Raw genomic sequence first — 143,367 nt, forward strand, 5'->3', positions numbered from 1 at the left:
GCTGTGGGTACAGCGAAGAGGGCAAAGGCTAACATTCTATCCTAGTCCACTGCCTAACCACTAATGTGAGCCAGAGATCAAGCACAGGAGGGTGCCATAGGGTGTGTAGCCAGGGGCTGATGCCTAGCTCTAAGAGGGACCCCAGATAGGATCAGCGCCCAAGACATGCTAGTTGTACTTTGTGTGACTTTTTTACAAGTGGGGACACAGTTGTCTGGAGGCCAAATCTCCTAGGCTTGGATCCTAAGAGTCTGTCAAAGATGCAGAAAGAGCCAGAAAGCGACGGAGATGGAAGGATGGACATACAAGGTTGCAAAAAACCAAGATACATCCCACAAGGTGAAGGCATTAGAACATCACTCATGATTGACGACAGTTCCTGTGAGTGAGGGCAGTGAGTGGACTGAGGACAGGTGAGGAATTTCCCTCCCTCTTGTCCTTTCATAGCAAAGGGGCAAGAAACTCCCGAGGGACAGCTGCGCACGTGGGTGTCAGCCGCGGGTGGAGGTGCCTAGCTGGGGCAGAAGAGGTGGAAGTTGGTACGCGTGAACTCGTGGTGGATGCTCTCGAGAAGCGCGTCTGCGTCAGGGGCGGGCTCGTGCGCATCAGGTGGCCGCGGCCGCGCGCTGTATTCCGGGGTGTAGGTGAAAGAGAAGGCGCTGGGGTAGAAGAGCGCATCTGTACGCAGCAGGCTCACGGGCACCGTGATGGGAGTGCGCAGCCAGCGCCAGTCGCTGCCGAAGGCTGCCACGTCTGGCACCACGCACACCAAGGACCGCGGGCTCCTGCGGGTGGGGAATGGAGGATAGACTGACGAACATTCCAGCCTCTGATCCTCGGAGCCAAGCTGCCCCTCCCCTATCGGTACCTGTACATGGTTTCTGCCTCCACATCTCCAAACCACACCTTGAGCCCAGCGTGGAAATTCTCTCCGTGCAGCTCCAGCGTGGCCACATCGCCTCCGCCGCTCAGCTGGGGGCAGATGGGACCAGATGGGACCACACACGGGGGAATGTGTGCGTGGGGGTACAGGGGGAGTGTAAAGGAGCATCCTGTCCTTCCTCCGACAGCCTCCCGATTCCCAGAGCAGACAGGCCGGCTGCACAGCCCCCAACAGTTCACCTCTAGAGTGCTGATGAGGGGCACTGGAGTGACAGGTTCCCGAGTACAGGCCAGGCTGGTGCTGAAGGAAAACTCCACCGACTCAGTACCAATGATCGTCCAGCAAGAGCTGTCGTTGAGCAGTGCCCTGTTGGCCTCCTTGGGACAGAGGGAAGCCTGGCAGGAGGTCCAAAGGATGGAACTGAGGCCTTTCCCTTCTAAGCTTTTTGGTTTATCTACCCCAGGGGTCTTGGGTGAGACCCTCACACTGTATGGGATATATATCCAAACTCATTTTTAAAAATTATTTTTGTTTGTACTGTGAATTTATATGTGTGTATAACCATCTCTGTGTCTCTCTCTCTGTCTCTCTCTCTCTGTGTGTCTAAGTGTGTGCCAGCAGAGGTCACAAGACAGTGTCAGATACCTTGGAACTGGATTTATAGGCACCTGACCTGGGTGTGAGGACCAAACTTTGGTTCTCTGTAAGAGCAGCAAATGCAATTAACCACTAAGCTGCCTCTCCAGCCATATCCACCCTCCTTTAACATTGTAAAATCTTGTGCCTTAGCAAGGTGGTGGTGGTGCATACATTTAATCCCAGCACTTGGGAGGCAGAGGTAGGTGGATCTCTGAGTTCAAGGCCAGCCTGGTCTACAGAGCAAATTCCAGGACATTCAGGGCTGTTACACAGAGAAACCCCTGTCTTCAAAAACCAAACCAAAACAAAACCCCACAAAACAAACACCAAAACAAACAAGTAAATAAATTAATTAATTAAAAATTAAAAAAATTCTGTGCCATAACATTCTACAGTTTTAGCTGGCCGTAGTGGTGCCTATGGCAACACTTGATGCTTGATAGATGGAGGCAGGAGGATCATGAACTCAGGGCCAGCCTTTCCTGCTTAGAGAGTTCAAGGCCAGCTTAGGCCACATGAATAGAACTTACCTGGAACTTACTCTGTAGACCAGGCTGGTCTTGAACTCAGAGATCTGCCTGCTTCTGCCTCTTGAGTGGTGAGATTACAGGCATGTACCACCTGGCTGTAATTATTGTTTTCTATATTTTATGATTCCATCTACTAACTTTCCAGAATCATATTTTTTGGGAGAAATATTACTTAATAATTATTGCTTTCCAGACTGTATGATTTTTGTGCCTTGACATCCTATAACTTTGTTCAGTAATATTCAATGCTATCTCCTACTATGATTTTATTCATATCCTGAATTTTTTTTTTTTACTTGTGTATATGTGAATGTGTACCATATGTGTGTGGCCGTCAGAGGTCACACAGGGGTGTCAGATCCCCTGGAGCTGGAGTTACAAGTGGTTGTGAAGTTGTGGCCCACCATGTGGGTACTGGGACTTGAACTTGGATCCTTTGGAAGAGCAACAAGTTCTCTTAACTACTAAGCTGTCGTCTCTCTAGTTCATATATGCTGCAATTTCATATCCCAACATCTATAAGCCCTTGGGAAGGAGTGTTGTTTACTGATAGTAATTACATTGTTTTTCTCTATGACTCTACTGTTTATGGACGGCACTATTGCCTAAGAAGCAGCAACCTTTGTGGCCAAGATCTTATACCCTACAGCCCTCTGTATTCTTCCTGGTATGCTTGGTAGCCCTTGCTGCTCACCTGGAATTGCACCACCTTCTCTGTGGCAAGGCATAAGTAGGTGCCACCCCCTCCTGGAGTGTCACCTGGAAACTGGAATGCACACTTGTGCAGCTGGGATATGGGTTCGTCCACGTCAAGGAGGGCACACTGCTTGGCTACTTTGCGGATGATCTGCAGCAGAAGGGTGCCTGGAAGAGGGGTGGCGAGGTGCGGGGGTCCCCAGAGGCTGACTGCTCTCCAGCCAGGCGGTTCTATTCTGATAGCCATGGGCTCACAGGCACACTCCCATTAAGCACTTAGAGAGAGGAGGTGTCTTTAGGCCTTCAGGCCTCACCCCCAGCTCTGCCCTCAGTGGCCACACTTCTGTACTGATCTGTGGTTACCCTCGTGGGTACAGACTCCTTCCTCATACCATAGGAGGCAGTGTGATGCCGGTGACTGTGCAGACAAGCTGCACCAGGGAGCCATAGCGGATGTAACCTTCCTGGGGTGGAAAGTCCCCTTGGGAACAGTGCTTGTCAGCTGGGGAAGACAGGGACAAAAGGCTTCAGAACTTCGGCCCCAAACCCTGCTTCCTCACCTCTGGCTTTCTGTCACAACACAGCTGGCCATGACGGAAGAAGTGAAGACTCAGATTCTAATCTTGGACAGGTAGGTAATCAGTGGTCATCCCCACAAAGGTGTGTTCCCTGGGCCAGCCTCTTACTGGCTTATGGGGCGGGGGCAGGGAAAGGGAATAGCCACTGGGGTCAGAATAGATTAGATTGGGTTAATCACTGACTCATTAAGGCCAGTGGGAGGTGGGGGTGGGGGTGGGGTGACGGGTGAGGGGGATAGGGGGACAAGCCTTTGTTCCCCAGGGTTCAGTTACACTTGTTTACATTCCTGAAGTGTTGGTTAAATATGCTAACACACATGGAGCACCCAGCCCACACCTGCTCACGTGATTACCCAGGTGGAGTGTGAAGGCTGCCCACTGTCTGGCACTGGCCACAAAGGCCCCATCTTCCACAGAGAGGTAGCGTGTGGACACTGTCTGGGAGCGCAGGCGGTTGAAAAGGGAGACCTTTGAGCCCGAGGAGATGCACACTGTGAGAGGAGAGGAATCAGTGTCCTGGCCTCGTGTGGTCCCTTGGTCGGCCCCAATGATCTTCTGTCCTCTGTGGCAGCCTGGCTAATAAGCTCGCTGGCCTGGACACGATGGGTATCTGCATTTCACAGCCACTTAGCTAGGGTCTGCTTCAGCTCTGAGCTTGCCACTCCCTGGTACAATAGGGCATCCTTCAGTTGGGGGAACTGAGTTTACCGAGTCACTTAGGACCTGCTTTGTGGTAGGTATTGTGCTGGGTGCTGATGGTGTGAATTGGGCCCAGTTTTGCCCTGAAAGAGTTCATGGTCTGGAGGACATAAATAGGAAATGCTAACACAGTCTGGTGAAGGCTGAGTTTAGGAGGCCTCCTGGGGCTGGGAAGTGTGAAGCAGGTGGGAGTTGCATTGATGGCCAGCAGCTAAGCAAAGATCGCGTGCTACGAAAGAGCAGGGGAACTTTTCTAGAGCTCCCCATGTCTTCCGGCCTATGGCATATGCTCAGAGACCCAGCTTTATTTTCTCACCGGACTTAGACCAGTCCAGGATATGGCCCTGGGCAGGGTGCCCTCCTCTCTACTTTTAATGCTGAACAGACTGTTGGCATGCCATTTGCACCTAGTCCAAGCTACTTCCATTGAATTTATCATACAATAGGTCCTTTCCTTCCTTCCTTTCTTCCTCCCTTCTTTCTTCTTTCTTTCTTCCTCCCTCCTTCCCTTCCTCCCTCCTTCCTTCCTCCCTTCCTTCCCTTTTTCTGTATGTGTGTGGAGGTCAGAGGTTTACTCCAGGTACCGCCCTCCATAACTTTCCACTGGATTGACACAGGCTCTCCCTAGATTGAGAGCCCTCCATTTTTCTAGAACTTTCTGGCCAGAGAGCAGGAGGAGAATCTGCCTGTCCCTACTTGCTCAGTGCTGGGGTCACCAGCACCTGCAGCCACATTCAGCTTTTATGGGAACCCAAACTTGGATTGTCATGCTTGTGTTGGAAGTACTTCAGACACCAAGCCATCTCCCACCCTTCTCTAAATCTAAGTATCAACTCAGCTGATTCTCTTACTTCCGACTAAAGGATCATTCTGCCCAAGGTCAGGCAGCTAGCAAACTTCAGAACAGGGTTCAAGCCTGTCACCATGCCATCTGCTTTTCCTGAATACCAAGGGCCAACTAGACCACTGCTTGGATCTGGGATACAGCTTCCTTAAGGTCATTTTTTTAATCGGCCTGTGGTTTGGCACCCCGCTGCAGCCTTTATCTGTTCTGAGTTTCCCACTGACGCGTTCAAATCTGGTTGTCTCTCCTTTTCCTGCATCTCCATGTATGAGCTCAGGTGACTTTTCTTTTGGTCTTGGCCTACCACTCATTCAGACTCCACCTCTCACCCCGACTCTACCCCTGCACCCCCCCCCCCAATTTTACAGCTCCAGATTTGAATCGCACCCTCCCACTCCACTCTCTCTCACGGTCTGTGTTTTTCAGCGACTGCTTCTTCTGTGAGGGCTTGGAGATCACCTTGATGAGGCGACTATGGAAGGTACCCAGCTCTTGGCCCCCTCGCAGCACAAGCCGCAGCACTAGACGGAAGTGCTTCCTCTTGTCGGCGTCAGAGATGTACAGGGTCTTGGCACAACCAAATTCCTACGGGGCTCGTGGGGATGGGACCCGTCTTAGCTCAACTCTGCCAGCGCATGCGTCAACCTCCCGCAGTTATGACAGCCATCCCATCAGAGATGACAAGAAGCCGTACTAGCCAGGTTCTGAATCAGAACCTCCCCCGCCTGGTCTCCCCGCTAGTCTCGTGGCTTCTGGAGAGGACTTGGGGAGTCCTCCTTTCCAAAGAAGAGGCAGGGCTGGGGACAGGAATTGGATGCGGTCTCATGCAGTCTCACCCTTGAGTCCGGCTGCTCTTCGAAATTCAACTTCTGCGTCTCCGGAGCGCTGCCGGACGCACCGTCCAGTCCCATGTAACCGTAGACAGTGGGCCCGGTCTCCGCAGATTGGTGGGCTAGAAAATGACGGGGAATTAATCCTTGAAGGACTGGGGAGACTCAGGTGCCAGTCAAACTTAGCTCTTGCCACCAGAGGGAGCAACGAGACTGCTCCTGCAATCGGCTGGACTCAGGGCCCTGCTGAATTAATCCTTCCTGCAGAGAAACAGTCCTTGCGTGCTCTTACCTTGGTCTTGCACTGGTTTTACCCTCCAGCCTGGGCCGGCGAGGTAGACACAGGGCGGAGGGCAGAAGAACCTGGAAACACGCAGAGAGCTGGATATATTATTTCCATTGTCTTGAAAGTGTCTCAAAGAGACATAAACCCAAAAACTCATGATTTCCCCCTCCTCTCCTAATTGAGTGAATCCTGTTAACACAGAACATTCTCTTGCTTATTAAAACCCTCTAAGTCCTGCCCATTCCACCTTCAAGACATATCTGGACTCCGATGCTTCCTACCACCTCCACCTTGGTCCTAATGGCTACCTCTTGCCTTCCAAAGGTCTCTCCCTTGTTACTGCCCCTCTTTGAACTTTTTCCCCACACAGCAACCAGGTTACTTCTTAAATAACACTTGGCTCGGCAGATAAAATGCTTGCCAGGGTCAACCCGACAACCTGAGCTCAATCCCCAGAACCCACAGAAAGGTGGATGGAGAGAATCAACTATGCAACGTTATCCTCTGACCTCCATACAAGTTGTGACATCCATCCACACATACAGTAATAACAAGAGCATTGAAAATAACAGTCAAGGGGCAGGAGAGACGGCCCAGGGTTTAAGAGTGCTGGCTGCTCTTCCAGAGGTCCTGAGTTCAATATCCAGCACCCACATGGTGGCTCATAACCATCTGTAAGGGGATCTGGTGCCCTCTTCTGGTATGCAGGCATATATGTAGACAAAGCACCCAAGCACATAAAATAAGTAAATACATTTTTTTTTTTTTGACACAGGGCTTCTCTGTGTAGCTTTGGAGTCTGTCCTGGAACTTGCTCTGTAGACCAGGTTGGCCTTGAACTCAGAGATCTGCCTGCCTCTGCCTCCCAGTGCTGGGATTAAAGGTGTGTGCTACCACCCCCCAGCTAATAAATAATCTTCAAAAATCCAGTTAAACCAAATTGGTTGTGATGGCTCATGCCTGTAACCCTAATCCCAGCACTGGGCACTGGAAGGGATGAGGCTTGAGGCAGGAGAATTACTGTGGATTCAAGTCCAGCCTGAGCTACAAAGTCAAAGTTTGTCTCATTCTCCCAAAATATAAAAATAAAATAAATGATATTATTAATAATGATGAAAACATGAGTCAAATTATGATACTCCCCTATTAGAATCCTTTAGTGGTTTAAAATCCTAAGTCTGGACATGTTTCCTTCTCCTGTTTATTTCCCATAACAACCCGCCCCCCCCCCCAATCCTCTTACGGGACTAGCTGCACAGCTAGCAGCCTTGAGGTCCTTGTCTTTTCTGGCCCCTCTAGTTGGAATGCTTGCTGGAGATTTTTTCATGTCTGGCTCCATTTCAGCATTGGTACTCCAGTTCTGATGTCACTTCCTAAAGAGCCCTTTGACCTCCTTGACCTTTCAAGCTAAGCTATCCCCTTTGGTTTCTACCAGGTGACCCTGCTCTGTTTTCCTTGCAGCTCTCATCAGAATCTCAAGTATCTGGTTTGCTGATTTGTGGGGAGGTAACTGCGTCTTCTGCACCTGAGTGAAGATGCTGTGCCAGTCTTGTGCGGCTGGATGAATTAGTGCCCAGCAGTGACCATAGGGCCTGCTGTGTGACACCAAGAAGGTGAGTGAATGGATGATGGGGGTGTGTGTGGGCATCTGAGAGTCACTGTGAAGCTCTGCTGTGGATCCAGTTGGTGGCTACTGTTGGCCGAGGAACCAGACCCTGATCGGCCAATAGCTGAGGTGTCAGCCTTGAGGCCTCCAAGATGTAAAAGCAGCTAAGTGGTGGGAGGTTGGGGAGGGGTGCATAGGGCTGAAGGCTGTGGAGACCTAGGAGTGGATATGGTGTCACCCTACCTCTTCTCATTTCCATAGGACTTCTGAGCCACCTTGGCATGCAGGATCCACACAGTCTGCTCACATCTTTGCTGCAGGCATGTACGCACCCCTTCCCTCAGGATGGCAGCATGCTCTGGGGGTGACCTAGGAATGGGGATGGGCCAACCAGCCACAGGAAGGGGAGGCAAGGGTTGAGCTGGCACAAAGCTGAAGTAGGAACTGGGGTAGATTTGCATACCCCGACGGGGTCTGGGGAAGAAATGTTAGGCAAAGAGGAGGACTTGGGCTATGGGCCACATATCTGTGCTCCATGAAGCCTGCACGGAGCTCACCAGGATCACCCAGGTGCTGCACTGTGTGGGTGGCTTTCTGACTGGTGTAGTCTGAGGCCATATCGGAAGAGCTGCACTTTAAAGCCCTATACTTGGTCTTCAGATGGAGGTGGGCTTTGTGGAAATGGTAATTAAGCCTTCACCCCAGGAGAATACATAAAAGGAAACAGCTTTTGCCGGCTCCAGGTCCAGGGCACAATCGCAGTTCCAGCAGACAGACGGGTGTAGAAGTGAACGAAGCCCCAGGCCACATTAGCAGGGCCATCAGAATCTTTCTGATGTCCCGACAGCACCCCTGGCTTATTGCTATAGGTGTTTTCCTTTCTTCGAACACTGTTGGGTTTGTAGGGTGAGTGAGTTAGGTCAGCTCTCTGGGGTCTGTTGCTTGTCAGTCTGAGAGTTTAGCAGGTGAGGATGGGTTTTCATAAGGCTTACACAATGAGTCCATGGTGGGAGATATTTGGGAAATTAGAAGGTTGGGCCCTGAAGAGAGCTAAGAACGCCAAGGCTGTCCTTTTGAGCCCCTTTACCCTCTTAGCAGGACCAAATCCCGGCCTTTCATCACTCCTGGAAGGGACAGAGGAGGGCAAGAACCGGGCGCGTCCTCGGAAGCCCAGCCAGGCCAGCCAGGCGGCGGCCAGGACCGCTCCGCCTCTTGGGGCTCTCCTCTGGGAAGCGTCTCATGTAGGATTCCAGAGCATTCCGGCTGCCGAGAGTGTCGCCGCCCGACTCCAGCTGTAGCCGAATTCCGGCCCGCAGCTCGCTCCTGCAGCTCCAAGAGTGCAGGAGAAGGGGGTGCCGCGCTTGCCCTGCCCGGGCGCTCAGAGGAAGGGGGAGATCGCTCCCTGCCAGTGGGAGGGGTCGCAGCCCGCGCTCCCCTCCCCACCCGCCCCAGGTTAAATGCAGCTGCCGCCTCGCCTTGCTCTAGCTGTCTGGCAGTCCCTACCTAGGGCAAGCTGCCCACGCCGTTACCTGGTCCAACTCCCCAGGAGGCTTGGCCCATCGCTCTGTAGCGGCGCCTCTGAGCTGTCCAGCAGGCTCAGGTGAGTCAAAGGGCCCGGGGGCACCGAGGGGTCTGCAGCGAAGAGCCAGTAGGGGGACAGTACTTCAACGTCTGTGTGCCTTCATCTAACCCGTAGTACCTTATTCGATGCCCCTCCAGCAAGGCCGACTAAACGCAGGCCCTCCTTCTCTAATCTCCTCCCTCTAGGTTCTGGCACCTTCCCAAAGTGTCCATTCCCGGTCAGCTCTTGACCTCATAGACCTCCCCTTCCTTGGGAATGAACTTTCCCTACCCTAAGGGCATCGGAGAAAAGCCTTCTTCAATGCACGGACTGACTCTTAAGATCTAGGAGAACTGGGGTCCGGTGTCAGTCTAGTGGGCCACCACCACTTCAAAGCAAGCCTTGAGTGATGACTGCCTTTGCCCTCCCGGGACCGACTTTCCTCTGGGGAATAGCAGGTTTGGGAAGTTGAAGTTGAGAGAAGGAAGCTATTTGACTCTGACTCCTGGGGTGCAGGTGAGGTGATGCCAAGTGCGCATTGACTTAGGCCAAGAGTAGCATAAGAGGGACCTTAGTCCAGAGTCAACACGGAGTCTCCTGGGCCTTTATTCAGATGGTAACCGACTCGACTACGGCCCACTCTAGAAAAGGCATCCCCTACTTCCCACGTCCACCAGCAAGCAGCTGGCACATCTTGCTTGCTCAGTCACCCTCCCACGACAGGCCCTGCTGGAGGGATTTTTGTTCTTCTGCCCTGCCTGGAAAGTCAGAAGGGAGAAGAATCCCGGATGGGAAGGCAGTCTGGAGCCAGACACACACACCGGCCTGGCTCAGAAAGGGCCCATTCAAGGAAAAGGGGGCGGGGCGGCGGTGGGTTAGGGGCGCTGGCCTGCGCTGCCAAGAAACAGCGACTGAAAAATGGATAGAGCAGGCTCACCGTGCCGTGTGGGGGTGGGGTAGGAAACGGAAGAAAGGCTTAGTGACTCCTAGGTGCCAGGGAACTAGGAGGCTCTGGAGGAAGAGAGGAGGCCCTAGGTTTAGTTCTGTGCCTGGAACCTAGCTAGCAACCTTATTGGTCCCCAAATTTTCCAGTCGTAGGTGTGTGGTGTGTGTGTGTGTGTGTGTGTGTGTGTGTGTGTGTGTGTGTGTGTGTCCGTCCTACGTCGTTCTCAGGGGACCTCGCTAGACTACGCAGGAAAGTGAAGGCTCACCTGTTGTCCCCACGGGTTCCATAGCCGTGCGTCGAAGCCCCAGCCGCTCTCTCGCTGCTCTCTGAGCACGTCTAGTGCCTCTGTCTTCGGTACCCTCCACACCTCTGCCCCCCGACCCTCGCACCGGATATATTTCGTCCAAGCCTTATCTTCAAGGTCCCGGGGCTCCTCAACTGCCTGTTTGCTTTGGGCAGGGACACCTGCTGGGCAGATGTGGGCTTCCCACGGCCATAGAAACCAGACCCGACAGGCGCCCCCTGGCGGCCCCTCCTAAGAGCAGGCGGGTAACAAAGACGTCGAGGCGGTTCTTGTTCAAGGCCCACTCCCGGGGCTTACCACTAAGACCCTAGAACCCAAGAGGGCTGCACTTCTCAAGGGGTGGGGAAGCCGGTGAGGGATGGCTTCTCTCTGCAGAAGAAGAGAGTATGGAGCACCTTGGCTGATCGACAGACAGACAGACAGACAGGAGTCTATCACCATGTAACCACTTCCCTGCTATATGAGGTTGGTTAGCAGCATTTAATTTCTTTAAGCCTCTCTTTCTGAATAGGTACAACCAAGCCAACAACAGCCTTAAGTGCCAGAACTGGGTAGAGAGTTAATGCCACATCGAATGAACGTATTTAACGTTGTACCTGGTATTTAGAAAAGACTTCTTTGGGGACCGGCAGGATGCTGCCAAAACTGACCACCGGAGTTCAGTACTATCTAAGCCTGGGACCTACACAATGGAAGGAGAGAGCTTACTTCAACGAAGTGCCCTTTGACCTCCACACGTGTGTGTCGTAGTGTGTGCATGCATGCACAATAAAAGCACATAAAACATCTTTTTAGAAAAGAGTTTATCAATCCTTTTGAGGTTTATATGTTTTCGTCTACTCTATTTACTTGGTGTCCTGTAGTTCTGTAAAATGTCATTTTCTGTTGTGAATTTCAGCAATCCCAGGGTGGTAATATTAAAAAAATTACCATAAGACTCTTGTTTTCAGACAAGGTCTTAGCATGTAGCCCTGGCTGGCCTGGAACCGACTATGTTGACCAGACTGGCCTCAAACCCACAGGGATCTGCCTGCTTCTGCCTCCTGAGTGTGCAACCATGCCTGGCAAGACATTTTGAACATACACAGAAACAAAGTGCACACCCCCTGAAGTAAGAGAAAGGTCAAAACCGTTTCTTTATTACCTTCAGGCTGTGACACTTTGGTGCTTCCTCCTACAGGCATCATGAGAGGTCTTTTCTGGCCACTGTCACTGTTGCTGCTCTCCCTCCAGCCCTGGGAAATCCAGCTCCAGTCTGCAGGTGAGCGGAGGCCCAGCCCTCACCGTGGGAGGAAGGGAGCAGAAACAGCTCCTTCTTCCACCTCCAGCCAGCATTGCTGGAGAAGGAAAAGCAAGGGCTTTGGAACACTGTGGGCTGGATTTGGGCTTCCCACATCATCTCTCGTGTGGTTTCCTCGCTTGCAGCATGTGGCATGGCTTTAGGTTCATGCAGAACTGGTCATTTGGTTTTGAATTTTATGGAAGCATATTAAAAACATGGAAAAATCAGGAGGTTCCGCATATAAACCCCTATTTGAGAATTTTCTTGAAAAAAAAAAAACTGAAAGGACCTGCTAAACACCCAGCCCACTTGGGTATATGACAATATGTTGCTGGGACAACCCACATTATCAGGGATACCGCGGCTTGTGGTGAATAGGCATAATCGAACCAGTTCATTCATTTATAATAAATATCTGACCGGTTCACATAGGCATTGGAGATTGGGACATCTCTTTGCCCGCTCCCCAATATATAATACAGACTCAGAACAGCCTCCAGAGCTGTATGCAGGGAACTTTGCAATTTCCTGGGTCAGTCCCCCCCGCCTCCCCCCCTCGCCTCCCTCCCCCGCGCCCCTATAGGATGGATGAGTTACTGTATCCAAGGTGTTTGTTAGGCTAATATGCTAGGCGCTGTTTCACTGGATAACAGCGTCTGGCTTTTCCTGAGAGATCAGCTTTAGTTGACCCGAGAGAGTCCTTTCCCATCTCCCTGCAGGTCCTAGGTGCTATACTGGGCCCCTGGATTTGGTGTTCGTGATTGATAGCTCCCGCAGCGTGCGCCCCTTCGAGTTCGAGACCATGCGGCAGTTTCTAGTGGGCCTCCTCCGTAGCCTGGATGTGGGGCTGAACGCCACGCGTGTTGGAGTGATCCAGTATTCTAGCCAAGTGCAGAGCGTGTTTCCCCTGGGCGCCTTCTCCCGTCGCGAGGACATGGAGCGCGCCATCAGCGCCGTAGTGCCTCTGGCGCAGGGCACCATGACCGGGCTGGCGATCCAGTATGCCATGAACGTGGCCTTCAGTGAGGCCGAAGGCGCCCGCCCACCGGAGGAGCGAGTGCCGCGGGTCTTGGTCATCGTGACCGACGGGAGACCTCAAGACCGAGTGGCCGAAGTGGCCGCGCAGGCGCGCGCCCGCGGCATCGAGATCTACGCGGTGGGGGTGCAGCGAGCCGATGTGGGCTCTCTACGAGCCATGGCTTCGCCGCCGCTGGATCAGCACGTCTTCTTGGTGGAGTCCTTCGATCTCATCCAGGAGTTTGGTCTGCAGTTTCAGGGTCGGCTGTGCGGTGAGTTAGAGTGACTACATTCTAGTTTGCATCATTGCAGACAATCCCTCTCTGTCGCGTGGGCGTGGCCGGGAGGGCTTTACTCCGCCCTCCAGGTACAGTAGCGCTATTCTGCCTGCAGAGTGGTGTGTCACAATTCAGGCTTGGTTCCTCAACACTCGGCAGCCAGTCCTGCTTGCTGGGTCAGGGACTAACCATGTACTTTGCGTGGTGTGTCACAAGCTAAATGTCAAACTTCCAACACCAAATGTTTTTAAAACAAGATTCACTGCTGGGCAGTGGTGGCGCACATCTTTAATCCCAGCCCTCGGGAGGCAGAGGCAGGCAGACCTCTGTGATTCGAGGCCAGCCTGGTCTACAGAGTGAGTCCCGGGGCAGCCAAGTCACACACACACTTATCAACCCTTAAAATTGAGACTAGTGTCATGCTCTGCCCACCCGATTATGGTTCCTCCCACTCTAAATCCCGCCCCTCCCCCTCGTTTACAAAGGCTATGAGAACTCTCTTAGTCACTTGTGTGGTGTGGGTGTGTGGGTGTGTGGGTGTGTGTGGGAGGACGACGACGACAAGATTTCTTGCAACCTACACTGGTCTTGAAATCTATTTGTAGCTGAGACTGACCTTGAATTCCTGATCCTCCTGAATCCACCTCCCAAGCGCTGAGATTTCAGGCATGCTCTACTGCACGGCCTTTGTACCCATCTACCGTGATTTAATGCCTTTCCATCTTCCTGCAGGGCCCCGACCTCTGTGTGGTCCTATTCTGGCTCCACCCCCTTCATGCTGGGCGGTGCCCTTTTCTAAGACTATCCCATTCTTCCCCTAATCCTCTCACCTGGACTGGCCCTCACAAAGAACCAAACTCACCCTACCTAAGTCCATACTTGGGTATTTGCTCCAGACCCTACCACTGAACCCTCTCCTTGGACACTTCTGTCCCTCTGTTCTCTGTTGACGCTCTCCTTGTGTGTCCTCAGGGAAGGACCTGTGTGCTGAGTGGGGACATGGCTGCCAACACCAGTGTGTCAATGCTCCAGGAACCTTCTACTGCACCTGCAACTCTGGCTACAAGCTAGCCCCAGATAATAAGAACTGTTTGGGTGAGCACTGCCCCGTCCCGCAGTCTCATTGCTCCTGAGTCCTCTTGGGCTTCCCAGCATCACAACCATGATTTTGGCAAGTCCTTTGGAAGCAGAAGCACACCCCTTTCACCTTACAAACCACAGAAGGAGGGATTATTACTTGGGGCCACACAAATCTTTGGTGGATCACAGCCAGGATCAGAGCGCCCCCCCTCCCAGTTAAATGTGTTTTTTGTACCCTTTCTCCTCCGTTTGGCACAGTTTCCTACCTGGATTCAATCCATTTCCCAGACTTGTTTCTTCTGTCTCTCCCCAGACCCCGGCTTCCGGTTTCTGTTACTTAGACACCACTGGGATGTCTTCAGCTAGGTGGCCCTCTCCAATCTCCACCCTGAATGTTCTTAATTCTTATCTCTGTACTCATCTCTCTCTGTGGTGCCTCCTCTATGTCAATCTTTTTTTTTTTAAACTTTAATATTCTGAAAAGCTATGATGTGTGATGCCTTGCTTAGATGATTGGGGTTTTCTTTTTGGTGAGTAAATGGCTTAAAAAGACATATATGAGTATATAGGTTTTTTTTTTTTTTTGGTGAGCATATATATTGGTGAGTATATTCCCGTGACTGTGTTATCTACCACTCACAGAGTGCCAATTATATCAGACCCGGTGTTAGGAGCCTTCCATACACTCATAGCAACTAGTTCTGTAGTTTTAGCTTCACAATCCAGAAAAAGAGGTTATGAGTTCAAATAACCCAGGTATCATCTGGGTCTTCTTGTGTTTAAAAACTTGAAAAGGCTTGGGGCAGGTGGCTGGAGAGACAGACAGACGGCTCAGTGGTTAAGACCACTTGTTACACAATCATGAAGACTGGAATTTGGATCTCAGCGCTCATGAGCCACACAGGCATCTGGCAAAAGCCTGTAACTCCAGCTCTGAGGTGGGCAGAGACAGGAAGATCCCTGGGACTTGCTGGTTTGCAGCACAGCAAAGAAAACAGGAGCTCCGGGTCTAGCGAGAGACGCTGCCTCAAAGGAATAGGTGGGGAGCTGGAGAGTGATGAGGAAGACATCCAATACCTATTCTGATCCAAGTGCACATACAGTTGTGCATACCAATACACTCACACACACACACACACACACACACTCTCTCTCTCTCTCACACACACACACTCTCTCTCTCTCTCTCACACACACACACACACACATAAACTTAAAAAGGTTTGATATGCACCTCTATTTAATTACTGTGGATATTCATTTCTCAAGGTATCTGGAAAATGCATTCTGGCAGCTATATCTTCCCTGGGTTTCTGTTCACTTCCTCCCTCCTCTCCTCTCCTCTCCTCTCCTCTCCTCTCCTCTCCTCTCCTCTCCTCTCCTCCTCTCCTCTCCTCCCCTCTCCTCCCCTCCCTCCCCTCTCTCCCCTCCCCTCTTCTCCCCTCCCCTCTTTCTTCCCTTCCCTCCCCTCCCCTCCCTTCTCCTCTCCTGTCTTCTTCTGTTTTCCCCATCTTTCCTTTTTCTTTCTTGTTGTGAGTCTCATGCTGGCCTCAAATTCATGACCACCCTGCCTTAACCTTTGGAGTACAGAGATACCTGATGTGCTCCACCGTGCCTCGCCTTGCTGCATTCTTTTTACTTATGACATTTTCAGTCTCAAATTTTCAGTCTTAAGTGGCCATCTTGTTACAGTCTTTGGTTTACACACGTGTGCACAGAAGGCTATGCTTTCCTATGTATGTGTACTTGTGTCCATTTTGTTAAAGGTGGAGGTGGGCAGGGACATGAGTAATGTACAAGCCAAACATACAAAGAAAAATATTACTTGTAACTGAGACTAGATGCCCTTGTTCCTGGAAGCCCTCAATTATCCCACTGCAGGGATTTGCCCATTGCTATCTTTAGCCCACAGAGCTAGGAAACTTCATCCATCTGTGAAGCCTCCCCCACCCCTCCACTGTGGTCCCTTTTCCCAGGAATCCTAAATTGTCACAACTTTGCCCAGTTCAGATCTAGGCCATCTTTGCATATCCAAACTATCAAAGTAACCTCTCCAGCAACAGGTCTCCCTCCTGCCTCTTCAGAAGGAAGTAGTAAACTGCAGTTGCTTTTTCCTACCGTGTTTCCATTTTGCAGAGAGGGAAGAGCTTGGATAGGCGAAGATGCTGCTCCTCACACTCTGCTGTGAGCCACTGACTTTGCGGAGGGTGGGATTCTCCTCCACAGGCTGGACTTAGCAGTGGGTCTTTTGGCTCTTGGATGTATCCAAGGTTTAATTTAGAGATGTCACCTGACCCTATAGAAAGACTACAAATGTCTGGGTAGCACAACAGATTAATTAACTATGACCTTTGGAGTAGGGACAAGCCATCAGTGTTAGCTTTTTTTTTTTTTTTTTTAATTAAAAACATTGATGCGTACACGTGTATGCAAATGCCTGTGGAGGTCAGAGGTCAATGCCAAGTGTCTTCCTCTATCACTCCCCACCTCACTATTACTGAACAAGTTTTGATTATTATCAGTGTGTATGGTGTGTGAGTGCAGGTGTGTGTGTGTCACAGTGTGTATGTGGGGGTCAGAGGACAGCTCTGTGGTGGAATTGCTTCTCTTCCTTTACCTTTAAGTGGGTTTTGAACTCAGGTCATAGGCTTGTGAGGCAAAAGTTGTGTTACCCATGAAGCCATTTCCTGGAACTTTATTTGTTTGTTTGTTTGTTTGTTTGTTTTTTCAAGACAGGGTTTCTCTGTGTAGCCCTGGCTGTTCTAGAACTCTCTCTGTAGACCAGGTTGTCTTCAAACTTACAGAGCTCTGCCTGTCTCTGCCTCCAGAGTGCTGGGATTAAAGGCGTGTGCCAGCACTACCCAGCTTTACTTAATTTTCTTGAGATAAGTCTTCTCACTGAACCTAGGGCTCCCAAGTTGACTAGTATGGTTAGCCGGGGGTCTCTGCCCAAGTCAGGGCTAGGGTTACAGCCGCCACACCCAGCTTTTATATAGATGCTAGGGATCCAAACTCAGATGCTTGTGCAGCAGACACTTTACAGACTGAGCCATCTCCCTGGTCCTCAGCCCCAGATTTTGTGAAAGAGTTCCTCAGAGGGTTGTGTGGCTATGCCGTGAAATACAGCCCTGAGCAAAAGTTGACTCCATCTTCTTCCCAGCCATGGACCTCTGTGCTGAAGGAACCCACGGTTGTGAACACCTCTGTGTCAATTCCCTGGACTCCTATTTCTGTCGTTGTCGAGCTGGCTTTGCACTCCAGCAGGACCAGAAGAGCTGCAGGGGTAAGTAAGCCCTGCTTACCCACCCCTGTGAGTATCCTAGGCTGAGGCCCCTGAGGGCTATATCCAGAAGTGATATCTTGCTATTTCTTCCTCCCTTCAGCCATTGACTACTGTAGCTTTGGAAACCATAGCTGCCAGCATGAGTGTGTGAACACCCTAGAGGGGCCCCAGTGTATCTGCAGAGAGGGTCATGACCTGCTGCCTGATGGGAGGAGCTGTCGGGGTGAGCAGGTGTCTCTCATATTTGTAGAGAATAGTAAGGGATTGTAGGTGCTGGGGTCTAAACTGACTAGTGGTGTCTCTTTCAAGTCAGGGACTTCTGCAATGGTGTGGATCATGGCTGCGAGTTCCAGTGTGTGAGTGAGGGTCTTTCCTTCCGCTGCCTGTGCCCTGAGGGGAGGCGACTTCAGGCTGATGGCAAGAGCTGTGACCGTGAGTTATAGGCAGAGGGTCTGCTCCTGCCCCATTGCCTACATTCTGAACCTCCTCAGTGCCCTTGCTATGGCCCCAAAGATGTGGTGTGGATGTTCGTCTTCTGGGGGATGTGCATGTGCCCAGCTGTGGTTCCAACCAACCCTCTACCCTGCTGCCAAGGCTGATTTCAAAGTCTGTATCTAATCATATTCCTCCTTCACTCAAAATCCTTTGTGGCTCACCAGTGTCTACAAAATAAAGATCATGCCTTTCCCTTGAGTTTTTCCAGTACAGGGCGCAACCACATTAATGGATAACGAAACCCAATTAGTGGGTTACAATTAGCTTTTAAGGGAAAGAAGAGAAAATAGTTTCCCGAGTTTAGGAAAGTAAGTATTGCTTCATGGAGCGGAAGTTTAGTTACGCGTAGGAATGTGAAATGCACCATGATATATTATTATTCTCATTTTTCGTTGTGAGCTGAGGTCAATTTCGAAACTATCACTTAAGTTCATTACAATCTAGCTTTAGCCCACTCTTTTGACAATCTCTTGCCACACTTGAACATTTTAGTCACACTGACCTGTCCCTTCCCGAATGTGTCATGAGCTTACCAGCTCCCATTCCTTTGTCCGTGCTTCTATCAACCTTCTAGAATGTCCTTTCTTGCCTTGGCAAATTCCTAGTCACTGTTCAAGGCTGCCTTAGTCCACTCAGGTTGCTATGTCACAGAACTGTTGTGTGTTACTGCAAAGAAAGTGCTCAAAGCTGGGCGATTTATGAAGAATAGAGCTTAAGTGACTCCCAGTCTGTAGATCTGAGAGCACAGACTCAGTTCTCTTGATGGCCACGTGACAAGAGCCCTTGAAAGTGAAGAGCATGTGTGCCCAAGGGATCAAAGACAGGAGGTGGCCGTCCTTTGTCACTATTCACTGGCAGGGTCATTAATCTAGTCTCTTGAGACCACTCCATCCTTTGATAGAGGCATTGATTTCTTCCTAGGGCAATGCTCCATGACCTAATTATCTCCCAGAAGGCCTGTTATAGTTTGGATATAAAGTACTCCCTCTCAAGGCTCATGTATCAAAGGCTTGGTCCTTAGTGCAAAAACATTCAGAGCCTATGCCTCTTGGAAATGATTGGATCACAAGGGTTTTGCCTTTATTGATTAATCCAAGCATAGATTAAATATGGGAGTAGACTTTTGGGCCACGGGGAGGTGAAACTATAGAAGATGGGCTCCAACTGGGAAAAGTGGGCCATTGGGTGTGTGTCTTTTGAGAGCCTTCTTTCCTTCTTTCTTTCTCTCTTTCCTTCCTTCCTTCTTTCCTTCCTTCCTTCCTTCCTTCCTTCCTTCCTTCCTTCCTTCCTTCCTTCAAGACAGGGTTTAGGTAGCATAAGCTGGCCATGTACTAGCTATACAACTAATAATGACCTTGAACTTTCTAATCCCCCTGCCTCCAAATGTTGGGGATCTAACTCAGGACTTGGAACACGCTAGGCAACAACTCTACTAACTGAGCTACATTCTCAGCTCCTGAAGAGTGGAGTTTAGATGTGTATTCCAGGCTGGCCTTGAACTCAGTAAGTACCAAAGGTTGGCCTCAAACTCACAGAAATCTTATCTCAGTCTCCCAAGTGCTGAGGTTACAGGCGTGTGCCACCATGTCCTGTTTGAAGAGTGCTTTGCTTTCGCCCCCTTCCTGTCTGTCTCTGTTTTCTTTTATAATGATGGGTGTTGCTTTCTTCTACCATTTTCTTGCTCTCATGATATTGGGTGTTACCCAGGGCAAAAGAAAAGGAGCCAGAAGCCATAGGCTGAACTCTCTGAAGCTGGGAAGCTAAAACAAATGCTCTCACCCTAAGTTACTTATGTCAGGTATCTTGTTACAGGGATGGAAAGTCTGGCTACCATAGACCCTATAGGTCTTAATCAACTCTCCATCCTGTCACTCTGGAGACACGGACTCTTGGGCACAAACCAAACCACAACAGCGTCTTCAACATTTATCTCTCAGCTCTGGGAAGGCTAAGGGCAAGATGCTGGCCAATACAGTGTCCTGTGAGGCTCTGCTTCCTGGCTCATGAGTGATAGTTTTCTATACGTGTCCAGGCTTTCTAGAAATTGTTAACTCCATTCGTGAAGGCTTGACCCTCATGTCTATTTAATCCCAGTTTCCTCCCAAAGATGGTTCCATTAGGAGAAAGGGTTCTGGTATAAGAGTTTTGAATTACACAGTTATTCAATCCAAATCAAAGACCAAATTGAACCCTCACCACCTCCATTCAACCACTCCTGGCAAAATGGTTGTTCTTCTCTTGGGCTCCCTTATGCTTCTCATGGCACACTTTCCTTAACTGTAGCGGATGTCATACCTGCCTTGTTACATTCTGTCCTCGTCTCATGGGTCAGGATTATGTTTTCCTTGTTGTTGAACCCCCCTTCTGATACTTCCAAATCTCCTGGTTCACAACAGAGAAGGCAACGTTGTGGTGATCAGGTCCAGCAGTTTGTGGTTTAACTAATCCTGGCTTCCAGTCTTGGCTCTGCCACTACTAGCTATGGAAGCTAATCACTTTATTCTTCAGAATCCCAGTTTTATAGAGAATGGGAATACCACTCAAGGAGAAAATATATAAAGTGCTTGTTTCAGTATCTGACACATGATTGAACATCAATAGGTGGTGTTTCTGTCATTGTTATTAATATGAATATAATGCTCAGAATTATGACAGATGTGTACTAGTCATCAGTGAATGATAGCTATGGTGCTGTTGTCTCCCTTGGTTATTAAAAAATGCTTTTAAACAGAGCAGTTGGAACTTAACCAGCAAAGGCTATCATCAAAGAAAGGATAGTGTAACCATGATAGTAGTGATTGAGCATACCATTGGACACACGCAGGCAAGACACATAGCTGGTATTTGTCTATAGTAAATACTGGCGATGACTACTAGATGAGTAAGTGGCTCTGCTGGTCAAGGACCCGACCCCTCCATCCAAGCCCTCTCCTTGGCAGGGTGCCGAGAGGGCCACGTGGATCTTGTTCTTCTGGTGGATGGCTCCAAGAGTGTGCGTCCACAGAACTTCGAGCTGGTGAAACGCTTCGTGAACCAGATCGTGGACTTCCTGGACGTGTCCCCTGAGGGCACACGCATCGGGCTGGTGCAGTTCTCCAGCCGGGTGCGCACCGAGTTCCCACTGGGCCGCTATGGCACTGCAGCTGAGGTGAAGCAGGCAGTCCTGGCTGTGGAGTACATGGAGCGCGGCACCATGACGGGACTGGCGCTGCGCCACATGGTGGAGCACAGCTTCTCAGAGGCGCAGGGTGCGCGGCCTCGTGACCTCAACGTGCCTCGTGTGGGCTTGGTGTTCACTGATGGCCGCTCTCAGGATGACATTTCAGTGTGGGCAGCTCGTGCCAAAGAGGAAGGTAGGTTTGGCCAGAGATGGACGTGGGCGGGGGTGGGTGGGATTGGTGTGGAGGCCGGGAAGCAGTTTTCTCGAGGCTTGGAGCTCTCTCTTGAGTGCCTGGGCCCTATAGGCATCGTCATGTATGCTGTGGGCGTGGGCAAGGCCGTGGAGGAAGAGCTGCGTGAGATCGCATCCGAACCTTCGGAGCTGCATGTGTCCTACGCTCCGGACTTCAGCACCATGACTCATCTGCTGGAGAACCTCAAAGGCAGCATTTGCCCAGGTGAGCGCGTCTCTCCCTTGGCTTCTGTTCTTTCGTTGCCTTGCCGCCATAGATGCCCTGTCCTCAGGTCTTCACACACACCCTTCAGCAGTTACAGCTGTCTACACAGAGCTTGTGACTCCTGGACCGGCGCAGGCCTGTCTCCTTACTGTAGCTTGTCAGAAATGCAGCCCCTAGACAGTGAGTCAGACCCAGTACTTTGGGTGCACATCGGAGTCAAGGAAGCACTGAATTTGTCGCTCAAATGAGTAGTGTTTGGAATAGTTTGAGAAAATGTCATTTAATTATTTACTTTATTGTATTTTATGTGCATCTTTTGCCTGCATGTATGTCTGTGCACCACATATGTGCCTGGTGCGTGTGGAGGCCCAGATCCCCTGGGACTGGAGTTACACATGGTTGTGAACCACCATGTGGGTGTTGGGCATTGAACCCAGGTCCTCTGGAAGAGCAGCCAGTGCTCTTGACCACTGAGCCATCTCTCCAGCCCCAGAGAAAAAAAATCAAAAGCAAGCCAAATTTCGCATATGTAAGTTATATGTAACTATAACCCTCCAACTTGTTGGAATTCAACTTTATGGACTTGGCAAAGTGACGGGACTGGGCTTTGACACAGTGGCTTGTGCCTTCTGGGGGAATATTGACCATAAATGCAGTCATTCCAATGCATTTGGTCTTCAGCTGGGGGAAACAGACCCAGATGTCCCTGGGGGGGGCAGTTGGACCTTATAGGGAACAGAGTTTCTTGGGGGCCTTGATTTTGACTATAGGGTCTTTAGATTCTCACACAGGCCTAAGATGGGATTCTTCTTCCATTGTGTGAGGCACTGCCGTGGAGCTAGGTCAGCAGGGCTGTGCCCAGTGCAGATTCTGTAGTTGAGTGTGCTCAAATCCCGACTCTAATGATGAACTAAGGTATTTTGGAAGCCCTGGGCTTTAGGGCCCTTCCTGTCCTGACTCTGTCATCTACAGTGACTCTGGCTAAGTTCCTCCTCCCTACCTTCCCCTCTTCTATAGGAGGGAGGATGCTTAAGTTACCACCAGCTTTAGGTTTCTGAGGCAGATTGGGGCTCCCTGGCTAGGGCTCTTCATAGGTTGGCTGTACCACAACCTAGGCCGGTCCTCTTCCTTCTGTGACCCTCTGTTTCCACAATCCTGAAGTCAGAGGTGATGCTTTTGGGAGTGTTATTGAGACCATCAAGTAATTTTAGACAAGTAGTTTGCCAAGTGTGGGAGTTTGCTTGACTCATATGGTATCTTTGTATGGAGGTAGAGTGCCAAGAACTGTGCCAACGATGTTATTACCTGTAATATTAAAAACGGGGGCTGGCGAGATGGCACAGCAGGTAAAAGCAGTTGCCATGTAAGCCTGATGACCTGAGTTCAGTCCTGGAACACATTCACAAAAAGCCAGATATGATGGCTCACGTCTGTACCCAGCACCCCTACAGCAAGATAGGTGGGGGGATCTCTGGTAAGGTTCACCATTATTTTATGTTAAGAAAACACAGGCAACCACATTTAACTGAGTCCACTCACAGATGAAGAAATGCATATGGAGATAAACTTGGATCCATAGCTTAAACATAATTTAAATAATAAAAAGCTATTTTCTTTAGAATCAATAAAATCATATATTCTTGGGCTTCACCCCGACTCAGTAGATCTGGGATAGGGTTGGATAATTTGTCCTTATGACATATTTGTAGGCTATGCTTATCCACAGACCACAGTTTGAGGAATGCTGATTTACTTAAAATATACAACACATGGTTGACTTGTGCCTGGCATTGTTCTTAGATATTGTGTCAATATGGTATTCAGTTGCTACATGTGTATAATGAATTGCAACTGACTGCAATAAAACGAAATGAAAACTGAGTTCTTCAGTTGCACCAGCCACATTTCAAGCGCTAAATAGCTCCAGGTGGCTTGTGGCTAACTGAATCGGATGGGACAGATATATAACACTTCCGTTGTTTGATACGTCTCATTTGGAGGGTGTTTGTCACTCTGGATTCTTTTTAACCAAAGTGAAATCCATGGACTTCACTATCAACATGTTTTAGGAGCTTATTGGAAATACAGATCCTCGTTCTGAATCAGAATCTTGATTCTAGCAAGCCAGTCTGTAGTTATCCCAGCAAGCATCGGGGTTTCAGAATTTCTCCTGCAAGTGTGCACACAGACACAAATCGTCTAATTCTCACAACCCCAGTGGATAGCTTCTTTCACTATATCTATTCTACAGATGCAGGAATTGAAGCTTAGAGGGGCTGAGTTTTTCCCGGGACTTCTGGGCTCCTTGGCTGGGACTCAAGCCAGGTCTAAATCCAAAGCCTGTACATACTCAACCATCAACTGGGTAGAGGTGTATAAGAAGGTCCAGGCCACAGTCCAATGGGCTTCCTTTGGCTCCTCATTCCCTTTACTCTTGGAGTTCTGCTTGCAGAGGAGGGCATCAGCGCTGGGACAGAGCTTCGGAGTCCCTGCGAATGCGAAAGCCTCGTGGAATTCCAGGGCCGCACGCTGGGGGCGCTCGAGAGCCTGACACGGAACCATATCCTTTGGGGCTGGAGGCGCGGGCTGCGGGGCAGGTGAAAGAATCTTTGAGGCCACCCAAATCTTCTTTAACTGCTCACTGGCCCAGCTGACCGAGCGCCTGGAGGAACTGGAGAACCAGCTGACTAGCCGGAAGTGAAGGTCGCATGCGGTCTGAGCACCTGTGCCCCTTGGCATGGACCGTCCAGGAGGGGGCGCTGGCGGGCCCCCAGCGCTGCCTTCGAGCTGGCCTCGCTTGGACCAGAAGCCAGATTTGGGGGGCGAAGGGATTGGGAGGTGCTGGTGGGGAAGACACGCTACACTCGCACGCCCTAGCTGCGTGCTGCGCCCAGTTCTTTGTTGTATTGTTGGATTTTTTTGTTTTCTTAAAAAAAAAAAAAAAAAAAAAAGCCTACACCGGTTTCCACTGGGTTGGTTTGTGGCTATTGCTGTGCCGCCAGGGGGAGGGGAGTTCAGACGGTGCGCGCTCGCAGGCGCCCGGGCGGCGTCCTCTCGGAGAAAGGCGCATTGTGCAGCACGGGGGCTGGGGGCAGGGGGCCGGCCGCTGCTTCCCGTTCCTTGTTTATTCAGCCCAGAACAGATGGCCCGTTATGCAGGACGCGGGGAAGGTGGGGGTGTCCCGAGAGCCCTTGGGTCTGAACAAGTCCGAGTCCCCCATCCTCCAGCACTTAGTTCTCTTTCTGTTCCTGTTTCCTGGTGCCAAAAATGTGACGCAAAGGCCGCTTGGGACCTGGCTGGGGAGATGGTGAGGAGGTGGGAGCCTCGGTTTAGCCCCTGGACAGTCAGAGTTGGGGACTCCAGATGTGCTTTACCTGGATTGTAGCTGCCTCTGGCACTCAGTGGCACGCCTGAGCTCGTGGCTTTCCCTCTGCCACTCCCCCAAGAAACAAAGCAAAGCAACACAAAACCCTCTGCCGCCAAGGAACACAAACTTCCCAGGTACACGCGGGGAAACTAAAGCTTAAAATGCTTTTGATTTCAGAGTGAGGTTCAGGGTAAATCCTCTGGGTTTGTTTTTGCCACCGTTAAAGTTGGGATAGAAATTGTTATCCCCAAAGGGGTTGCTGTAGTTAGAAGAATTTAAGCTAAGGCACCTGCCATTGTGCCCAACACCTATTTCAGGCCCTTAGTTAACGGTAGTTGCAACTATTCTTATTTTAACAGGTAACATGTTCAGTCTAGGACGTGGTTTTAAGTGATTTCCACAGCATTGCTGTTGTTTCCTCTTCTATGCAGACAACCTCGTGAGATAATTAGTGTCTTAGAGGGCAAGATGGCTCAGCTGGCACCAAGCCTTTCAACCTGAGTTCAATTCTCAGAACCCACGTGGTGAAGGGAGCTAACTAACTCTCGCAGGCTGTTCTCTGATCTCCGCATCTCCGATAAATAAACACATAAATAAGTGTAAAAATAAACCTTAAAAATAATTATTACAGCCAGGCGTTGGTGGCACACACCTTTAATCCCAGCACTCAGGAGGCAGAGGCAGGCGGATCTCTGTGAGTTCGAGGCCAGCCTGGTCTCCAGAGCGAGTGCCAGGATAGGCTCCAAAGCTACACAGAGAAACTCTGTCTCGAAAAACACCAAAAAAAAGAAAAAAAGAAAGAAATTATTGCCTTCACCATTCCCATTTTACACACCAGAAATGGAGGCATGCGGTTTCCTAAACTCACGTATGTAGTGAGCGGCTGATCAGGCATGTTATGGGTTTCCTACAGCTGCTATAACAAACCGAGGTCTTGAAAGCAAGGTTTCCCGAGATTGGAAATTCAAGACGGCTGGGCAGGTGTGCGTTCCTTCTGGAGAACTCTTGCTTTCTGGGGTAGCTTCTAGAGAGAGGCCTTCCACATTCCTTGGCTCACGGCCTCAAAGCCCTCTGATCTTGACACTCCTCTCTTTGTGTGTGACTATATCGCTGCGACTTTGACAATTGCAGACACTACTTCTACTTTCCAAATATCTGTAGCAGTCTCCTTTGTCGTGTAGTGTCATAGATTTATTCCCAGGCCCCCAGGATTCATGCGTGGAAGCTGTTGAGGGCAACACGATTCGGCTACCAGACAGGGCTGAAGCCAGGCTGGCGGATTTCAGTGCGGGTGCTCTTTGTACTTGGCGGTGCTAGGCTGGGCGGAGAGGGAGATGTGTTACTGAGGAAAGCCCTGAGCTGGAGGAGCGATGCCCACCTGTGTATAGTTACAGGATGAAAGGATGCTGCCTGCGGAGGGCAGGAAGGAAGGATGGAGGGGAGTGCTTTGAGTCAAACCTTAAAGCACACGGCTGTATTTTCTGTGATTGGCCATGTGGGGCAGGAGCGGCTGGACCTGGGGTGATCTGGGCCTTGCCTAGAGCATGATCAGATAAACTAAGCATGCTGTGGATAGCAGCTGGCATGAGATCTCACCTTGCTCAATCCCTCAAGCTCAAAGTTAAACAAAGTGAGTCCTAGGGGACACAGGTTCTTGTCTAGGAGCACTCAGGAAGAAAACAGCAGGGTCGGGCAGAAGACTTGCAGGGGTGTGAGACTGGAATAGGGCACTTCCTGATGGGGGTATGTGAGGAAAGGCGGAAGATAGATCTTCCCTCTTTTCCGGATGCAGACGACACAATCTTTCCTCTTCCTTTTCTCACCCGTTCTTTACTTCTGCAATCTCCTTCGTGGCCACAGGATGGCGCCTGAAGATCTACTTTAGCATTTAACTCAGAACCCCATTAGGAAGCCCAGGCGTTTGGAGCCCAGGCTGATAATGTCCCTTCCCTTTAATAGCAAAGGGTTTTAGAATGGCAGTGAGGTCCGTGGGCCAGGGAGGAAGCCGCAGGTGACTCTAAGATGGAAACAGCCTTCATGCCTGGTCCGTTTTTCTCTAACCTTTCTCAGTGTGGGTCTTTACCATTTCAGTTTGGAATGGGAGGCACCATCCATCCAGCATCTGTTACCTTGTGGGACTGACAGCGTGTGTTCCACTATCCTAGGAGCATTTAAAGTTTAAGAGGAGTCAGCCGGGTGGTGGTAGCACACGCCTTTAATCCCACACTTGGGAGGCAGAGACAGGAGGATCTCAGTGAGTTCAAGGCTAGCCTGGTCTACAGAGCAAGTTCCAGGACAGTAAGGGCTACACAAGAAAACCTGTCTGAAACAAAACAAAACAAGACAAAACAGAACTAAAGTTTAAGAGGATCCAAGGGGAAAGAGAGCAATGGTTGATCCAAAGAGAATAAATGGAAGGGTTTCAGACAGCCAAGGCCACATGAGTGCCATAGGCTTGTCTTGTCTTCAGGGACTGGATCCCTACAGGATCTCATACGATTCTCAAGGCGATACTTAGGAGGTTAGCATCTTCACTTTCGTTGTCAGAGGAAGCAGCTGAGGTGACACAGGTGTCCCAAATCATTCACTCTTGATGTCCAGGGCTCTCCCTGCTTCATCAGAGCGGTTGGAAATGGGGAGCAGTCAGAATTGGGCTCAAAGTGGGGGGGTCTTGACTCAATACCAGGTGCCAACAGGCTGGAAATCTTAGAGGGGAGAAAGGAGTTGGGAAGGGGAGGGGAGGGAAGGGCATGAGTGCTGCAACCTTTGCTCTTTGAAGTCACATTCCAGAAGGGCAGGAGGAGGGGGGTGGAGGACAGTTGGCGTGTGAGTCAAGCTACAGCCACGATGATGACAATGGTAGTAATAGTCACAGTGACTGGCGTTTATGGTGATTCACAAGGAAGTTTCCCATCAATGACAACTCAGCGGAGCCACTGCCACCCCAGGGAAGGACAGGGCAGTGTGCTCCCTGCTGTTTCACCGAAGGGGAAGCGAATGAGAGCTGTAGAGTGCAGTGAGCCTTGCTGAAGTTTATGTCAAATTACTGCCAGTGCTGGGCTAGACTGAGGCCTCCTGGCTCCCAGCCACACAAGGGCTGCCACACATGGGCTCCAGCTGTGGCCAGCCAGAGAGAATGGGGCCTTTGTCAGAGCCAATGCTTAGGCACATGCCTTCTGCGGCCTTGGGTGGAGGCCTAAGGAGATGGTTTGGACAGGCTGCTTGGGATCTGAAGGGGCAGAAGGATCTAGTTAGAGCGAGGGACTGATCCTCAAATGACCTCCGTATCCTCTAGGCTTCCCTCAGACCTTGTGCTAGCTGACCCTGCCGCAGTGTACGAGTCCATGGCTTTGGCCTGGACTGTGTCTCTTCCCTTTGTAGTCCTTTCTTCCTCCCTCCTCTCTCAACAAAGACCCCCGCTCATGCCTCCCTTCTAACTCGACTCCAACCTTGCAGTCACTCTGCTAAAAGAAAATGAGGCTTCCTTGTGAGTAACGCCCACTGAATCCCTACTGTGTGCGCTCAAGGTTCTGTGTGGGCATTTTTGCCTCAGTTGTCTCCATGTGTACCGCACGTCACCCTTTGTGACGGATTTTAGTTTCTCGGTTACCCTTCTATTCCATGTTCAAAATGAATTTGTGATTCAGGGTTGAAATTTCTACCTAAATTTCATTAGTGTGCTGTGGCTTTCGGGGAAAGACATGGGTGGGGGGTGTCTATCAATGTAATTTTGCCATCTTTAACCAGTAATTCTCATATTTTAAAAATTAACAATAAAAAACATACTATCTAGAATCTACTTGTGTTAAGCTTGAAGAGCCTGCATCTGGGCTCTGGATGTCAGTGCCAAGCAAAACAGAACCCCTACTGTATACCATCCTTCATCATGGTTATGTATGATCTCAAATGTGGGAAATACATGGTGAGTGAAAACGTAGAGAGGAAATGACAGATAGTAAACAAATGCCACCCTTTAAATACATGAAGCGAATTGGATGCCAACACTGATCAATAAAAACTAGATCAAGACCCCAATTACATCCTTCAACAGCAGGAATTCCCATCCCTTCTCCTCCAGAAAATGCCACGTTTATCCTAAAGGATCCCGATGTCTCCTGGAGGAGAACAGAGGAATCATGGGGCCATTGATCTCTCTGACTTCTGATGTTTTATATACCCATTGCACTCTCTTACACTCTGCAATCTAGAAAGGGGGAGGCCTCCAGACCACAGAAATAAAACTCATAAAGTTAACAAGAAACACTATCTACATTTCTACAGTCCAAAGATATATAATACTATTTGACTTCATAATTCCAATCGTTTTATGAAGACATTTTATAAGACTGATACATATTACTCTCTAGAAGAACTGTGTCTGCTGTATGTTTTCCCAACTTGTGTTTTAAGTAATTTCAGAGAGGATGTGCATTTCGCAGCATGAATAAAGTTTTAAGGCCAGACCTACTGGAGTTTGGGTAATTTCTCTGCCACTTTTTAAGCTGTATGATGCTAGGGAAAACCAAAACCAAAACCAAACCAAACCAAAACAAAACAAAACAACCAAATATTCAAAATTCCTTTGAACTTTGACTTCTGTGTAAGATAATGACAGCACCTCCCATTTGCACATCTCAAGCCTGAATGCAGGAATTTATTAGAGCATGCATGCAGAGAACTGTCCACAGGATGGTGATAATAACAGGGATAACAGCAACAATTATTTGCGTGCTTGCTGTGTGCCAGGTCCTTGACATCCATCATCTTCGATAATCTCAAAATTGGCTCCCAGAGCAGATGTTGTAATTCCCTTCATTGCATATCCAAGAAGGGATAAAGTAGCTGTGAACTCATCACACTATCCACTGTGTCAGTGGATAGCAGCAGCATAGAAAAGAGGCCAGGAATTTGAGGGGCCTCTATCTGAAAGGAAAAGGAAGGAAGGAAGGAAGGAATTGTGTGTGTCTCCGGGAGCATCTATATGCCAGGGTGTCCAGTAGAGGGATAATTTGTGGGAATGCATTCTCTCCTTCAACCCTGAGAGTCCCAGCGATTAAGCTGTCTTTCTTCCTGACAAGGTTTTGCTCTGGTTCAGTGGGAGCTCGTCCTCTTTCTGTCTCTGTGTCCTGAGTGCTAGGATTACAGATAAGCACACACCACTTTCCCCACCTTTATGGAGCCTTACAGAGAGATTTCCTGAGACCTGGGAAAGAGCCAAGAAAACCTGACTGGCTTTAACATGTAATCTAGGACAAAGGAGGAAGCCAGGTGCAACCTGGGATTCAGAGATGAAGTAAATTGGAAGAGGTACATTTTGTGGGCCTAGGAAGTGTACTAAGAGAGTGGGGAAGAAATCACAGCAAGGGAGGAGAAGAGAGTTTTTTTTTTGAGACAGGGTTTCTCTGTGTAGCCTGAACTTACTCTGTAGATAGGCCTGGCCTTGAAGTCACAGAGATCCCCCTGCCTCTGTCTCAAGTGATGGGATTAAAAGTATGCTCTGGTGGCAGAAGAGATCTTAAGAGAGTGAGTATAGGAAATAGGAATTAGGTGTCAGTGGCTGGAGAAGAATGCTTGGCAGCCATGTGCCTGGAAAGCACTGCCAGAAATTCCCTGTCAGATATTAATATTAATTAATTAGTTAATATTAATTAATATTAAGAAATGGATGTGAAGGCAGGACTTCCACACTCCCATTTGGCAAATCATTTAATTTAGGAAATTGCAGGTGCTTCAAAGCCAATTTCACAATCACATAAATTGATCTTCCCAGTGCATCGCACATGGTATCCCAAGGTAAATGAGTCAGAGGATGACAAGAGTTTTGGTTTGAGTGACTCAAGGATGATGTCATCACTGGAGACAGGAATAGGTAAAGCAGTTAGGGAGGTAGGATGAGGGATTCAGTTTTAGAGATATTAAGCTGGAGGCATGTAGGGAGCACTCAACTTGAGAAATCAGAAGTGAGTTGGATTTGTGATCTGGAAGTTAGGAGGGAGACTGGACAAACCAGCGCGTCACCACTGTACAGCTGATGCAGAGAGCCCCGATACTGGATGAGATCAGCAGGGAGGGAAACGTGTGTGGACCAGGAGGGCCCTAACCTAGGCTTGCCCTCCCTACTCCCCTGGATTCAGAGGCTGGGGAAAAGAAGGGACTTACGGAGCAGATCTGAGGAGCAGCTGGAGATTGGAAAGGAAGGGGTCAAACCATGACGTTATGGTGTCCTAGAAACAACTGTGGAGGAAATAGATGCAGGGATAGTGAGGGATTAATGATGGCAGCTGAGCATTGTATTTAGCAACCTGGAAGTCAGTAGTGACTTTGACAGGGACATAGAGTGATGTGAAGTTTGTGGTTCTAGGAGCTGATTAGAACAGGCATAAGAAAGAGAGAGGATGGGAGGGGAAGATTAGAGAGCATGTATGTGTGTGTGTGTGTGTGTGTGTGTGTGTGTGTGTGTGTGCGTGAATATATAAAACACGGTTATATACATCGGATATAGCACAGATTATATGATATATTGTATGTGATACAATGACATTTTATATAGGGAGGGTATATATGGTATATAGTTTTATATGATATATATTATATGCAATATATGGAGAGATTATATATGATATATATATGTAGAGAGAGAGAGGAGTTTTTTATCATTCACAGTCTTTATTTTTATTGTGAAACAAAGAGTTTACTAATTATTTCAGTGATAAACTTGAAATTTAACACTTTTGCCTGCATTCATAAGCATTGTGCTCTGTTTGCTATCTTTATGAAAGGAAAGTCACCAGTTAATGGCATTAGGGTATCAGGAATCTAAGCAATTTTCACATATTGTTCAAATATTTTATGGTAAGTATAAAGTATTTACTCAGGATTACTCAGCCTCACTCAGTAGAACTATTGGCCTACTTGTCTCATTTAACAAGCATCTTTTGAGTCCCTACTATGTACCTGTCAGTATGTTAAGGTATCTGCATAATCTCATTTAATCTTTATGCTATGTGTCTAGCATTCTTTTTTTTTTTTTTTTTTAAAGATTTATTTATTTATTATGTATACAGTGTTCTGTCTGTATGTACCCAGGCCAGAAGAGGGCACCAGATCTCATTTCAGATGGTTGTGAGCCACCATATGGTTGCTGGGAATGGAACTCAGGACCTCTGGAAGAACAACCAGTGCTCTTAACCACTGAGCCATCTCCAGCCGGTGTCTAGCATTCTCTCACAATCCATATTTTACATATATGAAAATGAAGGCTGAGAGAACTATATTGTACAAGTCCCATAGAGAAAGTAGTAGTTGATCTCTGAGTTTCACAGGAGATGGCATCTCTATTTTTGAGATATAAGGTCTACCACATAGTGGCAGGACTGGGGCTTGAACTAAAGCCTCTGTGACTTCAAAGCTGCCAGAAGTCAAAATATAGGCATTGTTAAACCACAGTGTTAACTTTCCAATTAAAAGCTACCACTAACTGAGGTTGACATTGACTCATGAAGAGCATCTATTGTGCATTCACAGGTTTCAACGTAAACAGTACAACTACAGATAGGCTCTGCAGTTGAAAAGTCTACACTTTTTTTCAACTTTTTTAAAAATTTGAATTACAAACAGGATTGTTTTACATGACAATCCCAGTTCCCTTCTCCCTCCTGTCCTCCCCTCCCCTCCCCCCAACTAAAACCCTACCTATCACATATCCTTTTTACTCGCCCTGGATGGTGAGGTCTTCCATAGGGTGTCATCAGAGTCTATCATATCCTTTGGGATAGGGTCTAGGCCCAGCCCTATGTGTTTTGGCTCAGGGAGTATTCCTCTATGTGGAATGGGCTCCCAAAGTCCACACCTATGCTAGGGACAAGTATTGAACTACTACAGGAAGTCCAGTAGAATTCCGAGGTTTCCTTACAGAAACCCATGTTCCTGGGGTCTGGATCAGTCCCATGCTGGTATTCCATCTATCAGTCTGAGGAGCAAGAGTTCCCCGATGTCCAGGTCAGCTGTTTCTGTGGGTTTCACTAGCCTGGTCTGGGCCCCTTTGCTTTTCACCTGTCCTTCTCTGCAACTGAATTCCAATTCAGTTCAGTGATTAGTTGTGGGTGTCTGCTTCTACTTCCACCAGTTGTTGGTTGAAGGCTATAGGATGGTATATAAGACAGTCATCAGTCTCATTATCAGGAGAGGGCATTTAAGGTAGCCTCTCCTCTGTTGCTTAGATTGTTAGTTGGTGTCATCTTTGTAGATCTCCAGACCTTTCCCTAGTGCCTGATTTCTCTGTAAACCTAAAATGTCTTCCTCTATTATGGTATCTCCATTCTTGTTGTCATCTATTCTTCCCCTGACTCAACCTTTCTGCTCCCTCATGTCCTCTGCACCCTCCTCTTTTCCCCTTCTCATTCTTCTAGCTCCCTCCTGTCTTTCCGTGCTCCCAATTTGCTCAGGGGATCTTGACCCTTTCCCCTTCTCCAGGAGACCATGTATGTCTCTCTTAGTGTCCTCCTTGTTTATTAGCTTCTTTGGCAGTGTGGATTTTAGGCTGGTAATCCTTACTCTATGTCTAAAATCCACATATGAGTGAATACATACCATGTTTGTCTTTCTGTGATTGGGTTACCTCACTCAGTTTCTTCTAGTTCCATCCATTTTCTTGCAATTTTCAAGATTTCATTGTTTTTTTTCTGCTGAGTAGTATTCCATTGTGTAAATGCAGAAACAATGTCTTCAAAGTAGCCAGACTTAGGAGAAGTCTTATCTATCTGAGGACTAGACTTTCCTATCTGAGGACAAATAAGGAAACACACACACTTTCTGATGGCAACAAGAAAAAAGAAACAAGCACACATTTTCCTGATGGTGACCTCTCTCTTGCTTCATCTTAAAAGACCCCTTTCTGAAAGTCCATCTCCACACAGCTGCCTCTCTCTGCAGCCAGCTGCATTCCTTTCTCCACACATCTCCTCTTTCCTATACACACTTTTCTCTGCGCTTACATTTCTTCACATATCTGCCGTGTCTCTCTTCTACACCACTCACTCACTCGCTCACTCACACACTCACTCACTCGCTCATACACTCACACACTCACTCACTCACTCACTCGCTCATGCACTTACACACTCACTCACTTGCTCATGCACTTACACACACACTACTATTTTATTTTCTCTTTAATTTTTTTTATTAATTTATTTTTTACATTTCAATCCCAGTTTCCCCGCCTCTTCTCCTGCCACCCACTGCCCTCCCACCTCCCATCTGCTCCATGGAGAGGGTGAGGCCTCCCCTAGGAAGTCTACTAAGTCTGTCCCATCATCTCCTTGAGGCAGGAACAAGGCACCTCTCCACCCCCACACCCTTGTGTCTAGGCTGGGCTAGGTATTGCTCCATATAGAATGGGCTCCACTAAGTCAGTTTGTACATTAGAGTTAGATCTTGGACCCCACTGCTAGTGGCCTCATATATTATCCCAGTCACACCATTGTCACCTATCTTAAGGGAGTCTAGTTCAGTCTTATGCAGGTTCCCCATTTGTCAGACCTGAGTCAGTGATCTCTCACTAGCTCCAGTCAGATGATTCTGTGGGGTTTTCCCATTGTTCATATTTTTGCTCCTCCCTCACTTTGATTGTACTCCAGGAGCTTGGCCCATTGGTCCATTGTAGATTTCTTCATCTACATCCATCTGTTTCTGAAAGAGGGTTCTAGCTTCTCTGGGGTTGTGGATTGTAGGCTGGGTATCTTTTGCTTTATGTCTGGTATCCCCTTATGAGTGAGTACATTTTATATTTGTCTTTCTGGTTTTGGGTTACCTCACTCAGGATGGTTTTTTCAAGTTCTGTCTATTTGCCTGTGAATTTTAGGATGTCATTGTTTCTTACCACTGAGTAATACTCCATTTCATAAATATACCACATTTTCTTTACCCATTCTTTAGTTGAGGGTTATCTAGGTTGTTTCCAAGATCTGGCTATTAGAAACAATGTTGCTATGAACATAGTTGAGCAAATGACCTTGTGGTGTGAATGTGCCTCCTTTGGGTATATGTCCAACAGTGGTATTGCAGGGTCTTGAGGTAGGTTGATCCCTAATTTTCTGAGAAATCACCATACTGATTTCTATGGCAGCTGTACAAGTTTGCACTCCCACCACCAATGGAGGAGTGTCCCCTTTCTCCACATCCTCCCCAGCATAAGCTGCCATTGGTGTTTTTGATCTTAACCATTCTTATCGGTGTGAGATGGGATCTTACAGTGCTTTTGATTTGCATTTCCCTGATGGCTAAGGATGCTGAGCATTTCCTTAAGTGTCTTTTCACCATTTGAGATTGTTCTGTTGAGAATTCTCTATTTAGAGCTGTACCCCATTTTTTCAGATTTTTAAAATTTAAATTAGAAACAAGATTGTTTTACATGTCAATCCCAATTCCCTCTCCTTCCCCTCCTCACCTACCAATCCCCCCCCCCAACTAAAACCCTACCTATCACATATCCTTTCTGCTCCCCAGGGAGGGTGAGGCCTTCTATAGGGGGTCATCAGGGTCTATCATATCCTTTGTGTATCCCATTTTTTAAAAAATTGGATTATGTGGTCATTTGATTTCTAGTTTCTTGAGTTCTTTGAACATTTTGGAGATCAGCCCTCTGTCAGATGTGGGGTTGTGAAGATCTTTTCCTATTCTGTAGAGAGCTGTTTTGTCTTGTTGACTGTATTCTTTGCTTTACAGAAGCTTCTCAGCTTCAGGAGGTCCCATTTATTAATTGTTGCTCTTAGTGTCTGTGCTGCTGGTGTTCTATTTGGGAAGTGGTTTCCTGTGCCTATGCATTCAAATGTATTTCCCACTTTCACACACACTACTCTTACATTCACACACACACACACACACACACACACACACACACACACACACACACACTTATTCACTCGCCTCTACATCTCCCATATTTCTCCATCACACTTCTCATCCTGCAGCAAAACCTCTGGACAAATATGAATCAGACTTTCAGGGCCACACAACACTTCCTGAGTAAATAATAAGAAACAAAGCCATATTATCACATAGTGTCTCTCACGCCAGTGAGTAACAATTGACTGTGCACAGAGCTCTGAGTGGTCAGAGTTCCCAGACAGAAAATGGCATTGAAATTTAGGACAATAAATAGTTGGCTAAACCTTGAGGTTAGGAGTACATGCAGAAAGTCCATTACTGCAGGGGGTTATGTCTACCAATGTTGCTTCATGCCTGACCTTGAATCAGCAATAAACATCTGGGAATTTGTCTTTGTGTATTCATCTCCAGGGGGAACCAGTTTGCTTTGAATTTGTTCTGAAGTCTTTGTCCTAGTATTATTTCTATTTATCAGAATTATACAGTTCATCAGAAATCATCTTCCTGACTATTCACAGCTATGTGTTCCCAATAAATGAAATATATATACACACAAGCAGAGGGGAAAATACCCAGAGCTGTTTTTGGGGAAGGCATGTAGTGGCACACGAGGAAAATTACAGACAGAAACTACCACTCATTTACCGTCAGTGGCTCCACAGTCTTTGCCAAGTGGGGCTTCCCGTCAAAGAGTCATTCATCTGGTAGGTCCACCTGTTGAATACTAGTTGTCACCTGCTGTGTACTCCCATGGCTTTTGGAAAATCACTACGCTTGGTGAGCATGGGTGGAATTGTTTTTAATAATTGTTTATTTGTTGAGACTATAATTACACCATTCCTCCCCACTCTTCCCTTCTGCCAGCCCCTCTCTTGTACCCCTGGGGGCAGTTTTCCTGTAAACAAATAACACCCTGCCTGCCCCTGACTAGGAAATTTAACTATAGAGATAAACTTAAAAATGTGTTAGGCCAGTGGAGAGATGGCTCAACAGGTAAGAGCACCAGACATTCTTCCAAAGGCCTAGAGTTCAGCTCCCAGCACCCGAATGGTGGCTCACAGCTAGCTGTAACTCCAGTTCCAATAGCTCCTGATGCCTCCTGGCCTCTTCCAGCACTGCGTGTACTCGGTGCACAGACATACATGCAGAGAAAGCGTTCACGAACAGTCACTTTTCAAAAAAAATGTTAAAGGATAGTTTTAGATTTACCGAATGCTTTTTGAGATGTGGAGGCAGCATGCAGCCTTTGCCCTCATCTGAGAGTCTCTCTTAGTGTGGGGTATTCACCACAGCAGGTAGGCCAACATAGATACATTTATTATAACCCCAGTCCATATTTCTTTCATATTTCCTTAGTTTCCCCCTCACTATCATACGAGTCTACCCAGGGCTTATCCTCAAGTCTCTTTAGACCCTTCCAGACTGCTTATAAAACCTTCCATTTTCTGATAGCCTTGCTCGTTAAAAATTTAAAAATTGTATTTACTTACTTATTGCATGTGTCTGTAGGAACAATTGTTTTTTATAACAATTCTTTTTTTAAATTTTACATACCAATCCCAATTCCCTCTTCCTCCCCCCCTCCTGCTCCCCTCTCCTTCTTCCCTCAACCATACCCCCCATCCACTCCTCAGAGAATGCAAGGCCTCCTATGGGGAGTCAACAAAATCTGTCATATCACATTGAGGCAGGACCAAGGCTGAACAAGGTATCCCTCCATAGGAAATGGGCTCCAAAAAGCCAGTTCATGCACTAGAGATAAATCCTAGTCCCACTGCCAATGGTCTCAAGCTATCTTTCTGGCCTGACTTTGATAATTTTGAAGAGTACAAGTCAGGTGTTTTCCAGGGGTTCTTAATTGGGGTTTATATGGTGTTTTTCATGGTTGAAAGGGAGTTATAAGATTTTGAGAGGCAGATCATGGTGGTAAAAGTGCTATTACAAGAGGTAACTTGAAAACTATGAGCTAGGTGGTACTGGGGCTAAGGAACACATGTTTGGAAGAGTTTGAGGCCCAGCACAACACTCTAAAGTCATATCACGGAAACACTTACTCTACAGGAGGGCCATCCCCTGTGGCATGGAGGAGGGCTGGGCTCTGAGCTCTGCCGACCAAGGAAATACAGAGTGGAAAAGTTAAGCTGGGGCTTCTGAAATGTCTGTTCTTAGAGCAGGCAGCGTTAAGCCCATGTTGACACCAGCAATGGGTGTACAGTTGAGTCTTTCACGTTCTGGTTCAAACACTTGGTCCTTTCACTTTTCTGGTTTACAAGTCTTATCGACTTCCCTGGGGCTTTACAGTCTAGGAACCAAGTTCACCAACTGAGCACAGAGAGCATAATGGCTATGCAGGAGCTTGCAGTTTTAAAACAGCAATACAAAGCTGAGGTGTCATTTCACCTTCACAGCTGATCAGAAGGTCCATAGGCATCCCTGTCATCCATCTGCTGATGCATGACAGGGAGGAGGGAAAAGGGGAAGTGGCTTACTTGGGGACACAACTGTCAATTGACAAAGTAGGACCTACATTCAAGGCCGGTGTAAACCATGCCTAGTGTTCTTGCCACCACTGGTGAGATAGCTAAGTCTGTCATACACATCTAGGGAGTATCTACTCAGTCAGTGTTCTCAACCCTCAGGGATGAGGCCTGGAGCCCGTCCTCTGTCCTTCCTGCTCTAAATCTACACAGAAAATCCAGTTAGTTCCTGAGAACGATGCTAAGTCTCTTACTGACATACAGATGAGAGAGTCCTTATTACTGTGTTTTGTCATAAGCAATTAAGAAACTTACATCTTGGCCAGGTGGGTGGTGGCACACACCTTTAATCCCAGCATTCAGGAAGCAGAAGCAGGCAGAACTGCGAGTTTGAGGCTAACCTGGTCTACAGAGGAAGTTCCAGGACAGCTAGAGCTACACAGAGAAATCAATGTCTTGAAAAACAAACAAACAAAAAAACAATACAACATCAAAATCAAAAAACAAGAAACAAACACAAAACAAAAATAAGAAAAAAACATACATCTCTTTATTTCTGAGCACATCTACCTCAGGAAATAAAGGCCACGGAAAATATTTGTGTGTAGTGGGAGGATATTCACACCAGAGTTAGTCACAACAGGAAAGACTGGAAACGCACAGCCATTCAGCAGTAAGAGACTGGCTAAGCAGCTGGGGCCTCCGTTTTCACTGGATGGAACATTACTTCACAGTAGCTCAAAATAACTTTGGGAAATACTCAGACAGAGCAATATGGAAGATTTTTCTCTCTCCAGTGTTGCTGGTTTTTCTCTTGTCCCGTTAGGTCCCACTGTTGCTTTGCCCCAAATAAGCACAAGGATGCTATATTAATTTTAAAACTGTTGGCAAATGGCTAGGGCTTCTTATTGGCTAGTGCTGTCTTAATTATTAACCCATTTCTCTTAATCTATGTATTTCCTCGTGGTCTTGGCTTACCGGAGAATACCTGGACCTGCTACTCCTTTGTCGGTTCCCTGGTATCCTCTTGTGGAGCCTGTCTCCTAGACTTCTCCTTGTCTTCTAGTCCCGCCTGTCTTCCTGCCTTTACTGGCTATTGGCCAAACAGTGTTTTATTCATCAACCTATAAGAGAAAAATATATACAGAAGAATAGTATCTGGGTATGAGAAGGGTTCCCACTGATTTTTCTTTTCTAAATTAACTTAAAACTGATGTTGTATACCACTTGCCCATTGACAAACATTCTTTTGTTTCCACTGGATTCTTACAATGATCTAAAGGCCTTTAGGACTCTTCAGAACAGGATCAGCCTCTTGCTTATCCTGAGATACTCACTGTTTTTCACTGGTGTCTTAATGGGCAACTAGTGTAGGTAGAGTCCTATATTATCTGCCTCAGGAAGACCACAGGACACACCTTCCCAGCATCCTTTCCTTTGACACTGGAGATAGATGCAGAAGTCTTTGCTTGTCTTCCAGGTCTCAGATGTTTGTCTTTTGCATTACAGCCTCATATTTCTGCAATCCATTTTCTCATTTGTATAATGGAATTTTAACAAGACCTAGCTTGTAAGATTACCATGAGGACCAAATGTGATGAAGGCATTCGAAACTGGTCCCCACTTTGACATGGTGCCATAGGCTGTCCTTTTTGTACCAGAGAGAGGTGCAGAGAGCCAGTAGCTGATGGTTTTCAAGCTGCAATGGTGCTTTGAAAATGATTCTAGATTTAAAACTTCTGTATTTCAAATAAACTGGTGAGAAAGTGGAAGTCCGACCCTGGAGCCTGGAGAAAACATCCATAGTGCATGCATGTGGCAGTGGCTGCTTGTGTCTGACAACGTGTGTGCTTACAGTGACAATATATGAAGAATACCTACAAGTCAATCATATGAAGACAAAACAGACATACACACAAAAACATACCCCTCAAAATTGGCTGAGGACCACCTAGGGAAAGCCAGGAAGTACAGAAGATACTCAGTATTGCTAACCATAAGAAAACATAAATTTAATCCATAACAAGTTATCACTCTGTGTCCACTAGAGTGTTTAAGATGTAACAATATGGAATGTTGTTGAGAACATGTTACTTTTTTTTTTTTGAAGGTCTCCATTTTTTTTTATTCTTTATGTACAAAGACTAGCATGATCTGTTACACTGGGTAGACAGTCTTGAATAATCCATTCAAGGTTGCTTAGTCCAACTTAATGAAGCCTATGTCCTTCGCACACTGACGGAAGCACTGACGGCACATGTTCAGCCCGTATTTTCGGATCAGACCGTGGAGGTTAGAGCAGACGCGGCAAGAGCGAGAGCCCTGGCCGTACCTGCACGGGTGACTCCAGTAGAGCTGCTGGTGACCCATCTTGCCTTCAGCCGGCCGGAGAGGAAAAAGCGAACATGTTCCTTTTTATGTAGTTCTTGGGATCAAATCCAGGGCCTCACACTTGCAAGAAAAGGAAACTGAGGCATTCTGTGGACCCTGGGAATGAGTGTGTTGACATGTAGTCAAGATCATGATCTTCCCATCTCAGCCTCTCTAGTGCTGGGATTACCAGTGTGTGCCACCATGTCCAGTTCCAGGAACTCTTACAACACATAGCTAATTATACAATGGAGTCACCATACCATGTATATGAAGTGATATTGTACAATTATCTTGGAAACATTTGGTAGTTTATAATAAAGTTAAATATGTGCCTACTCTGTGACCAGCAACTCATCTCTTAGGAGTGTATGTTCAAAGATGAAGATAGATTTTTATTAAATCTCTTCTCAGAATATCCAAAGCAGGAGCAATCCATATGCCCATCAATGGAGAATAGTAGATGTACACGGTGGAATATTATTTAGGATTAAAAGCAACATTCTTTTGACGTAGGCAACATGAATTAGGCTCACCAACATGTGGAGCCTAAGAACCACATATAAAATTTGATATAAAATGTGATTCCATGCATCTGAAATTTTAGAAGTGACAAAACGAATCTATAGTAGAAGAAGGCAAGACAATCTTATCATTGGGACCATAAAACTAATTATACAGAAAAACAGAGGAAATGACACGAGGGAATGGAAATATTCTGTATTTTGTTGGGACAATGAATGTATGTGTGTATATGCTTGTCAAAGCTTATTCAGTAGTACATTTTTGTCTGTGTGTTTTGTTGAGGTCAGTCACCCTCACAAAGGCATCAAACATGATGTATTTTCTATTTAATGCTTTGAAGAATCCTTGCCTGGCCCTGGGTCTTCCATGGGAGTAGCATTTGGCTCTAACTGGCAGATGTTTGCTCTCCAGTGAGGCTTCTTCTAGGTCTTCCAAAAAATCAGCTCCCTGTGGTAGGCTTGGGCTCCCTCCATTAAGTTATCTATACACGAAACGTTTCCCCAAGTCCTTGAGGGATTTCTGGAAAAGCCCAGGCATATTTCTTTGGACTATTGGTGGGGAGGCACTGGAGATCTCCCAGGATGGGTTCCCCATTTTCTCTCATAAAAGTGGACTTTGTCTGCCTCTGTCCGAGATTCTGATTTCCATCTCTCTGAGACCTTTAGGCATCACTGCGGACATTCCATTTTGGAAGAGAAGCATGCCTTTACCAGGCTACAAAGATCATTTCCTGGGAAGCCCAGGCAGTGGGACAAAAGTAAAAATGTAAATCAGGAATGGCCTAATCATGGGAAACCCCACAGGGAGCGGCTGGCCACAAAGTAGTCCTCCGTGTGGGAAGAGACTTTGGTTATCAGGTCAAAGTGACCTGATCTTTCTGGTTTTCACTGCTTTCCTGTCCCCCTTATTATCTTTTTTCACTCAGCTTAACAGAAGTGTTTTCACTGTGGCCATCACCCAGGGATCACATGCAAGTCATCAGGCTTGGCATTAGTGCCTTTACCCACTGACGTAATCTCAATGAGCCTAGTCACTAACTTTTGACTTCAGTTGAGGGAACCTACCAATCTCATAGCACAGCTTAGTGCAAAATAGCATTAATTTTTATTAGCATGTATTAATTAAACAGGAAAATGGATTTCATTAGGACAGTTCATACATTTATATAAAATATATTTTGCTCATATTTGCCTTTCCTGGTCTTCTCATGTTCAATCCCACTCCTGCTGATCCCTTCCTCTTCTCATAGTTTGCCGCTGAAATTAGAAAGGGATTTAATTGTTTTAAATTTGTGTGTATGGATGTTTTGCTCACACCTCACATCTGTGCCTGGTGTCCAAGGTCAGAAGAGGGCACTGGGTTCCATAGAACTGGCGTTATGGATGGTCGTGAGCTTCCATGTGGGTACTGGGAATCAAACCCAGGTCCTCTTCAAGAACAACAAATGCTCTTAACCACAGAGCCATTCCTCCAGCCCCCAAGTTAGCATTTCAATAAAGACCCTTTCTGATGAAGAACTAGAAAAGCCATGAACTTTGGGACAGTCTAGTGGCTCCAGGGATGAGCAGAGATGGAGATTAGCAATGGCTCTTCCCTGGGTGCATTCATTCCATCACCCATTTATTCATCCCACATATTTCCCACCGTTAATGGTTTTTGAATATTGGGTATCAGTCCTGTCTCTTATAGCTAAGAAAAAAAACCCTTACATTCTCAGTCATTGCATAGCTACTGCACACTGGTGTGTACTAAGTTATTGAGAATACTGAGGGAGCAAAACCCGATAAAGCTCCTAATTTTAAGGGCATCTTAGTCTAGTACAGGGTGATGCAGGCTAATGGGTAAGTTACAACTCTGAGCAAAACACTGTTGAAAGTTAGAGGAAGACCAGAGAATCATCCATCAGAGAGGAGATGGGAGGCCAAGAGAAGCATGGACTAAACTGGAACCAATGGGCCTTAGCCTATTGGGTGCATAATCACTTTGTAATTCCAATGGACTCGTTGGAAAAACTCACATAGCACTTGGGCATTAGTTCCTGAGATTTAGGGATCTGGGAGGAACTATGGACCTCACATAAGAAGTTCTGTCAGGGGCTAAGAGAGATGGCTCAGTAGTTAAGTCTGTGAACCACTTTTTGCAGAGGATCAAGGCTTGGTTCCAGACACCCACACTGGGTGACCCACGATTGCCTGCAACTCCAATTCTAGGAGACCTGACACTCTCTTCTGAACTCTAGGTGCTTCACTTTCATGTGCACACAAATCTCACATGGACACACACACACACACACACACACACACACACACACACACACACACACACACACACATACACACATTGAAAAGAAAAATATATCCTTAAAATAGAAGCTCTGGCAGAGGGATAGAACCTTAGAGCTGAGAGGGACCAGAGGTGTCTATAATGGCCCTATTTCCGAAGAAGCCTCCCTGTTCCTCCAAAAAGCATGCCTGGAGTAGGGTGGCATAGACCATAGACCAATGATCCTTGGTCAGTTGGCAGCCCGTATTGACTTAGGGAACACAGAAACACTCCCAGGAATGTCCAGGGAGGCCAGTGCTGGGAGAGGCTTCATCTTTGGCTAATCCAACAGCAGTCTTTGTTTATATAGGGAAGTTGAAGCTCAGAATGGAGTAATATTTGGATAAGATGACAAGGTCCCTGGTGTTTAGGTCTCTGAAATGCCAATTAAGAGAGGCTGATGGATTCCCTGGGAATGTGGGTGTGGGGAACTGAACCACGGTCCTTTGGAAGAGCAGCCAATACTTGAGCCACTAAGGCATCTCTCCAGCCCCCAGTAGCTTTGGGAAAGTAGGCATTGCAACCCTTTTCTAATCTCTTGGTTTACAAATGAATAGCTGTGGTGAGACGAGTTTCACCATCACTCTTCTCCCCGAGGCAGGTCCCATTGGCACACCCTTCTCACACACCTACACACCCTATAGTTTTAAAAAGCCAGCTGGCATGAGTGGTTCCCATGGCGATTTGCAATCACTTCATGTTCTATTTGTTGTGACATGTAAGATTTATGTTTCTGAAAATGCATGCTGATCTCAGTATAACGTGATTAATTGTTATACTCCTACTTTGAGTTTTAAGTCAATAGAGATAAGTGAGGATTAGGAGTGTCCAGACTTTGAAGAGACATTTAGACTAAGTACTTGAGAAGACAGTTGATAAACGAAGCGACTCAAGACAAGTTGCTAACAGCCTCATTCTAAAAAATCATAATAATTTTACAACACTTAAGGGGCTGGAAGGACTAACTCTATGAAAAGAGGTCACAACACAAACCACGTGGGTATGACTCAGGAACAGGTGGATGTGGAAAAATAAGATGATGGGAATGCACCCATCTAGAGTTCTAGAAGGAGGGATGCTTATACAAATGATGGGGGAAGATACTGGAATGGAGAAAAGATGTGAGGGATTATAAAATCAAACCTGAAGATTAATCATGGAGCAAAAGAAATGACTTATCATCTATATACACCAAGATATTTGGCATTGATTATAAGTCCATGACATTGCTTAGAAGCAAGAAGCCAGAAAATGACTACAGTTATAGGTTGCATTACCAGGGAAGTTCACCATTGGCTAATGGGGAGACTGCTTCTTCTTGATGGCAATCCTCAGGCTGTATTGCACCAACAGGAGAAGGTGGTGGGGCAAGAGCACAGTGCTGAGAATGTCCCATGGCCTTTTCTTATACTTTTGCTATTGAAGACCTGGAAGGACCAGAGGCCAGTTTGTGAGACCAAAACCCCTAAATAAACAGTAGAAGAAAGGCCATTGCCAAGGGGACTTCTGGTACTTTGAGGCCGTGTAAGGAAAGGCAAGTATTTTGACTGAGAAGAGTTCAGGAGTAACTGACTTCATGTGACTCACCCCCACCTCTGGTGGCCTGGCAATCAATAGGAAGTCACCTGCCTATTCACACTGGGGAGGCATCTGCCTGACACTTCTATCTTCAGCTATTTCTTTCATTCTCTCTCTCTTTTAAACAAATATTTTAACTTATTTTATGTATGAGTGCTCTATCTGCATGTACACCTTTATGCCAGAAGAGGGCATCAGATCCCACTATAGATGGTTGTGAGCTAAATATGGTTCCTGGGAAATGAACTCAGGACCTCTGGAAGAGCAAGCAGTCAGTACTCTTAACTGCTGAGCCATCTCTGCAGTCTCCCATCATCTCATTAAAAAATAAACAAAATTCATCACCTTTTAAAATGTATATGAGAATTTTGCCCTTGGGGGTCAGAAGTGGGCATCAGATCCCCTGGGGCTGAAATTACAGATTGTTGTTAGTTACCATATCGGTGTTGGGAATTGAACCAGGGTCTTTTGCAAGAGTAACAAGTACTCCTAACTGCTGAGCCAACTCTCATCATCTCAACGGTTTTGCCCAATGTGCCATGGTTCTGATGCAGAAGAAACCTGAAGTATCAAAACTGATGAAAAGAATTCACTATTAGAGGAGCCATTGTAGGGCCAAGGAGAGATCTGGCGCTAGGGAGATCTCCAGAGACCTACAAGGATGACACGAACGGACAATCCAGGCAATGGTGGAGACGATAACCTAAATGCCCTTCCCCTAAAATGAGATTGATGACTACTTTTTTATGCCATTCTAGAGCCCTCATCCAGTGGCTGATAGAAGCAGAGGCAGACACCCACAGATATACACTGAACTGAACTCTGGAACCTAGTTGCAGAGAGGGAGGAATGAAGAGCAAAGGGGTGGGAACCAGGCTGGTGAAACCCACAGAAACAGCTGGCCTGAACAAGGGGGAGCACATGGACCCCAGATGCTGTCTGGGGAGGCCATCACAGGACTGATACAGACCCCTGAACATGGATGTCAATGAGGAGGCCTCTGCACTCTAGGGGGCCCCTGGTGGTGGATTAGTATTTTTCCCTGGTGTAAGAAGGGACTTTGAGAGCCCATCCCACGTGAAGGGATTCACTCTTGCCCTGGACACATGGGGGAAGGCCCAGGCCCAGCCCAGGAAGATGTGGTGGACTTTGCAGAGCCCCTGTGGAGGGCCCTACCCTGCCTGGGGAGTGGAGGGCCCTACCCTGCCTGGGGAGTGGAGGGTGGAAGGGGTGGGGGGTAGGTCCAGGTGGGGTAGGAGGGGTATGGGTAAGGGGAGGGAGAGAGAGAGGGGGAAGGGATTGACATGTGAAACAAGCTTGTTCCTAATTTGAACTAATAAAAAAAAAAACTGATGTGAAGAATTCACTAATAAACTTAACTAGGAAATATTGTTGTATAAAGTAGAATTTAGCTAAAGGAGCTTTGTCTCCAGTGTGAGTGGGAGATCTTTAGTGTACTAAGCAGGGTGGTTAGAAACTGTGAGAAAGATACATTTGTACCATAATTGAAGTTTAGAGTTGCTAAGAAAGTTTCTGCCAATGTTAATTCATTAAGAGTGACCTCCACTTAGGCTCCATTCCCATAACAAAAGGAGACAATCCTGACTTAGAACCGGCTATTAGTTTCATCTTCACATCAGAGAACGTGCCTCTAAAGGACAGGTCAAGGGGGCAGTGCCGGGTCACAAGTCTGCCATCAAGTCCCCTGTGTTCTTATCAGGAAAAATGTAATTCTTCCAGGTGGGCAAGACGACCCCATGCAACAACTATTCAATAAGAACAATATTTAAGAAATAATTATGACAACTGATGGGGGAAGTCTTCTGTATATTCGTTTCTCTTATTGGTTGATGAATAAAACAGTCTGGGCAACAGAGGCAAGAAGTTAGGCAGGACTAGGAGACAAGGAGAATTCTGGGACAGGTAGGGAGAGAGAGACTGAGAAGAGACGCCATGTAGAGAACCGGAAGATAGGACACACCAGGCATTCTCTGGTAAGATAAAGCCATGTAGGATTACATAGATTAGTATTTATAGGTTAATAATTAAGATAGAGCTAGCCAGTAAGAAGTCCTAACCACTGGTCAACAGCTTAATAATTAATGTAAGTCTTAGTATGCTTATTTGTGGCTGAAGCGGCTGTGGTACCTGGCGGGACAAGAAAAACTCTACAACAGACAACATCTATCTGTGTAAGTCTCTCATTTGCCCAAGTGGCCAGACTTTAGTCTCCTGTCTCTGCCTAAATTGTTCAAAGTGTAAATTGGGGCCAAAACTTGGAAGAGATTTAAGGACAACAGGGTATGTGGAATGCAAAAGCCCAAGGTATATATAAGTTAGCAAAATCTATTTGTGGCCAGTTCTTCCTTGGGCATTAACCAGAGCTGGGTGTGCACTATTATTAAAGAGCTTTCTCCTTCATTAGTCACCAAGTGTGCAGAGTGAATTCTCACTGGGAAGGCAGCTTATTTATGTAACAGTACAGCACCTAAAATTCAGATTCAATACTATGCATTGGCTTGACATCTGGTAAGATTAAGGGAACCTGGTGTTATACAAACAATAAAAATCCAGAGACAATGCCCCTCCCCCCCCCAGGTAAGCAACCTTCTGATCAGAGGACCAGGTCTGGTTTCCAGTTATCCCTGACACCTGGAGAAATTATTCAGAGAAGCCAATCATATTGTCCCATGGGCTCTCTCTCTCTTTCCTTCTCTCTCTCCTCCTTCCCTCCCTCCCTCCTTCTATCCCTCCCTCCCTCCCTCCCTTCATCTCTCTCTTCCTTGCTTGCTTGCTTCTTTACCATTCCTCCTCCCTCCCCCCCCTCCCTCCCTCCCTCCCTCCCTCCAATAAGAGAAACAAAAATACAGAAGGGCATTCCCCCATCAATGGTGCCTGGCAGAAATGGCTCAGTTTGAATAAAAAGATGGTTTATTATCAGGATTAGGTATTGTAAAAATTACTCAAAGGACTGTAAGAGGAAACTGTCAGCCGTGTTGTAGATTTTACCTACCCCAGAGTCATGGTGCCTTGGCCTTAACTCAGGAAGTTGCTGGCAGCAGAGCCCTGGTGCCTCTGCCATGGTGTGCGCCTGCAAAGTCAGCCTTCATGCTATTTCCTTCTAGCCTTTGCTTTGGCTCAAGACTCTGAGAGTATACTTTAGCAGTAAAGCCCAAATCACAGCTCCCCCTGGCGTCAAGGGGTCTGAGCCACGCTGTTTTTTTTTTTTTTTTTTTAATTTATAACATTATTTAATTCACACTAATGTATAAGCTTATTTTCTGAATTTTATTTCTGAAGAATATTTCATTTAATCCTAAAAAGATAAACCGGTGCCTATTATATATATATATATATATATATATATATATATAATATTGTTACACAGTGGATTTTGTAAATTAGAACAAAAAATATTAAATAAGAATTCTGTGTTTATTCTCTTTCCATTTCCAGATCTGATTAAAACAAATATCTTTTTTTAATTTATTTTATTAGTTCGACTTGGGGAACAAGCTTATTTCAAGTCCCTTCTCCCTCTCCCTCTCCTCACCCCCAGCCCTCCTCCCCACCCCCAGTCTACCCCCCACCCCATCCACCCACCACTCCCCAGGCAGGGTAGGGCCCTCAACAGGGGCTCTGCAAAGTCCACCAAGTCTTCCTATGCTGGTCCTGGGCCCTTCCCCATGTATCCAGGGCCAGAGTGTAACCCTTCATATGGGATGGAGCCACGCTGTTTTTAATGCTGTCATCTCTGTGTTCTAGAGAGGTGGTTGAAATGAATGTCTTGTGAATGGATTTGTGAACTCTGCCATGGTCTCTGCTTTTCATTGCAGTTACAGTTTTGTAACAGCAGTAATGATTTTACAATATTGTAAAATATTTACGATAAATACTTATAATATTGTAAAATATTGTAAAACAGTATTTTACACATCTCTATTTTTGACTGGTCCTCTGTTACAAATTGCCCCATGTAAAGTTATTAACCCATTCTTCTTATTCTCCCCTTGCCCAGTGTTGTAAGTTCTAAACAAAACTTTGGAGTGACTCAGACAATAATTGCTGGAGCCGAACTAGATAAACACTGGTCCTACAATGTCTCTAACTAGTAATTTTTTTAGTTTTTATTTATCTGGCACATATAATGATCTTCAGATAATGTCAAGGCACATGGCAAATATTTGCTAATCCAGCTCTTTACTTAAACTACAGTGATGTTTAACTTTCAGGGAAACAATATGTTTGTCTGAAGAATCATGGGTATTGGCCTGTGAATCATTTCAAGTGCATTTTAGGCACAAACAGAAGAAAATGAAAACCCTGCTCAGAAAGTAGCCTTTCTGCCCAGTGACCTACAATCTTTTCTATCTATAACAACTTGTGAATGTTTCTGAGCTCTCTAACACAGTCTTATTCTGGTGGCGTTAACCTTCCCCCATCTCTCAGGATGCTGGTCCTTGAATAAAGTGATTTCCTTACTACCAACTGTCATCTCCTAAGTATTTATTGGCTTTCAAGGAGTGAACAGTAGGGGGTCCAGTAGCGGATTGCTGGCATACCAAGTACTTGGGAATAGATATGGGATTGCTTCATAGACTCAAGCTAAGACTTGTATCCTGAAGTCTTTCTAGAAGTTGTCTAGAAAGTGCTTTTTATATTCACCAGTGTCTTTCTTTCCTAGTGACCAATCTTGCATCATATCAACTTTATTGATATGAAGTAAAGTTCATGTTGTATATAACTTCACTGCACATGGTCTGGGATGCAGAGGACAAGGGGATTAGGAAAGGAATATGAGAGAGGTAATAGGATTTGTGCCTTCCTTCCTCAGCATCCGGACGGAAATAAGAGACGGATGTCTTGGCCACTTTTCCTGTTGTGATAAAGTATCCTGACAAGGGCAACTAGAGAGAGAAAAGGGTTATTTTGGCTCACATTTCCAGGTTTAGTTCCTCGTGTTGGGGGACATTGAGGCAGTAGAAGTTTGAAGCAGCTGATGACGTTGCATCCACAGTCAAGAAACAGAGTAATGGAAGTTGTTCACTCAGGTTCTCTACCTTAAACAGTACGTCACCCAGGGAATGGTCCACCCACATTTAAGATGAGTCTTCCCAAGTCAATGTAGTACCTGCAATGTATGCCCAGAGGCGAAATAATCCCTTACAGGTGTGCAGGAGACAAGTCTGGATCCTGTCAAGTTGTCACCACTATCACAACTGGAGTTCTTATCAACTTGACAACAAAACATACAACTTTTTTTTTTTTTTTTTACATTAGACAAAGTTTATTACAGGTGGGGGAGAGGGAGAAATGGAAGAGCAGAGCAGAGAGTAAGAGAGAAGACAGAGAGGAAGGCAGAAGAGGGCATAGGTGGGAGAAGAGGAAGAGAGAGACGTGTAAGAGAAAAGCCAAAACATACAACTTTTAAACCTCAATTCTCCACCTCTTGATTTCATAGGATCATGAAAAATGCTTTCAGTCAAATATACAAAGTCCTAATAGTCATCAACCATTCCAACAATTTAAAAGTCCAAAGTCTTTTTTAATTGTGATCTCCTATAAAATAAAAAGCACTAGCCTGACTCTTGGATTGGCTTGACTCCATGTCCACAGCCCTACTTGACAGATGTTCCATGATCCAGGTATCCTCAGTATCCTAGGGTCTCCATTTTACCCTAGGCTCCCCCTTCTCATAATTGCATCTCTGGGCCTCTGGGCCTTTGGGCCCGCAACACATTGTCTGATCCTACCTTCTCTCTGAACTATGGATCAGGATCCCATGACCCCTCAATCTTTCATCTTTAATGTCTTCACAACCAATACCATGTGGACAATCCTGCCAAGCTTTGTCACCAGTTTGGAGTGTAGACTGATGTCCCTGGATCAGTTTTAGGATGCTATACCCCAGCAAACACTTTCCTAGGCAGTTGCTTTGGAGGAGAAGAAGCTATTTCATTTTAGGCTATTCTCCTTTAAAAAAAATCCTTGGATCTTTTAAAGATTAGAGTCTCCAAAGGGCAGAGTTTTGCCCTTGAGAGACATTTTCTCCCATCATTTTTATTAGTTGAGGATTTAATGCAACCTGCATTTTGATCATGTCCACTCCTCACCCCCAAACTCTCCCCAGATCCAACCCTTCTTACCTATCCACCCAACCTTGTGCTTTCTTCTTCTTCTTCTTCTTCTTCTTCTTCTTCTTCTTCTTCTTCTTCTTCTTCTTCTTCTTCTTCTTCTTCTTCTTTTTAAGAAAAACTCATCAAGTACATTTTGTGCTGTCCATATACTATTTGATGTGTTGCCTTCCATTTGGTGGACCTGCCAGGGGCCTCATCTTTAAGAAGAATGACTCTCGCTCTTCTAGCAGCTTCTAGGGGCCAAGAGCTCTTTAGCTAAGGAGTGGGACTTTTTGCCCATCTCTCTTTACAATTCTGGGGTTTCATCTGGCTGGTTTCGTCTGGCTTGATATTGTGTAGGTCTTATGCATGTTGTCATAACGACTGTGGGTTCCTATGTACATCTGTCCTGCTGTGTCCAGAAGACTCACTGATCCTTTTTAGTCATCCTCTGGTTCTCACAGTCTTTCCCACCCCTCTTCTATGCTCCCTGAGCATCGGGAGGAGGGGGGTGTGATGGCAGTGTCCCATTTACCACCAAGCATTCCAGTCGTATTCTCTGTGCCTTAACCTGTTGTGGGTCTACATGTTAGTCACCATCGACTACAAATGGAAGGCCCTCTGATGAGGGCCGAGAGGTGCACTAATGCATGGGTATGCTGACAAGTCTTTGGAGCTAGTTTAACACGGAGACGTGAATTTTAACTCCCTCGACAGACTTATTCCAACTGTCTAGGTTTCATAGTGCTGGGAGGTGCTGTGCATGCTATCAGAAGAGAAGAGCAATCGCCAGTCTCACCCAAGTTTAAACCGTGTGAGCTAAAATAACAACTGGCCTGGAAAGACATGCCCACTGGTGTAATAGTGGCATGGATGTTATGGGAATACCCACACCTTTGGATTGGATTTAAACCAAACTCCATGTGGCAGTTTAAATGCAACGGTCCTCTTAGGCTCATATATTTGAATGCTTGGTGGAATTGTTGGGGGAAGCATTAGGAGGTATGGCCTTGTTGGGGGTATGTTACTAGGGATGGGGTTTCAGGTTTCAAAAATCCACACTATGCCCAGTTAGCCCCCTGTCTCTCTCTGACTCATGCTTGTGGATTAGATGTAAACATGTTTCATTCTTTTATATACCTTAAATCATTTTTAAAAATCATTTAGGTCTTTTATTTTTAGACCTTTATAATTTGTATTTATACATCTTAAGTCATTTTTAGATCCTAAAACATCCTTTTAAATACTCATATCTTAAACTTTTATATCTTCATATAAACTTTATGGTTTAAAACATTTTTTCTCTATGTAACTTGACCAGGAGACATAATTTTTCAATGCAAACTTAAAACGGTAAAGTGGCTAGAAGGGAGTGGTGCAGTTTCTATATGAGGAAATAATCCAGCCTTTTATTGGGAATCAGCATACTGATTATTGCGTGCCGCGTGCGCTCAAAGATGATCCATAGTCCGTAAGGCTAAGATTTCTTTATTTAGATAAACACCAACCCAAACACAAGCCAGAGCGTGCCAGGGGCAGCAAGGCAGCCAGGCCAGAGAGAGGGGCCAGATCTAAAGAGGGGCTATTCACGTGTGTGCGGTCCTTTAAGAATCGTTCACCTTAGACCTCCCCTGACCACGCCCTCACGGGCGTGTCCCAGCACACCTGTCGGGGCTACTAGGAGGCAGGGCTACAGCATACAGTTAAAAGGTTTGTCCTTAAGCCTTTCAAAACAGTAATTACTTGTATTAATTTCATCTCTGTGTGAAGGTTTTCCTAGTAGGAAAGGACTCTTCACGATCATCAATAATCAAAGCAGCTTGGTCTGTGGCTGAACCACCAGGAAAGACTGCAATGGAGCTGATTTGGTTTTAACAGAGGATGGTCAGGTAACTGATAAAAGTAAATGTCTGTGTAGCCTAACTGAGCAATTTGCCATTCTCTAGACTCATCAGAGAAGGCATTTTGTTGGTTGGCTGTATAAGGAATAATTATATCATGAACATTTTGTCATGTTTTTTACTCTTTTTTATCCAATAAAAATGCAACCAAAGAGGTATAAGCAGTAATAATCATTTTATGAGTTACAGGCAAAATGTGATCATTTTAAAGACTTTGTTGCCATAAGAAAGCTGCATCTTGCATTACTATGGATAAATGATTTGAAGAAAAGAATGCATTTTACTCATTTTCCTCAGAAGATGTCACATGTTTTTGTGTCTATTAAATTTTTAATAAGTATTTATTTCGAGACTTGAGATCCATACATAAAATTGTTGAAAGACACTTTATAAATAACTAAAATGTTACTTTCTGCATTTTATAAGTAATATGTAATGAAGAAAACAAAATTTGTTATTGACTATTTCAGCTAAAGAAGATCCTGTTGAAATGCTAGAACTTAAATATTTATGCTAGAATGGGTTTTGTTTTGGTAGATATTCAGAGTTGGGCAAGCCGTGCCGATGCTTTGGGGATGGTTTCTGTAGGTAAATAAAATAATGAAACTTGGAATTCAGGAAAAAAAGAAAGCTGTAGGAGGACATTTACTGGCAAGCAAAACAAGATTCCATGGGTTAGTATAATCCATGTGGAGAAGCTTTTAAGAATTTGTCTTTTCTTCTAACAGAGTCAAGAAGCTTTAGCTTCAGATGTTAACTTTTATGGTAATTTAGGGTTAGCATTACCCTGTAATATATCAAATAAAAGTTTTAATTTAGCTGTTGATAATTTTACATAGAGATGAATCCAGTAAATATCTCCAAGGAGTTTTTGAAAATCAACCCATAATTGTAAAGGTTGTGGAGAAGCAAAGTCTATGTGAACAACGCATTCCAATTAGGAAAAAAGGGGCCATCTGAAGCCCATGTAAAGCTAACCGTCAAATTAGAAATTGTAACATCGCCTGTAAATAAATCTATCCGTATTAGAAACCAAAATATCATCCACATAATGAACAAAATAAACATCAGAATAAATTTTATGAATTTGTAAGATAGCTGCATCTACAAATTTCAGAAACAAGGTGTTGTAATTTTAAAAAGGGGGCCCTAGAGAGAAAGACGCCATGTGAAAGCGTTTGGATGCAGGGGTTTTTATTAGGGGAAAGTGAATGGGAAAAGGGGGGAGGGGAGGGGAGGGGAGACTGGTCTCTGAGGACAGAGGTGGCAGAAGAAGAGAGAGAGAGAGAGAGAGAGAGAGAGAGAGAGAGAGAGAGAGAGAGAGAGAGAGAGAGAGAGAGAGAGAGAGAGAGAGAGATGGGAGGTGGGCAGGGCCCTTTTAGATGGGAACACGGTGAATGTGCACAGGTGGAGCTCTTAGTGGCTGCAACGGAAGACATATCCCGCCAGAACCCCAAGGACAGGCCGGTTCAGATGCCTGAATACTAACACAAGGTAGTTAATTACAGAAATTGAAACTGTAAAAACAGTAAGTTATTTTGAAACCTGTTTGGTGAGTTTATTTTTTATTTTGAATCTGGTAGCAAGGCAAATTGTTTTTAGACCTGGTAAGGATAAATTATAAATGGAAATATATTCTAAATGATCTATGTCAATTAAAATAAAAGAGATCAATTATCAGACAGATTACTTTAGATCTGGGTCTGAGATTTTTGTCAGGCGAGTAACTTGGGGACCCCATGTTTGACCAGACAAAGCAGGGTGATTAACCCAAAGTTTGTACAAGTCCCTGGCAGCAAGTAAGGCATGGTGCAGTTTTGTCTACTGTGAGAAGCTTAAATATTTTAAATGCCAGGGGGCTAAGTAAAGAATTGATTACATTAAAACTTAGCATGACTACAAAGATAGTTCTGAACATATTAAAGAACTTGATAATTCATAATGTGACTAACCAATAATTTGTATTTTAAAATTATATTTAACAGTTTACAATAAGTTAGTAGCTTTAGTAATATTAGGACTTTATGTTTTATCTCTGTTAGGTTTAACCTTAAAAATAATAGTTTTGAAATGAAGTTCTTTTAGCATTGAAACAAAACCTCCTAATAACAAAACAATATATAGGGAGACTGGAAATTTTATTCATCCTTTCAGAGTGCATCATGAATGAGAATAGGTGCAATAAAGAAATCAAAATATCTATTCCACAGGTAAAAGGGGGGAAAGTTTATCTTAAATTATTAACAGGGAAGATTCTCAGGGATAAATGAGAATTGTAGAAGGCAGACAGTTCTTTGAGATAAGGAAGTTAGAGGAGGGAGCAGAGAGAAATTACAAAGAAGCAGAGAAGGTAACTGGTTCAACCTGGGACATCTCCAAAAGGACTGGAAGGCTTGTTAGATAAAATATCCCAAATCACAGATGAGAGGCACCCCTCTCATGGGATGGGTGACCTGTAAGGCTAGAAGAAGCTCCCTGACATGCACATGACCAAATACACCCCACTGCAGCCACACCCTCTGGTAAAGATACAAATAGTGATGCTTGGGATGCTCATCAGAGCCACCCTGCCTTCACCATGAAGTCCAGTAGCTTCTTCCCTTTCATGGTGCTCCTTGCTCTGGAGATCTTGACATCCTGGACTTTGCAAGGACCATTAAAATGTGAGTTGGAGCTACTGTGGCCCAAAACTGTCTAGAGTGTTAGAAGTGAGGGCTCCTGGTGGTTTGGGGTGTGTTCCCTTCTCTAGGCTGTCCCCAGCTTACTCAGGACTTCCTGGTGGCTTCCATGTCTTGCTGGGGTCAGAGGTTCCTATGAGGCTTCAAGGCATGGAAGAATGCTCCCTTGATTACTAAACCACCCTGTCAACCCAGGCCTCACTCTCTCTCTGTTCCTGTCCTTTCTGTTTCTGCCTCTGGCTTTAGTTCTCAACATCTCACAGGTTTGTTCCCTTCCTGTTTATTTCTCTTGTCTCCATTATTCCTACTCTCCCCTTCTGTCCTTGGTAATCTAGCTTAGTCCTGAGGTGGAAAAACTTGACTGGGAACCCTGTGCCTTTTGTCCTCAGTCTGTGATGTTTTTCCTGTTTACATGTCTGGTTTGACCAAGCCTGTCATATTTGTTCACTTTGTTTTGTTTTCTCCTGGGGTCAGCGGGCAATCCCCCTTGAAGTTGTGGGCTCCTGGGATGAGGATCTATATCTGGAAAGTGGTCCTTTGTCCAAGAATTATGTTAGATGTTCCATACTCTCCTAATATCTTGACATCCTCTTTAGATGCTATCAAACCTGGAGCCTGCCCTCCTAAAAATCCTTTCAATTGCTTTCAGGAGAAAAGAGAGTGAAACTATGACTGGCAATGTCCCCAAAATTAGAGATGTTGCCAAATTCATTGTGATTACAGATGCACTGTTCCTCTTCCCATCCACACTGCAGGTGAGCCAGCAGAGGACCCAGGAGCAGAGGAATGAACCTCAAGACCTAGCACTTAAGGGGATGGGATTGTGGGAAGGGGTCCTCCTAGGCATGCTTGCTTCTAAGAGTGGTTGAATCCAACATGGCATCAGTCAAGGCATCATGCTGCCATCAGCAGGAAAAGCCTCTTGTCTGAGGCAGCCACTCTGTAATGGTTTTGCAAATAGTCATCTGGGCATTCAGCTTGATGGAAGCAGTCAACCCTTTCAGTACCAGACAGCTGGCCACCTGCATTGTCTGGAGGCAGATGTTAGAGGGGAACCAGGTGCTGTTTCAGGGGACATATCTGGGAGTAGGTGATTGAGGTGAGGGGTAAATGGGGGTGATTTTCCTTGCACAGGCTGGAGAAGGTGGGTTAAAGAAGCAGTGATGTGGTGGCTGAAGTCTAAGACATCTGACCTGTGCTTCTTCTGTCACCAGTGAGGACGAAGCCTGGCAAGTGCCCAGAGCTTAAAATGGAATGTGTGATGTTAAGTCCTTTCAGTACCTGTGAGAGGGATGGGGAGTGTGAAGATGATTATAAGTGCTGCCAGAGTGTGTGTGGGAAACTCTGCTTTCCACCACAGAAAGGTAAGGAGTGGGCTGGGGTGGACAGACCTCATTGCTTTTCAGACCTTTTCAGCTTCAAGGCTCTGGAGGTCAGGGCTTATGGCATGGGGACTGTAATCAAGAGCCTCTGTCTGGATTGTCCTTTAAGGGCACTGAGCCCTATTTCTTATGGCAAAGACATAGGATTCTCTGTTGCTTTGAATGTAAAGCTGCCTGTCTGGGTAAGGGCTATGGGTGAATGACTTTCTGAGTCTCTATCTATAGAATGGAAATGCTGAATTTGAAAATGTTTTGCAAGGCACTGTATGCATTATTTGTTATCCCAGTTATTTATTTTGTGGTTTCTAGGGTCAAAGCACAAAGGATAGATACAATTAGAGGGATGTCTAGTTCACTGCACTGAGTTTTGAATATTACAGTGAACATGAGACTTGAACTTACTCTCTTGAAATCCACAATCCTCTCAACTACAGTCCCATTTTGTTGTTTGATCTCTCTCAGCTGGCCTCCTCATGGAGGACATTATGTAAATTGTTTGGTTGGTTCCTATGTTTAAAGTCTTATCTTATTTTCTCTTGTAGCCTGATCCCTGACATTTGCAGACAGCTCTGAACTCCTGCTCTGTGTGGTCTGGAAACTCCTTCTCTGTGCCCAGGTTCTTCAACTCCCAGGCTTGGATCCAGTGGAGAGGGTTTTCTTCTGCCACCAACAGCTCCTTTTGGCATGTGCTCAACATTCAGGAGACTTAAAGGAAATAGCATTGGAGAGCAAATAAATAAATGGGTCTATGTCTCTAAGCACACCCTGCCATGGTGAATCACTGAGGGTAGAGTGTGGCAAGAATCAACAAGGGAAGGCTTGGGGATGAGGCTTCCTGTAATGATAAGTCTTTCTGCCAAGCTTCCCGAGCCCCACCACCACATGTGTGGCCAAAATAACACACAGAGACTTATGTTAGTTACAATGCCACTGGCCAATGATTAGGATTTCTTAATCTATATATTTTAAAAAGACTTATCTGATTGAGGATGCTGGCAGCACGTGTCCTCTCTTGCTGGGTTCACATGGAGACTCCAGAGAATTCTCTGAGGAGGAGGAGGAAGAGAGTGATTTCCTGCTGTCTCTGCTAATATTCTGAGTCTGCCTGCTAGGTCACTTCCTGCCTGGATCACACCTCCTCAACTCCTAGTCCTGCCTAACTTGCTTCCCTATTGGCCAACAATACTTTATTTATCAATCAATAAGACAAACATAAACAGAAGGACCTCCCCCATCATCTCCTCTTTTCTGTCTAAATAAAAAGAAGGGTTTTAACATTAACATAGTAAAATATATAACAAAAGAGTTATTAAGTAAGAACTACAGTTATAATATTTAGTCCATTAACATTTAGCAAGATTTAAAGAAAACACTCTGTCATCTATACTATCTTTGTGAGTCTAAGGTCTTATATGTAACTTATCTTTTATAATAACTAAAGGAAACTATAACCATAACTATCTGTCTTAAACTCCATCCAAGACCACAGAAGGATAATGTATAAACTCTAGATCTGATAGAGACATCTTGCTACCTGGTCAGTCATCCAAAGTTCCTCTGTAATGTTGGGGCATCCATCTTCAGTCTATAGGCCACAGTGTGTCTGGCAGACTTCTCCATGAAGCAGGAACCCTTCAGGACTGTCTTGTTTTGTAAGTTCAGCAGTCACTTTCCTGTGGGTCCTGCATGTCCAGTTTAATCAGCAACAAACAGTCCAGGCAAGAGCAGTTTCTTGCCCAAATGGCTAATCTTGCCATGTTGAAAGCAAACTCCTTGACGAGTTTCTTCCATGCCCATCTTCCTCTCAGACGTAATTGGTGTGCCAGGAGTAGTTGTGTCTCATTGTCATGAAAAAGCCTAAACCATTAAATGCCATATATTCTGTAGGTCTTTGAAAGGTCTGAAGAGTATCTATCCATACATCTTTGTATATCTAGAAAACCTAACTAACCTAATTATAAGTTCTGACTATTGGAGATGATTATATAATCTGTATTTAATTATGGGTTACATTTAAAAGATCTGTATAAACACAATACCTAAGCAAGAGGAGAAATTTACATATTACAAAATTGACCTTAAATTTGTATCAATAAATGAAAATCCATACCAATGCAAAGTATTCATTTCTATATCCTATTTCCCCGTTTTCCTTTAAAAAGATTGACTGTGATCATTACCATTTATAACTAACCCCATTTAAATGAAAATAAATATTTATAAACAATATTTGGGAATTTGGGTGCCCTTCATTCCAAACTGCTTCCTGCTTTTTTTGGGGGGGGACAATGTGCATACCATGGGGATCATGATAAAACACAGAAACCTGACCAGGCCCTTGTGTTTTAGATGTCGGATCAGTTGGGCCACTGCTTCAGGGGGTCTTGCTTGATCAAGCCATATTAGTCTGGAAGGAATCCATGCCTTTCCATTTTCTGTGGAAACACTAGCAAAAACTCTTTTCCTAAGTAACTTGTCCTTAGATTTAAATTTAGAAGTCAAAGCATTTTAAAAATATCTAAGTTGGATTAATTCAGCAGTGTTTATAATCAAATGTATTTTAGCAGTTGTTGCTCCTTCCCCAGCAATTAAACAATTGAAAGACAACAATATAGCATGCAGTATCCAGACTCTCTGTGTATTTTCCATCTTTACATGGCTTATTTATTATTCTATTTCTTTTACTTCCTTCTTTTTTCTTTTGTCCCGAGACAGGGGTTTTCTGTGCACATCCACCTGCCTCTGCTTCCTTCAGCAAATCCTACTGGTGTATGCCACTACCACCGGCTACTACTTCTTTCTTTCTCTCTTTCTCTCTCTCTCTCTCTCTCTCTCTCTCTTCTCTCTCTCTCTCTCTCTCTCTCTCTCTCTCTCTCTCCTCCCTCCCTCCCCTTCCTTCCTTCCTTCCTTCCTTCCTTCCTTCCAATTACTTTATCCTGTTTCTTTTTCTCTCACAAGCCTACATATATTTTTAAACACTCTGTTAACCTTCAGAGGTTTTTCTTCATCTGAATCTGTCTTTACTGTAAATCTTTGCCTTTTTCTGGCCACGAAGTCTTTTATCTGTTAAACATTGCTAAAATTAAAGTGGCAGCTGTTTTAGCTGTTGTCTTTCCAAGATGGAATCAGTATGTTTACCACCAGCACTGAGAGCTGTGCTCACTGCCTTGGTCTATGCTGCCACCAAGAAGCATGCTGCTGGCTTGGAGATGTGGTCACTGCCACTGCCAGCTGCTCGGACACACCATTCAATTGTTAGCAAGATCTCTAAAGAGCCTTGCAATTTTTGCTACTTATGCTGAGTCAGGAAGCCTCTCTTAAAGGAGCTGACACCCGAGAAAATGCTGCTACCAAGAGTCATGCTTGTCTCTGTTCTTTTGCTTCTAAAAATCCCTTTTTAAGCTTTTGTGAAGTTTTAGTGTGGAAGTTTGTAATCCCACTTCCTGACACCATGTTTCCTCTTTTGCCAGGCTCACAGCTTCCTTCTACATTCATGGGGAGAAGTAGGAAGGTTCAATGTTTGGAAGCCTTGAATTTACACTATTAATCTAACAGTATGGACTGAGTGACAATTGGAAAAGTGACTTTACTTCCAAATATGTTTTTAATCCGTGAAGTGGCAACAGAAACTACATACTTATAATGTATAGGATATCAGAGTGTGCACAGGGGTGCAAAGTGTGTGCAACATGCAGAGTGTACACAGGTGTGCAAAGTGTGTGTAACATGCAGACTGTGCAAAGGGGTGCAAAGTGTGTGTAACATGCAGAGTGTGCACAGGGGAGCAATGTGTGTGTAACATGCAGAGTGTGCACAGGGGTGCAATGTGTGTGTAACATGCAGAGTGTGCACAGGGGTGCAATGTGTGTGTAACATGCAGAGTGTGCACAGGGGAGCAAAGTGTGTGTAACATGCAGAGTGTGCAGAGGGTGCAAAGTGTGTGTAACATGCAGAGTGTGCACAGGGGTGCAAAGTGTGTGCAACATGCAGAGTGTGCACAGGGGTGCAAAGTGTGTGCAACATGCAGAGTGTGCACAGGGGTGCAAAGTGTGTGTAACATGCAGAGTGTGCACAGGGGAGCAAAGTGTGTGTAACATGCAGAGTGTGCACAGGGGTGCAAAGTGTGTGTAACATGCAGAGTGTGCAGAGGGTGCAAAGTGTGTGTAACATGCAGAGTGTGCAAGGGGTGCAAAGTGTGTGTAATATGCAGAGTGTGCAGAGGGTGCAAAGTGTGTGTAACGTGCAGAGTGTTCACAGGGGAGCAAAGTGTGTGTAATATGCAGAGTGTGCACAGGGGTGCAATGTGTGTGTAACATGCAGACTGTGCACAGGGGAGCAAAGTGTGGGTAACATGCAGAGTGTGCACAGGGGTGCAAAGTGTGTGTAACATGCAGAGTGTGCACAGGGGAGCAAAGTGTGTGTAATGTGCAGAGTGTGCACAGGGGTGCAATGTGTGTGTAACATGCAGAGTGTGCAGAGGGTGCGAAGTATTGTTAACTAGTATCAGTGCTTGACCCGAGTACATTCACACATCACAGCCACTTGTCACCTCCTGGTGTTACAAAAAATTTCAAGGTGTCATATGTGTGTGTACATGTGTGCATGTGTGCTCACCTGTGTGTGCATCTGGAGGACAGAGTAGTTCATCAGGTGTCTTCCCCTGTCACTTTTTGCTAATCACCTTGAGTCAGAATCTCACCAATTGGGCTAGGCCAGCCGGCCAATGAGAGCTCAGGATCTGCCTGTCTGTGACCCCCAACTGCTGGGGTTGTACACATGTGTGCCCATGACCAGCTTTTTATATGGCTTCCTGAGCTCCTCATGCCTGTGGGGTGGACAATGTAGTCAGTGACACATCTCCCCAGTACCTTTCTCCCATCTTTATAGTTCAACTGAGCAGACTGTAGAAGAAAAGATAGTCAGGAGACTATGTCAGCTCTGAGGACAGTTGTGATGGTGGCTTGTAAAATGTTAAATCTTAGAATCCACTGGAGTTTTAAGATGCCTCCAACAGCTGGTTGTGAGTGTGACAGTTTTGTTAAGTTTAAGGCTAGATATGAATACACAGGATAATATTCTTGAGGCTATCTTTTAAATTAATTTTATTTAAATTAAAAACAATTTTATTTTACATACCAACCCCAGTTTTCTCTCTCCCTCCATTCCCACCCTCTGTTCTCCAGTCCCCCATACCATCTTCCCATCCCACCCTCATCCACTCCTCAGAGAGGGCGGGGCCTACCATGGGGGATCATCAAAGTCTGTCACATCATTTCGGGCAGGACTGAGGCCCTCCCCCCTGTATCTAGGCTGAGAGTTTATCACTCCATAGGGAATGGGCGCCAAAAGCCTGTTCATGTACTATGGATAAGTACATGTTCCATTGTCAGCGGCCCCATTGACTGCCCAAACCCCCAATTGACACCCATGTTCAGGGATCTTGGTTTGGTACTCCATTGTGTAAATATACCACATTTTCCGTATCCATTCTTCAATTGATGGGCATCTGGGATGATGATTCCAGGTTCTGGATATTATGAATAATGCTGCTTTGAACATAGTTGAGCAAATGTCTTTGTGGTTTGAGTGTGCATCCTTTGGGTATATGCCCAAAAGTGGTATTGCTGGGTCTTGAGGTAGGCTGATTCCCAATTTTCTGAGATACTGCCATACTGATTTCCAAACAGCTGTACAAGTTTGCACTCCCACCAGCAATGGAGGAGAGTTCCCCCTACTCCACATCCTCTCCAGCATAAGCTGTCATCAACATGTTTAATCTTAGCCATTCTGATCCATGTAAGATGGTATCTCAGAGTTGTTTTGATTTGCATTTTTCTGATGAGTAAGGATGTTGAACACTTTCTTAAGTGTCTTTCAACATTTGAGATTCCTTCGTTTAGAGTTCTCTGTTTAGATCTTTAGCCCATTTTCATTGGATTATTTGCTCCTTTGATGTCTAGTTTCTTGACTGTGTATTTTGGAGATCAGATATGGGGGTTGGTAAAGATCTTTCCCCATTCTGTAGGATGCCATTTTGTCCTTTGCTTTATAGAAGCTTCTCATTTTCAGGTGGCCCCATTTATTCATTGTTGCTGTGCTACTGGTGTAATATTTAGAAAGTGGTCTTTTGTGTCCATGTGTTCAAGGATACTTCCCTCTGTCTCTTCTATGAGGTTCATTGTGGTTGCTTTTATGTTGAGGTCTTTGATCCATTTGGACTTGAGTTTTATGCATGGTGATAGATATGGATCTATTTGCATTTTTCTACATATCCGCATCCAGTTATGCCAGTACCATTTGTTGAAGATACTTTTGTTATTTTTCCTTTTATAATTTTAGCTTCTTTGTCAAAATCAGGTATTCATAGGTGTGTGGATTAATATCAGGGTCTTTGATTTGATTCCTTGGTCTACCTATCTGTTTTTATGCCAATATCAAGCTGTTTTCATTACTGTAGCTCTATAGTAGAGTTTAAAGTCAGGGATGGTGATGCCTCCAGAAGAACCCTTTTTGTACAGGATTGTTTTGTGTGTCATGTGTTTTTTTTTTCCATATGAAGTTGAGTATTAAAAGAACTCCTTTTGCATATTGTCCTTTTGTGGTCTGTGAAAAATTTTGCTGGGAGTTTGATGGGTATTGAATTGAATCTATAGACTGCTTTTGCTAAGACTCTCATTTTTATGATGATAATCCTACCTATCCAAGAGCATGGGAGATCTTTCCATTTTCAGATGTCTTTTTCAATGTCTTTCTTCAAAAACTTAAAGTTCTTGTCATACAGGTCTTTCACTTGTTTGGTCAGAGTTACCCCAAGATGTCTTATGTTATTTTTGGCTATTGTAAAGGGTGTTGTTTCTCTGATTTCTTTCTCAGCCTGTTTATCATCTGTATATAGGAGGGCTACTGTTTTATTTTTGAGTTAATCTTGTATTCTGATACATTACTGAAGGCGTTTATCAGTTGTAGTAGTTCCCTGATAGAATTTTCGGAATCACTTATATATACTATCACATCATCAGTAAATAGTGAAAGTCTAACTTCTACTTTTCCATTGTATCCCCTTGATCTTCTGTGTTGCCTCTTTGCTCTAGCTAGATCATGTGTTTGTTTTCTTTCAGTTGGTTTATATGGTGGATGACATTGATGGATTTTCATATGTTGAGCCTTCCCTGCATCTCTGGGATGAAGCCTACTTGGTCATGGTGCCTGATTTTTCTGATGTGTTCTCGGATTCAGTTTGCCAGTATTTTGTCGAGTATTTTTTCATCAATGTTTGTGAGGGATATTTCTCTGTAATTCTCTGTCTTAGTTGTGTCTTTGTGTGGTTTGTGTACCAAGGTAACTGTAGCCTTGTAAAAAGAGTTTGGCAATTTTCCTTCTGTTTCTATTGTGTGGAACAATTTGAGGAATATAGGTACAAGCTCTTCTTTGAAGTTCTGGTAGAATTCTACACTGAAGCCATCTGGCCCTAGGCTTTTTTTGGTGGGAAGACTTTTAATGACTATTTCTATTTCCATAGGGGTTTTAGGTCTCTTCAATTTGTTTCTCTGGTCTTGATTTAATTTTGGTATATGGTATTATACAGAAAATTGTCCATTTCTTTTAAATTTTCCAATTTTGTCGGGTACAGGTTTTTGAAGTATGACCGATGATTCTCTGGATTTCCTCAGTGTCTGTTGTTGTGTCCCCCTTTTCATTTCTGATTTTTAAAATTTGGATATTCTCTCTCTGTCATTTGGTTAGTTTGGATAAAGTTTTGTCTATCTTGTTGATTTTCTTGATGAACTAACTCTTTGTCTCATTGATTCTTTGTATTGTTTTCCTTGTTTCTGTTTTATTGACTTCAGCCCTCAATATGATTATTTCCAGCCATCTACTCCTCCTGGGTGAGTTTGCTTCTTTTTGTTCGAGTGCTTTCAGATGTTCTGTTAATTTGCTTCTGTGGGATTTCTCTAGCTTCTTCATGTAGGCATTTAGTGCTATGAACTTTCTTCTTATCACTGCTTTCTTTGTATTCCATAAATTTGGGTATGTTGTACTGTCATTTTCATTGAAATTTAGGAAGTCTCTGATTTCTTTATTTTTTCCTTGACCCAGTGGTGATTCAGTTGAACATTGTTCAATTTCCATGAGTTTATGGGCTTTCTGCAATTAGTGTTGCTGAATTCTAACTTTAAGCCATCTGCTCTGATAAGATATAGGGGATTATTTCAATTTTGTTTTTTATCTATTGAGGCTTGCTTGTTACCAAGTATGAGGTCAATTTTAAATAAGGTTTCAGGGGGTGCTGAGAAGGTGTAATCTTTTGTGTTTGGGTGGAATGTTCTATAGATGTCTGTTAGGTTCATTTTAGTCATAATGTCTGTTAGTTCCTTTATTTCTTTGTTAAGTTTCTGCCTGGGAGACCCATCCACTGGTGAGAATGGAATGTTGAAGTCTCCCACTATAGTGTGTGGGGTTTGGTGTGTGATTTAAGCTTTAGGAATGTTTCTTTTACAAATGAGGGGGCCTTTGTGTTTGGGGCATAGATTTTCAGAATTGAAACTTCATCTTGATGGATTTTTCATGTGATGTATATGAAATGATATTTTTCATCTCTTTTGATTAATTTTAATTTGAAGTCTATTTTGTTAGTCATTGGGGTAGCTACAGCAGTCTGTTTCTTAAGTTCATTTGATTGGAAAATCTTTTCCCAACCCTTTACTATGAGGTAATGTCTGTCTTTGTAGTTGAGGTGTGTTTCTTGTATGCAGCAGGATAGATTCTGTTTTTTTTTTTTATTTTATCCAATCTGTTAGTATGTGTCTTTTTATAGGTGACTTAAATCTATGTATATCATTGGATAATAATGACTAATAATTGCTCACTCCTGTTATTTTTGTTATTGTTGCTGTTGGTATTATGTGTGTGTGTGTTTCTCTTATTAGAGATTTCCTGGTGTGGGATTATCTATTGCTTTTGTTTTTGTGGGTGTAGATAACTTCCTTGTGTTAGAGGGCTTTTTTTCTAGCACTTTCTGTAGGGCTGGATTTTTGCATAGGTATTGTTTAAATCCGGTTTTATGTGGTGAATATTGTTTATGATTTCATAAAGCCACTGGAAATCAAAATGCAAAACTAGCTATAGCCATAGAGCCAGGCAGTGGTGATAAACACCTTTATTCCCAGTGGCTGTACTAGCTAGCTATAGAGGCCAGGCAGTGGTGATACCTAACTTTAATCTCAGGACTCAGGAGACAGAAGCACATGTATCTCTATGAGTCCAGCATCACCTTGGGCTACATCAGAGTGAGTCAGTCAAAAAGAATAACAGAGCTCACACCCTTAATCCTAGCACTAGGGAGGTATAAAAGGAAAAACAAAGTGTCTCATGTGAAATTTTGTTTCTAGACAGGGAAGCCATTGCATTGCATTCTGAGGATTCGTGGAGGCAGGATTGCCATTTTGGCCTGAGGTAGAGGCAAGAGCTAGTGGCTGGCTGCTTTGCTTCTCTGATGTTCACTTGAACCCCAATATCTGTCCCTGGGTTTTATTTTCATGTTACAGTTTTGTCATGGAATATCTTGTTTTCTCCTCTATGATGATTGAAAGATTTGCTGGATATAGTAGTCTGGGCTGGCATCCATTGTTTCTTAATGTCTGCATAATGCCTGACCAGGACCTTCTGGCTTTCAGAGTTTCCATTGAGAAGTTGAGTGTAATTCTGATAGGCCTGTCTTTATATGTTACTTGGCCATTTTCCTTTGCAGCACTTAATATTCTTTCTTTATTATTCAGTATGTGTAGTGTTTTGATAATTATGTGGTGAGTGGACTTTTTTTTGACCCAGTCATTGCTATTGATGCTTCCAGGCTTCTCACTTGGCTGCTGATGCTGCCTCTCTCCTGGCTTCCAGGCCATTGGCTCAGCCACTGACACACTCTCTCATTCTCCATCATGCCTTTTTTTCTGAGGGAGTAAAACTTAATAGTAATGGGCTAGTGTGTGTGTGTGTGTGTGTGTGTGTGTGTGTGTGTGTGTGTGTGTGTGTGTGTGTGTGTGTGTGTGTGTGTGTGTGTGAGTGTGTGTGTGTGTGTGTGTGTGAGTGTGTGTGTGTGAGTGTGTGTGTGAGTGTGTGTGTGAGTGTGTGTGTGTGTGAGTGTGTGTGTGAGTGTGTGTGTGTGTGTGTGTGTGTGTGTGTGTGTGTGTGTGTGTGTGTGTGTGTGTGAGTGTGTGTGTGTGTGTGTGTGTGTGTGTGTGTGGGGTGTGTGTGTGTGTGTGTGTGTGAGTGTGTGTGTGTGAGTGTGTGTGTGTGTGTGTGTGTGTGTGTGTGTGGGGTGTGTGTGTGTGTGTGTGTGTGAGTGTGTGCAAAACTTAACTCAATGGGGCTGATGAAAAAGGGACACACACACACACACACACACACACACACACACACACACACACACCTCCAACATGTGACAGCCTCACCTACGGTCCTGATGAATGGCAAGTCATCAGCAGGTCCAAGAAACTGAAGAGGAGATGCAGAATAGGTGAAAACTGGACAAACAGACACACAAGAACTCTTCTGAGGGCCAAAGCTTAGTTCTTCATTTTATTATTCTTACTGTTGTTGGTTCTACTCTTTTTATTTTCTGTTTTGTTTTTCTACCCTGATGTTTCTCTTCTGTCTCTCTTGATATCTTTATTCTAGTTTTCCTTCTATGCCTTTCCTGGTGTTTTCCTTCTCTTGTGTCTTTACTTTTTCCCTTATAGCTTATATACCCAGTAGAATTTTTATTTTCTTTTTTTTAAAGATTTATTTATTATGTATATAGTGTTCTGCCTGCATGTACACCTGCAAGCCAGAAGAGGGCACCAGATCGCATTATAGATGGTTGTGAGCCACCATGTGGTTGCTGGGAATTGAACTCAGGACCTCTGGAAGAACAACCAGTGCTCTTAACCTCGGAACCATTTCTCCAGCCCCAGTAGAATTTTTCAAGCAGTATAAAATTTACAATGTGTTTTCATTCTATTTTAAGTGAATTATTACATCAAATACAAGTAAAAAACAACATGTTTTCTATATCCCTGACATGATTAAACATTTTACTTGAACATTTATCCAAGTTGTGCTAAGACCCCAAATACATTCATACTCAAGCACCTTATTATAGATTAAGAGAGTGTAAATAAGCAAGGTACTTTTCTTAGCTGGTTCTGTTACTAGCAGGCTGCATTTGCAGTTACAGGGAAAGGATCACTCACTATACTACTTATTTCAAAAGGCAATATTATAAAGAATCTTTAAAGAATCACAAATCTACATTTTTTATGGGAAAAAGACTCAGTCAACTCCACTTTAAACCTTCAGAGCACATACCCACTCATCAATAGTTTTTTATATCAGGAAGCTGAGGGCAGAAATAAGTACAAGGAATTAATAATCATCCTTGATCACCAACCCATCCTAGCAAAACAGGCATGCCAGCCAGCAATAGTCAGGCTGCCATTGTTCTTCTTCCCTGACTTCAATGAGTGCCTCACTTAGCTATGAAGAGCATGCCCTTTTAAACTAGTTTTCAAGATTTTCTACCTCAAAGCCATTAACATAAATACTTTAACATAACCTTAAGTCGTATTTAAAACTTTGATTTAGCTATGGTGTGAATTGAAACCTGTGAACACATCTTTCGGCATTAAGATTAAAAGAACCTGAGCTAACAGCTTCTGGGACTCAATTGTTTTCCTTAGTCATCAACCTAAGCCACGGTCTATACGCCTCTTCAAGAGAAACTAGCTGTGTGACATTTCCTTCTATTTTTCTATCATCTTTAGCCCCTGTTTTTAAAATTCTTTTATTCTTTTTTTATTCGTTTATTCCCCACCCCTGCTCCCATCAACTCCTCAGGGAAGGTAAATCCTCCCATGGGGAGTCAATTAAGCCTGGCACATCAAGTTGAGGCAGGATCATTTAGCCACTGTTTTATGAGGGATAGGGGGCAACACTTTAAACAGTACAGCTTAGGAGGAAATCATCTTTATAATAATCCACAGGAAAATATGTCCAGTAGAACAGGATATTTCCAAGAGATAATCACACTACATTAGGATCAAGCCTATTCACACCATCCTAGACACCAGAGAAAATGACGCTGTCTGGGTCTTGCCTATCTGAGATTCACTCATCAGTGCCTTGCATGCTGGTAGAAAGATCCCCTGAAGTCAATGGCCACTTGCTGCTTCTCTGACAAGGCCACTGGCAGAGAACCATGCTACGACCCATAAACCGGGAGAAGCTAATTAACAAGGAGGGAGCAGGAGGGGGATGCATGAATCTCACTGTGAAGGGGGAGTAGAATGGATTTTACCAGGGGAAGCAGGAAGCGGCCTGGAGGGGGAATGGGGAAAAGAATAGGAGGGGTCAGGCATGGGGAAGCGAGTACTTGGAGAGACAACTGGAATCTGGGGCATCTCTGGGATGATCGAGAAACCTAGAGCAATGGAAACTCCCAGCAATCAATGAAGGCGACCCTAACTAGGACTCCTAGCAATAGGGCCTAGGGAGGCTTGAACTAGCCGTCTTCTATAACCAGCCAGGACTTCCAGTGGAGGGACTGGGACACCAACCCAGGCACAAACTCTTTGATCTACAATTTGTCCTGTCTACGAAATGTGCTGGGGTAAGATGGCATGGAAATTGTAGGAGTGACCAAGTAATTACTGGCACAGCGAGAGACCCATACCATGAAAGGGAACTCACCACTGAGGACAAGGACCCAGAGGCAGAATACAGCAGAGAACTATGATAGAATCAAACATGACTGGCAAAAAAAGTCAATGAAATGATTCCTAATGATATTCTTCCATACCCATTGATTGGTGCCTAACCCAACTGTCATTAGAGAGGCTTTACCAAGAAAATGATGGAAACAGATGCAGAGACCCGCAGGCAAACGTTAGGCAGAGCTTGGGGAATCCTGTGGAAAAGGAAGAGAAAGGGTTTTAGGAGCTAGTGGGGTCAAGAGCACCACAAGGAAACATTCAGAATGGACTAACCTGGGCCCATAGGGGCTCACAGAAATTGAACAGACACCCAGGAGCCTGCATGGGACTGACCTGGGCCTTCTGCATGTATGTTACAGCTGTGTAATAAGACTTTCTGTGAGACTCCCGACAGTGAGAACATGGGCTGTATCTGACTGTGTTGCCAGCTTTAGGGACCCATTCCTCCTATGGGATTACCTTATGCAGCCTTAAAAGAAAAGGAGGTGCCTAGTCTCACTGCAACTTGATATAGCATGACTGACAGACATCCATGGGATGCCCACCTGTATCAGAAGAGAAACGATGGAGGAAGAGTGGATAGGATGGGGTAGGGAGAGGCGTGGAGGGAAGGGAAACTTTGAAAGGGCAAATAAGTAAATAGGCACAAATAAATAATCACCGAGGTGAAAGGAAGGAAGGAAGGAAGGAAGGAAGGAAGGAAGGAAGGAAGGAAGAAAGGTAGGAAGGTAGGAAGGAAGGAAGAAAGGTAGGAAGTCAGGAAGGAGTGCACATTCATAGTTGGAGAGAATGAGTTACAGAAATCTGACTCAGCACAATGTCAGAATGTGGCTGCTAGCTCGTGCTTTACTTGAATTAAATTGACCAGGATCCAACTTAACAAGCAATTCAAGCTTCACCAACAGCAGCCACTGATTGCTCTCATCTGTATGAAGGGAGTTCCTGGAAAGGTGAACCCTTGCCTGCCTCCCTCAAGGAAGGTGGAGCATTTGCAGTACTCAGAGATGTGGCCAGAGAAGGTGAGAGGCTTCCAAGAGCCTAATTTCAGACTACCAAAACAACGAAGTCCCCATCCCCAGAGAGGGAGTGCTTACATCCGTGACTTAATAGGAAATGATATGTTCCAAGTTTTGGCGATCACATGCGTATTGCCTTTCATGTTTCATTTTGAAAAGAGTTTTGATTTGCAGTTACCCTGTTGACATTCCACTCTTCACACTGGACATACTGGGAGTGGTTAAACTTCTGAGGTGTAACTTCATCTATAAAGATAAGTCAGTTTATCTGGATTTAACTGAGAGAACTACTTACATCCAGTTCCTTAAAACTTCATGTTCCCTTCCAGTGTCTGAAATGAACCGGGACTGCCAGTGCCTTTGGGGCAGAACTTGCTCTGAGACCTGCTGAGTCCAGTGCGGCATTTATCCTGCTCTCTACTGTATCTTCATCTCTGGCATCCTGTGCTGGCACCAGGGTGGTCACCCCTTCAACAACTTCCTTGTGGGTGGGTCTGGCTACTTCTGCCTTCTACTCAGGGCTTCCCAAACCACCACGGCACTGTAATTCACAGGGCTTTCTAATCATCGTTTTAAAAAAAACACACACACACACACACACACACACACACACACACACACACACACACACACACACACACACAGAATCACTCTTACACATTGACAGATAACTTCCTGGGATCCAGGCAAAAGGAGGAGGACTCTACTGATTTGGGCAGATGATTCTGTAGGAGGCTTCTAGTTTGTTCCAGAGTTTACTCATTCAGTTTTTGTTTTCCATGTTCTCTTCACTGGTAGTCCTATGTTTTGTCTGCAATTGACATGTCAGGGTCAGTCTTGAGCTGTGGTGGATGAGGCATGGGCATTTCCTATGGGAATGAATTGCATTTCTTTATCCATAAGCCCTTGCAATGTGTTCACAATTTGCAACAACAACACCCAGTGTAAAATGAAAATGTGACATCCTCTGTTCAAAAAAATAAGGTGTTATTGAAAGTATTGAAATTACATTTTTTTCTTTAGTTTTCTATTTTGGTTTGTGTTTTTATTGAGACAGTTTCAAGCTGTAGGCCTGACCTGAAACTGATTTTGTAGCTGGTTACTGGTCAACTCTTGGTGATTTTCCTGCCTCAGGCTCCCAAGTGTTGAGATTATAACTGTGAGCTACCTGGATTATTTATTTCTGGGATCCAGAGTCTTGTTATAAAACCGAGGCTGACCTCCAAGGCACTGTCACCCTTCCAGAGTGCAGGATTGCAGGTTGTGTCACATTCCCCAGATCTACCAAGAAGTTGAAGACCACATTTAAGGTTGCTCCCCCAAAGGCATGTGGACACTCACAGAAGATGGAAGGCCTCAAATGTTCTCCTACTGCTCTAGCCACCACATGCTTCCGGTTCCTCTTCCTGTCATGACACGGATGGACCACAAGGAAGAACCAAACTAGTGACCCTGGGATTATTCTTTTGAGGCCAGTGTGCTGAGGCCCAAAAGATAATGTGCTCATGAGTAATGACAGATACATAAACAGCACTGAAGAAGTGCTACTAGGAAATGTATGTTCAGGGTTCTCCAGAGAGACAGAACCAGAGCATTGATGGAAACAGATGTGCTCAAGCATCTAAGGTCAGAGCAAGATGGACTAGAGCCGCAAAGTCCACGCCCGGGTGTTGTGTCTCTACTTAGAAACTGATAAGTTCCCTGTGCGTCCAGTGTCTGTAGACTCTCAGTGTAAAACATTGTCTACTGCTGTTGGTTTTCCAGTTACTTCTCATCACCTCTATCCCACACAGGAGAAAAGCAACGTTCCCATTCACAGCTGAGTAACAGGAGCCAAGAAAGGTCCAGTCATTTTTCATTTCAGGTATGTCTCACTCTCGATGACTGTGAGGTATTGCCCAATGTGTCTTTTTCAATGTTACCTCAGATCTAGCACAAAACCTGGCATGTGGTGAGCAATTGTTAAGATATTTTTGTGTGACTGAATGAATAGATACATAGAGTTTAATAGATGCCAAGAGAGTGCGTGAAGTCAATTTAGTGAATAAATCATAGGCTCAGATAGGAGTATAAGAGGATGTGTCCATAACCAAACAGGTTTTAGGTATGACTCAACTGATTTAGAGAAGCTGTCTTAAGTTCTAGAATTAACTCATTATGTAACGTGGGTCTTGTATACTCTCTTGTTTCTTTTACTACAAGCTGAGAGTTTGGCCCGAATCAGAGGCCAGAAAGCATTTTCTGTGAAGTACCAAACATTGGGTATTGTAGATTTTGTAGTAAATATTTCACTGTCTGATGCACCTACTTTACACTGTCATTGTAGGAGACTAATAGCTATAAAAAATCTATTAGTTTATGAGTTTTATTATGACGTTATTATGACAATGAGTTTATGGCTATGTTCCAATAATCAAATATATTAGGCTGCTTAAGGCTGGAGAGGTGGCTCAGCAGGTAAGAGCATTGGCTGCTCTTCCAGAAGACCCAGGTTTCATCCCCAGCATCCACACAGTGGCTCACAACTGAAACTGGAGTCAGAAACTCCAGGTCCAGGGGATCTGCTGCCCTCTTCAGGCACCCTCACATACTAGGCACACAAGCAGTGCACAGATATACAAGCAGACAAAACACCCATGATATTAAGATAAGTAAATCTAAAACAAACAAACAAACAAAATAACATGCTGGATTTTGCTCAGGATTTGTAGTAGCAGATCGTTGGTTATCCTCTAGATAACGTCAGAGGTTGTTTTTAAACCTAAAGTTGTGTTGTTTAAAGATTTAAAATTCATTAAGTTGAAAATAGGAATTATCATGCATCATTATCCTGCTTGAGTTACCATAAAAACATGGTTGATTGATTGCAGATTTCTTTCTTATGGGAAGAGTTGGTTTCAAATAGTCATACAATCTATCACTAGTCACAAACAGATAGGTCTAGCTGTAGAATTCTCATTTTGACTCTTCAAGAAACAAATACTGTGAAAATTCTGGAAAGTCTCTTGGCACTGAGGAAGATAGGAGGAAACAGAGAATAGGAAGCACAGGGGGTGTGTGGGAGGAAGCAAGAACAAACCCCCAACAGCTGAAAGAGTGCCCACCACTGGAAGCCAGGTCTTCCATTTCTCTCTTACAGTCTTGCCAATTTCCTAGTTAGGAGCTCACACGTCTCTGTAGTCGCTCAGTGCATGCTAACCTTCTCCTCTTTGCTTTGGCACCAAACTTTAACCCACAGAATAATTTCTGCATAAAAGGATCTGCTAACAGTTGGCTCCTAGATTAGAGAATATTTTGTGGAGCCCAACACCTAATGCACAGCCTTTTCATGTCTCTCTGATTTTCTACAAACTTCCTTGGAGGAATGAATAGGAAAACTCCAGGGACCATGAAACCTCAAGGGTATGGCTGCCTATATAAGACCTGAACCATGAAAACACCAGTTGACATGCCACTGTGGAAGGGAGGAAATCTTATAGGGTCCCCACCCAGATGATGAGATGCAGGAAATTAATGAGAGATGAAGTTTTCCTCATGGGTGAGCCACCTAGCTGGCTATGCAATATTAAGTGGTCACCCATAAAATGTGTGCACATGAACAACACTAAATGTAGTTGGCAGGTTGTAATAATATATCTATTCATATACACACAGAACAGTAATAATTAAAGAACAAGAGGCCAATACCATCTGTTGGTGGTACACACCTTTATTCAAGCACTCAAGAGGCAGAGGCAGGCAGATCTCTTGGAGTTCAAGGTCATCCTGGTTTACAGGGTGAGTTCCAGGACAGCTAGAGCTAGCTGTTTTGATCCCCTACTCCCAATAAAGAAAAAGAAGCCAAGTTTGAGAGGGAGTTCAGGGTAGGGAAAACATTGGAGGAAGTAGAGGGAGGAGGGTAACTATACACACACACACACACACACACACACACACACGTATTTACAAACCAACATGTATGAAATTTAAAAACAAGATCATATGATGTTGAGGCAAGACTCGAACTTTGCAGGTAGGGAAGATTGGGTTGAATTGTACAGAGAAGGGTGGCTCTCTTAAGAATTAGACTCAATTTGGACACACTGGATTTTACACACAATGGGCTGAACACACAGCAGCCATAATTTTTTCTGACATTTGATGCCCATAGTGGATTTAGAGATAGAAAGAATTCCTTTAACAACAGAAATGATACCATAGCTCAGTGCTGATTACAGTGACGAGTGAGAGAATTTATCCCTTTGCTCCAATCCATCTCAATGGTCACTTGTAGCCAGGGATGCAGTTCATTAATTAAGTGTGATTTCAAACTCTTAATCTCAGGACCAGTCCTAAGTCATTTCATGCCTAGGAAACTGATCTCCAAAGAGATTTGCTGAGGGCCAATGCCCTTCTGCGTACAACCTTCATTTATTTAGAGATTGTATTCTGTGTTTCAGTCATGAAATAGGCACTGGGAAAACAGCGGTGCAAATCATTTGGCAGAGATAAATGTCAATTGGTTGAACCATGCGTCATCTGTATTTTGAGAAGAAATTTGCATTGAGCAATAGCTTAGAATTTCAAAATCCCAGAAAGTCCAGGAACTTGAGAAATAGAGGCACATTGCAGTCTCAGCTGAGAGTTCACTTCCTATGTTTCAGCATCAGGTCCTGGTGGCCCTTTTGTGACTGACCCTTACTACTCTTCTCTACCAGTAAGGGCTATAGGGTTTCAGATTTCACAATGCTCAGGGCACAGGTGGACATGTCCCTCTGAATGTCCCTCTGAGGACAACTTCCAAACTACTTCTTTCATTTTCAACTCTCTGGTAGTTACTCTGCTGGCCTCATGGTCCTGTCTGAAGCAGAAAGTCTACCATCTACTTCTGTAGTATCAAGACTTCTGTTCTCTGGCTAAAGCTTCCTGACTATGCAATAGCATGTGGGAGGGGCCAAATACACCCCACTGCAGCCACACCCTCTGGTAAAGATACAAATAGTGATGCTTGGGACTGCTCATCAGAGCCACTCTGCCTTCACCATGAAGTCCAGTACCTTCTTCCCTTTCATGGTGCTCCTTGCTCTGGGGATCCTGGCATCCTGGACTGTGGAAGGAGGCAAAAATGGTGAGTTGGGGTTATTTTGGCCTAGAATGTCAGAGGTGAGGGTTCCTGGTGGTTTTGGTGTCTTCCTTTCTCTAGGCTGTCCTCAGCTTACTCAGGACTTCCTGGTGGCATCCATGTCTTGCTGGGGTCAGAGGTTCCTATGAGGCTTCAAGGCATGGAAGAATGCTCCCTTGATTATTAAACCACCCTGTCAACCCAGGCCTCACTCTCTCTCTGTTCCTGTCCTTTCTGTTTCTGCCTCTGGCTTTAGTTCTCAACATCTCACAGGTTTGTTCCCTTCCTGTTTATTTCTCTTGTCTCCATTACTCCCACTCTCCCCTTCTGTCCTTGGTAATCTAGCTTAGCCATGAGGTGGAAAAACTTGATTGGGAACCCTGTGCCTTTTGTCCTCAGTCTGTGATGTTTTTCCTGTTTACATGTCTGGTTTGACCAAGCCTGTCATATTTGTTTGTTCCTTTTGCTTTCTTCTGCAGTTAATCCCCTTTGTAGTTGTGGGCTACTGGGATGAGGATTTACAGTTTGGAAAGTGGTCCTTTGTCTATGAATTGTGATAGTTGTTCCATGCTCTCCTAACATCATGACATCCTCTTTAGATGCTATCAAAAGTGGTGCCTGCCCTTCTAGAAGGCCTGTCAACTGCCTGAGGAAGGAGAAACCAGAGTGTGATTCTGACTGGCAATGCCCGGGAAATAAGAGGTGCTGCCAATTTAGGTGTGGTTTCAAATGCATTGATCCTCTTCCCATCCGCACTGCAGGTGAGCCAGCAGAGGACCCAGGAGCAGAGGAATGAACCTCAAGACCTAGCACTGAAGGGGATGGGATTTCGGGAAGGGGTCCTCCTAGGCATGCTTGCTTCTAAGAGTGGTTGAATCCAACATGGCATCAGTCAAGGCATCATGCTGCCATCAGCAGGAAAAGCCTCTTGTCTGAGGCAGCCATTCTGTAATGGTTTTGCAAAGAATCATCTGGGCATTCAGCTTGATGGAAGCCGTCAACCCTTTCAGTACCAGACAGCCGGCCACCTGCATTGTCTGGAGGCAGATGTTAGAGGGGAACCAGGTGTTGTTTCAGGGGACATATCTGGGAGTAGGTGATTGAGGTGAGGGGTAAATGGGGGTGATTTTCCTTGCTCAGGCTGAAGAAGGTGGGTTAAAGAAGCAGTGATGTGGTGGCTGAAGTCTAAGACATCTGACCTGTGCTTCTTCTGTCACCAGTGAGGTCGAAGCCTGGCAAGTGCCCAAAGATTCAAGGACAATGTTTGATGCTGAATCCTCCCAATAGGTGTAAGAGGGATGGCGAGTGTGCTGGCAACTATAAGTGTTGCCTGGGCATGTGTGGGAAACTCTGCCTTCTCCCACAGTAAGGTAAGGAGTCAGCTGGGGTGGACAGACTCATTGCTTTTCAGACCTTTTCAGCTTCAAGGCTCTGGAGGTCAGGGCTTATGGCAGGGAGACTGTAACCAACAGCCTCTGTCTGGCTTGTCCTTTAAGGGCGCTGTCCCCTATTTCTTAGGGCAAACACATAGGATTGTCTGTGGTTTTGAATCTACACAGTGTGTCTGGATAAGGGCCATGGGTGAATGACTTTCTGAGTCTCTATCTACAGAATGGAAATGCTGAATTTGAAAATGTTTTGTAAGGCACTGTATGCATTATTCATTGTCCAAGTTATTTGCTTTGTCGTGTCTAGGGTTAAAGCACAAAGCGTAGATATAATTAGAGGGATGTCTAGTTCAATGCTCTGAGTTTTGAATTTTACAATGAACGTGAGACTTGAACTTTTCTCCTGAAATCCACAATCCTCTCACCTCCAGTCCTGCTTTGTTGTTTGACCTCTCTCAGCTGACTTCCTTATGGAGGACCAGAGGGAAATGATTTGTTTGGCTTCTATGTTGAAGGTCTTATCTTATTTTCTCTTGTAGCCTGATCCCTGGCATTTCAGGCAGCTCTGAACCGTGCTGTGTGTGCTCTGGAACCTCCTTCTCTGCTCTCAGGTTCCCCAGCTCCCATCTTGGATCCAGTGGAGAGGGTTTGCTTCTGCCACCAACAGCTCCCTTTGGTACATGCTCAGCATTCAGGAGTCTTTAAGGCAATACCATCAGAGAGCAAATAAATAAACGCGTTTATGTCTCTAAGCACACCCTGCCTCTGTGAATCACTGAGGGGAAGGGTGTGGCAAGGGTCAATAAGGGAAGGTTTGGAGAAGAGGCTTCCTTCTACATTCATGGAATGAAATGGGAGGGTTTATGGTTTGGGAAGTTTAAAGTTACAGTATGAATCGAACAGTATTGACATTTGAAAACGTGACTTTACCTCCTAAAAATAATTTTTTTTTTGAAATCTGTGAAGTGGTAACAGAAACCACTTACTTATAATGTATAGGATATCAGAGTGTGCAGAGGTGTGCAATGTGTGTGTGTAACATGCAGAGTGTGCACAGGGGAGCAAAGTGTGAGTAACATGCTGAGTGTGCACAGGTGTGCAATGTGTGTGTAACATGCCGAGTGTGCACCTGGGGTGCAATGTGGGGGTAACATGCAGAGTGTGCACAGGTGTGCAATGTGGGGGTAATTAGCGTCAGTGCTTGACCAGAGTACATTCACACATCACAGCCACTTGTTGCCTCCTGGTGCTATTAAAATTATAATGTGATATGTGTGTGCACATGTGTGCAGGTGTGCTCCTTTGTGTGTGCATTTGGAGGACATAGCGTGACATCCAGTGTCTTCCTCTGTCACATTTTGCTAAGCACCTTTATCAGAGTTTATTTATTGAACCAAAAGTTTTCCAGTCAGCCTAGGCTGGCTGGCCAAGGAGTGCTCAGGATCTGCCTGTCTCTGTCCATGAACTGCTGGGGTTACACACGTGTGCACCCATTTCCAGCTTTTTATGTGGGTTCTTGGGGTCAGAACTGAGCTCCTTATGCCTGTGCAAAATTTTTTTCCAAAGTAACCTGTCCTTAGATTTAAATTTTGAATTCAAAGCATTTTCAAAATATATAAGTTGGATTAATCCAGTAGCATTTATAATCAAATGTCTTTTAGCAGTTGTTGCTCCTTCCATAGCAATTGAACAATTCAAAGACAACACAATAGCATACAGTATCCAGACTCTGTGTATTTTCCATCTTTATGTGACTTTTTTATTACTCTATTTCTTTTACTTCTATTTTTTTCATGTTTTGAGACAGGGTTTCTCTGTGTACTTTTGCCTGTCCTGGAATTTACTCTGTACACCAGGCTGGCCTTGAAGTCACAGAGATTTGTTTGCTTCTGCCCTCCAGGTGCTGGGATCAAAGTCATGAGCCACCACCGCCCAGCTACTCTTTTTCTTTTTAACCACTTTATCCTTTTTCTTTTCTCTTCCAAGCCTACGTATATTTTTAAACACACTGTAAACCCTTTAGTGGTTTTACTTTTGAATCTGTCTTTACTGTAAATCTTTTGTCTGTTTCTGTTCACAAGTCTTTTATCTTTAAACAGCATTGCTAGGATTAAAGAGGATGTTTTAGCTGTTGGATTTCTATTTTTAACCCCTGTTTTTTGTGTGTGAACAGTGAGTGATTCTATTCTTTTTTGAGACAGGATCTCACTATGTAGCCCTCTCTGGCCTAGAACTCTCTATGTAGAGCAGGCTAGCCTAAAACTTATACATGATGTTGACTTGCAGGGTTCAGACCCAAAGGCACAACCAGGGTAATAAATAGAAATCCTCAGAGTCCTTGGGAAGATTCTTATATGAGGGTTACTAGATTTTTCTGAGGTGAAAAACAAAGAAGCACACTTTTTCTGCTGGTAACCTAAGGAAAAAGGAGCAAGCACACATTTTCCTGATGCCAACCTTCTCTTTTACTTCAACTTAAATGGTCTCTCTGTCTTGACAGTCTCTACATACACACATCTCTCTCCTGCCCAGTTACATGTTTCTATATTCGGTTACAGTTAGCTTCTCTATGCTGCACCAGCTCTCCCACACAGCCCTCTCTCTCACACACACACTTCTAGATCATTCATTCATTCTTTGCTCACTTGTGCTCACTCATTCATCCTCTCACACTTGTCTCTCATACAGCAGCCTTTTCTCAGCGCCGCTGCTCCTGCTCTGCTGCCTCTCCCTCTCCGTCCTCAGGCCTGTGCTGCCTGTGCTGCCTGTGCTCCTCACTCTGCTCTCTGTCTGCTTCCTCCCTTCTGTCTCTCTCTGCTGCCTTTTTTGCTTCTCTTACCTCTCACAGACAAACTCTGGACAATAATCAGTTATTTTTCAGGGCACAACCCTTACTCAAAAGCCAAGACAACTCACATAGTTTCTCTCAGGCTAGCAAAATCATAACGACCAGCCAGTGAGCAAGCGGCCTGGCATGAAGCTCTAAGTTGGTGGGACTTCCCTGACAATAATCAACAGGCAGGCCTTGAGGTTGGGGACTATGTGCAGACTAAAGGTGCTTCAAACTCTGGCCTTGACTTCAGCAAAACACTTGTGAAAATGACCTTGTGTATTTGTCTCTAGGGGCAACCAGATATTGTCTCCAGGAGAAACCAGCCTGCTTTGAATTTGCTCTGAAGTCTAAAGTTAGATTATTTTTCTAAAAGGCTGTCTCTGTGACTAAGGATCCCATGTCAATCTGAGCAATGTAAAACAGTATTATTCATGTTCATCAGGATTATACAACTTAAGCAGAAAATCATGTTCTGGCCATCCACAACTATATATGTGCCCAACAAATATAAAACACACTGCCAAAGGGCCGTGGAAAGAACCTCTCAGCCATTATTATCAGGGAGGCATAACAATGGTACCAAGAAAGCTACAGACAGAAAACAACTAGTCATTCACAGCCAATAACCCCACGGCTTTGCCAGCTGGGGAGTGACTTTGCCAAGTAGGACTCTCCAACAATGTCTAGTGGGTTGACTTATCCAAAACCAGTTGTCACTGCTGCAGAGTCCCATGGCCCTCCACACATAGAGATCTATATGTCTCTGCCTTCCAAGTGCTGGAATTAAAAGGATGTTCTACCATACCTTGCTTTTTATTTGTCTTTGAATTTGAAGACACCTGCATACAATTTTCCAAAATGGCTATAGTAATTTACATCTTCTCCAGGACCATGCAAATGGATGCTCCATTTTCTATATCCTGACCAATGCTAGATTCATCCCTTAGCTAGTAGTCACTCCATTAGATGTGCAGTGGGATTTGTACTTTATTTTGTATTTTTTTGCAGATTTTTTATTTGAATTAGAAACAATATTGTTTTACATGACAATCCCAGTTCCCTTCTCCCTCCTGTCCTCCCCTACCACCCCCCCAACTAAAACCCTACCTATCACATAGCCTTTCTTCTATTCTTCCCCTGACTCAACCTTTCTGCTCCCTCATGACCTCTGCATCCCTCCTCTTCTTCCCTTCTCATTCTCCTAGCTCCCTCCCCCCTCTTCCCGTGCTCCCAACTTGCTCAGGGGATCTTGACCCTTTCCCCTTTTCCAGGGGACCATGTATGTCACTCTAAGGGTCCTCCTTGTTTACTAACTTCTCTGGCAGTGTGGATTGTAGGCTGGTAATCCTTTACTCTATGTCTAAAATCCCCATATGAGTGAATACATACCATGTTTGTCTTTTTGTGATTGGGTTACCTCGCTCAGAATGGTTTCTTCGAGTTCCATCCATTTTCCTGCAAATTTCAAGATTCCATTGTTTTTTTTCTGCTGAGTAGTACTCCATTGTGTAAATGTACCACATTTTCTCTATCCATTCTTCAGTTGAGGGGCATCTAGGCTGCTTCCAGTTTCTGGCTATTACAAACAGTGCTGCTATGAACATGGTTGAACAGATGTCCTTGTTGTATGAATGTGCTTCTTTTGGGTATATGCCTAGGAGTGGAATTGCTGGATCTTGTGGTAGACTCATTCCCATTTTCTTGAGAAGTCACCATACTGATTTCCAAAGTGGCTGTACAAGTTGGCACTCCCACCAGGAGTGGAGAAGTGTTTCCCTTTCTCCACATCCTCTCCAGCATAAACTGTCATTGGTGTTTTTGATTTTGGCCATTCTGACAGGAGTAATATGGTATCTCAGAGTTGTTTTGATTTGCATTTCCCTGATGGCTAAGGATGTTGAACACTTTCTTATGTGTCTTTCAGCCATTTTAGATTTCTCTATTGAGAATTGTCTATTTAGTTCTGTACCCCATTTTTTAATTGGATTATTTGGTGTTTTGGAGACTAGCTTCTTGAGTTCTTTGTATATTTTGGAGATCTGTCAGATGTGGGGTTGGTGAATATCTTTTCCCAGTCTGTGGGTTGTCTTTTTGTCTTGCTGACTGTGTCCTTGGCCTTACAGAAGCTTCTCAGTTTCAGGAGATCCCATTTATCAATTGTTGACCTCAGTGTCTGGGCTACTGGTGTAATGTTCAGGAAGCAGTCTCCTGTACCAATTAATTCAAGGGTATTTCCCACTTTGTCTTCTAATAGGTTCAGTGTAGCTGGATTTATGTTGAGGTCTTTGATCCATTTTGACTTAAGTTTTGTGCAAGGCTTGGGTCTAACTGCAGTCTTCTACATGTCCGCAACCAGATATGCCAGCACCATTTGTTGAAGATGTTCTCTTTGTTCCAGTGTATAAATTTGGATTGTTTTTCAAAAATCAGGTGTTCATAGGTGTGTGGGTTAATATCAGGGTTTTAAACTCTATTCCATTGGTCTACCTGTCTATTTTTGTGCCAATATCAAGCTGTTTTCAGGACTATAGCTCTATAATAGAGCTTGAAGTCAGGGATGGTGATGCCTCCAGAAGTTCCTTTATTGTACAGGGTTGTTTTGGCTATCCTGGGTCTTTTGTTTCTCCATATAAAGTTGAGAATTGTTCTTTCAAGGTCTGTGAAGAATTGTGTTGGGATACTGATGGGGATTGCATTGAATCTGAAGATTGCTTTTGGCAAGATTGCCATTTTTACTATGTTGATCCTACCTATCCAAGAGCATGCAAGATCTTTCCGTTTTTCTGGTATCTTCTTTAATTTCTTTCTTTAGAGACTCAAAATTCTTATGGTACAGGTCTTTTATGTTTTTTTGGTTAGCGTTACCCAAGGTATTTTATGTTGTTTGTGGCAATTGTAAAGGTTGTTGTTTCTCTGATTTCTTTCTCCACCAATGTGTCATCAGTATATAGTAGGGCTACAGATTTTTTTGAGTTAATCTTGTATCCTGCCACTTTGCTGAAGGTGTTTATCAGCTGTAGGTGTTCCCTGGTAGAGTTTTTTGGGTCACTTATGTAGACTATCATATCATCTGCAAATAGTGAGAGTTTGACTTCTTCCTTTCTGATTTGTATTCCCTTACTTTCCTTTTGTTGTCTTATTGCTCTAGCTAGAATTTCAAGGACAATGTTGAAGAGGTATGGAGAGAGTGGGCAGTCTTGTCCCTGATTTTAGAGGAATTACATTGAGTTTCTCTCCATTTAATTTGATGTTAGCTGTCAGTTTGCTGTATATTGCTTTTATTATGTTGAGGTATGTTCCTGTTATCCCTGATTTCTCCAAAACCTTTGTCATGTAGGGGTTTTGGATTTCGTCAAAGGCTTTTTCGGCATCTAGTGAGATGATCAGATGATCATGTGGTTTTTTTTTCCTCAGTCTGTTTATATGGTGGATTACATTGATGGATTTTCATATGTTGAACCATCGTTGCATCCCTGGGATGAAGCCTACTTGATCATGGTGGATAATTTCTCTGATGTGTTCTTGGATTCGATTTGCCAGTATTTTATTGAGAATTTTTGCATCAATGTTCATGAGGGATATTGGTCTGTAGTTCTTTTTCTTGTGTCTTTGTGTGGCTTGGTATCAAGGTTATTGAAACCTCATAAAAAAATTTTGGCAATGACCCTTCTGCTTCTGTTGTGTGGAATACTTTGAGGAGAATTGGTATTAGCTGTTGTTATCTGGCCCTGTCTTTTTTTTCGTTAGGAGACTTCTGATGACTGCTTCTATTTCATTAGCGGTTATAGGTCTATTTAAGTTGCTTATCTGTGCTTGATTTAATTTTGGTAAGTGAAATCTGTCCAGAAAATTGTCCATTTCCTTTAGATTTTCGAATTTTGAGAAATATAGGTTTTTGAAGTATGACCTGATGATTCTCTGGATTTCCTCTGTGTCTGTTGTTATGTCCCCCTTTTCATTCCTAATTTTATTAATTTGCATGTTGACTCTCTGCTGTTTGGTAAGTTTGGATAAAGGTTTGTCTTTCTTGTTGATTTTCTCAAAGACCAACTCTTCGTTATATTGATTCTTTGTATTGTTCTCCTAGTTTCCATTTTATTGATTTCAGCCCTCCGTTTGATTATTTCCTGGCATCTGCTCCTCCAGTGTGCATTGGCTTCTTTGTGTTCTAGAGCTTTCAGTTGTGCTATTAATTCTCTGGTGTGATTATTCTCCTGCTTCTTTATGTGGGCACTTAGCACTATGAACTTTCCTCTTAGCATGGCTTTCAAAGTGTCCCATAAGTTTGGGTATGTTGTGTCTACATTCTCATTAAATTTAATTTCTTTTTTTTTTATTTTTTCCTTGACCCAGGAATTGTGCAATTGGGTGTTACTTAATTTCCATGAGTTTGTAGGCTTTCTGCAATTTGTGTTGTTGTTGAATTCTAACTAACTTTAAAGCACGGTGGTCTAGTAAGATACAGGGTTTTTTTTTTTTTTTTTTTTTTTTTTGTACCTGTTGAGGTTTGCTATGTTGCCAAGTATGTGGTCGATTTTAGAGAAGGTTCCATGTGGTGCTGAGAAGAAGGTATATTGTTTTGTATTTGTATGGAATGTTCTATAGATATCTGTTAAGCCCATTTGGGCCATAACTTTTATTAGTTCCTTTGTTTCTTTGTTAAGTTTCTGTCTGGTGTTCCTGTCCAGTGGTGAGAGTGTGGTGTTGAAGTCTCCCATTATAAGTGTGTGCGGTTTTATGTGTGATTTGAGTTTTAGTAATGTTACTTTTATTAACGTGGGTTCCTTTGTATTTGGGGCATAAATGTTCAGAATTGAGACTTCATCCTGATGGATTTCTCCTGTGATGATTAGGAAGTGACCTCCTTCATCTCTTTTGATTGATTTTAGTTTAAGTCCAATTTGTTGGATATTAGGATTGCTACCCCTGTTTGTTTCTTGGGTCCATTTGATTAGAAAAATCTTTTCCCAACCTTTAATTCTTAGGTACCATCTGTCTTTGAAGTTGAGGTGTGTTTCTTGTATGCAGCAGAAGGATGGATTCTGTCTTCTTATCCATTCTGCTAACCTGTGTCTTTTTATAGGCCAGTTAAGACCATTAATATTGAGGGATATTAATGACCACTGATTGTTCATTCTTGTTTGTTTTGGATTTGGTGGTGGTGGTGAAATTATGTGTGTGTTTCCATCCCTTTTTTTCTTTTGTCTTTTAGCAAAGTGGGATTATCTATTGCCTGTATTTTTCTGGATGTAGTTAACTTCCTTGGGCTGCAGTTTTCCTTCCAGAACTTTCTGTAGGGCTGGATTGGTGGATATGTATTGTTTGAATGTAGTTTTGTCACGGAATATCTTGTTTTCTCCATCAATATTGATTGAAAGCTTTTCTGGGTAGAGTAGTCTGAGCTGGCATCTGTAGACTCTTAGTGTAGGTAGAATATCTGCCCAGGACCTTCTGGCTTTCAGAGTTTCCATGGAAAAGTCAGGTGTGATTCTGATAGGATTGTCTTTATAAGCTACTTGACCTTTTTCCTTTGCTGCGCTTAATATTTTTCTCTTTGTTTGGTATGTTTGGTGTTTTGATTATTATGTGGCAAGGAGCCCCTTTTTTGGTTCTGCCTATTTGGTGTTCTGTAGGCTTCTTGTGCTTTCATTGGCATGTCTTTCTTGAGGTTGGGAAAGTTTTCTTCTATGATTTTGCTGAATATGTTTTCTGTGCGTTTGAGTTGGATTTCTTCACCTTCTGCTATACCTATTTTTCTTAGGTTTGGTTTTTTTTATGGTATCCCATATTTCCTGGATATTTTGTGTTACATATTTGTTGGACTAAAGATTTTCTTTGGTTGATGATTCTATTTCCGCTAGTGTGTCTTCAACTCCTGAGATTCTCTCTTCCATCTCTTGTATTCTGTTGGTTATGCTTGCATCTGTAGTTCCTGATCATTCACCCAGCTTTACTATTTCCAGCATTCCCTCAGATTGTGCTTTCTTTATCGTCTCTATTTCAGTTTTTAGATCTTGAACTGTTTCCTTGAGAGATTTGTTGATATGTTGTATTTTTTTGGTTTGTTTTTTCTTCCATTTCTTTAAGGGATTTTCTCATGTCCTCTTTGAGGTCCTCTATCATTTTCATGAAGATGTTTTTAAGGTCATTCTCTTCTGCTTCATCTGCATTGTGATGTTCAGGTCTTGCTGGTGTATTGTTCCTAGTTTTTGGTGGTGTCATATTGGGTTTTCTGTTGTTGAATTTCTGTTTTACATTGACCTCTTCTCATCCTTTCTTCTGGTGGGTGTAGCAGGAGTCTCTTCCTCTCCTGGTGGGTATGGGACCAAGGTTCCCTTCTGGTAGATGCAAACAGTTCCAATACTCTGATGTCTGTCCTCTTGTCGTGGATGGAGGCGGAACTGCCACCAGGGCCTTGGCAGCGTCTGGGTGTGTTGGATCCTGCTGCCGATCTCGGATCTGGTGACAAACTCTTGGCGTCAGATGCCTCTGAGTAGGGCCGTTTACCTGGAACCAGAAACAGCACCTGGTCCACCCAGGCTGGTGGATGGAGGTGAAACTGCCACCGGGGTCTCGGCAGTGTTCTTGTGTGTTGGATCCCGCTGCCGATTTCGGATCGGGCGAGCAAACCTTATTTTGCTTTTTCATAATCATTAGTGATGGCGGTACTCTCTTCATATGTCTGTTGACCATTCATATGTCATTCTTGGAGGAATACATAATCAGATATTTTGCTTATTTTTAATTGTTTGATGGAGGGGAGCAAAGTTCCCCCCCTTTGGCTTACATGTCCTGGCTCACAGTCCATCACTAAGGGAAGACATGATAAAAATTCAAGGTAGTAACGCAGAATCTGAATCAGAGGCTGTGGAGGACTGCTGCTTGCTGGCTTGCCCTCCATGACTTGCTCAGCTTGCCTTTTTCTACAACCAAGGACCACTTGCCTAGGTGTGGCATCTCCCACAGAGAGCTGGACCCTCCCTCATCAATCATTAATTGAGAAAATATCTCACAGCCTTGCCAGTATGAAACAGGCATCTTCCCAACTCAAGTTCCCTCTTCCCATGTAATTCTATGTTGTGTCAAGCTAACAAAAAAATGGATCCTTGTCAGCTTCATGTGTAAACACATCACTGTTAAACCATAACCTTTCCTTTCTTGTTTATGCCCAAGCTCTCATGTTAATAATAATATTACATTATATATTTCATCATTAAATACAGTCCCAGATCAGCCTGCTTTTAGCTGTTGAGTCATTTAAATTGCTCATGTGTGTGAATATCAACCTGTCATTGAATACACAACTTACAGATATCTTCTCATTGTTGCTGTACAGGTCAAAGATCACAAATTTATGTGTGGGCAGAAAAGGTCACCAGTGTGCAAAGAAGGAATAGTACGAGGGTGAAGATGACTCTGGTAAACATCAGACTCTCACCCTGAACAGACTCAGCAACAGACTTTACCCCAAGAGTGAATGGGTCTTCAGGTTAGTCTGACCCTTCTGCCTTCAGGGCCAACACTGGTGGTGTTCTATTTTGAGAACCACAGAAAAGAAACTACTCTAAAACCTTATCCTTTCCTTCCTCCTTTCTTTCTTCCTTCCTTTCTTTCTTCCTTCCTTCCTTTCTCTCTCTCTCTCTCTCTCTCTCTCTCTCTCTCTCTCTATTTCTTTCTTTCTTTCTGTTTGTCTCTTTCTGACTTCCTGTCTGTCTTTCCTTTCTTCGTTCCTTTGTTCCTTCTTTCCTGTCCTTCCTTTTCTCTCTCTCTTCCTTACTTCCTTTTTTGACCCTGTGATTCCATTTTTTACTTCCTTTTCAGCCATACATACACTTGTCTAATTTTGTTTACATTTTTTATTAAGTAATATTTTGACTTACTGTTTTTTAAAACGATTTAGTTTTTTTTATTTTTTATGTCTGTGAGTATTTTGTCTTCATGTATGTAAGTGCACTGCATGTGTTCAGAATCTTTAGAGGCCAGAACAGGGTGCCAGAATTCCTAAACCTAGAGTTAAAGGTGGCTGTGAGCTCCCTTTTGGTGTGTGTGTGTGTGGGTAGAACCTGAGTCCTCTGCAAGTATAGTGAGCGCTCTTAACTGCAAGTATAGTTGAGCCATCTCTCTAGGCCACCACCTTTTCTACCAAGAAAGACCTCACTGTATAGCTCTGACTGGCCTGGAGCTCATGTGTAGACCACATGGCCTTGAACTCCCAGAGATCTACCTGCCTCTGCCTCCTTAGTACTGGGATAAAAGGTGTGCATTACCACTTCCTGGCTGGGAGTTTCTTTTTATTATATGTTTTTTTAAATTGAAATAGAATTATATTGTTTCCCTCCCCTTTCCTTGAACCCTTCCCATGCTACCCACTTTCAAATTGATAGCATCTTTATCTTTGTATTTCTTACACACCAATGCGTGTGCACACACATACATGTGTACACAGTCATGTGAGTCTGGTGGTCAGCCATGGATTTCAATCAAACCAGGAATTGTTGAATGTTATGGAATTTCTATCACCAGTCTGCTCGCCACTACATAGCAGCATTTTGGTTCGAGAGGCGTGGTTTTCATTGGGAATGGTTGTGACCCAAAGGAAAGGTAGGGCAAAGGGCTGCATGACCCTTTTGGGCCATAAACGAGCAGCAGATGCCACCGCTGGTGACCAGGTTTGGATTCCTCATTCTTTTTTTGTGATGCCTGGGCACGGATTTTGCCTAGGTAAAGTATCCTTTGACTCCATTCATCATCAGGTGCCCAACTTGGGGCCTTGTTGACCCACACCAAGGGTGTCATTGTCAAAGAGGCACCCTGGGAGAGAGTGTACCTCTGCCGCTGAGCCTACTTGGAGCTGCCATTGGCAGAAGGCCACCCGAGAAAGTGCATGGCTCTGCTGCTGAGCCCACAGGCAGCCCGCCTTATCGACCCACCTCAGTAACCCCCACCCTCACGCCCCTTGGCCTGTTTCTGCACACATATCTGCACCTCGGTCAGGGAGCTCTCCGTGCTCAGCAGTCTGGGTATAGCTCCTCTTAGTGTGTGGTCCACCCCATAAATGTTCCATTCTGCAGATACTGGAGTAGTCTGGTCTAGCCACTTTGAGCATTTGCCTGAATACTTTAGTGCCGTAGCACTAAAGCCGTAGCACTGCTCCACCTGCTGGTCAAACAGTGTCACAACATCTGAATACTTTGGCATGACCCAGCCATCCGAATGTCCACTCCACCTGCTGGTCAAACATCATCACTACATCTACACAACCCAATTTTCTGAGGATCAAAACTCTGGTAGGTTACTTGGGAAACTATAAACGGTAAGCTAAGCTAAAAAAAAAAAAAAAAAAAAAAAAAAAGTGCCGGGAGAGAGGATCTTAAGACCTTCCCCAGGTCAATGATAGGGAATAACACAATGCAGGGAATTAGGACCCTGCTCACTGCTACTATGGATAGGATGCTATAAAAACTAACTGAGGGGGTAAACAACTGGGATCGATACAGTTTCACTCATAACTGTTATCAGTTTGGCAATTCCTATTGTATCCTTTAAAAATGGTTGGATAATAGTGCCAAATATGAGAGATGGACTGAAAAGAAACAGGCTTTAGAAAAATCTACTGCTGGTTGTATTCAAGGCATACAAATAGGTACTAAGGAGAATAATATAGTTTAGACGGACAAGATAAAGGCTTTACAAATATTCATCAATGAAGAGAACAAGGTGACTTGTAATACACAAGCCTTACAAATGATTACTACGGAGAATAATACAATCTTGACTGACAAGATAAAAGCTTTAGAAATATTTACTGGTGAAGAGAGTCTGAGGTTGATAAGATCCAAACTTTAGAGAAGATTACTACTCAAAATGAAGAACCCTTAGAAAAAGCTACCATTGATAAATACAAGCCTTAGAAATATTTGCATAAAAATGATAATAAAAACATTCAGGCACAGACAGAAGAATTCAGAGGAGAACCTACCTCACCATTACCTTATGGAATTAGAATTGGCCCAAGGTTATTAAAAACCTTTATTTATTCAGTTACCATTTAAGAAATACCACCAGACAATAGCTATCCCCTAGGTCATACAGAAATTAATTGGGATCCTATAGAAATGTTAGATTTAAGGAAATTTAAGGAAGCAATAGTTTTCTATGGTATGCATTCACTTTATGTGAGGCAGATGTTGAATACATGGTCCATTCAGAATAAAATTTCTCCAAAAGACTGGAAAGAGTTAGTTACAGCAGTATTGGAATATGGTCCTCAGGTGGAACGGAACAGTTGGTGGAGAGAAGAGGTGAAGGCCCTCGAACAGCAAGGTAGCGTTAGAGATTATAAGATTTGACAAGATAAAATCCTTGAGGGCAGTTATGCTGACGTAAATAGTCAAGACACATTTGATGATCATACCTTGTCCCTATGCTGTACAACAGCCTTAAATGCCTGAGACACAATTCAAGAATCAGGAAAGAGAATTGAACATTTACTGAAGTTATACACAGCCCCAAAGAAGCCTTCACTAAATTTTTGCATAGATTGACTTCAGCTATAAAAAGAATGACATCAGATTCAGAAGTTAGATGAATATTAACTGAATCCTTGGCTTTTGAAAATGCTAATTCACAATGCAGAAAGGTATTTGGACCCTTAAGGATAAGATCAGCACCCGTAGAGGAATGGATCACACACACAGTCAGTATTGAGTGTTATAACCATAATTATGCTTGGATTGGAGAGGTGATTTCCAGAGGCTTAAGGAAAAATCAAAATGTCAAATGTTTTAATTGTGGTAAACAAGGTCCTAGAAACAAAGTTTCTCCCAGAGAGAACCCAAACAGAAGGTTACAACCTTATGGAGTATACAGAAGATGTGGCAAAGGCTGACATTGGGCCATTGAATGCAGATCAACAAGGCACAGGTGAGGCAACCTTTTACCATTGGGAAACACCTTGGGGCTCCTCTCACAGGCTCCCATGTTAAATTTGGTTCACTCATTCCCTGTCACCATGAGGGAAACTCCCCCCTCCCCCAGAGCAATTAAAAGACATAGTGCCTTTTACAAAAAAAAAAAAAATACTGCTCTGGATGATAGAATATCTTTATAAGATAAAACAAAACTTTAGGAGAAACCATAAGGTGACTATTTCGGCAGCCTTCACAATGATCAAATAAATGATCAAAGACTAATGCTAAAGTTATGAATAAATGACATTGTAATTGAAGGTTTTATAAACATAGAGGCCGATGTAACAATAATTGCACCAGAATGTTGACATCCAAATTGGCCTCTTCAGGAGGTAAATGTTCAGTTTTTAGGGACGGGAACTCTATCTTGGATAACACAAAGCATGGACTGCATCAAATGTATAGTGCCAGAGGGCAGAGAGGAAAATTAAAGCTCTGTGTGACTAATATGTCAATGAATTTATGGGGATGAGATTTGTTACAGCAACAGAATATCCAGATTAACATTTCTCCAATCTTGGAAACAAACCATAAACCAACATATGTTTCTGGGGGAAAATATTAGAAGGTATTGTAAAGAACAGTCACCGAATATTGGGTCTGTACATAAACAGGCCACACCAACAGTTGATCTTGCAAAGGTACCAAAAGTCCTACCTTTAAAATGGCTAACTGACAAATCTGTTTGGGTGGAACAATGGCTTTTGACATCAGAAAAATTACAGGCTTTAGACCAGCTGGTATAGGAGCAGCTAAATGCTCAACATATTAAAGAATCAAACAGTCCTTGGAATTCTATGCATCCCTTTTGGGCCCTTCTTGTTATCTAACTTCTCTGGGGCTATGGATTATAGGTTGGTTATCCTATAATTTACTCCCAATATCCACCTAAGAGTGAGTACATACTGTGTTTGTCTTTCTGGGCCTGACTTACCTCACTCAGAATGTTTTTTTCTAATTCCATCCATTTACCTGCAAATTTCATGAGGTCATTTTTTTTTTTTTACAGCTGGGTAATACTCCATTGTGTAAATATACAATATTTCCCTTATCCATCCTTTAGTTGATGGACATTTAGGTTGTTTCCAGGTTCTGGCTATTATCAATAACGCTGTTATGAACATAGTTGAGCAAGCATCCTTGTGGTATGAATGTGCATCCTTTGGGTATATGCCCAAGATTGGTATAGCTGGGACTTGAGGTGGATTGGATCCCAGTTTTCTGAGAAACTGTCATTTGATTTCCAAAGTGGCTATACAAGTTTTAATTCTACCATCAGTGGAGTTGGATGGGTCTGCCTGTATATGTTACTTGGTCTTTTTCCTTTAAAGCTCTTAATATTCTTTATTCTGTATGTTTAGTGTTTTGATTATTATGTGACAATGTGGCAAGGGGACTTTTATTTTTGGTCCAGTCTATTTGGGTTCTGTAAGCTTCTTGAACCTTAATAGCCATATGTCCTTAATATGTTAGGAAAGTCTTCTATGATTTTGTTGAATATATTTTCTGTGCCTTTGAGCTGTAATTTTTCTTTCTGCTATTGATGTTATTCTTAGGTTTTGTCTTTTCATAGTGTCCCAGATTTCCTGGAAGGTTTGTGTTAGGAAGTTGTTGGATTTAACAAATTTTTTTGACTGATGAATTTATTTCCTATATCGTATCTTTGTGGTGATATTTTGCTTGTGCTCTAACAAATTAAGGTTGCCTGCAGATCATAGAGCAGAGCTAACCAGAGATCTGGAGGTCTACACAGACAGATAGGAAGTGATATGGCTGGGCAGAGAGAGGAATATAAGGCAGGAGGAGACAGGAGTTTGGTCTCTTTTTGGCTGGGAAGTTGAGGAGGTAAGGTGTGGCTGTGGTTTGCTCCTTTGTCTCTCTGATCTTTCAGTATTTACCCTTATATCTGACTCCAGGCTTTTGTTATAAAGACCAATTAGAACTCATGCTACAATTGGTGCCCAACTTTAAGGCATAAATTCATGAAAAAGCCACTTGCCTGTGGCTTTGCAGCCACTGGCACAGGCCAGAGTTGCATGCAGGGCTCCTAGGCAGCTAGGTTCTTCACTGCCCCCACAAAGCTTTAAGTGAATGTTGCAGCCTCTCTGCAACAAAATCCACAGACCCCAAACTCCAGAGGCACCTGGGACCCAAATGTGTCAGCCAGACTTACCCACCCTAGACTGGCTGGCTCTTCCTTCAGGAGGCCCTGGTCACATGTGCTTCTTCTGCACAATTCCACGTGCATTTTTGAGGCAGCTGGCTCCCTCTCCCCATGGGTTGAGGGTTTTCCCAAGACCCCCTCTACTCGGGCTGCCACTTGCAGCTCATGGCTACATGACAGAAGCTGCAGATGTCCTCAGCCAGGCTGTTGACCACCTGTGTTCTCCAATCAGCTGTACCACACAGCCTTATGCTTCACCATCATTGTTAGCAGATTCGGCGAGACAATTGGGAATTCTCAAATGGGAGGAATCAGTTTTAAAAGAGAGAGAGAGAGTTTTTCCCCCATCAAGAAATGTGAAACACTATTAACAATGGAGGGAGTTAGGTCTCTGTGTGATAATATACTGGGCAATTTGAAAGTGGAAAAAGGAAATGATAGGATAACTAATTTAGATGGGATTTAGGTAATGCCAATTGTAAACATCAGTTTTATCACTAAAAAGGTTGGTTGATATGAGTGCTAGGATACAAGTTTTAGAAAAATTTAATAAAAGAGATCATAGAGATATTCAGACCCAGACAGAGGGATTTGATGGAGAGTCAATTTCAGTGCTGCATTACAAGGTTAGAGAGAAACAGTCCAAGGTTTTCAAACAACCAACTTTAATTTATCCAGTCACCTTTCTGCAACAACTGCCCAATGACAGACATCTCCAGGGCTGTAGAAGAGTTAAATGGACCCCTGTGGAAATGTTAGATTTAAGGAGATTCAAGGAAGCCATAGTCTCATATGGCATGCATTCACCTTTTGTGAATCAGATGTTAAACTCATGGTCAACTTGTAATAGAATTATCCCTTAAGACTGGAGAGACTTAGTTACAGCAGTTTGGAACGTGGTTTTCAATTGCAATGGAGGACCTGCTTGAAAGATTATAGGCTAAGACCACTGAATAACAAAGTAGGGATAGAGGCATGGAAATTTCCCAAGACTAACTTCTTGGGGAGGAAGACTATGCTAATATAGAAAGGCAATCTCTATATGATGACCACACCCTGGATTTATGCTGTGCAGCAGCTTTGAATGTTTGGAACAGAATTGAAGATGTAGGACAGAAAATTGAATCATTTACTAAAGTTATACAGGGCCTAAGAGAATCCGTCATGTATTCCTTACAAAGATTGTCTTCAGCAGTAAAAAAGCATAATACCAAATTCAGAAGCTAGACAAATCATAATGGAATTTCTGTCTTTTGAAAATTCTAATGCCCTTTTGTCTGTTTCCCCTTCTCTGGGGGACCATGTATGTCTTTAGGGTCCTCCTTGTTTCCTAGCTTCTCTGGGGCCGTGGATTATAGGCTGGTAATCTTTTGCTCTATGTCTAATACCCAGTTTTGAGTGAGTACATACCATATTTGTCTTTATGTTCTTCTGAGCAAATTGGGAGCCCTGGGGGAGGGGAGGAGGAGGGAGGAGAGAAGAAGGGGAGGATCAAGGAGAACATAAGGGATCAGGAAGATTGTGTCCAGGGAAGAATAGAGGAGAGCAAGAAAAGAGATACCTTAATAGAGAAGCCATTATAGGTTTAACGAGAAATCTGGCACCAGGGAAATGTCCGAGATCTACAAGGATGACCCCAACTAAGAATCTAAGCAATAGTGGAGAGGCTACCTTAAATGCCCTTCCCCTATAATGAGAATGATGACTACCTTAAATGCCATCCTAGCATCTTCATCCAGTAGCTGATGGAAGCAGAAGCAGAAATCCACCCCTAAGCACTGAGCCAAACTCCTGGAATTTAGTTGTAGAGAGGGAGGAGTGATGAGCAAAGGGATCAAGACCATGTTGGGGAAACCCACAGAAATAGATGACCTGAGCAAGTGGGAGCTCATGGATCACAGCCAGACAGCTGGGGAACCAGCATAGGACCAAACCAGGCCTCCTGAACATGGGTGACAGTTAAGAGACCTGGGCAGTCTATAGTGACTCTGGTGGTGGAACCAGTATTTATCCCTAGTGCATGAATGGACTTTGGGAGCCTATTGCCCCATGGAGGGATACTCCCTCAGCCTAGATACATGGGGGAGGGCCTAGGCCCTGCCCCAAATGACTTGACAGACTTTGATGATCCCTCATGGAAGGCAGGCCTCACTCTCCCTGGGGAGTGGATGGGGGTAAGACAGACAGAAGGGATGGGTGGGGTGGGGTGGGGCGGGGGAGGGGGAGTATTGGTGGAGGGCATGGGAGGATGGAAGGGATAGGGAACTGGGATTGATATGTAAAATAAGATCGTTTCTAATTTAAATAAAAAATATTAAAAAATATATAATAAGTACAATAAATATTTTCAATATATACAGGCAGCAAGTTCATCAACAATGTCTAGTCCATTTGCATTTGATAAATTCAGAGAAAGTATCTGGTCCATTTACACTTGACAAGTTCAGAGAAAATATCTAGTCCATTTGCATTTGACAATTCAGAGAAACTACTTTATTATCTATCCTAAACTGGAGGGTCCAATGTCTTGTACTTAATTTATTTCCTATTCTAATTTGCATTATCAAATTATCTTTTAACATCTCTCAAACCATTTACACTTTACACATCATTAGTGAGTTTCTTTTCTGAGTCTGGTAAACAATGAAAACTATAACTATACTATCTAGTCTTTAACTCTCTCAGAGACCCGAGAAGGAAATAATATTAACTGAGTAAACAGGAAGTGAGATCAAGTGATTTCCAAAAAAGTGAAATGACAAAACAGCTGTCTGCTTGGACAGTCACCATGGTTTCTCTTCAACACTGGGTCATCCATCTTAGGCCTACAGGCCTAGCATCTCTGACAGACTTTTCTGTCTAAAAGTGGTGCTGCCAGGAGCACACATGTCTCATTGTCATAAAAAATAAACTATGTTCTTAAAACATTTAAAATGCCATATTCTGTAGATCTCTGAATTGTTTGAAGACAACCTGTGTATCTAAAATATATCTCTGACCTTGAAAACATACCTAATGCGATTACAAGTTCAATTGTAATAGGTGACTAATTACTGGCCTACATTTCCTTATTATCTTTTACAGTTAGTAATAATAACTTTCAAGGGCTAGAAATGTACATTATATTGGCAACTGAGCTGAATAAGTACAATACCTTGACCAATACCTTAGAAACATATGTACAAAATGTCTTAACAAGTTAATCTCAAATTTGTATCAATATACAATATTTGTATACAATATGTAGAAGTCCAATACAATGTAAAATATGTAAAACTAGTAGTTGCTTTTTAAACATAAATTCAATAATCTACATTTTTATCTCATCATATCCATTCTTTTTAAAAATAGATTCAATTATCTACCTTCTTATCTTCCCATATCTATATCCTCCCTTTTTCTTTTCAAGAGTAGATTCAATAATCTATCCTTTCATCCTATCATATCTGCATCCCCTTTCTTTTTCAAAAACGTTGAATCTAATGCCTTTGTTCAACTTTCTTCTTAACTGTAACCACCAACATTTTGTAATCAATCTACCTAAACAATGACAAATACCCATAACCTACTGAATGACAACCCCCCAAAACAAAAGAAAAAAAAACCCAAAACACCCCACCTCTTGGGAAATGTGAAAGTCCTGTTCTTAAAGTTATTTCCTGTTGTCTGAGGGTGATGGCATTTTTATGGGATCCTCAAAAGAAAACTTGGAGTTAACTGTCAAACTATATTATTTGTTGTCCAGTCTCTGCATCACAAGAAAGTGCAGGGCTTGTCTCAAGTCCTGGCTAGAGTAGTCTGTGAGGCCGGATCATCTCAGCTAAGCACCTCGAAATTGTAATAGGGTTATCCCTATAGATTGGATAGATTTGATTAATGCTGTCCTAGAGCCTGGACCACAATTACAATGGGCTTCCTGGTTCAGAGAAGGGGCTAAGAGTATTGAACAAAAGACTAATGCTAGACCTATAGATATCTCCCAAGATCAAAGTCTTGGAGAAGGAGAATATGCTACTTTAGAAAGGCAACGTCAATATGATGATCATCTCGCGGGTTTAATCCATGCAGCAGCTTTGAAAGCTTGGGACAGCTTGGAGAAGCAGGAAAGAAAACTGAGTCATTTACAAATGTTACACAGGGCCCAAAGGAAGCATTCATGAACTTCTTACAAAGACTGTCATTAGTGGTAAATCAAATGATATCAGACTCAAATGCTAGAAAAATAATAATTGAAACAATGGCTTTTGAAAATGCTAGTGCCCAATGCAAAAGGACAATTAAGCCTTTAAAGGCAAAATCATCACCTTTAGAAGATTGGCTCCCTTACAGTCCTCCTTGTTTCTAGCTTCTCTGGGGTTGTGAATTGTGGGCTGGTAATCCTTTGCTCTATGTCTAATATCCACTTATGAGTGAGTACATGCCATGTTTTTCTTTCTGTGTCTGGGTTACCTAACTCAGGATGGTTTCTTCTGGTTTCATCCATTTGCCTGCAAATTTCAAGATTTAATTGTTTGTTTGCTTTTTCTGCTGAGTAGTACTCCATTGTGTAAATGTACGGCATTTTCTTTATCCATTCTTTGGTTGAGGGGCATCTAGGTTGCTTCCAGGTTCTGGCTATTACAAATAATGCCACTATGAACATAGTTGAATAGGTGTCCTTGTGGTATGAATGTGCCTAAGAGTGGAATTCCTGGATCTTGAGGTAGACTGATTCCCATTTTTCTGAGAAACCACCATACTGATTTCCAAAGTGGCTAAACAAGTTGGCACTCCCACCAGCAATGGAGGAGTGTTTCCCTTTCTCCATATCCTCTCCAGCATAAACTGTCCTTGGTGTTTTTGATTTTAGCCATTCTGACAGGAGTAAGATGGTATCTCAGAGTTGTTTTGATTTGCATTTCCCTAATGGCTAAGGATGTTGAGCATTTTCTTAAGTGTTTTTGGCTGTTTGAGATTCCTCTATTGAGAATTCTCTGTTTAGATATGTACCCCATTTTTTAATTGGATCATTTGGTGTTTGGATGACTGACTTTGAGTCCTTTGTATATTTTGAAGATGAGCCCTCTGTCAGATGTGGGGCTGGTGAAGTTTTTTTCCCATCCTGTGGGCTGCCATTTGACAGTGAGACACATCTGCTCCTGGCAGTACCAATAACCTCAAGAGGATGGACTTTGCTTTGAAAGTGGCAACGCTAGCCATCAACAAGTAGCTGCTTTTGCCTGGACTGCTTGACTGTATACTGTATAAAATGGACATGCAGGACCCACAGGAAAGTGACTGATAAATTGCCGATATTGGTGTGACTGTTTCAAATTTCCTGCTTCACAGACTTCCTAAAGAAGTCTGCCTGACACTTTAGGCCTATAGGCTGAAGATGGATGCCCCAGTGTTACAAAAGATCTTTGGGTGACTGTCTAGGCAGTTAGATATCTCTGTCATCTCTAGAGTTTTGGAACTTGCTTACAATGCATGTCCTGTTTACTTAGGTACTATATCCTTCTGGGGTCTAGATGAGGAGGAAGACTAGATAGTTCTAATTATAGTTTTCCTTTGTTATGATAAAAATAGATCAGATATGAAGCTTTAGAGTAACAACAATAGGATAGATAAGAGTATTTTCTTTAATTTTGCCAAATACAAATAGATTATGTATCATAGCTGTCATTCTTGCTTGATAACTGTTTTGTTATAGGTAATGTTACAAAGTAAAAGTTAAAACCCTGTTTTTTTGAATTACAAACAAGATTGATTTACATGGCGATCCCAGTTCCCTTCTCCCTCCCGTCCTCCTCTACCACCTCCCCAACTAAAACCCTACCTGTCACATAGCCTTTCTTCTAATCTACACCTGACTCAGCCTTTCTGCTCCCTCGTGACCTCTGCATCCTTCTTCTTCTTCCCTTCTCATTCTCGTAGATCCCTCCCTCCTCTTCCCATGCTATCAATTTGCTCAGGGGATCGTGACCCTTTCCCCTTCTCCAGGGGACAAAGTTTGTCTCTCTTAGGCTCCTCCTTGTTTACTAGTTTCTCTGGCAGTGTGGATTGTAGGCTGGTAATCCTTTACTCTGTTTAAAATCCACATATGAGTGAGTACATATCATGTTTGTCTTTTTGTGATTGGGTTACTTCGCTCAGAATGGTTTCTTCTAGTTCCATTCATTTTCCTGCAAATTTCAAGATTCCATTGTTTTATTCTGCTGAGTAGAATTGTGTAAATGTACCACATTTTCTCTATCCATTCTTCGGTTGAGAGGCATCTAGGCTGCTTCCAGTTTCTGGCTATTACAAATAGTGCTGCTATGAACATCGTTGAACAGATGTCCTTGTTGTATGAATGGCTTCTTTTGTGTATATGCTTAGGAGTGGAATTGCTGCATCTTGTGGTAGACTCATTCCCATTTTCCTGAGGAGTTGCCATACTGATTTCCAAAGTGGCTGTGCAAGTTGGCACTCCCACCAGCAGTGGAGGAGTGTTCCCCTTTCTCCACATCCTCTTCAGCATAAACTGTCATTGGTGTTTTTGATTTTAGCCATTCTGACAGGTATAAGATGGTATCTCAGAGTTGTTTTGATTTGCATTTCCCTGATGGCTAAGGATGTTGAACACTTTCTTATGTGTCTTTCAGCCATTTTAGATTCCTCTATTGAGAATTGTCTATTTAGTTCTGTACCCCATTTTTTAATTGGATTGTTTGGTGTTTTGGAGTCTAGCTTTTTGAGTTCTTTGTATATTTTGGAGATTAGCCTTCTGTCAGATGTGGGGTTGTTGAATATCTTTTCCCAGTCTGTGGGCTGCTGTTTTTGTCTTGCTGACTGTCTCTTTTGCCTTACAGAAGCTTCTCAGTTTCAGGAGGTCCCATTTATCAATTGTTGACCTCAGTGTCTGTGCTACTGGTGTAATGTTCAGGAAGCAGTCTCCTGTACCAATTAATTCAAGGGTATTTACCACTTTATCTTCTAATAGGTTCAGTGAGGATGGGTTTATGTTGAGGTCTTTGATCCATTTGGACTTAAGTTTTGTGCATGGTGATAGGCTTGGGTCTATCTGTAGTCTTTTATATGTTTGCATCCTGTTATGCCAGCACCATTTGTTGAAGATGTTCTCTTTGATCCAGTGTATATATTTGGATTGTTTGTCAAAAATAAGGTGTTTGTAGGTGTGTGGGTTAAGATCAGGGTTTTCAACTCTATTCCATCGGTCTACCTGTGTATTTTTGTGCAATACTAAGCTGTTTTCAGGACTATAGCTCTGTAATAGAGCTTGAAGTCAGGGATGGTGATGTCTCCAGAAGTTCCTCTATTGTACAGTAAAACCCTCTTTTTAATTAGATAGAAAAGAGGAGATGAAGTGGAATAGCCCTTCTGTATGCTGTGAATGTTTTATTACCATTGGTTATTAAAGAAGGTGATTTGGCCAATGGCCAGGCAAACTAGAGCCAGGTAGGAAATACAAACAGAGACACAGAGAGAAAGAAGACAGAGTCAGAGAGACACCATGTAGCCACCAGAGGAGTAATATGCCAGACCAGTATCAGTAATCACGACTTTGTGATGAATCACAGATTAGTAGAAATGGGTTAATTTAATTGTGAGAGCTAGTCAGTAATATTTCTGAGCAATTGGAAAAACAATTATAATTAATATTAAGCCTCGGGAACTGCACAGTGGGAGAGAAAACCACAGTTACAGACCGAGACCTTCTGCATTTATATTATAGTCCTGTAAGTACTTGTGAGACCCCTAACACTGAGAGCAGTAGTTGTCTCTGATGGTGTTCCAGCTTTTTGGGACCCATTCCTCAAGCTGGATTGCCGTATACAGTCTTTTTTTTTTTTGTTTTTGTTTTTGTTTTTTGAGACAGGATTTTTCTGTGGCTTCATAGGCTGTCCTGAAACTAGCTCTTGTAGACCAGGCTGGTCTCAAACTCACAGAGATCAGCCTGCCTCTGCCTCCCAAGTGCTGGGATTAAAGGCCTTCGCCACCACCGCCCGGCTCCATATCCAGTCTTAATAGGAGAGGAGGTGCCTGCAGCTCGACACACTAAGGTTGGCTGATTTCCATGTATATGTATCTGAAGAGAAATAATTTAGGGGGAGTGGATGGGGTGGGGTAAAGGGAGATGGAGAGGGAGGGGAAAATTTGGAGGCGCAAATGAGTAAATAAATAGGTACAGAGGCTAAAAGGAAGGAAGGAGTGCACATTCATAGTTGGAGAGAATGAGTTACAGAAACCTGACTCAGCACAATGTCAGAATGTGGCTGCTAGCTCGTGCTTTACTTGAATTAAATTGACCAGGATCCAACTTAACAAGCAATTCAAGCTTCAGCAACAGCAGCCACTGATTGCTCTCATCATTTTCCAGGTCCTACTCATCTGTATGAAGGGAGTTCCTGGAAAGGTGAACCCTTGCCTGCCTCCCTCAAGGAAGGTGTAGCATTTGCAGTACTCCAGAGATGTGGCCATTGAAGGTGGTAGACAAGGCAGAGGATTCCAAGAGCCTAACTGGGCTTTCCAGACTACTAGGACAACGAAGTCCCCATCCCCAGAGAGGGAGTGCTCACATCCATGACTTAATAGGAAATGATATGTTCCAAGGTTTGGTGACCACATGCTTATTGCCTTTCATGTTTCCTTTTTGAAAAGAGTCTTGCTTGCAGCTACCCTGTTGACATTCCACTCTTCACACCGGGCACATTGGGAATGGTTAAACTTCTAAGGTGTCCTGTAGTGATATTTTGTTTATGATCTAACAAATGAAGCTTGCCTAAAGATGAAAGTCAAAGCTAGCCAACACTGGTTACCCTTAGAGGCCAGGCAGTGGTGGTACACACCTTTAATCCCAGCACTTGGGAGACAGAGGCCAGTGGATCTCTGTTAGTTAAGGGCAATCTTAGCTACACAAAATTGATCCAGTCTAAAAGAGAAACAGAGCTTGCATAAAGGTGATCGCAGCACCTGGGATTCCATATCTTTAATCCCAGCACTAGAGAGGAATATAAGGCAGGATGAGACAGGAACTCAGTGCAGTCTGAGGTTTTGTGGAGAGCAGTGTGGTCTGGAGATGAAAGCTGAGGACAGGATCGCCCCTTTGGTCTGAGCATTGGTAGACTGAGAACTCTCAAGAGGTTGGCTGCTTTTCATCCCTGACCTTCAGCCTTAACCCCAATATTTGTATCTGGGTTTTTATTATTAATGCCAAATAGATTTTGTGCTCCAGTGTAATTTCATCTATAAAGATAAGTCAGTTTATCTGGATTTAACTGAGAGAACTACTACATACAGTTCCTTAAAACTTCATGTTCCCTTCCAGTGTCTGAAATGAACCGGGACTGCCAGTACTTTTGGGGCAGAACTTGCTCTGAGACCTGCTGAGTCCAGTGCAGCCTTTATCCTGCTCTCTACTGTATCTTCATCTCTGGCATCCTGTGCTGGCACCAGGGTGGTCACCCCTTCAACAACTTCCTTGTGGGTGGGTCTGGCTACTCTGCCTTCTACTCAGGGCTTCCCAAACCACCATACTTCAATGCAGAGACAGTTCTAGATGTTTTATTTTAAAACTTAAACACACACACACAAACCTACACACACATACAGAGTCACTCTTATACATTGACAGATAACTTCCTGGGATCCAGGCAAAAGGAGGAGGACTCTACTGATTTGGGCAGATGATTCTGTAGGAGGCTTCTAATTTGTTCCAGAGTTTACTCATTCAGTTTTTGTTTTCTGTGTTCTCTTCACTTGTAATCCTATGTTTTGTCTGCAATTAACATGTCAGGGTCAGTCTTGAGCTGTGGTGGATGAGGCATGGGCATTTCCTATGGGAATGAATTGCATTTCTTTATCCATAAGCTCTTGCACTGTGTTCACAATTTGCACCAGCAACACCCAGTGTAAAATGAAAATGTGACATCCTCTGTTCAAAAAAATAAGGTGTTACTGAAAGTATTGAAATTACATTTTTTTCTTTAGTTTTCTATTTTGGTTTGTGTTTTTATTGAGACAGTTTCAAGCTGTAGGCCTGACCTGAAACTGATTTTGTAGCTGGTTACTGGTCAACTCTTGGTGATTTTCCTGCCTCAGGCTCCCAAGTGTTGAGATTATAACTGTGAGCTACCTGGATTATTTATTTCTGGGATCCAGAGTCTTGTTATAAAACCGAGGCTGACCTCCAAGACACTGTCACCCTTCCAGAGTGCAGGATTGCAGGTTGTGTCACATTCCCCAGATCTACCAAGAAGTTGAAGACCACATTTAAGGTTGCTCCCCCAAAGGCATGTGGACACTCACAGAAGATGGAAGGCCTCAAATGTTCTCCTACTGCTCTAGCCACCACATGCTTCCGGTTCCTCTTCCTGTCATGACACGGATGGACCACAAGGAAGAACCAAACTAGTGACCCTGGGATTATTCTTTTGAGGCCAGTGTGCTGAGGCCCAAAAGATAATGTGCTCATGAGTAATGACAGATACATAAACAGCACTGAAGAAGTGCTACTAGGAAATGTATGTTCAGGGTTCTCCAGAGAGACAGAACCAGAGCATTGATGGAAACAGATGTGCTCAAGCATCTAAGGTCAGAGCAAGATGGACTAGAGCCGCAAAGTCCACGCCCGGGTGTTGTGTCTCTACTTAGAAACTGATAGTTCCCTGTGCGTCCAGTGTCTGTAGACTCTCAGTGTAAAACATTGTCTACTGCTGTTGGTTTTCCAGTTACTTCTCATCACCTCTATCCCACACAGGAGAAAAGCAACGTTCCCATTCACAGCTGAGTAACAGGAGCCAAGAAAGGTCCAGTCATTTTTCATTTCAGGTATGTCTCACTTGAAAGCTCAGACTCTCGATGACTGTGAGGTATTGCCCAATGTGTCTTTTTCAATGTTACCTCAGATCTAGCACAAAACCTGGCATGTGGTGAACAATTGTTAAGATATTTTTGTGTGACTGAATGAAGAGATACATAGAGTTTAATAGATGCCAAGGGAGTTCGTGAAGTCAATTTAGTGAATAAATCATAGGCTCAGATAGGAGTATGAGAGGATGTGTCCATAACCAAACAGGTTTTAGGTATGACTCAACTGATTTAGAGAAGCTGTCTTAAGTTCTAGAATTAACTCATTATGTAACGTGGGTCTTGTATACTCTCTTGTTTCTTTCACTACAAGTTGAGAGTTTGGCCTGAATCAGAGGCCAGAAAGCATTTTCTGTGAAGTACCAAACATTGGGTATTGTAGATTTTGTAGTAAATATTTCACTGTCTGATGCACCTACTTTACACTGTCATTGTAGGAGACTAATAGCTATAAAAAATCTATTAGTTTATGAGTTTATTATGAGGGTATTATGACAATGAGTTTATGGCTATGTTCCAATAATCATATATATTAGGCTGCTTAAGGCTGGAGAGGTGGCTCAGCAGGTAAGAGCATTGGCTGCTCTTCCAGAAGACCCAGGTTTCATCCCCAGCATCCACACAGTGGCTCACAACTGAAACTGGAGTCAGAAACTCCAGGTCCAGGGGATCTGCTGCCCTCTTCAGGCACCCTCACATACTCGGCACACAAGCAGTGCACAGACATACAAGCAGACAAAACACCCATGATATTAAGATAAGTAAATAAAAACAAGCAAACAAAGAAAAACCTGCAGGATTTTGCTCAGGATTTGTAGTTGTAGATCTTTGGTTATCCTCTACATAACTTCTGAGTTTTTTTTTAACCTAAAGTTGTATTGTTTAAAATTTAAAGTTCATTATATTGAAAATAAGAATTATCATGCCTTACCCTGCTTGAGTTACCATAAAAACATGGTTGATTGATTGCAGATTTCTTTCTTATGGGAAGAGTTGGTTTCAAATAGTCATACAATCTATCACTAGTCACAAACAGATAGGTCTAGCTGTAGAATTCTCATTTTGACTCTTCAAGAAACAAATACTGTGAAAATTCTGGAAAGTCTCTTGGCACTGAGGAAGATAGGAGGAAACAGAGAATGGGAAGCACAGGGGGTGTGTGGGAGGAAGCAAGAACAAACCCCCCAACAGCTGAATGAGTGCCCACCGCTGGAAGCCAGGTCTTCCATTTCTCTCTTACAGTCTTGCCAATTTCCTAGTTAGGAGCTCACACGTCTCTGTAGTCGCTCAGTGCATGCTAACCTTCTCCTCTTTGCTTTGGCACCAAACTTTAACCCACAGAATAATTTCTGCATAAAAGGATCTGCTAACAGTTGGCTCCTAGATTAGAGAATATTTTGTGGAGCCCAACACCTAATGCACAGCCTTTTCATGTCTCTTTGATTTTCTACAAACTTCCTTGGAGGAATGAATAGGAAAACTCCAGGGACCATGAAACCTCAAGGGTATGGCTGCCTATATAAGACCTGAACCATGAAAACACCAGTTGACATGCCACTGTGGAAGGGAGGAAATCTTACAGGGCCCCCACCCAGATGATGAGATGCAGGAAATTAATGAGAGATGAAGTTTTCCTCATGGGTGAGCCACCTAGTTGGCTATGCAATATTAAGTGGTCACCCATAAAGTGTGTGCACATGAACAACACTAAATGTAGTTGGCAGGTTGTAATAATATATCTGTTCATATACACACAGTAATAATTAAAGAACAAGAGGCCAATACCATCTGTTGGTGGTACACACCTTTATTCAAGCACTCAAGAGGCAGAGGCAGGCAGATCTCTTGGAGTTCAAGGTCATCCTGATTTACAGAGTGAGTTCCAGGAAAGCTAGAGCTAGCTGTTTTGATCCCCTACTCCCAATAAAGGAAAAGAAGCCAAGTTTGAGAGGGAGTTCAGGGTAGGGGACACATTGGAGGAAGTATTGGGAGGAGGATAAAAAATACACATATAAATATATTTACAAATCAACATGTATGAAATTTCAAAAGAAGATCATAGGATGTTGAGGCAAGACTTGAACTTTGCAGGTAGGGAAGTTTGGGTTGAATTGTAGAGAGAAGGGTGGCTCTCTTAAGAATTACAAGCAATTTGTACACACTGGGTTTTACACACAATGGGCTGAACACACAGCAGCTGTAGTTTTTGCTGCTATTTGATGCCCATAGAGGATTTAGAGGTAGAAGGATTTTTTTTTTCAACTGAAATGATACCATATCTCAATTCTGATTACAGTGATGAGTGAGAGAATTTATCCCTTTACTCCAGTCCAATCCAATGGTCACTTGTAGCCAGGGATGCAGTTCATTAACTCTTAATCTCAGGACCAGTCCTAAGTCATTTCATGCCTAGGAAACTGATCTCCAAAGAGATTTGATGAAGGCAATGTCCTTCTGCGTACAACTTTCATTTATTTAGGGATTGTGTTCTGTGTTTCAGTCATGAAATAGGACTGGGAAAACAGCACTGCAAGTAATTTGGCAGAGATAAATGTCAATTGGTTGAGCCATGAGTCTTCTGTATTTCAAGAAGAAATTTGCATTGAGCAATAGCTTAGAATATTTTTTTTCCCGAGACAGGCTTTGGAGGCTGTCCTGGAACTAGCTCTTGTACAGCAGGCTGATCTTGAACTCACAGAGATCTGCTTGCCTCTGCTGCCCAAGTGCTGAGATTAAAAGCATGCACCACCACCACCGCCTGGCAATAGCTTAGAATTTTAAAATCCCAGAATGTCCAGGAACTTTTGAGGCACATTTAGGGTCTCAGCTGAGAGTTCACTTCCTATGTTTCAGCATCAGGTCTTGGTGACCCTTTTGTGAATGACCCTTACTACTCTTCTCTACCAGTAAGGGCTATAGGCCTTCAGATTCCACAATGCTCAGGACACAGGTGGACACCTGGAATGTCCCTCTGAGGACAACTTCCAAACTACTTCTTTCATTTTCAACTCTCAGGTAGTTACTCCGCTGGCCTCATGGTCCTGTCTGAAGCAGAAAGTCTACCATCTACTTCTGTAGTTTCAAGACTTCTGTTCTCTGGCTAAAGCTTCCTGACTATGCAATAGCATGTGGGAGGGGCCAAATACACTCCACTGCAGCCACACCCTCTGGTAAAGATACAAATAGTGATGCTTGGGATGCTCATCAGAGCCACTCTGCCTTCACCATGAAGTCCAGCAGATTCTTCCCTTTCATGGTGCTCCTTGCTCTGGAGATCCTGGCATCCCAGACTGCAGAAGGAGGCAACTATCGTGAGTTGGAGTTACTTTGGCCCCAAACTGCCTAGAGTGTCAGAAGTGAGGGCTCCTGGTGGTTTGGGGTGTGTTCCCTTCTCTAGCCTGTCCCCAGCTTACTGAGGACCTCCTGGTGGCATCCATGTCTTGCTGGGGCCAGAGGTTCCTATGAGGCTTCAAAGCATGGAAGAATGCTCCCTTGATTACTAAACCACCCTGTCAACCCAGGCCTCACTCTCTCTCTCTGTTCCTGTCCTTTCTGTTTCTGCCTCTGGCTTTAGTTCTCAACATCTCACAGGTTTGTTCCCTTCCTGTTTATTTCTCTTGTCTCCATTATTCCCACTCTCCCCTCTGTCCTTGGTAATCTAGCTTAGCCATGAGGTGGAAAAACTTGACTGGGAACCCTGTGCCTTTTGTCCTCAGTCTGTGATGTTTTTCCTGTTTACATGTCTGGTTTGACCAAGCCTGTCATATTTGTTCACTTTGTTTTGTTTTCTCCTGGGTTTCGCAGTTAATCCCCTTTGAAGTTGTGGGCTACTGGGATGAGGATCTATAGTCTGGAAAGTGGTCCTTTGTCTATGAATTGTGATAGTTGCTCCATGCTCTCCTAACATCATGACATCCTCTTTAGATGCTACCAAACCTGGAGCCTGCCCTTCTGTAAAGCCTGGCAACTGCCTTAGGATCGAGAACCCATTGTGCTATACTGACTGGGCATGCCATGGAAATAAGAGGTGCTGCCAAGTTCAGTGTAGTTTCAAATGCGTTGATCCTCTTCCCATCCACAATCCAGGTGAGCCAACAGAGGACCCAGGAGGAGAGGAATGAACCTCAAGACCTAGCACTGAAGGGGATGGCATTGAGGGAAGGGGTCCTCCTAGGCATGCTTGCTTCTAAGAGTGGTTGAATCCAACATGGCATCAGTCAAGGCATCATGCTGCCATCAGCAGGAAAAGCCTCTTGTCTGAGGCAGCCATTCTGTAATGGTTTTGCAAATAATCATCTGGGCATTCAGCTTGATGGAAGCCGTCAACCCTTTCAGTACCAGACAGCCGGCCACCTGCATTGTCTGGAGGCAGATGTTAGAGGGGAACCAAGTGTTGTTTCAGGGGACATATCTGGGAGTAGGTGATTGAGGTGAGGGGTAAATGGGGGTGATTTTCCTTGCTCAGGCTGGAGAAGGTGGGTTAAAGAAGCAGTGATGTGGTGGCTGAAGTCTAAGACATCTGACCTGTGCTTCTTCTGTCACCAGTGAGGCCAAAGCCTGGCAAGTGCCCAAATATTCCAAGAAGGTGTTTCTTGGTGAATCCTCCCAATTGGTGTAAGACGGATGTCGAGTGTGCTGGCTACTCTAAGTGTTGCCTGGGCTTGTGTGGGAGAGTCTGCCTTCCCCCACAGAGCGGTAAGGAGTCAGCTGGGGTGGACAGACCTCATCGCTTTTCAGACCTTTTCAGCTTTAAGGTTCTGTAGGTCAGGGCTTATGGTAGGGAGACCTTAACCAGCAGCCTCTGGCTGGCTTGTCCTTTAAGGGCACTGTCCCCTATTTCTTAGGGAAAAGATATAGGATTGTCTGTGGCTTTGAATCTACACAGTGTGTCTGGATAAGGGCCATGGGTGAATGACTTTCTGAGTCTCTATCTACAGAATGGAAATGCTGAGTTTGAAAATGTTTTGTAAGGCACTGTATGCATTATTCATTGTCCAAGTTATTTGCTTTGTGGTGTCTAGGGTTAAAGCACAAAGCTAGATATAATTAGAGGGATGTCTAGTTCAATGCTCTGAGTTTTGAATTTTACAATGAACGTGAGACTTGAACTTTTCTCCTGAAATCCACAATCCTCTCACCTCCAGTCCTGCTTTGTTGTTTGACCTCTCTCAGCTGACTTCCTTATGGAGGACCAGAGGGAAATGATTTGTTTGGCTTCTATGTTGAAGGTCTTATCTTATTTTCTCTTGTAGCCTGATCCCTGGCATTTCAGGCAGCTCTGAACCGTGCTGTGTGTGCTCTGGAACCTCCTCCTCTGCTCTCAGGTTCCCCAGCTCCCATCTTGGATCCAGTGGAGAGGGTTTGCTTCTGCCACCAACAGCTCCCTTTGGTACATGCTCAGCATTCAGGAGTCTTTAAGGCAATGCCATTAGAGAGCAAATAAATAAACGCGTTTATGTCTCTAAGCACACCCTGCCTCTGTGAATCACTGAGGGGAAGGGTGTGGCAAGGATCAATAAGGGAAGGTTTGGAGAAGAGGCTTCCTTCTACATTCATGGAATGAAATGGGAGGGTTTATGGTTTGTGAAGTCTTGAATTTACAGTAAGAATCTAACAATACTGGCTCTGTGACATTTGGAAAAGTGACTTTACCTTCAAATATCATGTTTTTAATCTTTGAAGTAGAAACAGAATTGGGCATCAGAGTGTGCACAGGGGTGCAAAGTGTGTGTAACATGCAGAGTGTGCACAGGGTGCAAAGTGTGTGTAACATGCAGAGTGTGCACAGGGTGCAAAGTGTGTGTAACATGCAGAGTGTGCACAGGGTGCAAAGTGTGTGTAACATGCAGAGTGTGCACAGGGTGGAAAGCATGGGTAATTAGTGTCAGTGCTTGACCAGGGCAAGTTCATACATCATGGCCACTTGTCACCTCCTAGTGTTTTAAAAATATAATGTAATATGTGTGTGCAGATGTGTGCTCACCTGTGTGTCCATCTGGAGGACAAAGTAGTTCATCAGGTGTCTTCCCCTGTCACTTTTTGCTAATCACCTTGAGTCAGAGTCTCACCAATTGGGCTAGGCCAGCCGGCCAATGAGAGCTCAGGATCTGCCTGTCTGTGACTCCAACTGCTGGGGTTGTACACATGTGTGCCCCTGGCCAGCTTTTTATATGGCTGCCTGAGCTCCTCATGCCTGTGGGGTGGACAATGTAGTCAGTGACACATCTCCCCAGTACCTCTCCCCCATCTTTATAGTTCAACTGAGCAGACTGTAGAAGAAAAGATAGTCAGGAGACTATGTCAGCTCTGAGGACAGTTGTGATGGTACCTTGTAAAAATGTTAAATCTTAAAATCCCCCTGGAGTTTTAAGATGCCTCCAACAGTTGGTTGTGAGTGTGACAGATTTGTTAAGAGTAAGACTATAAATGAACACACAGAATAATATACTTGAGACTATCTTTTTTAAACTAATTTTTATTTGAGTTAAAAACAATCTTACTTAGCATACCAATCTCAGTTCCCTCTCCCTCTGATCCTCCCATCCCCCCACCATCTCTCCATCCCTCCCCCTATCTCCTCCTCAGGGAGGGTGAGGCCTCCTATGGGAGATCAAAGTCTGTCACATCATTTGGGGCAGGACTGAGGCCCTCCCCTCTGAATCTAGGCTGAGAGGGTATCCCTCTATAGCGAATGGGTGCCAAAAGATAAACACAGGTTCCACCTCCAGAGACCCCATAGACTGCCCAAACCTCTCAGCTGACACCCACGTTCAGGGGGCCTGGTTTGGTCTCATGCATGTTCCTCAGCTGTCAGACTGGGGTCCGTGAGCTCCCACTTGCTCAGGTCACCTGTTTCCATAGGTTTCCCCAACATGGTCTTGACTTCTTTGCTCATCATTCCTTCCTCTCTACAACTGGATTCCAGGAGTTTGGCTTAACTGTGAATTTCAGCTTCTTCTTTCAACTACTGGATGAAGGCTCTAGGATGGCATTTAAGGTAGTCATCAATCTTATAGGGGAAAAGCATTTAAGGTAGCCTCTCCACTGTTGCTTAGATTCTTCGTTGGGTCATCCTTGTGAATCTCTGTATATTTCCCTTGTGCCGGGTTTCTGAAACTATCTTTTCAAAACCTATATTAAGCTGGTTTCTGACTTCTCACTGAGATGGGAAACAGCAAGGGTAACTGTAGGGGACAGTGTAAGCCATGCCTGCTAGAAGCTGGCTACAGGTGTGCCTGACCACGTCTGTCAGGGTGTGGTCAAGGTGAGGTCAGGATGATGTGTGATAGGGTTTTAAGGAAAGCCTTGCTGCCCCTGGCACGCTCTGGCTTGCGTTTGGCTGGTGTTTGTCCAATAAAAGATATCTTAACCTTACAGATTACGAATCTTCTCTTATTAGCGGGCACCACAGTGTCCATGTTTTTATTTCTATTTTTAAGTGTGTGTGTGTGTGTAAGTCTAATGTAGTGGAGGCTGGCTCCAAACTTCTGATGCTCTATGCCTCTACCTCCTTAGTGCTGGAATCACTGGTGTGTGTGTGTGTGTGTGTGTGTGTGTGTGTGTGTGTGTGTGTGCCGCCATGCCTATCTTAAATATTATTATTTTTAATGGAAATTTGTAATGCTCAGTAACATAGGTAAACTAAGATTCATAGTTGCTGGGCATATGCCTTATATAGGCATTATGTAGGCAACCAGTTTTCCTCCTCTCATGAACTCAGGGCTGTCTTCCCTGCACCCACAACACTAGGGCTGGTTCTATTGTGTTGCCCAGTGCAGGTTCCACTCCTCCAGTGCTGCAGCCAGTGTGGGTCAGGACTAGCTCTCTTGTTCTCATGATCTTGGCCAGCTATCCCACTTGCTCCAGGTGGCAAGGGGTGATGGAGCTTATCTTTCCTTTGCTCATGCTACTGTATGACAGATGAGTGGTTGAGCCAGAATTCCCAGGCTCCTGCCCTTAGGGCCGGCTCACCCATTCCCTACCAACAGGGTCTGAGCTGCCCAGATGAGGGGCAGCACCAGTTTTCCCTGGTGCTGCAGCCAGAGAGGTACAGGGCCAGTTCTCCCACCGTCATGACCCTGGAGTCAGCTCTCCCTCCTGCTGCAGATGGTGAGGGGTAGGGGGAGGAGTGTCTCTCTCTTGTCTATGCCACCAAAGGACAGACAAGTAGCAGGGCCAGCTCTCCCACTCTCATGTCCTCAGGGACAGCTCACCCGCACCCTCCCCCATCTATTTTATTACCCCTCCCCCACCACAAAAAGGGTCAGCCCTTCTGTGCTGCCTGAGCAAGGTGCAATGCCCACTCTTCTGATTGCTGCAGCTGGCAAGGGGGCAGGGGCTGCTCTCCCCAGTGCTGCAGCTAGGGAGGAGACCAACTCTGCACACCATAGTAACATGGTCTTGGGCAGTAGTTCAGACCAGAGACATATACATGGCCTTTGGTGGTAGCATGGACCGTAGAAAATAACGCAGACTCCTGCTGTTGCATGGTCATGGTTCCAGCAATGGCCCTCAGTGGCAGTATGGGATAGGACTTCACCATGGCCTCAGGTGGCTTCACAGGCTACTCACATCAGGCGGTTTCTCTCCTTCCTCATATCTCCAGATCTGGCCCTCTTGATAGTGCTCAAGCTGCTCCTCCTCTCTGTCTCTCCATCCCAGACTTGCACATCATGGTGACTCATGCTGGGGGCAGGGCATGCATTGGGTGGGGTCTCTGGGTGTCCTCATCCCGTCCACTCTGTGTGGCAGCAGATGGGGCTTCTGGGTGTCTTCAGATGTTTATCCAATTCAAAGCTTCCGAAGGAAATAAGTCTCTGGCCAAAGTTGGACACAGCACAGTAAAACTGCAATTCAACATAGAGTCATCCAATCTCACAGCTGAGCTGCCACCACAACCATCTAGAGAGATTAGCAGACGGGCTACTGCAGGAGACATCCAGTCAGTTGTGGGTCTCCATTCTGTAAGAACTGCTCTTCTTCCTGGGCTAGGATACAGCTCTGGGAGACCCTCATACAACAGTTGGTTTTGCCAAAGGGAGAAGGCATAGGCTCACTAGCACTTGTGTTTGTTACAGGCTGTACTGATGCAAGTGTAATTCACCGTTTCCCAAGGAGTCAGAACAACCACCTCCTTCACATGTCCTGTCCACCGCACTTCATTGCACACAAACCACTCGGCTTCCACTTCTCCACGCATTGGCTCTCTTCCTTCTGTCCCATCACTGCTCCATCTCTCACTCATTTCCCACTGTGGGGCCCAGGGCCACAATGTCCAGTCCAGGCTGTGGCGCTTTCCAGCACCCATGATCTGTTTCTGTGTGTGTGTGTGTGTGTGTGTGTGTGTGTGTGTGTGTGTGTGTGCATGTATATTATATATTATATGATAATATATAACAATATGTATTATATGTATATAACAATATGTATTATATGTTATTTTTCTTTTTTATTGAGCCATACCTTTCCCCACTGCCCTTTCTTCCTCCCCTTCCACACTCCCCTGCCCCCAATGCTCCCAATTTACTCAGGAGGTCTTGTCTTTTTCCCTTTCCTAGGTGGATCCATATATGTCTCTCTTAGGGTCCTCTTTGTTACCTAGGTTCTCTGGGGTTGTGCCTGTAGGCTGGCTATCCTTTGCTTTATGTCTAATACCCACTTATGAGTGAGTTCATACTAAATTTGCTTTTTTGGTCTAGGTTACCTCACTCAGGATGACTTTTTCTAGTTCCATCATTTGCCTGCAAATTTCAAGATGCCATTGTGGTTTTTTTGTTGTTGTTGTTGTTTTTTACCACTGAGTAGTACTCCATTGTGTTATTGCCCAAAAGTGGTATTGCTGGGTCTTGAGGTAGGCTGATTCCCAATTTTCTGAGACGCTGCCATACCGATTTCCAAACAGCTGTACAAGTTTGCACTCCCACCAGCAATGGAGGAGTGTTCCTCTTACTCCACATCCTCTCCAGCATAAGCTGTCATCAAAATGTTTAATCTTAGCCATTCTGATCCATGTAAGATGGTATCTCAGAGTTGTTTTGATTTGCATTTTTCTGATGACTAAGGATGTTGAACACTTTCTTAAGTGTTTTTCAACATTTGAGATTCCTTTGTTTAGAGTTCTCTGTTTAGATCTGTAGCCCATTTTTATTGGATTATTTGCTCCTTTGATGTCTAGTTTCTTGAGTTCTTTGTATAATTTGGAGATCAGATGTGGTGTTGTAAAGATCTTTCCCCATTCTGTAGGATGCCATTTTGTCTTGTTAACCATGTCCTTTGCTTTATAGAAGCTTCTCAGTTTCAGGAGATACCATTTATTCATTGTTGCTGTGCTACTGGCGTAATATTTAGGAATATATATGTGCCCTGTGCCCATGGGTTCAAGGCTACTTCCCTCTGTCTCTTCTATGAGGTTCAATGTGGTTGGTTTTATGTTGAGGTCTTTGATCCATTTGGACTTGAGTTTTATGCCTGGTGATAGATATGGATCTATTTGCATTCTTCTACATATCTGCATCCAGTTATGGCAGTACCATTTGTTGAAGATACTTTCTTTATTTTCCCTTTTATAATTTTAGCCTCTTTGTCAAAAATCATTCATAGGTGTGTGGATTAATATCAGGGTCTTTGATTTGATTCTTTGGTACTCCTGGGTGTTTTTATGCCAATATCAAGCTGTTTTCATTACTGTAGCTCTATAGTAGAGTTTAAAGTCAGGTATGGTGATGCTTCTGGAACTTCCCTTATTGTACAGGATTGTTTTGGCTATTGTATGTTTTTTGTTTTTTCATATGAAGTTGGGTATTAAAAGAACTTCTTTTACATATCGTTCTTTTGTGGTCTGTGAAAAATTTTGCTGGGATTTTGATGGGTATTGCATTGAATTTGTGGATTGCTTTTGCTAAGACTCCCATTTTTACTAATCCTACCTATCTAAGAGCATGGGAGATCTTTCCATTTTCAGATGTCTTTTTCAATTTCTTTCTTCAAAAACTTAAAGTTCTTGTCATACAGGTCTTTCACTTGTTTGGTTAGAGTTACCCCATGATGTCTTATGTTATTTTTGGTGATTGTAAAGGGTGATGTTTCTCTGATTTCTTTCTCAGACTGTATTTAGGAGGGCTACTGATTTTTTTGAGTTAATCTTGTATTCCCATATATCTAGGCTGAGAGAGTATCCCTCCATAGGGAATGGGCTCCCAAAGCCCATTTGTGCACTACCAATAAATACTGGTTCCACTGCCAGAGGCCCCATAGACTGCTCAGACTCCTGAATTGAGACCCACATTCAGGGGGCCTGGTTTGGTCTTATGCTGGTACTACAGCTATCAGACTGGGGTCCATGAGCTCCCCTTTGTTCAGGTCAGCTGTTTCTGTGGATTTCCCAATAAGGTCTTGACCCCTTTGCTCATCACTCCTCCCTCTCTACAACTGGATTCCAGGAGTTTGACTCACTGCCTAGCTGTGAATCTCTGCTTCTGTTTCTATCAGCTACTGGATGAAGGCTCTAGGAGCATTTAAGGTAGTCATCACTCTCATTTTTGGGGAAGGACATTTTTTTTCCAATTTGGTGAGCCAATGAGCTTTATTGGGGATAGTTATAGAAATATGGGTGAGGAGTTACTTACAGGAACAGAAATGACTCAAATACAGTCGAATCACCAAGGCCCACACCAGCATGGATGACAGCTCACAAATTCTGGGAAACCTGGAGTGTACTGTGAGAGACCCAGGCCCCAGAAAATCCCTGCCTGCAGACCCTTTACAGACCCTGAATGGCTGGGGCCCAAGCCCCAACCCAATGAAAGAAACACCTTTGATTGGGGTCTTGAGCCAGTGAGAGACTTTACTCCTAAGCCTAGAGCCAGAGAAAAACACCCTAACTCTGAAACTAGAGCAAAAAAGAAAACACTTGGCCCCTAGATTCAGGGCATGTAAAGAGAATTTGCCCAGGCCCCAGAATTGGAGCCAAAAAACAAACAAACAAACAAAAAAATAGAAAGAAACACAGTTTGGCCCTGGAATTGGAACCATCTCTGGCCCTGACTCAAAACCAGCCAATCCCTGAACTAGAAAGACTGACCAATGACAGGCCAGCAGGCTTTGAATTTTGGAGAAGGGCATTTAAGGCAGACTCTCTACTATTGCTTAGATTCTTAGTTGGGGTCATCCTTGTGGATCCCTGGACATTTCCCTAGTGCCAGATTTCTCTTTAAGCCCACAATGGCTCCTCTATTAAGGGACCTCTTTCCTTACTCTCCTTCTCTGTTCTTTCCCAACTCGACCTTCCTGATCCCTCATGTTCTTTTCCCTCCTCCCCTTCTCCCCTCCTCTTTCTCCTATTCCTTCTCCCTCCCCTTGTACTCCCAATTTACTCAGAACATCTTGTCCCTTTCACCTTCTCAGGTGGGTCTATATATGTCTCTCTTAGGGTCCTCCTTGTTTCCTAGCTTCTCTGGAGTTGTGAATTGTTATCCTTTGCTCTATGTCTAATATCCACTTATGAGTGAGTACATGCCATGTTTTTCTTTCTATGTCTGGGTTAACTAACTCATGATGGTTTCTTCTAGTTTCATCCATTTGCCTGCAAATTTCAAGATTTAATTGTTTGTTTGTTTTTTCTGCTGAGTAGTACTCCATTGTGTAAATGTACCACATTTTCTTTATCCCTTATTTGGCTGAGGGGCATCTAGGTTGCTTCCAGGTTCTGGCTATTACAAATAATTCTGCTATGAACATAGCTGAACAGATGTCCTTGTGGTATGAATGTGCATCCTTTGGGTATATGCCTAAGAGTGGAATTGCTGGATCTTGTGGTAAACTGATTCCCATTTTCTTGAGGAGTTGCCACACTGATTTCCAAAGTGGCTAAACATGTTGGCACTCCCACCAGCAGTGGAGGAGTGTTCCCCTTTCTCCACATCCTCTCCAGCATAAACTGTCATTGGTGTTTTTGATTTTGGCCATTCTGACAGGAGTAAGATGGTATCTCAGAGTTGTTTTGATTTGCATTTTCCTGATGGCTAAGGATGTTGAACACTTTCTGATGTGTCTTTCAGCCATTTTAGATTCCTCTATTGAGAATTGTCTATTTAGATCTGTACTCCATTTTTTTTAAAATGGATCATTTGATGTTTTGGTGACTGGCTTTGAGTTCTTTGTGTATTTTTAACATCAGCCCTCTGTCAGATGTGGGGCTGGTGAAGTTTTTTTCCCATCCTGTGGGCTGCCATTTGACAGTGAGACACATCTGCTCCTGGCAGTACCAATAACCTCAAGAGGATGGACTTTGCTTTGAAAGTGGCAACGCTAGCCATCAACAAGTAGCTGCTTTTGCCTGGACTGCTTGACTGTATACTGTATAAAATGGACATGCAGGACCCACAGGAAAGTGACTGATAAATTGCCGATATTGGTGTGACTGTTTCAAATTTCCTGCTTCACAGACTTCCTAAAGAAGTCTGCCTGACACTTTAGGCCTATAGGCTGAAGATGGATGCCCCAGTGTTACAAAAGATCTTTGGGTGACTGTCTAGGCAGTTAGATATCTCTGTCATCTCTAGAGTTTTGGAACTTGCTTACAATGCATGTCCTGTTTACATAGGTACTATATCCTTCTGGGGTCTAGATGAGGAGGAAGACTAGATAGTTCTAATTATAGTTTTCCTCTGTTATGATAAAAATAGATCAGATATGAAGCTTTAGAGTAACAACAATAGGATAGATAAGAGTATTTTCTTTAATTTTGCCAAATACAAATAGATTATGTATCATAGCTGTCATTCTTGCTTGATAACTGTTTTGTTATAGGTAATGTTACAAAGTAAAAGTTAGAACCCTGTTTTTAATTAGATAGAAAAGAGGAGATGAAGTGGAATACTCTGTATGCTGTGAATGTTTTATTACCATTGGTTAATAAAGAAGCTGGTTTGGCCAATGGCCAGGCAGAATAGAGCCAGGTGGGAAATTCAAACAGAGACACAGAGAGAAAGAAGACAGAGTCAGAGAGACACCATGTGTCACAAGAGGAATAATATGCCAGACCAGTACCAGTAAGCCATAGCTTCGTGATGAATCACAGATTAGTAGAAATGGGCTAATTTAATTGTGAGAGCTAGTCAGTAATATGCCTGAGCAATTGGCCAAACAATTATACTCAATATTAAGCCTCAGAGTGGTTATTCAGGAACTTCCCAGTGGGAGAGAAAACCACAGTTACAGACTGAGAATTCTGCGTTTATGTCACAGTCCTGTAACTACTTGTGAGACTCCCAACACTGAGAGCAGTGGTTGTCTCCGATGGTGGTCCAGCTTTTGGGACCCATTCCTCCTATGGGATTGCTGTATCCAGTCTTAATAGGAGAGGAGGTGCCTGCAGCTCGACACACTAAGGTTGGCTGATTTCCATGTATATGTATCTGAAGAGAAATAATTTAAGGGGAGTGGATGGGGTGGGGTAAAGGGAGATGGAGAGGGAGGGGAAAATTTGGAGGCGCAAATGAGTAAATAAATAGGTACAGAGGCTAAAAGGAAGGAAGGAGTGCACATTCATAGTTGGAGAGAATGAGTTACAGAAACCTGACTCAGCACAATGTCAGAATGTGGCTGCTAGCTCGTGCTTTACTTGAATTAAATTGACCAGGATCCAACTTAACAAGCAATTCAAGCTTCAGCAACAGCAGCCACTGATTGCTCTCATCATTTTCCAGGTCCTACTCATCTGTATGAAGGGAGTTCCTGGAAAGGTGAACCCTTGCCTGCCTCCCTCAAGGAAGGTGTAGCATTTGCAGTACTCCAGAGATGTGGCCATTGAAGGTGGTAGACAAGGCAGAGGCTTCCAAGAGCCTAACTGGGCTTTCCAGACTACTAGGACAACGAAGTCCCCATCCCCAGAGAGGGAGTGCTCACATCCATGACTTAATAGGAAATGATATGTTCCAAGGTTTGGTGACCACATGCTTATTGCCTTTCATGTTTCCTTTTTGAAAAGAGTCTTGCTTGCAGCTACCCTCTTGACATTCCACTCTTCACACCGGGCACATTGGGAATGGTTAAACTTCTAAGGTGTCCTGTAGTGATATTTTGTTTATGATCTAACAAATGAAGCTTGCCTAAAGATGAAAGTCAAAGCTAGCCAACACTGGTTACCCTTAGAGGCCAGGCAGTGGTGGTACACACCTTTAATCCCAGCACTTGGGAGACAGAGGCCAATGGATCTCTGTTAGTTAAGGGCAATCTTAGCTACACAAAATTGATCCAGTCTAAAAGAGAAACAGAGCTTGCATAAAGGTGATCGCAGAACCTGGGATTCCATATCTTTAATCCCAGCACTAGAGAGGAATATAAGGCAGGATGAGACAGGAGCTCAGTGCAGTCTGAGGTTTTGTGGTGAGCAATGTGGTCTGGAGATGAAAGCTGAGGACAGGATCGCCCCTTTGGTCTGAGCATTGGTAGACTGAGAACTCTCAAGAGGTTGGCTGCTTTTCATCCCTGACCTTCAGCCTTAACCCCAATATTTGTATCTGGGTTTTTATTATTAATGCCAAATAGATTTTGTGCTCCAGTGTAATTTCATCTATAAAGATAAGTCAGTTTATCTGGATTTAACTGAGAGAACTACTACATACAGTTCCTTAAAACTTCATGTTCCCTTCCAGTGTCTGAAATGAACCGGGACTGCCAGTGCCTTTGGGGCAGAACTTGCTCTGAGACCTGCTGAGTCCAGTGCAGCCTTTATCCTGCTCTCTACTGTATCTTCATCTCTGGCATCCTGTGCTGGCACCAGGGTGGTCACCCCTTCAACAACTTCCTTGTGGGTGGGTCTGGCTACTTCTGCCTTCTATCCAGGGCTTCCCAAACCACTGTACTTCAATGCAGACTCATTTCTAGATGTCCTATTTTAAAACTTAAACACACACACACACACACACACACACACACACACACACACACACACACACAGAGAGAGAGAGAGAGAGAGAGAGAGAGAGAGAGAGAGAGAGAGAGGGAGAGAGAGAGAATCACTCGTATACATTGACAGATAAAGTCCTGGGATCCAGGTTAAAGGTTTGGGCAGATGATTTTCTAGTTTGTTCCAGAGTTTACTCATTCAGTTTTTGTTTTCCATTTTCTCTTCACCGGTAGTCCTCTGTTTTGTCTGCAATTGACATGTCAGGGTCCGTCTTGAGCTACGGTGGATGAGGCATGGGCATTTCCTTTGGGAATCAAATGCATTTCTTTATCCACAAGCCCTTGCACTGTGTTCACAATTTGCAACAGCAACACCCAGTGTAAAATGAAAATGTGACATCCTCTTTTCAAAAGAAAAAAAGTGTTACTGAAAGTATAGAATTAAATTTTCTTCTTTAGTTTTCTGTTTAGGTTTGTGTGTTTATTGAGACAGTTTCAATAAACTGACCTGAAACTGATTATGTAGTTGGTGACTGGTCAAATAGTATGTGGGAGGGGCCAAATACACTCCACTGCAGCCACACCCTCTGGCAAAGATACAAATAGTGATGCTTGGGATGCTCATCAGAGCCACTCTGCCTTCACCATGAAGTCCAGAAGCTTCTTCCCTTTCATGGTGCTCCTTGCTGTGGGGATCTTGACATCCTGGGCTTTGCAAGGACCATTAAAATGTGAGTTGGAGCTACTGTGGTCCAAAACTGTCTAGAGTGTTAGAAGTGAGGGCTCCTGGTGGTTTGGGGTGTGTTCCTTTCTCTAGGCTGTCCCCAGCTTACTCAGGACCTCCTGGTGGCTTCCATGTCTTGCTGGGGTCAGAGGTTCCTATGAGGCTTCAAGGCATGGAAGAATGCTCCCTTGATTACTAAACCACCCTGTCAACCCAGGCCTCACTCTCTCTCTCTCTCTGTTCCTGTCCTTTCTGTTTCTGCCTCTGGCTTTAGTTCTCAACATCTCACAGGTTTGTTCCCTTTCTGTTTATTTCTCTTGTCTCCATTATTCCTACTCTCCCCTTCTGTCCTTGGTAATCTAGCTTAGTCCTGAGGTGGAAAAACTTGACTGGGATCCCTGTGCCTTTTGTCTGCAGCTTGTGAACTTTTTTCCTGTTTACATGTTTGGCTTGACCAGGCCTGCCTTTTTTGTTGTTGTTTTGTTTTGTTTTCTCCTGAGGTCAGCATGTATTCCTCTTTGAAGTTGTGGGCTTCTAGGACGAGGATCTATACTGTGGAAAGTGGTTCTTTGTCTAGGCATTAGGTTAGATGTTCCATGCTCTCCTAACATCTTGACATCCTCTTTAGATGCTATCAAACCTGGAGCCTGCCCTCCAAGATTGGCTCCCCTCTGCCCACATATTCAAATATCAACCTGTGAGTTTGACTGGGGATGCCCAGAACATTTGAGGTGCTGCGGGTTTTTTTGTGGTTACAAATGCATTGATCCTCATACCATCCACAATCCAGGTGAGCCAGCAGAGGACCCAGGAGGAGAGGAATGAACCTCAAGACCTAGCACTGAAGGGGATGGGTTGCGGGAAGGGGTCCTCCTAGGCATGCTTGCTTCTAAGAGCTGTTGACTCCAACATGGCATCAGTCAAGGCATCATGCTGCCATCAGCAGGAAAAGCCTCTTGTCTGAGGCAGCCATTCTGTAATGGTTTTGCAAAGAATCATCTGTGCATTCAGCTTGATGGAAGCCGTCAACCCTTTCAGTACCAGACAGCTGGCCACCTGCATTGTCTGGAGGCAGATGTTAGAGGGGAACCAGGTGCTGTTTCAGGGGACATATCTGGGAGTAGGTGTCTGAGGTGAGGGGTAAATGGGGGTGATTTTCCTTGCTCAGGCTGAAGAGGGTGGGTTAAAGAAGCAGTGATGTGGTGGCTGAAGTCTAAGACATCTGACCTGTGCTTCTTCTGTCACCAGTGAGGACGAAGCCTGGCAAGTGCCCAGAGCTTAAAATGGAATGTGTGATGTTAAGTCCTTTCAGTACCTGTGAGAGGGATGGGGAGTGTGAACATGATTATAAGTGCTGCCAGAGTGTGTGTGGGAAACTCTGCTTTCCCCCACAGAAAGGTAAGGAGTGGGCTGGGGTAGATAGTCCTCAGTTTCTTTATCTCTTTCCAGCTCTGAGTCTCTGGAATTTTAGGCTTATGGCAGGGAGACTCTAACCAACAGCCTCTCTCTGGCTTGTCCTTTAAAGCTGCTGTCCCTATTTCTTAGGGCAAAGTCATAGGATTGTCTGTGGCTTTGATTCTGCTGCAGTCTGTCTGGATAAGGGCCATAGGTAGATGACTTTCTGAGTCTCTCTTTCTACAGAATGGAAATTATGAAGTTGAAAATGTTTGCAGGGCACTGTATGCATTATTTGTTATCCCAGTTATTTACTTCATGGTGTCTAGGAGCTTCCACTAGCTCTGTCTTAATAATTAACCCATTTCTATTAATCTCTGTATTTCCATGTGGTCTTACCTGAGAATGCCTGGTGCATCCTTCTTCCGGGTTCTACAAGACAACTCTATCTGCCTATGTTTCCCCGAATTCTCATCTCCTAGGCCTGCCTATACTTCCTGCCTGGCCAATCAGCCAATCAGTGTTTTATTCACCAATAAATAAGAGAAACATATATACAGAAGGACATCGCCCATCAGGGGTCAAAGGACAAAGGATAGATATAGGGATGTCTAGTTTAGTGCTCTGAGTTTTGAATCCTACAATGAACATGAGACTCAAACTAATTCTCCTGATCCGAAATCCTCTTACCTCCAGTCCCACTTTGTTGTTTGACCTCTCTCAGCTGGCTTCCTCATGGAGGACCAGTAGAAAATGATTTGTTTGATTCCTGTGTTGAAGGTCTTATCGTACTTTCTCTTGTAGCCTGATCCCTGGCATTTCAGGCAGCTCTGAACCGTGCTGTGTGTGCTCTGGAACCTCCTTCTCTGCTCTCAGGTTCCCCAGCTCCCAGGCTTGGATCCAGTGGAGAGGGTTTGCTTCTGCCACCAACAGCTTCCTTTGGTACATGCTCAGCATTCAGGAGTCTATAAGGCAATACCATGGGAGAGCAAATAAATAAATGTGTTTATGCACTCCCTGCCTCTGTGAATCACTGAGGGGAAGGGTGTGGCAAGGATCAATAAGGGAAGGTTTGGAGATGAGGCTTCCTTCTACATTCACAGAAGAGAAATGGGAGTGTATGGCAAGTCTTGCATTCACACCATGAATCTAACAGTACTGACTCTGAAAAGTGACTTTACCTCCAAATATCATGTTTTTAGTCTGTAAAAGATTACAGCGGCAACAGAAATCACTTATTTATATTATATAGGAATCAGAGGGTGAAGAAGGGTGCAAACTGTGTGTAATTTGCAGAGGGTAAAGAGGAGTGCAAAGCGTTGGTAATCGGTATCAGTTCTTGGCCAAAGTCTATTCACACATCAAGGCCACTTGACGCACACAGGTATTATTGAAAATTGTAGTGTGGCATATCTGCCTGTCTGTCCATGAACTGCTGGGGTTGCACACATGTGCACCCATGCCCAGATTTTTATGTGGGTTCTGGGGATTAGAACTGAGTTCCTCGAGGTAGGCCAGGGGCTGTTTCTGGTTTGGGTTCCCCTGCCCTGCTCAGGGATACCTGACACCGGGGGTCCATTCACAGGATCTGAACTAGGCAGGATCCAACACAGAGTCTGCCTAGGCCCCAGTAACAGTCCTGCTTCCACCCATGAGAAGAGGACTGACATCAGAGTATTGGAACTGTTTGTATCTACCAAAAGTGAACCTTGGTCCCATACCTTCCAGGAGAGGAAGAGACTCCTGCTACACCCACCAGAAGAAAGGATGGGAAGAAGACAATATAAAAGCACATTCAACAACAGAAAAAACCAATATGACACCACCAGAGACTAGGGACCCTACACCAGCAAGACCTGAACATCACAATGCAGATGAAGCAGAAGAGAATGACCTTAAAAACATCTTCATGAAAATGATAGAGGGCCTCAAAGAGGACATGAGAAAATCCCTTAAAGAAATGGAAGAAAAAACAAACCAAAAAAATACAAGATATCAACAAATCTTTCAAGGAAACAGTTCAAGACCTAAAAACTGAAATAGAGACAATAAAGATAGCACAACCTGAGGGAATGCTGGAAATAGAAAAGGTGGGTAAATGATCAGGAACTACAGATGCAAGCATAACCAACAGAATAAAAGAGATGGAAGAGAGAATCTCAGGAGTTGAAGATACACTAGGAGAAATAGACTCATCAACCAAAGAAAACCTTAAGTCCAACAAATACCTAACACAAAATATCCAGGAAATATGGGATACCGTGAAAACACCAAACGTAAGAATAATAGGTGTCCTGACCTACAGAACATCAACCTGAGGCAAGAGAGTCAGGGATAGGGAATGGGGACAAGAGATGCAGAAAGAATGACCACCTGACAGGATTCTGATCAAGTGGCAAACTTTACTTTTCTCAGGCTAGCTTGCATAGTCAGCAGAGCAGGATATGGGGAGGAGCAGAATGGGATGTTTGTGCACCAGGTGTTAGTATGGGCAGGATATTAGGAAGCCACAAAGAGGATGTTTGGCAGGGTAAAGAGTTCATGAGTAAGAGGTCCAGGAAGGGTTGCCTAGGTGACTGAGCCTGTGGGTGGAGGACTGGGTCAGGTTGTTTCTTTTCTTGAGCTGAGGTTCTAAGGAGCTGCTATGTAAAGGTTAATATACAACTATGTGGCTGGCCAAGAATGGCCTAGGATCTCATGCCAAGCCTTGAGATTTGGATCCCAACAAATAGGTATAGAAGAAGGTGAAGAAATCCATCTCAAAGGCGCAGAAAACATATTCAACAAAATCATAGAAGAAAACTTTCCCAACCTCAAGAAAGACATGCTAATGAAAGTACAAGAAGCCTACAGAACACCAAATAGACTAGACCACAAAAAATCCCGTTGCCACATAATAATCAAAACCCAAAACATACAGAATAAAGAAAAAATATTAAGAGCAGCAAAGGAAAAAGGTCAAGTAACATATAAAGGCAAACCTATGGGACACTTTGAAAGCCATGCTAAGAGGAAAGTTCATAGTGCTAAGTGCCCACATAAAGAAGCAGGAGAATAATCACACCAGAGAATTAACAGCACAACTGAAAGCTCTAGAACACAAAGAAGCCAATGCACACTAGAGGAGCAGATGCCAGGAAATAATCAAATTGAGGGCTGAAATCAATAAAATGGAAACTAGGAGAACAATACAAAGAATCAATATAACAAAGAGTTGGTCTTTGAGAAAATCAACAAGGCAGACAAACCTTTATCCAAACTTACCAAACAGCAGAGAGTGAACATGGAAATTAATAAAATCAGGAATGAAAAGGGGGACATAAGCAAACCTCCACAATTATATAAGCAAACCTCCACAGTTACAAAAGAATTGAAATAACCCCTGTATCTTATCAGATCACCATGCTTTAAAGCTAGAATTCAACAGCAATACAAATTGCAGAAAACCTACTTATTTGTGGAAATTGAATAACACCCAATTGCACCATTCCTGGGTTGAGGAAGAAATAAAAAAAGAAATTAAAGACTTCCTAGAATTTAATGAAAATGTAGACACAACATACCCAAACTTAAGGGACACTCTGAAAGCAGTGCTAAAAGGAAAGTTCATAGCACTAAGTGCCCACATGAAGAAACTGGAGAAAAGTCACATTAGAGAATTGACAGAACAACTGAAAGCTTTAGAACAAAAAGAAGCAAACACACCAAGGAGAGTAGATGCCAGGAAATGATCAATCTGAGGGCTGAAATCAATAAAGTAGAAACTAGGAAAACATTAAAGAATCAATGAAACGAAGGGTTGGTTCTTTGAGAAGATCAACAAGATAGACAAACCTCTATCCAAACTAACCAAAAGGCAGAGAGAGAGCATGCTAATTAACAAAATCAGAAATGAAAAGGGGGATTTAACATCGGATACTGGGGAAATCCAGAGAATCTTCAGGTCATACTTTGAAAACCTGTACTCCACAAAATTTGAAAATCTAAAGGAAATGGAAATATATATATATATATATATATATATATATATATATCTTACCAATATTAAACCAAGAACAGATAAGCATCTTAAATTGACCCATAACCCCTAATGAGATAGAAGCAGTAATCAAGAGCCTCCCAACCAAAAAAAGCCCAGGGCCAGATGGCTTCACTGCAGAATTCTACCAGAAATTCAACCAAGAGCTAATTCCGGTACTCCTCAAACTGTTCCACATAATAGAAGCAGATGGGATATTGCCAAACTCTTTCTATGAGGCTACAATCACTTTGATACCCAAGCCACACAAAGATATAACTAAGAAAGAGAACTACAGACCAATATCCCTCATGAACATCAATGCTAAAATACTCAATAAAATATTGGCGAATTGAATCCAAGCACATATCAGAAAAATCATCCACCATGATCAAGTAGGCTTCATCTCAGGGATGCAAGGATGGTTCAACATACGAAAATCCATCAATGTAACACCATATAAACAAACTGAAAAAGAAAAACCACATGATCATCTCACTAGACGCTGAAAAAACCTTTGACAAAATCCAACATCCTGTCATGATAAAGATCTTGGAGAGAACAGGAATAACAGGAACATATCTAAACATGGTAAACGCAATATACATCAAACCAATAGCCAACATCAAACTAAATGGAGAGAAACTCAAAGCATTTCCTCTAAAATCATGAACAAGACAAGGCTGTCCACTCTCTCCATACCTCTTCAATATTGCACTTGAAGTTCTAGCTAGAGCAATAAGACAAGAAAAGGGGATCAAAGGAATACAAATTGGAAAGGAAGAAGTCAAACTTTCACTATTTGCAGACGACATGATAGTCTACATTAGTGACCCGGAAAACTCTACCAGGGAACTCCTACAGCTGATAAACACCTTCAGCAAGGTAGCAGGATACAAAATTAACTGAAAAAAATCAGTAGCCCTACTATATACAGATGCTAAAACCAATGAGAAAGAAATCAGGGAAACATTACCTTTCACAATATCCACAAGCAACATAATATGTCTTGGGGTAACACTAACCAAAAAATTGAAAGACCTGTACAATAAGAACTTTGAGACTTTAAAGAAAGAAATTAAAGAAGATACCAGAAAATGGAAAGATCTCCCATGTTCTTGGATAGGTAGAATCAACATAGTAAAAATGGCAATCTTGCCAAAAGCAATCTACAGATTCAACTCAATCCCCATCAAAATCCCAACACAGTTTTTCACAGACATTGAAAGAAAAATACTCAACTTTATATGGAAATATAAAAAACCCAGGATAGCCAAAACAACTCTTTACAATAAAGGATTTTCTGGAGTCATCACCATCCCTGACTTCAAGCTCTATTATAGAGCCATAGTTCTGAAAATAGCTTGGTATTGGCACAAAAAATAGACAGATAGACCAATGGAATTGAATTGAAAACACTGATATTAACCCACACACCTGCAAACACCTTATTTTGGAGAAAGGTGCTAAATCTATACAATGGAAAAAAGATAGCATCTTCAACAAATGGTGCTGGCACAATTGGATTTGGACATGCAGAAGATTGCAGATAGATCCATACCTGTCACCATGCACAAAACTTAAGTGCAAATGGATCAAAGATCTCAGCATAAATCCAGCCACACTGAATCTTCTAGAAGAGAAAGTGGGAATTACCCTTGAACAAATTGGCACAGGAGACCACTTCCTGAAAATTACGCCAGTAGAACAGACATTGAGGTCTGCAATTAATAAATGGGACCTCCTGAAACTGAGAAGCTTCTGCAAGGCAAAGGACACAATCAGTAAGACAAAATGACTGCCCACAGAATGGGAAAAGATCTTCACCGATCCCACATCTGACAGAGGGCTGATTTCCAAAATATACAAGGAGCTCAAGAAGCTAGCCACCAAAACACCAAACAATGAAATTAAAAAGTGCGGTGCAGAACTAAATAGAGAATTCTCAACAGAGGAATCTGAAAAGACTGAAAGACACTTAAGAAAGTGCTCACAATTCTTGGCCATGAGAGAAATGCAGCTCAAAACAACTCTGAGATACCACCTCACACCTGTCAGAATGGCTAAAATCAAAAATACCAATGACAATATATGGAGGATGCTGGAGAGGATGTGGAGAAAAAGGAACACTCCTCCATTGCTGGTGGGATTGCGAACTTGTAAGACCACTCTGGAAATCAGTATGGCGGTTGATCAGAAAAATGGGAATCAGTCTACCTCAAGATCCAGCCATTCCTCTCTTGGGTATATACCCAAATAGTGCATGTTCATATTACAAGGACATATGTTCAACCATGTTCATAGCAGCATTGTTTGTAATAGCCAGAACCTGGAAACAACCTAGATGCCCCTCAACTGAAGAATGGATAGAGAAAATATGGTACATTTATACAACGGAGTACTACTCAGCAGAAAAAAGCAATGGAATCTTGAAATTCACAGGCAAATGGATGGAACTAGAAGAAACCATCCTGAGTGAGGTAACCCAGTCACAAAAAGACAAACATGGTATGTACTCACTCATATATGAATTTTAGACATAGAGCAAAGGATTACCAGCCTATAATCCTCTTCACCAAAGAAACTAGGAAACATGAAGGACTCTAAGGGATAAATGGACCCCAGGAATGGGAAGTGGCATGAACTCCTGAGCTAATTGGGAGCATGAGGGTAGGGGAGAGGGAGCTGCCACAATAAGAGCAGGAGAAGAGGAGTGGAGGAGAGGAAATGGAGGAGCAGAAATATTCAGTTGGGGGAAGAATAGAGGAAAGAGAGCAGGATGAGAGATACCATATCAGAGGGAGCCACTATCAGTCTGAGGAGAGATCTGGCACTAGGGAGATTTCCAGAGACCTACAAGGTTGACACGATCTGACAATCCAGGCAATGGTGGAGAGGATAACCTAAATGCCCTTTCCCTAAAATGAGATTGATGACTACTCTTTATGCCATCCTAGAGTCCTCATCCAGTGGCTGATGGAAGCAGAGACCGACATCCACAGATATACACTGAAATGAAATCTGGAACTTAGTTGCAGAGAGGAAGGAATGAAGACCAAAGGGGTCGGTACCAGGTTGGAGAAATCCACAGAAACATTTGGCCTGAACAAGTGGGAGCACATCGACCCCAGATGCTGTCTGGGAGACCAGTACAGGACTGATTCAGACCCCTGAACATGGATGTCAATAAGGACGCCTCTGTACTCCATGGAGCCCCTGGTAGTGGATTAGTATTTTTCCCTGGTGTAAGAAGGGACTTTGAGAGCCCATCCCACGTGAAGGGATACACTCTGGCCCTGGACACATGGGGAAGGGCCCGGGCCTAGCCCAGGAAGATTTGGTGGACTTTGCTGAGCCCCGTTGAGGGCCCTACAATGCCTGGGAACTGGAGGGTAGATGGGGTTGGAGACAAGGGATGGGGGTGAGGGGAGGGAGAGGGAGAAGGGATTTACATGTGAAACAGGCTTGTTCCCAACTTAAAGTAATAAAAAAAATTAAAAAGAAAAAAAGAAAAGGGGGACATAACAATAGACACAAAGGAAATCCAGAGAATCATCAGGTCATACTTCGAAAACCTATATTCCTCAAAATTCGAAAAATCTAAAGGAAATGGACAATTTTCTGGACAGATTTCACTTACCAAAATTAAATCAAGAACAGATAAGCAACTTAAATAGACCTATAACCCCTAATGAAGTAGAGCAGTCATCAAAATTCTCCCTACCAAAAAAAAGCACAGGGCCAGATGGATTCACTGCAGAATTCTACCAGAAATTCAAGGAACAGCTAATACCAATTCTCCTCAAAGTATTCCACACAATAGAAGCAGAAGGGTCAACGCCAAACTATTTTTATGAAGTTTCAATAACCTTGATACCCAAGCCACACATAGACAAAACTAAGAAAGAGAACTACAGACCAATATACTCAATAAAATACTGGCAAATCGAATCCAAGAACACATCAGAGAAATCATCCACCATGATCAAGTAGGCTTCATCCCAGGGATGCAACGATGGTTGAGCATATAAAAATCAATCATTGTGATCCACCATATAAACAGACTGAGGGTAAAAAAACCACATGATCATCTCACTAGATGCCAAAAAAGCCTTTGACAAAATCCAACACCCCTTCATGATAAAGGTCTTGGAGAAATCAGGGATAACAGGAACATACCTCAACATAATAAAAGCAATATACAGCAAGCCAACAGCCAACATCAAATTAAATGGAGAGAAACTCAATGCAATTCCTCTAAAATCGGGGACAAGACAAGGCTTTCCACTCTCTCCATACCTCTTCAATATTGTCTTTTATGCTCTACCCAGAGCAATAAGACAACAAAAGGAGATCATGAGGATACAAATCAGAAAGGAAGAAGTCAAACTATGATAGTCTACATGAGTGACCTGAAAAACTCTACCAGGGAACTCCTACAGCTGATAAACACCTTCAGCAAAGTGGTAGGATACAAGATTAACCCAAAAATATCTGTGGCCTTACTATATACAGACGATACATTCATGGAGAAAGAAATCAGAGAAACATCACCCTTTAAAATTGTTACAAACAACATAAAATACCTTGGGGTAATGCTAAACAAAAAAGTGAAAGAACTGTACTGTAAGAATTTTGAGTCTCTAAAGAAAGAATTTAAAGAAGATACTAGAAAATGGAAGGATCTCCCATGTTCTTGGATAGGTAGGATAGTAAAAATGGCAATCTTGCCAAAAGAAATGTACAGATTCAATGCAATCCCCATCAAAATCCCAACACAATTCTTCACAGACCTTGAAAGAACAATTCTCAACTTTATATGGAGAAACAAAAGACCCAGGATAGCCAAAACAACCCTGTACAATAAAGGAACTTCTGGAGACATCACCATCCCTGACTTCAAGCTCTATTACAGAGCTATAGTCCTGAAAACAGCTTGGTATTGGCACAAAAATAGACAGGTAGACCAATGGAATAGAGTTAAAACCCTGATATTAACCCACACACCTACAAACACCTGATTTTTGACAAACAATCCAAATTTATACGATGGAACAAAGAGACCATCTTCAACAAATTGTGCTGGCTAACAGGATGCAAACATATAAAAGACTACAGCTAGACCCAAGCCTATCGCCTTGCACAAAACTTAAGTCCAAATGGATCAAAGACTTCAACATAAATCCAGCTACACTGAACTTATTAGAAGACAAAATGGAAAAATACCTTTGAATTAATTGGTACAGGAGACTGCTTCCTGAACATTATACCATTAGCACAGACACTGAGATCAACAATAGATAAATGGGATCTCCTGAAACTGAGAAGCTTCTGTAAGGCAAAGGACACAGTCAGCAAGACAAAAAACGACAACCCACAGACTGGAAAAGATATTCACCAACCTCACATCTGACAGAGGGCAGATTTCCAAAATATACAAAGAACTCAAGAAGCTAGACTCCAAAACACCAAACAATCCAATTAAAAAGTGGGGTACAGAGCTAAATAGACAATTCTCAATAGAGGAATCTAAAATGGCTGAAAGACACATAAGAAAGTGTTCAACATCCTTAGCCATCAGGGAAATGCAAATCAAAACAACTCTGAGATACCATCTTACTCCTGTCAGAATGGCCAAAATCAAAAACACCAATGACAGTTTATGCTGGAGAGGATGTGGAGAAAGGGGAACACTCCTCCACTGCTGGTGGGAGTGCCAACTTGTACAGCCACTTTGGATCAGTCTACCACAAGATCCAGCAATTCCACTCTTAGGCATATACCCAAAAGAAGCACATTCATACATCAAGGACATCTGTTCAACAATGTTCATAGCAGCACAATTTTTAATGGTCAGATCCTGGAAGCAACCTAGATGCCCCTCAACTGAAGAATGGATAGAGAAAATGTGGTACATTTACACAATGGAGTACTACTCAGCAGAAAAAAAATGGAATCTTGAAATTTGCAGGAAAATGGATGGAACTAGAAGAAACCATTCTGAGTGAGGTAACCCAATCACAAAAAGATAAACATGGTATGCACTCACTCATATGTGGATTTTAGACATAGAGTAAAGGATTACCAGCCTACAATCCACACTGCCAGGGAAGCTAGGAAACAAGGAGGACTCTAAGAGAGACATACATGGTCACTTGGAGAAGGGGAGAGGGACAAGATCTCCTGAGCAAATTAGGAGCATGGGAGGAGGGGGAGGGAGCTACGAGAATGAGATGGGGAGAAGAGGAGGGGTGAGGAGGACATGAGGGGGCAGAAAGTCTGATTCGGGGGAAGAATAGAAGAAAACAAGAAAGGAGATACCATAATAGAGGGAGACATTTTAGGTTTACAGAGAAATCAGGCACTAGGGAAATGTCTGGAGATCTACAACGATGACACCAGTTAACAATCTAAGCAACAGAGGAGAGGCTACCTTAAATGCCCTCTCCTGATGATGAGATTGATGACTGACTTATATGACACCCGATAGCCTTCATCCAGCAGCTGGTGGAAGTAGAAGCAGACACCCATCACTAATCACTGAACTGAACTGGAATCCAGTGCAGAGAAGGACGAGTGATGAGCAAAGGGGTCCAGACCAGGCTGGTGAAACCCACAGAAACAGCTGACCTGAACATTGGGGAGCTCTTGGTCCCCAGACTGATAGCTGGGACACCAGCATGGGACTGATCCAGACACCATGAACGTGGGTTTCAGTGAGGAAACCTCGGAAATCTACGGGTCCTCCTATAGTAGTTCAGTACTTATCCCTAGCAAAGGTGTGGACTTTGGGAGCCCATTCCAAACAGAGGGATACTCCCTGAGCCAAGACACATGGGGTGGGCCTAGGCCTTATCCCAAAGGATATGACAGACTCTGATGACACCCTATGGAAGGCCTCACCCTCCCTGGGGAGCAGAAAGGATATGTGATAGGTAGGGTTTTAGTTGGGGTGGCGGGGTAGGAGAGGAGGGGAGGGAGAAGGAACTGGGATTGTCATGTAATGTTTCTAAATCAAATAAAAAACATGGTGGGGGAGGAGAACTGAGCTCCTCATGCCTGTGCCATGGCATTTAGTCACTGACACATTTCTCAGTGCCCCTTCACCATTTTTATAGTTCAACTGAACACAGACAGGAGAAGAAAAGATAGTTATGAGACTGAATTTCCAGTAGACTTCTCACTGATGTCAGAAACAGCAAGGGTAACACTTCTCCGCAATTTGCAAGCTGTCTGGAGCAATGTAGGATGCTTCACCCACAGAGCGTATAAGGATAGGGAAGAAAGTTGCACAGTGGTCATGTTTTTATTTCTATTTTCAAATTTGTGTGTATGTGTGTCAAAGTCTAGTGTAGTGGAGGCTGGTCCAAAACTTCTGATGCTCTGATGATCCCTCTACCTCCTAAGTGCCGGGATAATGAGTGTGTGAGTGTGTGTGCACCATACCTATCTTTTTAAAATTTTATTTATTTATTATGTATACAACATTCTGCTTCCATGTATTTCTGCACACCAGAAGAGGGCACCAGATCTCATAACGGATGGTTGTGGCTGGGAATTGAACTCAGGGCCTCTGGAAGAGCAGTCAGTGCTCTTAACCTCTGAGCCATCTCTCCAGCCCCCATACCTATCTTAAATATTATTATTTTTATGTGGAAATTTGTAACAGTCAGTAATATTAGTAAGGTAAGATTCATCAAAGTTTCTGGGAATATGGCCTATATAGGATTCAAGAGCATTTTAACCATCAGTCAGAGATAATAGACATAAGCAAACAAAGAATGAAACTATTAAAAAAAATCCATAGCCAATGGTGTTTTGACAATGTTTACTGAGTTCAACATTAATATTTAACACTTACTTGATTTTTGTTTCTTTCCCCATATTCACAACTTGTTTTGTATCTGCTATTTTGAAACTGTCATATTATAATTATGTATATTTATGGATTGTAACATTTTTCTAATTTTAATTGGCAAATTATAATTGTGCATATTGACAGAGGATGATGTGGTATGTTAACATCTGTGAACTATATGGAACAATTACATTAAGCTAATAAGCATATCCATTGTCAATGTTCTCTGGAGCATCAGAAATAGTAAAAAAAAAAAAAAATCATCCCGAGTGAGATAACCCAGACCCAGAAAGATAAATATAGTATGTATCCACTTATATGTGGGCATTATCCATTAGATAAATGATAACCAACCTACAATTCACAGACCCAGAGAGTTTAGGTATAGAGGAAGGGACTGGGCAGGGGACCATATGACTCTCCATTGGAGGAAGAAGTAGAATAGATTTTATGGGTAGACTAGGGGTGGGTCAGATGATTAGGCAGGGGGGTGTAGAAGGGGAGATAGGAATGTGGGGAGAGAAAGCTAGAATTGATGGACATTTAAGGGGTGGCATGAAAACCTTGTGCAGTGGATAAACAAGGTGATCCTAGTGAGGTCTCCTAATAATGTGGGTATTAGAGACCTAACTGGCCATCTCTTGTCACCAAATAAGCCTTCTAGTACCAGGACTGTATTGCATTTAATTGAGTTATCAGCCAAGAAGGCCAAGTATACCAAATGTGCAAATATACCACATTTCCTTTATCCATTCTTCGATTTAGGGACATGTAGGTTGCTTCTAGGTTCTGGCTATTACAAATACTGCTGCTATGAACATAGTTGAACAGATGTCCTTGTGGTATGTATGTGCATCCTTGGTCTCTTAGTGTTTGTAAAACATCTATCCAGGACCTTCTGGATTTCAGAGATTCCCTTAAGAAGTCAGGTGTAATTCTTATAGGTCTGTCTTTATGTTACAAGAACTTTTTCCTTTGCTGCTCTTAATATTCTTCCTTTATTCTGTATGTTTGGTGTTTTGATTATTATGTGGTGAAGAGACTTTTTGTGGTCCAGTCTATTTGGTGTTATGTAAGCTTCTTGTACTTTCATAGGCATCTTTCTGTAGGTTGGGAAAGTTTTCTTCTATGATTTTGTTGAATATGTTTTCTGCACATTTGAGCTGGGTTTCTTCTCCTTCTTCTATACTTATTATTCTTAGGTTTGGTCTTTTCACAGTGTCCCATGTTTCCTGGATATTTTGTGTTAGGGATTTGTTGGACTTAAGATTTTCTTTGGTCAATAGATCTATTTCCTCTAGTGTATCTTCAACACCTGAGATTCTCTCTTCCATCTCTTGGATTCTGTTGGTTATGCTTGCATCTGTAGTTCCTGATCACTTACCCAGATTTTCTATTTCCAACAGTCCCTCAGTCTGTGTTTTCTTTATTGTATCTATTTCAGCATTCAGGTCTTGAACTGTCTGAATTGTTTCCTTCACTTGTTTGCTTGTTTTTTCTTGACTTTCCTTGCTTTCTTTATGAGACTTGTTTATTTCTTGCATTTTTTTGGTTTGTCTTTTCCTCCATTTCTTGTACCTTTTGTTTGTTTTTTCTTCCATTTCTTTAAGGGATTTTTTTTATTTCTTCTTTGAGGGCCTCTACCATCTTCATAAAGTTATTTTTAAGGTCATTCTCTTCTGCTTCATCTGCGTTGGGATGTTCAGGATTCCTGGTGTAGAGTCCCTACACTCTGGTGGTGTCATATTAGTTTTGTTGTTGAATGTGTTCTTATACTGTGCTTTTTCCATCCCTTCTTCCAGTGGGTGCAGATTGTTTCTGTCCTTCTCTCGGTAGTTATGGTCCAAGGCTCTGATGGCAATAGATTCTATTTGGTTTGCTCTGTCCCCAGGTCTCCCTCCCAGTGTGTGCAGGCAAATCCAAGACTCCAGTGGTGACAGATGCTGGATGTTTTGGTCTGTCCCCAGGTCTCTAGGGGATTTGGTGGTTGGGAAGAGGCTACATGCAGTCCCCAGGGTTAGTGGACTCTAAGGAGGGGTGGAGAGTGGGTAGGAGAAGGCCCAGTACTCACCTCTCCCAGTGGGTGCAGGTGGGTTCAAGACCTATTCCTTCTATTTCTCTCCATTCCATTTTTAAATTGGGTCATTTATCTTCTTGATTCTTTGTATTTTGAGATACTTGCATATTTGGATATTACTCCTCTGGCAGATGAATAGCTGGCAAAGACTCTCCCCCATTCTGTGGAATTCTTGTTCACTTGATTGTTTTCTTAGCTATGCAGAAGTTTTTTAGTTTTATGAGTTTCCAGTTGTTGATTGCTGGCCTTAATTCCTTGGCAAAAGGAGTCCTATTCAAAAATTCCTTTCTTACACTTATGTCTTGTATCTTCACTTTTACATCTCTTGCCTTTGCTTCTCTCTTTTTAAACATTTCTCCTCTACTCTTCTCTTTCCTTTCTTTCTTTTATTTAATTTTTTTTTGGTTTTTTGAGACAGGGTTTCTCTGTGGCTTTGGAGGCTTGTCCTGGAACTAGCTCTTGTAGACCAGGCTGGTCTCGAACTCACAGAGATCTGCCTGCCTCTGCCTCCCGAGTGCTAGGACTATTAGGTGTGTGCCACCAACGCCCAACTTATTTATTTAAAAATTTTATCTTATATGTATATATGAGTTCTTGCGTGTGCACCTGAGAGTGCCTTATGCCTCTGGAGCCTGGAAGTCATTGACCCCACCCTATACCTCGAGGTGCAGACAGTTGTGAGTTATCCACTATAGGTGCTATGAACAAGTCTCAGGCCTTCCCGAGAACAGTAAATACTCTTATCCACTGAGCAAACTATCCAGACTTAAGAAACAACTTTATATAAGAAAACAGTGCTAGAAAGATGTGTGGGGGTTAAGAGTATTTATTGTTCCTGTAAAGAGCCTAAATTTGTTGCCTAACCCAACATAGGCAGAGGGGCTAGCTTGTCTGCATAGGTGGTCCCTTTGAGTGAGCAGTCTCAGGCTATAATTACCTAGGAGGATGAAGCTGCAGTTGCTAGTTTCTGTGCACACTGGTCAATCCATAGCACTCAGATTCTTAGAGAAAGCTTTGCCATCCCTCCGAGCTTCATCTGAGGGTGGACTTGCTGCTCCCATGGGGCTGAGGCCATTGGATCCTTGGCATGGCTGTCCCATATCAACAACACACATTCACTCAGGACTTTTCTCACTTGGGCTTCCTCCACTCCCTACCATTATACTTTATAGCAATGTAAAGAAGAAATTGAGCTTTACTAATTCATAGTGTAAGTAATAAACAAATTGCACCACCAATGTGTTAAGAATGTTTATTTAGATGATACACATACGTCTTAACTAGGGTGTCTATTGCTGTGAAGAGACACCATGACCACAGCAACTCTTATATAAAGGAAAGGAAAGCATTTCATTGGAGTGACTCACTTACAGTTTTAGCAGTTCAGTCCATCATCATCACGGCGGGACACGGCAGTGTGCAGGCAGGCGTGGTGCTGGATAGGTACCTGAGGGTTCTGTATATTGCAGACAACAGGAAGTGATCTGTCTCACTGGGTGTGGTTTATGCATACAGAGGTTTAGTCCATGATCATCACAGTGGAAAGCATCAGGCATGGTGTTGGAGCAGTAGATGAGAGCTGTCCATCCTGAGAGACAGAGACAGACAGAGAGAGAGAGAGAGAGAGAGAGAGAGAGAGAGAGAGAGAGAGAGAGAGAGGGAGGGAGGGAGGGAGGGAGGGAGAGGGAGGGTCTGGCACGAACTTTTGAACCTGTAAACCCATCCCCAGCTACAATACTTCCTCTAACAAGGCCACACTTCCTCCAAAAAGACCACACCTCCTCCAGCAATGCCACACCTCCTAATTCAGCTGAACCAGTTTATCAGCTGGGAACAAGGCAGGCAAATGTATGATCCTATGTGTGCCATTCTCATGCAGACCACCACAACTATGTGACTCTGTTGGCTCAGAACCTTGCTTGTAGAATCACAGAAGTCTGATAGCTTTACTTCTGGCAGTGCCTGTGATGTGTTGTTTCCTTTCCATATTTATTTCTGCTCTTGGGGGATTTATGCCCTGAAGTCCTCATTAAATACTCAAAGAAAGGTATATGAGCATCAAGATTTGCATTTGAAGACACCTTTCCTAGCTATTGTAGCTAGTCCTCTGGTGTGTCTATCCACAGATGACATTGTTTAACACATGCTTGTATAAGTGGTAGACACTTTGAGTATCACGTGTAGGGACATTGAATGTTTTCTTTTCCATTTTTAAAGTTATTTATTTATTTATTTTTATATGATGTGCGTTGGTGTTTTGCTTGCAAGTATGTCTGTATGAGGGTGTCAGATCCTTTGGAACTGGGGTTAGAGACAGTTGTGGGCTGGCATGAGAAAAGAACCTAGGTCCTCTGGAAAAGCAACCAGTGATCCCAAGTGTTGAGCCATCTCTCCAATCACTGGGGCCACTTGTCCCGAGCAATAGTCTCGCCGGCAAGAACCACACAGGACATTCGGATCCTTCTGCAGGAAAGCTTTAATGCATCTTGAGAGGAGAGCATAAGCTTACCAGAGCGGAGACCCCGAGCCAAGAATCCCATCCCCTAATAAAGGCTGGCAGCCGCTGCCTGGGACGTGTCACCCTATGATTGGCTTCAGCTCCTCAGGCCATATGACGCCACGGAATAGGCAGAGATCAAGGAAATGGAAAATTACCCAGCGCCTGCCCAATAATTTACATTCAGTGCCTTCAGGCGCCATCATTGTAATGGAGAATGCAGGGACGGCTCCCTACAGCCACTGAATCTTAAAAAGAAGCCATTCAATGAGCAAGATACTTGAACCACGCCCAATATGTGCTGCTATGGACTGGTGAACCTGGGGACTCCTGATGAAGGCTTTGCAGTGGCATATTGGAACATGACTTCTCTGACATAGCCTAGGTTGCCAGTTTGAAGCCCCACTAAGAAGATGGTCAGTCAGGGATTAGGGTTAGTGTTACTTGAAGTGATTGGCAGCCATAGTGCCTGCTACTGAATAATGCCTCTCTGTCCAGAGCTTAGGAAATGTGTCTTTGCGTAGGATTCACCATACTGACACCTAAGGGCTCTTCCTTTAATTGTGGAACTGTTAATTCCAGGAATCTAAGCAGCCCCTAGGCCCCAGAAGCAAGAGACTTCAGGAGATAATGATGCAGAATGATGTCTTTTTTATTGAAAAGATTGAATTTGAATATTGTCAGGGTTAGGAATGTTGAGAAAAAGCAGGCGTGAGAAGAAAGTGATAACCATGGGCTGTTTCTGGGATCCGTGGGAGACTGAATCCTGAAGACAACACAGACTTCTCAGTTCAGTGACACCTAGGGAAAGAGAGGACAACATGTGAAGTCAGACAGGGGAGGGCACAGGGGACATTTGGTGTAGGTCTCAGGTCTCTGTGATCGCCTTTACTGCAGGTTATTGCTATATTTCATCTCTTGTGTATCACAGGCAGAGGCATTTGTCATTCTTTTTTTTTTTTATTTTGAGAGGGAAGAGGAAGCTAACTCTTGGAGCTATGGCCTCACCGGGCTGTGTGGACACAAGGAGATTGCATCTACAGCACTGTTTTGTACCACGATAAGCATGAAATTAAGTTTTACAAGCACAACACAAGAAGTGACAGGGTTCTATTATAAGCCCATAATATTCTTGCACAGGTGGTGCATACTCAATTTTACCACTTGCTGGTGAACCTGGGGCAGGAGAAAACCATTGATGCCACACACTAAGGCTAGGAATTCAGGACACCATCACAGCTCAGCTCCTTCCTCTGCTCTGCCAGGTGCTTTCCTCGCTTTCCCAAAGGTCATACTCCACAGCTCCCCAGGTATGCACAGTGGGGACCAGCCAGTTCCACAAAGGCTCAGGGAATAGCCATGCATAGCTTCAAAACCCTGAGGTAGGCATCTCCCTCACCTGGCGATATTCTTACCTTCATATTGGCCCAGGTCTTCAGTTGGCCAGTGAATGGATTATTTCCCAGTAATCCTGGTTTTCGTTCTACTTTTATAGGAGCTCATGCCTTCATCTTGAGATCCTCTTGTCTTGAAACTAAGATCGCCATCACCCGGTTTCTCCCTCCTTTCCTCATAGATTTCCTCAGTGAAGGTAGTCTTGGGACTTTTTGATTTAAAGGAACTCCATGAACTCTCACTGTGGCTGTATTCATCTTGGATAGAACTCGATCCCCCACTGCTGCCTAGGACTTTTACTTCAAGGTCTTCACTAGATGTGTCTTGTGAAAATCTTTCTGTGAAGAGAAAAACACGCCTAATTCTCTCTGCCCATCTTTCTGTATATTCTGGATTAGTTGGGCATCAGGACACTGTCAAGAGCCCAAGCTTCAGCTCTGGTTATGGACCTGTGTTCAGATGTACCTTGTTGCTGTTTTGCTGCCTACAAAGCCATTGAGCTTTTAGTCCAGTTAGAAACTGGAATGGTCTACTTGTCAAATGGCCCTCTCAACTCCCCTCACAATTGACAACGAGGATGTTTGTATTACCCGATGACCCACATTCCCCTGCAGCCCTCCTTACTGACATTTTGACTGCCCCTTCACTGATAGTCACATGAAACTTATGGGTAAGATTCAAAAAAGACTCCATTTCCATCAGGAACGGAAGCCCTAGGAACATAGCCTTTTGTAGATGCCAGGTGGACCCCTTGGAGAACATTTTCCTCAAATACCTTTCCCACAGAACAAACTTGCCACTCACCACGGGGTCTCCCCACCGCTGGTTCTGTCACCAGAACCAGGAGCAAAGTAAGGAGGAAGAAGCTGGTAGGATTCATCTTGCCAGGAAGGGCCTTGGCTGAGAGCTGAGCTGAGCTTCTCCTTTATATATTTCCTGACTGGCTTTGCCTACAGGTATGGAAGGCAGTGACCTTTCTTATCTGTAAATGTCAGCTTCATTGTCTCTGCTCAGTAGGGGTCTTGGTACTGCTCCCTTGAACTCTGCAAGGACACAACATCAGAGCAAGCCCAGACAACCTCCCTTGTACTTTGAGAACACCGCACAGCGATTTCTGTACTTGCAGAACCTCTTCCAGTTCAGAGTGAGGAAGAGGCTGGAGGCTGCAAGAGTCTTCAGGACTTGGTCATGCCTTCATTCCCCAGCATGGAATGCCTTCCAAGACCCCCACCACTTAAATCAATCACAGACACCGCTCCATACTTGTATTTTCAGAACACCCTTCGCCCGCAGTGTTTTAATTTGAAAATGAGTGAGCACAGAGGTAGAGAGACAGGGAGAAATGGTGCTTGAGAAGGATCCAAAGACAGGAAGTTTGAACAGTCCATAGATGATCTCATTGACAGAGCCCTTACCTAGCAATAGCAAGGTCCTCAGTTTAGTCCTGAACACTGCAGAATGAACTCATAAAAAATGAACAGGTAAAGCAAGACACATCAACATTGAAAGCTGCCATGAAGTTTATAATCATGATTGACACATGCCAATGCTCTTCAACACTTTATATTGGGTCAGTCCCCAAACCGTTGCTTTGTTGTGTATTCTGTGTGTGTGTGTGTGTGTGTGTGTGTGTGTGTGTGTGTGTGTGTGTGTACATGAACTGGGGGAAGGAAAGTATTTATTCCCTTTTATACCTTACAGTCTGTAACCAATGATATCAGGACAGGAACTCTGGTAGGAGCCTGGAGGCAGGAACTGAAGCAGAGGCCATGGGAGAACACTGTGTATTGGCTTGCTCTCATGCTTGCTCAGCCTTCTTTTCTGTGTTTTAGTTTGGTTTCTTTTTTTTTTTAGTTTTTTTATACATAACATTATACTTATTTCAGTATTCCTAGAGGTAAGCAGGATATAAGTGGCAAGCTAAATTTCTAACAATGGCATAAATAGCGAAATTTTTCATTTCTCTTGGAATTTTGGTCTCTACAGATTACTTTTCTATCCACTTTGTCTCTCTTGTAAATCTTTTTTATGTTTTTGAGATTATGTTACAATCACCTCATTTCCTACTTCCCTTTCTTTCCTCCAAGCCCTCTCCTATGTCCTCTCTTTCAAATACATGGCCTGTGTATTCACTAATTGTTAAATACATATATCTTCCTAAATCCATTAGTACAACCTGCTCAGCCTGTATAATGAGATATCTATCTATCTATCTACCTATCTATCTATTTATCTATCTATACATATACATACATACATACATACATACATACATACATACATACATACATATGTTTTCAGGGCTGAGCATTTGGTGTTGGATAAGTGTGCTCTTCCCCGGGGAAATTCTTCTCCTGCTCTCAGCATCACTAAGTTGCCTGCAGTTCTTTGTCTAGGTTGAGGCCCTTTCCCCCATCCACTTCAGCGTGTCTTATGGTTGTCCTTGTTCAGTTCATGTTTAGGTAATCACGTTGGTGAGATTGAATGGGTGTAGCTTCTGAAATTTCTAGGAGGCACAATCTCACAGCCAACTCTCTGTATATTTGTGTCTTACAATCTTTCCACCCATTCTTTCACAATGACCTCTGGAACTTAGGTGCAACAGTTGTGTTGTTGTAGATGCCAGTTGGGACTGAACTCTACAACTGTACATTTTGAGTGGTTGTGGTTTTTCAAAATATTTTCTGTCCGGTGCAAAGAGATGTTTCCATGACCTGGGGTAAGGGCTGTACTTATTTGTGAATATAAGGACAAATATTTAGAATGTAGTTAGGGATTATGCTGATTTAGTGAAGTTGTGGTTGTAGATTCTTTTCTTAGATACATGACTTCACTAGCCATGGGTAGTTGGTTAGTTTTCTAGTACCGGGCATGATTCCCTCTAGTTGGGTGGATCTTGAGTCCAATTAGAGTTTTTGGTGACCATCAAGTTGTGGTTGCCACTATTGCAGCCTTAGGGTTACCTTTCCTTCCAGTCATTGTTGTCGTTAATATGCATCATAGTCCTAGGTAGGACTATTTGTTGCCTCCTTCCTTTGGAAGCTTGCATGGCACCTTTGATACCATGAGAACTAGACCTCAGGGAGGAGGCTTTCAGGTCAGTCCAGTCCTCTGGGTCCTGTGTCTGAAGTGCATGGTGTTTTCAGCAGTAGGGGCTTACCTTTCACTTCACTGAAGAAAAGTAAGAACGATAGCAATAGCCTGTAATGTTTGGGAATCTCATGGACAACCGCAACCAACAACTCAAAAGAGAGCTTCTTATTCCTGGTGTTGGAGTTTTTGTTAGATGGTCTATGGCTTTTGGAGGGAGAACTGTCAGCGTAGATGTGAAAATTTAATTTAAACTATATGTATATACACTGGCCTAT

At 43.8% G+C, this 143,367-nt stretch overlaps 5 protein-coding genes and 1 long non-coding RNA gene across 10 annotated transcripts; 3 read left to right on the forward strand and 3 right to left on the reverse strand.

The window, feature by feature from the left end:
* Positions 1-389: 389 nt before the first annotated feature.
* On the reverse strand, positions 390-11,586 carry Rbpjl (recombination signal binding protein for immunoglobulin kappa J region like). The gene is made up of 15 exons (XM_035446603.1): positions 11,581-11,586; positions 10,607-10,709; positions 10,364-10,563; positions 9,974-10,046; positions 9,121-9,223; positions 7,835-7,960; positions 5,992-6,062; positions 5,706-5,821; positions 5,280-5,454; positions 3,680-3,817; positions 3,141-3,250; positions 2,747-2,899; positions 1,123-1,278; positions 869-972; positions 390-785 (listed from the first exon to the last, which is right to left on the reverse strand). Exons 1-15 carry the CDS (start codon positions 11,584-11,586, stop codon positions 512-514), a joined length of 1,908 nt encoding a protein of 635 aa, XP_035302494.1. The 3' UTR covers positions 390-511.
* Matn4 (matrilin 4) lies at positions 11,546-24,405 on the forward strand. 5 transcript variants are annotated; one of them, XM_035446554.1, is made up of 10 exons: positions 11,546-11,663; positions 12,404-12,973; positions 13,952-14,074; positions 17,220-17,342; positions 17,443-17,565; positions 17,652-17,774; positions 20,777-21,190; positions 21,302-21,454; positions 23,895-24,014; positions 24,105-24,405. In XM_035446554.1, exons 1-10 carry the CDS (start codon positions 11,588-11,590, stop codon positions 24,143-24,145), a joined length of 1,866 nt encoding a protein of 621 aa, XP_035302445.1. In that variant the 5' UTR covers positions 11,546-11,587; the 3' UTR covers positions 24,146-24,405. The 5 variants fall into 5 exon arrangements, with proteins under 5 accessions (XP_035302445.1, XP_035302447.1, XP_027279268.1 ...); XM_027423467.2 differs by having other exon boundaries at positions 11,573-11,663; positions 24,097-24,405; XM_027423468.2 differs by having other exon boundaries at positions 11,573-11,663; positions 23,907-24,014; positions 24,097-24,405.
* A 71-nt stretch (positions 24,406-24,476) lies between these two features.
* On the forward strand, positions 24,477-57,982 carry LOC118239064. Its single transcript, XR_004770511.1, has 5 exons — positions 24,477-24,955; positions 52,867-52,985; positions 56,325-56,430; positions 56,890-57,039; positions 57,600-57,982. It is a non-coding gene; the product is annotated as an uncharacterized LOC118239064 (long non-coding RNA).
* LOC100758567 (40S ribosomal protein S29-like) lies at positions 40,280-40,581 on the reverse strand. Its single transcript, XM_035446557.1, has one exon. The coding sequence runs from the start codon at positions 40,553-40,555 to the stop codon at positions 40,385-40,387; it is 171 nt and encodes a 56-aa protein (XP_035302448.1). The 5' UTR covers positions 40,556-40,581; the 3' UTR covers positions 40,280-40,384.
* Positions 57,983-75,459: 17,477 nt separating the features above from the next.
* Positions 75,460-78,066, forward strand: Slpi (secretory leukocyte peptidase inhibitor). Its single transcript, XM_027423470.2, has 4 exons — positions 75,460-75,929; positions 76,523-76,684; positions 77,144-77,293; positions 77,851-78,066. Exons 1-3 carry the CDS (start codon positions 75,806-75,808, stop codon positions 77,290-77,292), a joined length of 435 nt encoding a protein of 144 aa, XP_027279271.1. The 5' UTR covers positions 75,460-75,805; the 3' UTR covers position 77,293; positions 77,851-78,066.
* Positions 78,067-140,059: 61,993 nt separating this feature from the next.
* On the reverse strand, positions 140,060-140,879 carry LOC103162688 (seminal vesicle secretory protein 5-like). Its single transcript, XM_035446604.1, has 2 exons — positions 140,804-140,879; positions 140,060-140,337 (listed from the first exon to the last, which is right to left on the reverse strand). The coding sequence occupies exons 1-2, from the start codon at positions 140,877-140,879 to the stop codon at positions 140,060-140,062; spliced, it is 354 nt and encodes a 117-aa protein (XP_035302495.1).
* Positions 140,880-143,367: the final 2,488 nt, after the last annotated feature.

The sequence above is a fragment of the Cricetulus griseus genome, chromosome 6, assembly GCF_003668045.3.
Source record: "Cricetulus griseus strain 17A/GY chromosome 6, alternate assembly CriGri-PICRH-1.0, whole genome shotgun sequence".
In the NCBI taxonomy this organism is placed as follows: Eukaryota; Metazoa; Chordata; class Mammalia; order Rodentia; family Cricetidae; genus Cricetulus; species Cricetulus griseus.

Coding starts and splice junctions, on each gene's coding strand:
- LOC103162688 (XM_035446604.1), bottom strand. CDS start 140,879: ATGAATCCTACCAGCTTCTTCCTCCTTACTTTGCTCCTGGTTCTGGTG. Junction 140,338..140,803: donor AGCGGTGGGGAGACCCCGTG/GTGAGTGGCAAG, acceptor TTCTCTTCACAG/AAAGATTTTCACAAGACACA.
- Slpi (XM_027423470.2), top strand. CDS start 75,806: ATGCTTGGGACTGCTCATCAGAGCCACTCTGCCTTCACCATGAAGTCC. Junction 75,930..76,522: donor TGTGGAAGGAGGCAAAAATG/GTGAGTTGGGGT, acceptor CATCCTCTTTAG/ATGCTATCAAAAGTGGTGCC. Junction 76,685..77,143: donor TCTTCCCATCCGCACTGCAG/GTGAGCCAGCAG, acceptor TTCTGTCACCAG/TGAGGTCGAAGCCTGGCAAG.
- Rbpjl (XM_035446603.1), bottom strand. Junction 3,818..5,279: donor GTCGCTGAAAAACACAGACC/GTGAGAGAGAGT, acceptor CTCCTCTCACAG/TGTGCATCTCCTCGGGCTCA. Junction 973..1,122: donor CCCTCATCAGCACTCTAGAG/GTGAACTGTTGG, acceptor ATCTGCCCCCAG/CTGAGCGGCGGAGGCGATGT.
- LOC100758567 (XM_035446557.1), bottom strand. CDS start 40,555: ATGGGTCACCAGCAGCTCTACTGGAGTCACCCGTGCAGGTACGGCCAG.
- Matn4 (XM_027423467.2), top strand. CDS start 11,588: ATGAGAGGTCTTTTCTGGCCACTGTCACTGTTGCTGCTCTCCCTCCAG. Junction 14,075..17,219: donor AGATAATAAGAACTGTTTGG/GTGAGCACTGCC, acceptor TCTTCTTCCCAG/CCATGGACCTCTGTGCTGAA. Junction 21,455..23,894: donor CAAAGGCAGCATTTGCCCAG/GTGAGCGCGTCT, acceptor TTACTCTTGGAG/TTCTGCTTGCAGAGGAGGGC.